The sequence below is a fragment of the Pinus tabuliformis genome, chromosome 4_1 (genome assembly GCF_031772625.1).
Source record: "Pinus tabuliformis cultivar Carrire ecotype Pingquan chromosome 4_1, CPIR1, whole genome shotgun sequence".
Classification (NCBI taxonomy): Eukaryota; Viridiplantae; Streptophyta; class Pinopsida; order Pinales; family Pinaceae; genus Pinus; species Pinus tabuliformis.
In genome coordinates this window covers 180,487,940-180,632,118 of record NC_142303.1, presented here as the reverse complement: position 1 = coordinate 180,632,118, position 144,179 = coordinate 180,487,940, and the positions used below count along the sequence as shown (strand labels likewise).

The 144,179-nt window shown below is 39.1% G+C and overlaps 1 protein-coding gene across 1 annotated transcript; it reads left to right on the top strand.

Moving 5' to 3' along the window:
• Positions 1–25,930: 25,930 nt before the first annotated feature.
• Positions 25,931–83,238, top strand: LOC149174796 (cysteine-rich receptor-like protein kinase 27). The gene is made up of 7 exons (XM_089420964.1): positions 25,931–26,845; positions 49,733–50,144; positions 81,639–81,775; positions 81,894–82,104; positions 82,190–82,424; positions 82,556–82,706; positions 82,891–83,238. Exons 1-7 carry the CDS (start codon positions 25,931–25,933, stop codon positions 83,236–83,238), a joined length of 2,409 nt encoding a protein of 802 aa, XP_089277090.1.
• The last annotated feature ends 60,941 nt before the right edge of the window (positions 83,239–144,179 follow it).

Sequence of the window (144,179 nt, the reverse complement as noted above, 5' to 3'; positions counted from 1 at the left end):
GGTTTAGAATTTGGCTTTTTGAAATGTTTAGTTGAAACTGCAAGGAAAGGCCATTGGGAAATGGAATCAAAAACCTTAGGGTGATCAGATACAAGAATTCTAGAACATATGTAACAATGCAAGGTAGGTAGTCTATTGGATCTTTGGAGATTTTGTGAAGTGAAAGGGAGGAAGAGATTGAGATTCAATTAAACATAGAAAATTTTAGAATGAATTCTATATTTAATTTCAGTTTGAGAACACAAATATTGTTTATAAGCCAGAGCAGAGTGTAATTAAAGAAGTTCAACCTTATTTTTCTTTAAATAATACAAATAGTAAAATCATATGGAAGAAAAGAGAAATAACAATTACACAAGAGGAAAAAGTGTCACCAATTTGCCTGACACATGAATTCTAGAAGGACTTTTTGTATTAATGAAATGATCACTTTAGCTCAGTACATAACCTTACCTCAAAGATATGCTTTCTTGGTACAAGTTCCAACATTTGCACTTCGAATTATGAAGTATTTATACAAAATGTATCAAAATACCTTGATTTAAAATATCAAGTTTTTCTATCAAATATCCTAGAACATTGTTTATCAAAATAGTACAAAAATATAGGCAAATAAAACTCTTGTAGCTCTCTGGCACTATCTTCGAGGATTTGATCAACATTGAAGGAAAAGATGGATTTTTTTGCAAGTATATAGAGTTGTGGGAAAAGGAACCTTAGCCTGGAGGAAATCTATCTACATCTTTCCTTTGTCTGTGTCAAAAGTAGAGAGAATACTATGATGTGAGGATGCTATCTGCTTCCAAAAATGTGTATAGATTGAAACTTCTAACATCTCATTCTTCTTTTTAATTTCTTTATACTTGGAAAATATATTTGGTTCAGCTTGGTCATATACCAATTCCCCTAACTGAGATGTATCCAGTGGGTCTTGAGAGGCCGAAGATGATGGATATCTTAAAAAAATATCTTCATTCCTAGTAGAAGTATGGGGGCCTATCAAAACAATGGTGGAATGAACACTTTCCTCCTCCAAAAATTCTCCAGCTGAATTGACTTTCTATGTCTTCTTGTAAATTTAAAATTCCTTTCCCTAGATTTTTGTGACTAAAGGGGAAAGATCTTCTCTTGGCCTCTTGTCCTTCTTCTCCTATGGTGTTGGAGTGTGTGATGTTGTTGTTGATATTACCTGTTCTTCTGCCTCTTGCAAAGTATTCTCTTTTCATTGATCCTGATTCATATACTTTTATATTTCTAGCCTGGGAGTATGAGTGTAGGGAGTAGTATTTTTTTTCAACTCTCATCTTTCAAATTATTCCCAAGGGGTCACATGACCAGGTGAACCTAAGTTTGGAATTCATCTACTTAAGGAGAATATATGCTTCTTTGGTTGTTGTCCTAGTATTGCAAAAAAAAGGCCTAACCTGTGTTTTTATTTTGAATTGAGATTTCTTCTTGGCTGCCACCAAGTGCAACTCATCCATGTTAATCATCTGTGTAATATATTCTAGTGAAAAAATTCTCATAGTGACAAACTTGGGAAACATATATGGAGGTAATTCACACCCATACACTCTGATCTCAGTGTAATTCAGGTACAGGTACTAGTCACCTGTCTTCATTTGCTCACCAAGATGTACAAATATTTTTTATCTCAGGTCCTATCCTTAGTTCAACATCACTATTCAATAGGCAAGATATTATATACAAAAATTGGTCAACATACTCACTGAAGGTGAATTCATTGGTATGCTTCCTTACCAAGGAAGTCCAATGAATCACAGATTGAGCATTTCCTTGTTCATCCCAATCATGTAATGGAAACTAAAACATGTCTGCCTGATGGAATAAAAAAAATAGACTAGAACTGAAGCATACTTAAAAACGTCTTTTGTAGAACTTTAGGAACTGTTCATGGATGGCATCTGCTAGGAACTCACTATAGATGAAGATGTTTGATGGATTTTCTCCTATTGAGAAGATTGATAAAAACCCTATGATGGCTTCATCAACTCACTGATCGGATTGATAGCCTAGTAAGAAAGAAACTATGGAGATAATCTATTTTTTTCATTTCAAGGATCATGGAGGATAAATAGGGGGGATTTTTCTTAGGAAATTGGGCATCCTCGAGGAGAAATGTTTCAAAGATCTTGGATCTATGAGGGAAAGTGAGTTTATTGTAGAGTTCCATGAAGGAATCTACTGGAAAAGGTTTCAAAGAGACAGAATTATGAATCTGCAACATTTGGGAAATGGAATCAGAGGTAATTATGAAAAGGATATCATTATTTTGGGCTACAATTTCCCTTTGACTGGGAATCTACCAGAAGTGGCACCATGGAATGAATTCAAGGAAATGGTGGGTCTAAGGAAAAATGAATTGGGGCAGGAAGGAGTCCCACTAACCCAATTCATCACTGAGATCAATAAACATTTTGTCTTAACCAATTGTGGAGTTCGTAGAGGTCGAACTCATAATTGGTTTCAATAATTTTATATTCTTGATCTACCAGGGGATGGTGGTCCAAGTCAATTACAGGGGGCAGAAGGGGGTTTTCTTTGGTAGATTTAGATTTACCTTTAGGAGCCATTCTGGAAAGAAATGAATTGGAAAATTGAAATTACCTAGGAAATGTGTAGAGAAATACTAGTAGCTTGGTGACTGGTTATAGTGGAAGTCCGACTTGATGACAAGATTTGGTGTCGGTTTGGTTTTATAACTAGTCGTTGTAATATGTTTTTTTTTTAAATGTCTTGGAATACTAAAGGGGAGGGCCAAGAGAACGGGTTTAGGATTTATTTATGAACAAACTCGTTTACCAATGGGATTAAACCATTTAATGGAGAAAATATGTTAATATGGGAATGTGTAGGTTATTAAATTGTTGTTTTAACAGTTTGGTGATAGGTGTAATAGATAAGTTCCATGTGGCGGGAGCGTATTTGAGTGGAGCAGGAAAGGATGTGACAGTAGAGGGAATGGAGTGGAGAAGAAGTGGATTAGGAGGTGCCATGTGGCGAGATGGGATGGAGTGGAGTGGGGAGGAGAGGTTCCACTTGGTGGAAGAGGAGTGGAGAGAGGGAGCATAGGGTCAATGGTTATTTTAGGTAGGAGGTGGAAAAGGTGGATTTCAAGGGGGGGGGGGTGGTTGTAGTGGTAAGATGAATTAGGCAGGGGGCTCCGAATTTGGTCTGAGGATGACACGTTGCACAAAACTTATATGGGGAAATAGCTCTTTGGAACCCCCCCACCCCTTAGTTAACAGTCAGAGGGGCGGGGGGGTCTGAAGTCATCACCCATCGTTGATCTAAGCGGGTGAGATCATGACCCTCCATTGATGCTTGACAGTTATTACAAATGAAAAATGTGTCATATCACAAAAACTTTATTAAAACTACTAATCACAATTATACAGTGTGATCAAATAATCAAACTAACTAAACTCACTTTATTAAACTAATCTAATAATGCTTAAATGGTGTGACTAAATATTTAAACATATTTATTGAACTCTAATGTGGCATTTAGACTAGCTACACATTATTATTATTTTATTTTTTTCTAAAGGTATTTCATCATATATTTTTTAATTTTATTTTTAAATATATCTTCTTCTTTTTTTGAATTGAAGTGGCATTTGAAATAGCTCACTTATTGGGGCTATTTTTATTTTTTCATATTTTTTATTTCTTTCATTTTTTTCACATAGATATATATCCTTTTTTTTATACCCCCTTTCATTTTTTTTTCTTTTCTTTTTTTTTCTTTTTTCTATTACCTATTTTTTCTTTTTCTTGGAAATAATTTGTAAGATGAAACATTATTTACAATATATCATAACATAAAAATCAATAGATAATAAATAATTGATCCTATAAGTTATAGGACCCTAACAAGAAGCAGCCCAGAGCCCCTCAACCCATAAATTATGCAGAACCTACTGTGCTCAGCAACTTCTCAGGGCATGAACCAGAGAGTTGTCTGATCCTTCCCATAACTGCGCAATATTTCGGGAAGTGCATGGAAGTTTTTCCGAAAAGCAAGAAGCTAAGAGGAAAAGCTTCCATAGGAAGTAGGGATCCATTATTACTTTCCCAAAGGTGACACATTGGCTTCTTTAGAAGTTTCTGCCAATTGCCATTCTTGTCCTTGATCTCAAGCATGCTCATCATGAATTCCATTCTACTCAAATCTATATAATGGATGCCTCTTTATATCACTTATACATTTCATCATCAAGATCTATATTCCCTAGGGGATCAAGGAGTATTCAGAGCATTTTCATTACTTTTTGGGGTGTGTTTTGCTTTTATCACCTTTTGTTTCTTTTTTTGTCGCTTTTGTTTGTTTAGCTTGTGAGAGTGTTGTTTCACTCATTTTTTGAATGACAACTGGCGTTTTACTTTATTTTAGCTTGTAGAAGTGTTGTTTCAAATTATATATTTTCTTCCCCAAGCGTCGCATGAGTTTTTCCATTTTTGCACCAGCGGACATTGTGTGGCATCTCCCTTCATATGCCTCCTGTTCCTTCAATTTGATCGATCACTGCACTTATTTTACATGCATGCATCTACACTTAGTTAGATCTATGCTCATCCTTACATCATTCTTCAGATCTTCTTGTTTACACACTCCCCATGGACAGATCTAGGCTCCCCCTTCCTAGACCTCATACTGCACTACATGCACTGCGCAATCTAGGAGCTCAAGGCATCCGCCTTGGCTTCTAAAATTGTGTAGAGCCTATCCTAGGCTAGCTCCAACTACGCACTGCGCAGTTCCAGGAGCTAGACTCCCAACTTGCTCACTAAGACTGTGTAATGTGCAGTACCTCCCAGGCCCTGACCCAAACTGAACTGCGCATTGTGCAGTTCCAGTCATCAAGCTTCCACACTAATTTTTGGGATTGCACAATGCGCAGTTCCCATAGTCAGTCAGTCGCCCCTTTCAATCAAAATTGCACAATTCTTCACATCATATGCCCTGGTTACTGCTTGATCATATTGTGAAGTTAAATTTGTAAGAGCTAATGTTTTCTTTCCATGAGTGTCCTTTCTGTCCCATAGGTACCACACTCATGAAGAACTTATCTCCAGCATTCATTGTACCATGGCACTAAAGAGAGTTGCTTCAAGAGAGACTACTGAAAGCCTTATCGGGGAAGTAGTTGAGAAAGCAACAATTTACTTGCCAATATATGCAGATGCCAAACTATTTACAGAAAAGGAATCAATGCTAACATGGAAGAAGGACTAGCAACAATGGTAGAAGGCAGCAATCCAATACAAGATAAGGGAAAGAGGAAATTGTTGACATAATAAAGGGAGAACAAAGCTATAGATTGAAAGCGCATTCAATCTTCATGCAAGCAGCTTTGATAGAAAAAATAAAAAGGAAGCAAATGACACAGACAACAAAGAAGAGGAAGAGAGAAGAGCAAAGCTTGTAGGTAGTAGAACTGAGATTGCAGAAAGAAGAACCAGAATCGAAGGAAGAATGGGAGTCGAGAAGGAAAGAACAGGAAAAGAATGAGAAATAGGAAGAAGAAAAAAGACAAGGCACAATGACATAGAAAAAAATGCCAATACAAGTTGATGAACTGGAAAATCTAACAGTTGAGGAAGAGAGTGAACAAATGCAAGTTCCCTCACCAAATCTAAGCACAAGAACCAAGTCTGGTTAGAGGTCGATAGGTACATGGAGCAGCTAAGGCAAGAGGCCACCAAGGATGACTTGGAGCTGAGCGCACCAAACATGCAGAAGCACACTGGTGGTCCTGTCATGGTCTACACCATGCTGCACATGCTTCAGGACGAGATGGACATATGTTCCAAGACCATATACCCAAAAGCTATGGAGGCAAGAGTCCACTATCAGGAAGACACCATCAAGTAGTTTGGGGACATCATAACATAGTACCAAGCTTGGCATTAGTATGTGACCGAGAATCATCAAGTGGAGGTCTCCATGTTGGTCTTGCACCAAACTTTAGATTCATAGTTTTGTGTCTTGTTAGGTTGTCTCTAACCTATTTTGTCTCACATGGGTACATGTGGAAAATGTATATTATTTGCAAATATGTTGTAAGTAAAATTCCATGTGTCATTAATGGAATGTGAACAGTCACTATGTAATGTAAAGTGTTATTTGTAAAGAAGTTGAAGAGTCATGAGGGTAGTCGAAGAGTTACAAAGGGGAATGTCAAGGGTCACCCCACTCTTTGTTATAAATAGAACCTCATAACTTATAGAACAGGCTTTTGGGAGCCAAGATTTTGGCTAGGCATTTCTTAAAGAAGGCTTGGAGACTATTGTGTCTTGCCTTGGCTTCTCCATAACATACAGCTAGTACACAACTTTGGAGGAGCAGGTGGTGTTGACTGTAATGTTCCACTATTGGGGCTAGTGGTTGTCAATGGTGTATGTGTGGATGGAACTTTCACTTCATATAAAACTGAGCCAACACATTTTCATGCATATTTTGTTATTTTAGTTAGACTATTCTGGTTGCTTTAGCATTGTATGTTATTTAACTTTTGCATCTGTGTATGAACTATTTTGTATGAAATTGTATGAATCTTGTTCAAGACATGTTGTTGGATTAACCTACCACTTTGGTTTATGGACTATTCCTCTTCTAGTTTGTGATGTTATTCCGCTCATGTGTTCCTTTTAGGTTGCATACTATTATAAATTTCTAAGGGACACACTTCCTTTTCCCCTCTGTGTATTAGAACCCCCATGCATCTCACTTGACTCACTCCAAGGTCACCCACTTTCTTCTAACAAAGTTATCATACTCACTTCTGTGTGCTACCGTGGTCAAGGCACTACATTACCACCCACTGTTGGGACTCCTACTCCAAACAATCTGATGTCTAGTTGGAACATGTTACTGAGGAGATCCCCTTGACATGTTGGTAGGTCCAGCACTTTCAACAAGTTGGGAAAAGCACTTGCAACACATTTGGCAGGTCATTTAAACCCTGTGGCAACACAAACTATGTGCCAACTTAGAGAAATGCACCTTTGGCATGAGTCAGGTCATATATATAGGTTACATCATTGATGAGAAAGGCTAACATGTAGATTCAGTTAACATCCAAGTCATTCACGATTGGCTAGCCCTAACCAATCTAACAAATCTTCACAGATTTTTAGGCCTTTCCAATTTTTATCGGAAGTCCATATTGGGATTTCGTCATATCACTTGGCCTTTTAGTAAGGTTACCAAGGGCAGAGTGAAAGAAATTTTTTCCTGTTCTGACTCCCAACATAAGGCATTTGTTGAGTTGAAGCACCATCCCTGTTCTGCACATGTACTCACGTTACCACACATGAAACAACCATTTGAAATTGAGATAGACGCCTCTGACTATGTTATTGGTACAATCATCACCTAGCAAGGGCATCCAGTGGCCTATCATAATGAGACACTTTCTGATACAATTCGGAAATACCCCACTTATGACAAATATATGTATTCTTTTGTGTATGCATGTTGTCAATGGAAACATTACATTTTGGGGAAGGAGATAGACATCCACACAGATCACCAACCTCTTCAGTTTATAAATACACAAGGGAAGTTGTAGAATGATCGAAATTAGAAGTGGTCTACATATATACAGCAATTCCATTTGAACATTAAATAAAAGAAGGACAACAACAATCATGTTGCAAATTTCCTCACTCGACCCCCAAATAGCAACACTGACTACTGTTCTCAACTCTTATGGCCACGAGACCTTTGGATGGTTGTGTTAGTGTCAGTCTTTTCAGCCTTCGTCCAGTGATCAAACATGCTCTTACAAAGTGTTTTTAAGGTGTCAAGGTCAAATTTTCTCATTTCAGTGAGTCTTCAAGCAAAATTTGGTCACTAGGTATTAGGTCTAGGGTTTGCTTTTACTCCTTCCAAAGTTGTCCAAATGTCAGTCCATGTCACCATACAGCTGAGTGTACCATCATTCAGAGGGTTTTCATCATCATGTCAGGTTCCAATGGGTCATTTTACACCTGGTTCATGCTTCAGTTGTGCCTAGGTAAAGTTCATTTCCCTCTCTTAGGGTTTTGAAGGTAATTTCTCTTGGATGGTCAAATCATCAGCAAAACTTGTATCCTAATGTTCATACACCTTCCCCTATCCTTAATGTACCTTATTAAACACTTCCCATCACTAAAATCCCCCAAATTCCTCATTTTCGCACAAACCCTAGTTTCTTGCTACAACTTGGTAATTTTCTAGGCTAGGCCTGTGTTTTTCCCTTTTTGACCCCATCCCCTCACTCAATCTCTGAAATTCCACTTTTCCCTGCTTTCTAACATCCCTCCCCACCTAGCAAAATTTCCTCAAGAATTTAGAAGCCCCCTATCCCCTTCATTTCGCTTCATTTCGCTTCATTTCGACAAATCTCTCGTTCCACACATTGGGGTAGGTTTCACTCAAATGATGCTTCTGAGCAAGGAAATATGAATTTGGAAAAATGAGAGATTTTTTTGTCCAAAATAGGCCAAGGAATAAAATCCTCCTTCACTTTTTACACAGGTGTCATGGTTTTAGAGAAATGTCAAAAATACAGTTGCCTCAGGAGAACTGATGCACCTATGAAGTGACCTTGGGTAAATCAAGTTTTCTCCTAGCTTGGTTGGCCAAATAACTTGCTTGATGCATCAAATGATAAATCGACACAAAGATCTTTCCAATGAGCTATCATGAGCTCAATTTTGAGTTAATAAAGACCTTCAAAAGTTGACTGCAACAGCACTCTGCCTTGAGGCAGCCTCATTTGGCACATTCTGACCAATCTTGGGAGATTTGATTTTTGATAGGGAAAATGAACCCCAAATTGAAAAATTAAAGTTTGGTTGGAAATTATACTCAATAATCTTTCCAACGAGTTATCCCATGCCTAATTTGGACATCGGGAAGGCCCTCAAAACTGGTCTGCAAAAAGGTGCTACGCACAGAACTTTTTAACACAGGGTTTTCCTCCATATGCGCCGTGCCACGTGACACTCGCTTTTGCTAGGGAGCTCCAAATCTCAAAAAAATTACATTTTTAGATTTGGCATGAAAAATCATGGTTTCTTGTGCATGGCCAAGAAATTTGGGCAGTTTTTGAGCCCTCAAGAGGCCAAAAACACTCAAAAAATGACCTCACTACCCCTATTTTGACACATAGCAAGCAATCTTGGGCGATTGAAGTTTTGGAGGGGAAACTGACATCCAAATCCAAAAATTCCACTTGGGTTGGAAATTAGACAGGTAGGGATTTCCAGCAAGCTATCTTGGGCTCAATTTTGACTTTGGGAAGTGCCTCAAAATCAGCTCCAAAGTGATGCGACGCATAGAGAATTTGGGTGCTGCGCATAGAGAATTTTGGCCTATTTTTCACTCTTCAGCTCAGAATTTTGCCCAATTTTGACTAGTTTTACTTTTTGATGTAACTATTGATATACCATGATGTAATTTGATGAACATGTTGTAATTTTGGCACATATTTACTTGTTTTTGTAGATTCATTCACTAAAAAAATGAAAAACAACTGAATGAATTAGTTTCCTAACATATAGAGGCAAGTTGTTTCATTGCCTATTTTTCAGTTCCTTGTTTAGATATGGTTGAAACAGCTCCTAGAATGATGAGCTCGACCCCTAGAGGCATGGGAAGGAGTTAGTCTTGTCTATATTATGTAATTTCTCAGTCATTTTCATGGTTGGATACTTGGGATTGCTTGGCACACTATTGTACATTTCATTTCTACAATTTTGGCAAAGGAAGGACTAGGGTTTTGCAACAGTTGATTGGGATCCATGTGGCTCTATGTTTTGATGGTGTGTTTCTCTATGTATTTTTAAGTTCACTGATGTTTATGTGTATCATTTTCCCTTCTCTTGTCTTCTGCAATTAAACAAATGAGTGATTAAGGTAGAATTCATTGGACTGCTATGCTCTGCGTGGATATTTTGTTTAATTCTTCATGTTTTCATCTGTTTGAGGAGGACTCTTGAGACCCTCTTGCCCTCCTTAGCTTCTCACCGGTATGATCCATCCATTCATTCGATCCAAAGCATCAAAAGGATAGCCTATCTTGCCCCTACCTGAACTCTGCAAAAATCTGGCCTCACCCCCGGACCCAAAATTTTCCTTTCCCTTTTTCCAACAAAACCCCCAAAAAACTCAAAACGAATCCTTGTACTTCATAGCTAGCCTAAAATTAGTTTATATTTCAGTCATCTCAAGCCCCATAGATCATCTTTCGCTGAGATTGACCCAGAGAGAGCCCTCTCCTGTCCTCGTAGGGCTAGCTACGAGGTTGAGCGTGGTTTGATGTGGACCTAGAACCTTGTATTTTCACCCTGAGGCAAATCTAGACTCTAACAGGTTGCAATTGTATAAAACCAATCCCAAGTTCACCACCACATACCAGATGCTAGTGGACGGAAAGTAACTTCCAAATTTCCACCTCTAAGATGCATTAGTATGCTACCTGGGCCACCTTTTTGTTCCTTCAAGCAACCATGCCAAGTTTATTTGGGAGAAAATTACATTCAGGTCATAGGATATTTTGGTGTGGAGAAAACTATGGTCGTACTATAGAAGTATTTTTATTTTCAAAAACTCTAACAAGATGTTGGAAAATATATCATTTCTTTCACTTCCTGTGCCATCACCAAGCCAACCATTAAGAAGCAATGCCTATGCACTCCTCTACCTACTCCCAACCAACCCTGGGAATCCATCTCCATGGACTATATATCAAGCCTCCCTTCTACCAATCATCATAATAACTATGTATTCGTGGTCATGGATAGATTTTCTAAGATGGCCATATTGGTCACCTGCAAGAAGAGTATCACAGCAAGGGATCTAGCAAACCATTATATTAGATCCTAAAAATGTCAAATTTTCTAAGGCCGACATTGTTCTTTGATTTGATAATTGCATTTCATCATTAATACATTAACTTCACCGCATATCATCATTACATTATTCAGATCTACACCATTAAACATCAACATATGCAATTACAAAGAAAGAGATAACATCACCATCATCATCAAAGCAGCGGAACATAAAAGGAATAGTAGAAGAAAGCATGCACACGCATAGAGACACCAAGATTGGTCTAAGACCGCGGAAAAACCCACTATGGGGAAAGCCCTTGTAAATCTTCTTCTTCTTAGATCGTCATCAAATGGTGTAGCAAAAGAGAGTACAATGGTCCATAACTTTATCTATGCAACAAGACAATAATGATATCTATGAAACATATCTAATCATGCTAGGAATCAGAACCCTCATACTGATGGTTGTAATGTGCTATTATAAACTGATTTCAACTATTGTATATTATTGTTACTGTGTCGAACACTATTGAGCATTGTTGTTACTCTGCCGAACACTGTTGTCACTGTCAATGAGCCCAATACATATGTTTGTAGCGAAAACTAACAAATCAAATCTACAGCTCTGTATAACAGTAGAGATAAACCCAAATCTACCAGATCACTAAAGTCAACTGAATCCAATATGGAAAATATTATCCCTGAACTCTGGTCACACTCATCATGACTCATTGTGTGTGACTAAAAATCCTTGGTCTCTCTCTCGGTCACTGTATGTGAGTGAATGTGACTGTAGGGTCACTCTCATGAGGTCTTGATGCAAGAGATTGTGGCATTGAACAGCTAAAACCCAAATTTTCTCCCTTACATTTGTTATGCGAGTGACTGAGATGGCAGGGTCACTCTCTTACTAATGTTGTGGGAGTGACTGAGATGGCAGGGTTGCTCCCAAGGCTACCCTGTGCAAATTACCAGGGATTGAAACCTTCTGATCTGCCTCTAAACCCAGAGTTGCTCTCATTAAACTATCTTTGAGAAACCCGAGAGCCAGATTTGCTCTCTTGCCTATTCTATTCCTACGACTGGGGAGGAAATTTTTTTGTTCTGTGTGAGTGAACGAGATCCAAAAATTCCTAGCCTGGAGCAAACCTTTCGCTTGTAATTTCAGACCCTATGCGAACTCCTTTTAACGAACCTGTGCTAGCCAAAAAAAAAGGAGAAGATAAGATGTGTCCAAATGATCTTGAGGTATCTTATATTTATAAGCTTTCCTAAGAGTTCACTTGGGGTTAAGACTGACCCAAGCAGTTACTCATGTGGTTAGGGCCGACCCATTCCATAATACATGTATGAATAACATAATTCGTAACTCAACTTCTACTTAACCAAATTGGGTGATATTTAGGTCAATTTTGGTCCTCTCAAAAAGAGGAATCTAATGAAATTATTATCGTAGTTATTTGAGTTGTCCAAAGTGAAATTTTACCACAGTTGTAAAAATTAACACTCCCTCTCAACTAGGGAGTATTCCACCTGCCAACATCTGTCCATTGAACAATATGCCATTCTGGATTCTTCGATTGTCATCACGTATCATCACGGATCATCTCTATCATGTAGTCATTGTGTCATGTCCATATACAGTGTCTCATCATCACAACTCATCATTGTACATCTCGATCTATCCTTTGCTTATTTTTTCTTATCTCTTGATTGTTCTTGCTCGTATTCAGAACATTCTCAGATCTAGAAGAAGAAAAATTTGTTACCAGAGGGGAACTTAAGATATCACGCTATATTCAAATAGGTTGTTATATGGAATCTCTTTCGGCAGGCTGCTACCCGGAATATCATCATTAATCGTCATTGGAGAGCATATCATCAAAGAGCACATATCAACCTGGACCACATCGAGGAGCAATAACTTCCACCCATATCGAGAAATAGGATAACTCATCAAACAAGGGAGTACACCCTCGATCCTGGAATTTCATCAGGGAGCTTACCCTAAACCCATCCTATTTCCTACGGATCTTCCCATTAATGACCCAGAACAGTCATGTGGTAGAACACCTGCATCATAATCGACTTGGGTTGTACACCCCAACTACACTCTCAACTTGTTAACCAAAGCAAGGAGTGGTATTCTCATCAAACTAGCATGCTTGAGGGTATGATGCCAACTGGGGTATACTCTACAAATACTAAGAGGGGAGTAACATTATCTGAACCTATAAAGATAGGGGAACAAAATTCTTCTACCTTGGGTAACATATAGGGTAACACCCTATTGTCCAGAGTTCCCCCAACCCCAGGAGTCCTCTATCTCAATTCCTCACCCTGGGAGCTCGAGAAGGGTAGGAAGAGTTTGCTCAGTGTCGTCAATCAATGTTGCTCTCATTATCAGCTTGTCTCAATAGAAATTGCTTCTTGTTCATACATAACATCAAATTGAATATCATTTCAGATCATATATAATCATATGAATCACAAAAGTATACCATAATCATCCTCCCTCTCAAGGAGGTGCCAACCACAAGCCTAAGCTTGTCTTGCACAACTACACTGTCTCAATATATGAGAGTATATTGGTCCCAACTATAAATATGGGACTTATTGCCAATCGGATCATAACAATGTATCCATGTCATATCAAGATCATACTAAAACAACTCTCTGAGGAGAATTATTATCCTGCCTCACAGCTAGCCATGCTAGCAACATCATAATCAACCTTGGTCATGCTATGGACCTCTGATCTAATATATCATGAAAAATCACATACTAAAGCAACATCCAAATGTTCTTACCAACAATAATCTCAAATATCTGCAATACGTCTATGGATATACATATCATAGGAGAAATATCTCATTCTCAAAATATGACACCTTATGTAGATATTTCAAAGAGTGTTCAGTGGAAACTCTATGTGAGTGAAGCAACTCACTCATGAATTCATTAAGGTTCTATGCACATCATACATATACATATGGATGTTCAAAATGGAACATCAATGCTTCAACCATCGAATGTCATGTCAATTTCAACAACATCTTGAACTTCAAATCATAATATCCAAGGATTTTCATTTTCATTATCCAAAATAATTTTCCAATAGCTTTGCAATATGGAATTACTTTCCCAAATTCCAAAAATCAATTCATCATGCCATGATACATCATTACGGGCTTCATAATCCATCTCCCTCTGATTTATATTATCAGAGACTCATCACCCATCACAAATAGATCATCAGGATATAAAACCAAAACCATAATCAATATCAAGGCCATACCTTGGAACTCATCATCATGACTTCATCATATAACTGTCAAATCTAGACATATCTAGATTGCAATGCTCTAATAATAATTCCTTGCTAAGCCAACATAATCATCCTTACATAACTCCATGTTGTACCATCAACAACAAAGTCAACTCATCAGAATTTAGAAGCCAGATCATGACCATTATCAAAGTCATAATTATCATAGTATTAATTATTTCAACTAGGAGATAGGTAGAGCTCAGATCAATTCTAAATTCAATTATGCCAACAAGTTTTCATCAACCATGTATTATCAATTCAAACATTAACAAGTCATTCTCATAGTCATAACACAAGTCATTTTTGTCGCTAGGTTCAAATTCATACGCCAAGGATGAGTCATGCAACTTCCATTTTCATGTTGAATCACAACTATCATTATTTCAACCATTATGCTAGGAATAATGAGGTCAGTCTCTTAACACTCACATAAGTCCTCATGCCCACATAGCATCGATATCATGGAAAATCAGCAATCGTCAAATACAATCACTAGACATCAAGTCAAGTCCAAATTTTCCATCATAGAGAGATCTATAATCAAAGAATTTCTGAGTCATCAATTCAAGTTTATTGTTAATAATCATGACAAAACATTTTTCATATATATATATATATATATATATATATATATATATATATATATATATATATAGATATATATATATATATATATATATATATATATATATATATATATATATCTATATATATATATATATATATATATATATATAGATATAGATATATATATATATATATATATATATATATATATATATATATATATGTATGTATGTATGTATGTATGTATGTATGTATGTATGTATGTATATCAGTAAGCCAAATATTCCAACCTCATGTAGCACAAACATAGTGACATATCTATATGTATGTCCTGGTCACTTGCAAACACAAGTTCAGTCTACATGTTCATGTTACGGAAAACATTCAGGCTTTTCCTACTAACGGATATTGTTGTTATCTATAGTACATCTTTGGTACTGATATCTTCCAGGTGACCATCTGATTTCATGCACAATACTTCATTATATGATCAACCATTTAACTCAATAACTTCATAAGTTAATAGCAGAATAATATGTCAGGGACATCATCATTCAGAGTTCAAATAGCTTCAGAAAGCTTTAGATGATGGTAAGCAATAGTCAAACCTCTGGTCGCTCCCTTCAAGTTAGCATGAGAGCAAATTTTGCTACCTAGACGTTGTCTATGCCTTAACATGAGTGCATCCAGGGATGAAATCTCCTAGATTGTGACTGCATCTAGAGCAGAAACCATAATTTCTATATGGGCATCAGATCTAAGACTCTCTTGCTGATCAACACTATAAGATGCACATAAATCATAGTTCAACAACATAGAATAAAAATAGTAATAAGGGTAAGAATATTGCAAAGAGATTATCCCTCTACCTCGAGATCTGCATCATTCATCTTCATTCATGTAAGCAATCTATCTCTACTAGAGTCATACAACATCAAATCTGTAAGATCATAAACATATGGCTATTAGCATCATGACAACAATCTTTCATCAAAGGTTAGATTCAAAGCAACAGATAAATGCAACATCATCTCTCCAAGATTATGGACACAATAACATTTTCTGTCAAGTCATTCCATCAAGTTACTGTATCCAGTTTAACCATATTCCATCAAGACAAGATCAGGGGCAGTAAGAGATCTGGAATATCAATCTTACACTTATGCCTCTGACATAAAGGTTATCATGCTCTTCATGACCAATGAGATCAAATTAGATCATTCAACAAGAGTGTCAATCACTCTTTCCATATTCTTATCACAAGCATTACCAGTAGACTCATGTATAGGAGTCAATGAAATATCCTTCTATATGAAATCCATCATGACGAGTATCAAGAGTATCATTTTCTAGAGCCAAGGTGTTAGCCTTCTTTATATGATCAAGATATCTAACATATAGATCATATATGATAGCCAAACATTAAGAGTATCAATATATCAACATTAGATAGCCTCATAGAATTCAATAAGGTCAAAATGTTCAACATCAAGTACATAATTTCATCATAAGAGACATATATCCAAGTCACCTTAATATGTATGTATGAGCCATTGAGGGAAGATTAATTCTCATCATACCTTATGGCTTACCAAGCAAATAGATGAAACAAAACATACCATGCATACCTTGTGATATTCAAATATCTGAGCACCTATTCATTGGACATAGCCCACTTGAAGCACTTTGTCATATTTTCAACAAGTACCTATTTGTCTATTTCTAGATCTACATCTCAAAATGATCCTCAAGAAGGATCTACTCATCACATCTCATCAAGGAGGTTAGAAACATCCATATAATCAAATACATATGCAATAAGTACAAGCAATAAACATAATCATCATATCTATAAGTATAACAAGTAAGAAGCATCATAAGTAAAGAAATACTTATCTTCAATAAAAGGTGATCCTCTCCCTCTTGAACCAATCTTCAACGGCCATCAATTTCTATGGTCGATATACCATTGTTTCCTTCAAGTATCCAACCAGGTATGCTAGGGATTATCCCATCTAGGGCTTCATCAAATCTCCCACAAGTCCTTGAGCCTCTTCACATGGACCATGGTAGAGTTTTGTACATAAAATCTCAATTCTTTGCCATAAACCAGTCTTTTCTTTCCAACCATAACCTCATAGAATCCATTAAACCATAATCATCTAGATGCCTAGGGTTTTCTTCAAACCCTAGAATTATTTTAGTTCTCCACCATCCTCTTCTTTCTTCCATCAACGGTGTCGTCACCGGGGTGATCTCTATTGCTTTTCTTCAACCTAGCTCTGATACCATGTCAAATTTTCTTAGGGTGACATTATTATTTGCTTTGCTAATTGACTTTCATCATTAATACATTAAGTTCACCCCATATCATCATTACTTTATTTTGATCTACACCATTATACATCAGCATATGCAATTACATAGAAAGAAACAACATCACCATCATCATCAGTGCGGTGGAACATAAAAGGAAAAGTAGCAGAAAGCATGCACACACATAGAGACACCAAGATTGGTCCGAGACCAGGGCAAAACCCACTATGGGGAAAACCCTTGTAAATATTTTTCTTCTTAGATCGTCATCAAATGATGCAGAAAACGAGAATACAATGATCCATAACTTTAACTATGAAGCAAAGCAATAATGATATCTATGAAACATATCTAATCATGCTAGGAATCAGAACCCTCATAATGATGGTTGTAATGTGCTGTCAAAAACTGATTTTAATTGTTGTATACTTATGTTACTTTTTTGAACACTGTTGAGCATTGTTGTCACTGTCAATGATCCCAATACATATGTTTGCAGTGGAAACTAACAAATTAGATCCACAGATCTATAGATATGTAGAATGGTAGAGAGAAACCTAGATCTACCATATCACTGAAGTCAACTGAATCCAAGATGTCAAATTTTAGATCTGAACTTTGTTCGCCCTCATCATGACTGATTCTGTGCTGCTAAAACTCCTTGGTCACTCTCTTTGTGACTGTGTGCAAGCAATTTTGACTGCAGGGTTGCTCTCAAGAGGTCTTGATGCACGAAACAGTGGCACTGAACAACTAAAACTCAAAATCACTCCCTTACTATTGTTGTGTGAGCAACCGAGATGCCAGGGTTTCTCCGTTACTAATGTTTTTTTGGCGACTAAGAGGGAAGGGACTCTCCCAGTGCTACACTGTGAGAGCGACCAGGGACCGAAACCTTCTGATCTACCGCTGAACCTAGAGTCACTCTCACTAAAGTGTCTCTGAGCGACCAGAGAACTAGAGTCACTCTCTTTCCTACTCTGTGTCTGGGACTGGGGACGAAAAACTTATGTTTTGTGCCAGCAACCGAGATCTAGAAAACTCTAGCCCAAAGCGAACCTTTGGCCTGTAATTTTTGACCCTGTGCAAACTCCTTCTAATGAACCTGTGCAAGCCAAAACAAAAGAGAAGAGAAGACATATCCAAATGATGTTTAGGTCTCTTCTATTTATAGGCTTTCCTGAGGGTTCACTTGGGGTTAAGACTAACCCAAGAAGTTACTCATGTGGTTAGGGCCTACCCATTCCATAATACATGTATGAATAAAATAATCATAACTCAACTTCCGCTTAACCAAATTTGGTGATATTTAGGTCGATTTTGGTCCTCTCGAAAAGAGGAATCTGATGAAATACTTATCTTAGTAATTTGAGTTGTCCAAGGTGTAATTTTCCTGCAGTTTCAAAAATTAACAATAAATTATTCTTGAGCACATTTTGTTTGAGCCTCTGGACATTATTGAACACCTAGTTCACCAAGCTGACTACATTCCATCCCCAAACTGATGGCTAGACAAAGTTGGTCAACATGATGATAGTGCACATACTATGCATGTAGAATTCGAGACATCCACGAGCCTGGGATGAGAGCCTTCCTTATGTGCGACACACTTATAACAGATCTCTCAATATCTCGGTTGCTCACAACCCCTTTCGGGTGGGTCTAGGATTTCAACCATTATGTCTTATTTATGTTACCATGCCTCATCCAACAACACAAACAGAACCACACATGTATAGTCTAAGGCTAATAAAGCAACCATATTTATTGAATGTATTTATCACATCCACTAGTAGGTGCACGACATTTTGGATAAGTCCAATTCCAAGTACAAGTAGTAGCATGATCAAAATTGGGTGTCACATAAGTTTCGTATGGGCGACAAAGTTTAGTTGCATTTGTAGAAAGAATTCGTTGTTGGATCCCATTGGAAGCTCCAAATATTTTGATATGGGTCTTACATCATCACCAAGGCCATGGGAGACAATTATTTCGAGCTCAGCATTATCCCATTCCTTAGCCTTAACCATGTGTTCAATGTGGACCACCTTTGACCATACTTTCCACCATTACTAAATACATAAGCATTGTAGAAAAACTAACACTAACATAACTCAGCCCATACTGCATGGAATAGACTACAGTTGACCGTATCGTGGACACACAAATCAAGAACAATTTCCAACAAAAAATCCAATTGTATATGGTTGTCAAATTTAGCCAACTCCTCCACCAAATCAAGTGCCTCGCCACAGACCAAGTTCAGCAAACATTTCCCATCTCATGGAGGCACTCAACAAAATGGGGACTATTTCTTTGTAACAGGGAAGGTTTGATTCAGTTGGATATTGGTGTACAACCACCTATTCCACTTGGACCCTCAACATTGTTTCTTTTAGTTTCCTTAATTGTAACACAATTTACTATTTTTGGCAAATTTTTGGGTCATAAACTTCGAGAGCCATTTTCTGGCCCTAAACTACATTTTTTGGAAAATGATTAGACCTGTGGATGAAGGAAGGGGGTTTCAATCGAAATTTGTAGTCCTTGAAAATATCTTTCTACACATTAAACATAGATCGTATACGAAAGTTACGACCCCAGGAAGTTGATGTACCAACTAACCCCAACAGGGCCCACAGAATTTTGGCACTTCATCTCCTAGGGCTATGCTTTTGAATTTTTAGGGTTCTCATTGTTTCTTAATAATAAAAAGGCCTTCAAGCCTCATTAGAACATAGTTCCTAAGACCTGTATCTTCCACATGTCTTCTTAGAGATAGCTACCATCACCCGAGCTAGTTTGTTTCGATTATGCATGTAAACAATTTTTCAGTATTTGTTATTAATGAATTGAAGATCAATTTAGCTCTGTGTTTCTGTTTAAATTTGTATTTCATTTCATTCCTACATAAATATGGATCATATAAATCTTGAATTCAACTTTCATTTCAGTTGCAAACTTTTGGCTAAGTAAATTTGCATCACTACCAAAAATGATCTCATCAACATAAACAACAATAACTAAAATATTATCATTTTTAGAATTTATATAAAAATTAATATCACGTGTCCCTATCTTTAATCCTTGTTACTATAGGTGTTTGTCTAGCCTTAGATACGATGTTGTGGTTGCTTTCATTTGTCCATATGATTACTTTTTCATCCTCCTCAAATCTTCAAGATTGTCTGAAAGTTGAAAACCTTGAGGTTGCTTGATACAAACCTCTCCTTCAAGTTTTCCATTCAAAAATGTTGATTTTACATCCATATTATATACCTTGAAATTATTGTGACATTTAAATGCTAGAGACATTCTTATTGCCTCTAATCTTTCTATAATGGAAAATATCTCTTCAAAATCTATTCCTTCAACCTGAGCATAGCCTTTACATACTAATATGGCCTTATGTATTACAACTTTTCCATTCTCATTTAATTTATTCCAAAGACCCACTTTGTGCCAATGGCATTTTTGTTTAGTGGTCTTGGAACTAGTTCCCAAATTTGATTCTTCTTAATCTAACCTAATTCCTCATTCATTTCATTTATCCAATGGTTATCCTGGCTTAAATAAGAAAAAAAAATGACTCAATAATGGAAAATAAAAAAATATGAGCTTGATTGGATTTATTCATTAATATTCTTTGAGTTTGGTCTCCTTCTTCCATATTACTAGCAATATCATTTGTACGGTGATGATTTTTTACGTATCTTGAGGGGGTTTTTGGATGAGAGAAATTTGCCTCTTTTTCTTAATATTCTCTACATTTTCAATATGTTTAGCTTCATATTTATTATTGGTCTGATCAAGGGGACTGATAAATCTTGGATGTTTGTTTTTTAAAGATAACTCCTCATCCCCTTCACATTAATGTTGCTAACTATTTTGCATAATATTTTATTTTAACATTTCTATCCCTTGCTCTTGATTGAATACCATAGAAATATCCCTTCATCATCTCTTGCATCGAACTCACCCAAATTATCATCATTGTTCTTAATGTAACACTTAATGCCAAAGACTTTGAAGTGATTTATTGTGGTTAGTTTTCCATGTCGTTGTTCATAAGGAGTCTTGTCATTGTTTGGTCTAAAGTGAGCCTTATTTAGAATATGGACTATTGTATGAACAACTTTAACCCAAAATGTATTTAGAATATTTCTTGCGTCCAACATTTCTCTTTCCATTTTTTGTAATGATATATTATGTCTTTCATCCACAACATTTTGTTCTGGGGTGTTTTCAATGGTGAATTGTCTTCTTATTCCATGTTCTTCACAGTAATAATCAAACTCATCTTGATATAAACTCTCCACCATTATATTATCTTAGACACTTAAACTTGTGGCTAGTTTGGTCTTCAACCATGGTTTGAAGATCTTGAAATTTTCAAAAGATTTATATTTATTCCTTAATAATGCAACCCATGTAAGCCTACTATAATCATGAATGATTAGCATAAAATATCATTCACCGATTGGAGTCTAAATTATGGAGGAAATTATGAGAATTCCATGTTGGATGAGGAAACTAAGGAGAAGGTGCTACCTACCATAGACAATTTAGCCCTAGAACCTCAACTATAGTTTGTAGAAGATATATTTTTGTTGAAGAAGTCGAGAACTACTAGACATCGGGAGCATGAACTCTAGAAATTTTGGTCGAAAGAAATTGTAGGTAGAAAAATGGTGCCCAAAGGAAAAGGTAGAGGAAAAGTTTCCTTACCTCCTTCAATAAAATATTTTCGAGACTAAAAGACTCCCTAAATGGGGAGTTATGACAAAAAGGGGATCATTATAATTTTTTAATCTATGTTGGTATTTTCAAGTTGGAAAATTTGGAGTTGTCCTATAAATCCCACTTTAGTGGAAAATCCTAGTTTGGATATTCAGGGTCTAAAGCCTTTTAGAGACATTTTGAGGCATAAAATGGTACTTCTTGCATCAAAATTTTGTGGGAATATCTCTTGGCCCCTCAATGGATTTGTAAACACTAATAGCTTCCCAATAGTGTAATAATCATCTTAATCATAGTTATGCTTCTGAGAAGTTGACCTACCTTCTTCGCCACTATGGTACTAAGTGGATGTCAACCCCGATTACTCAAACATGTGGAGCTAGTCAAGTGTAGGCTTTTAAGAATACTCTAGAAGGTCCAAAACCTTAGCACTAATTGAGTGTTGAGGATTCAAAAGCCCCAACCCTAGAAAATTATTAGGCTATGTTAAATATTTGGCTGCTAGGAAGAGAAGGTTTTATTTCTTTTAGCGCTACACTTGTTCCATAATTTAGTAAATCTTATAGGAGAAATATTTGAGAGCATATTAGAGGAGCAAGAATATTTACTAATATAGTGTTAAGAGAAGCTCCATATTGAGTGACCCTTTCCTTGTATTTTCATTTTCATAATTAAGAAAAGTGAGTAGAATGTAGGCCTCACTATCTAGAGGATTTTTCCCATGGCAGGTTTCCTAGGTCACATCATGGTGGCTTCACTCAATGAACCTGTGACATATCAAGTGCGTTCATGGCATACTAAACAATACCCCTAATTTGACTACATATTGGAAAATATCTCTAAAAATAACATTATTTAACCCCCTACCAATACAAACCCAATATACCTTCCTAATTTAAAAAACCCCTACTTTCATTAGATATTGTAGGTATCCATTTTTTCATTAACATTTTTTATACCCCTTTATATTTTTTATTAAATTTGAGCTCCTTTTTTTATTCCTGCCAATATAAAAGCCCTTTACCCCCAATTATATGCGCAGTATATTGTGATATTTTTTCCTCAATATATATCCCCAAATATGAATGCACGCAGTATCTTATTTCTCCCCCAGTGAAACCCTCGTGGGTCACATATTATCTTCATTTATGTTTTTTTTGCAATCATTTCTCATTATTTCATTTTTCTTAGTTTAATTATTTCTATAAATTTGAAAATTAAACCAATAATAAGAAACATGGGATTTAAGGAAACGAATTGAAGAATAAAATATTTTTAAATTTTGCAATATTTGTTGTGACAAAATATTCTAGTGGAATGTCCATGAAAATTTATAGATCACACGTCATATAGTCAACTTTCATCCACTTCAATATTTCATTGCAAATTATTATATCTTGACAACTATAAATCTTGATTAGTTTAATTTCAAAAAAAAACTTGACAAAATCTTCAAAGTTTCTTCTATATATAATAGCTAAAAGAATGTCCTCATCTAGCTATAGAGGATTAGGGTTGAAATCATTACTTAAATTAATATCTTGACTAGTATTTTTTTCTAGCATTAAAGTCTCATAACAAGAGGATATTACATTTATTTCTCAAATTGGAAATATATTTTTCAGAACCATTACAAGCATAAATTTTGTCTAGGTTGTTTTCCATATAAAATGTAGAATTAATAAAAGTTAAATATTACATTTCTATATAAATATCCACATTATTAATATCAAAAATATCCATCCATGTCTACAAATTGAAAGGGTCATTCTTGTGAAGCCTATTGTGAAGATATATATATATATATATATATATATATATATATATATATATATATATATATATATATATATATATTCTTTCATAACAAGTTATGTATCTAATCCCCTTGTACTAGAATCTCTTTCTCCATACTAATCATAAAGAGATCCATTTTATGTTAGAGACGTTAAACTCTTCATGCTCTCAAGATTCCATAAGTAATTTTATTGAGTTAATGTCTTCTCCACCTCAATTACTTAAATTATATATGCCATATATTCATATGCAAAATTATTATTGTTCTTAGAGATAATGTTTTTGTTTAACATTTTGACTATGTCAAATTATATAAAATAAAAAAATGAAAAAAATAAAAATAAAGAGATTAATGTAATGTAAACATTTTAACTCATTCAAAATAAAATAAAAATAAAAATAACCATATAAAAATTAAATAAAAATTGACCATGGTATTGATCCATAGTATTCATGTGGAATATAACCTATTTGAAAGGGGGAATTAAACCAATCTAGATTCATCTTAACTTTGATCTACTTGATCCCTCTCAATACTTGGTAGATCTAAAGTTAATAAGGATCCGAGTTGATATTAATATTCAATTACATATACCATTTTCAACTTATATTCAATTTTAAGGTCAAAGCCAAGCCAGACACCAAATTGGTGTATGAGACCCCCTTGTTTGTGGGACAAGGGATCCACCTCCACGCAAGGATTTGACTACTAAGTCTACCAAGGGATACATACTCTACCCCTATGGTTTTGAACCTATAACCTCTAAAGAGAAAACACATGCTCTTATATATAAAAATAAAAATATTATTATATTAAATATCAATATTATATGTACATTTAACACTACTTATTAATAATAATAATAATAACAAAATATATTAATTACACTATTTTATATTATACATTAAATTTTGATGTATTATTATTTATTAATAATTAAATAAAAACAATAACAAATATTAAAAGTTAAAACTATGTATCATTTACATAGGTTTATGATTATAATTTTATATAATACAAAAATATAATTATTATAATATAATTTAGTATTATATATTCATTTCATATTATAATAATAAATTAATTTTAAAGTTATAATAAATTTATATTTTTATTTATAAAATAAAAAATTATTACCCTAAATAATTTTATATATATATATATATATTCAATTTCGTGTACATTTACAATACTATGTTAACATGAATACTATCCTAAGTATCAACAAAAACATAAAATATCTACGAACAAAAGTATTGATTACATTTTTTTATATTTTTTTTTATATAATATTTAGAATCTTAATCTTTTATTAAATCAATTGATAGCATATTGAACAATAAAATTATTATTTTTTGTCAATGGCCTGTGTCGCATATACATTGTGTACACATGTGTAATATATATACAAAAGACTATGTAGCTAGTTCACATTAATAATATATAAAAGAGTATGATATTTTTTTTTTTTTTTCCGAAGGTGGTAAAACCTATCAACTCAAGTGTCAAACCAACAGTGAGGACAGCCATCTCTGGCTGCTATCCGCGAATGCTGGGTTTGACTCATCACTGTTAAATAGGAAAACCACGCCACCTGGAATAACCCTGCTGGTGGTCCGTAATCGGGAGCAGGCTCTCACTCCTGCCAGATGCCTCTGGGTCTTGGGCCGTTAACCTGTTTCCTTACGTCCGAGGAAGACGAGCTCTTAGCCAAGCAGAAGCAGTTTTACGGCATACTCCAGGCCGATAAAAGAGTATGATATTGATTGAAAGACTATAATGTTTAAAAACTTATTTTATTTTTATTGATAAAACAAATTATTAATATATGTCATAACAAAATAATTATATTCCGCGTAAATGCCTTTATTTATATCTATTTAATAATTTTTATCAAAATGTAAAAGGTCAATGGTAATAAAATTAATGATCAGATTCCTCCTTGTATAAAATATTAGTAGATGTCAATAAGTACATTAATTTTATTTGAGGGTTTAGAACTGTGATTTCAACATCTTGGACAATTTTAACTTATAAAAAAAAAAAAAAAAATCGATTTACCAGTTAATCGAATCCGTAGACTAAAATAATTATTTTTATTATTATTATTGGAGCATCGTTGTAAATACGTGTCATGATAGTTAATCAAATGCGTAAACCAAAATAATTCTTTTTTATTATTATTTGAGCGGCGTTGTAAATACGTGTCATCCGAGGATCAAGAGATAAAGTCAAGCTTCCCTCCCATGATTAGAGGTAAGTTTTGGTATGTTGGCCATGCACTACAGATTCGCCACTCTCCAATGGAGCTCAAATTACTGACGAATATGAAGTCCCATGGAAGGGATTCTGCAACTTCTCTCCTGATCGGCCAAACTATTACGCTCTTCTACTTTATTATTGTTATTCCGACCTTCATCAATATGACTCTTCATGGGCAGATTTGCAACGCAGTGGCACAGATGCCTATAACAAGTAACTGCAGTAATGGGAACTATACAGCAGGCAGTACGTTCGAGAGCAATCTGAATAAAGTTCTTGATAGTCTTGGCCAAGCCGCAAACCAAAGTGGGTTTAACATCTCTGTTTCTGGCGGAATATATGGTCTCCTCCAATGCAGGGCAGACCTGACAGCAAACCAATGCTACGCTTGTTCACAATTTGCAATCACTGCAATTCAACGCCTTTGTAGTAATGCCGTTGGTGCTAGTGTCTGGCCTTTTCACTGCTTCTTACGTTATGAAAACTCTAGTTTCATCGGAAAACTGGACATAGATTTAGGGCTTAATAAAGCCGAGGCCCTTGGAGGGGACGATGGGGTCTACCTGCCCGGTGACTTTCTATCGGTTGCTAAGAATCTCTTAAATAACTTGTCGAGTGAAGCAGCAGCTGAAACGAAACGATCTGCTTTCGCTACAGCTCTGGACTCGTTTTCTCAAACGATTTACGGTCAGGTCCAGTGCACCAGAGATCTAAGCACAGACGACTGCAACACATGTCTGTTGCACTCAATCAATACAATATTCGAATCTGATACGACTGCAGGAGTTCAGTATTGGAGTCAAAGCTGCATCCTTCGTTATGAAATATATCCTTTCTATAATTCGTCTGTGCTTCCACCAGCACCTCCAGGGGGGCCTGCTAATAATGTACAGGACAAGTCTTCACACAGAACAACATACATAATTTTAGGTGTTCTGTGTGCCTTGGTTTTTGTGTTAATCATATGCTCGTTCGCAACGGTGAGAAGACTCTGGTCTGCCATATTCCGAAGGGGATACCAAGGTATTACTGCTCCTGCATGATTACATGAACTCGTAGATATAGCATGTTATTGAAAGCTAGAACATATCCATTTAAACCTGGGTTTATCAAAATATTTTTGGGTTTTTGTGGATAGTCTTGTAGAATTCTTTTTTAAATAACATAGGGTAAAGATAAGTGGAAATGATTTTAAAAATAAAATAAATTGTAACTTTTTCAAAGTCCAACATTATTTGAACCAAATTCTTAAAATCTTCAGAAAGAACTATATCTACTAACTCTGATCAATTCTCCCACTCTAATAGAATAATGAGTTCATAAATATTGTACGTTGATTTATTTAAGCAAAACAGCTAGAAATTGTACTAAAGGCAGCTGTACTGTAGAATTATGTAATCGAAATTTTATGGGTTTGGAACTATAAAGCTCAAGCAGCAGAGACAAATCCACACTGCTTTTATAGCCTCTCACGATCAAATGATAGCTCTGTATTTTCTAATAAAGGCAGCATAATAAAAATCTAAATTTACAAAACTGAGTCTTGCCCCGTTGCTGCATCTGTTGCTGAAACCACTAATGTCTGCACGAAAATATGGTGCTCAGCTCTGTTGCCGACATTCCCACCGCACCTGTTCTTGATTTCTATATGATTTGAGGGCAACGGTCAGATATTTGGGCGCACCTTAATCCCATCCTTCCAGCTAGGATTGAAGCACGGCCTGCCTCCATTCATACTCTGGTGTTTCGCTTTGATTTCTATATGATTTGAGGGCAACGGTCAGATAGTTGGGCGCACCTTAATCCCCTCCTTCCAGCTAAGATTGAAGCACGACCCGCCTCCATTCACACTCTGGTGTTTCGATTTGATTTCTATATGATTTGAGGGCAACGGTCAGATATTTGGGCGCACCTTAATCCCATCCTTCCAGCTAAGATTGAAGCACGACCTGCCTCCATTCACACTCTGGTGTTTCGCTATTCTCGGCGATGCCACCACAATCCTAATCGACGAGGGTCAAGGGGTATCTTTGTGTCGATCACAGGTTTTGGGACTATCAGGGAGAGGTTGTTTGAGGTTGTGGTTAAACAATTGACCACCTCTTCATCGTTAGATTTCTAGATATTTTAGGAATTCGCAATAGGAATTCGCAATCCACATCAATTTAGAAGTATTTATAAAAGATGAAATAGATATTGATTCTAAGATATTTTCAAAATTTGTAATTTGTTGTAGGTAAATAACACATACCGATTGCAGAAAAGTAATTGTATATACAGTGTTTTATTTTTCCTTCATTTTGATCTTTATTTTTTGCAATCAATTTTGTGCTAATTTTTTTAGATAGAAATTGGTTAATTTTAATAAGAATTTGTTGTAATTACTTGTTTGATATAAACACAGAAGAGAGCAGAGAAAAATTGAAAAATTGAGCACACCACACAAATCATTATTATATTTTAATGATTTCCAGAGTTATAAATCATTATTATATTTTAATGATTTCAAGAGTTATATATTTATAGTATTTAGATCATTTATAATGATATATTTAGATAGTTATTACAACTCACACGGTAGGAAACTGACTATTTCTAGATTGACACTTAGGGACCCATAATCACAATTCACATATTACATGGAAGCATTACTTCCAACACCTCCTTTAATGCTAACATGTAGAAAATATAAAAAACTCAAATTACAACAATAAATAAACTTCTATCAAATTTCTCTGCTATAATCATCATCAACGCACACCTCCACTCTCAATATTGCACAGAGGGCTCTTTCACCACCACATCTTTGAGCTGTCACTTAACTTCCATTTAAAACGTAACCGCCTCTAACCATCATTGATGAACTTTGCGGAATTGACACTTCTCAACCTCCGGGAGCCCAACAAGTTAGTTTTGATAACCATCCTGTGGAACTGCCACCATCCTTGAATCCAAGTCCTCGTATAGAATGTCTTCAGCAGACAATTCTACAACTTGACCTTATAAAATAACCTGTATTGACACTCCTGGAATAAAACTGATCACACCAACTTGACTTTAATAAGAACTACCTATAATTGTCATACCAACTTGACTTTAATAAGAATTCACTTTAATAAGAACTACCTATAATTAATACTCACAAAACACAACAAACCACATTATTCTATGAATAATTTACCTGTTCTTTGTAATTCTTTATATAAATCATCTCACTACTATAACCATAAATATGTGAGACACCAGCCTTCATAAATTCATTAAAATATTTAGACCAAATATATCACTCTATACCATTTTTATTTCTTTAATCTATTTGAAGACAAAATTGCATTCTATCTCTTTTAATTACATTTAACATTAAACATGCACTTTAAATAAGTTGGGCATTAAAAACAACACAACGATCCTGCCGCGTGTTTATCTCTTTATGGCAGAGTGTACGTTCCACTTTTGTAACTCATAGGTCTGTTTTGGCACAGGTGTTAGTAAACAGACACATCGCTAGATTTAAGCACATGCCACGAAACACATGGGGAGCGTTGAACTTCTACACCACCATTAACGGGGAGCCAACAATCTCACGTTGAACTTCTACACCACCATTAACGGGGAGCCAACAATCTCCCTCCAACGCGAGTCCAGTGTGTTTCGAACTCCCACAAAACACACGCGAACCCAGTGTGTTTTGAACTCCTAGGAAACACACAGGGAACATTGACCTTCTACACCGCCATTAACGGGGAGCCAACAATCTCCCCCCAACACGAGCCCAGTGTGTTTCGAACTCCCACGAAACACACGGGGAGCATTGACCTTCTACACCGCCATTAACGGGGAGCCAACAATCTCCCAAAAAACACACGCGAACCCAGTGTGTTTTGAACTCCCACGAAACACACGGGGAACATTGACCTTCTACACCGCCATTAACGGGGAGCCAACAATCTCCCCCCAACACGAGCCCAGTGTGTTTCGAACTCCCACGAAACACACGGGGAGCATTGACCTTCTACACCGCCATTAACGGGGAGCCAACAATCTCCCCCCAACGCGAGAACAAACGCGAGCCAAGTGTGTTTCAAACTCCCACGAAACACACGGGGAACGTTGACCTTCTACACTGCCATTAACGGGGAGCCGACAATCTCCCTCCAACACGAGCCTAGTGTGTTTCGAACTCCCATGAAACACATGCGAGCCCAGTGTGTTTCGAACTCCCATGAAACACACGGGGAGCGTAGACCTTCTACACCGCCATTAACGGGGAGCCAACAATCTCCCCCCAACGCGAGCCTAGTGTGTTTCGAATTCTCACAAAACACACGGGGGAGCCCAGTGTGTTTCGAACTCCCATGAAACACACAGGGAGCGTTGACCTTCTACACCGCCATTAACGGGGAGCCAACAATCTCCCCCCAGCGCGAGCCCAATGTGTTTCGAATTCCCACAAAACACACGGGGAGCGTTGACCTTCTACACCGCCATTAACGGGGAGCCAACAATCTCCCCACAACACGAGCCCAGTGTGTTTCGAACTCCCCACGAAACACACGGGGAGCGTTGACCTTCTACACCGCCATTAACCGGGACCCAACTATTTCCCCCAACGCGAGCCCAGTGTATTTCGAACTCGAGACCTTTGGCTCTGATACCACTTGTTGGAGTCACGATTGCCGTTACACTATTGGAGTCATGATTGCCGTTACACCATTGGAGTCACGATTGCCGTTACACCAAAGCCCACAGGTGTTAGTAAATAGACACATCGCTAGATTTAAGCACATGCCAGGAAACACACCGGGAGTGTTGACTTTCAACACCGCCATTAACAAAGAGTGTTAATGAGCCAACAACAGAAGCAAGCCAGATCTGTGGAGAAAATCGAGATTTTTCGTCTACCAATATACTTCAAAAGAACTACCAGATAATTTGATTCAGAAGGTAAGCTCTCACAGCGTTAAATGCTTTGATCAATTGCACCGATGGTTGCAGCCGCAACGATCCCCTAAAGAATTGGCCCTGGGATTCACGCCAAAATCTGCTTGTCTTTCTCTCGGCGCTGAGGATGGTCTGTGCAAAGTGGAAGCCCAAAAAACAACAACAGCGTCACTCTCAGATCAGCGGCCAGCGTGACTCTCAGAACAGCGGCCAGCTGCTTGATCCACGAATCCACAAATCATAATAAGTCTTCCATCAAATCTGCGACCTTTGCATGATAAATTTGAACGATAACCCAATCTTCTGCAAGCTTCGTATAAAATAGTTAATAAATTATTCTCGTAAGGGTTCCTTCATACAAGAGGAAAGCTGGTTCTGTCGCCCTCACACGGATCCATGATCCACCCCAAATGCGCAGATCTATCTCCCTCGGCAACAACGAAAATATGGTAGCCCTCTTACTTTTAAAACAGGATGCACAACGTTTTATTCACACAACTCTCACGAATCTTCGCACAAACCCGGTATTCTCACACAGGAAGAAAAAACAAAAAAAAACAAAAAACAAAACTGCACACAAGAATGTAGCTCCACACAAATCAAATGTTCACTCAAAACACTCACACAACCAATTATATTTTCACACTATGCAAATTATTTCACACGCTATACTAATTTATATAGAGAGAATCAATCCTCAAAGTTCTGTCATTTTTTCCTTTCCTCGAAGAAGTCAAGCTAGTACTGGTTAAGATTGACATTAATAACTCACACATTACATCGAAGTATTATTTTCTATATTATTTAAGTGATTTGATTTGTGTAATTTTTACCAATCAAAATTAATTGTTAAACCTACCCATCAAAATTAATTGTTAAATTTGTCTAGAGAATAAAAAATATTTCGAAAATCTAAAATCAAAATAATAAAAATAATATTAAAATAAATGATAAAAGATCTAGAGAAAATCTTATTATCAGATTAGTTATTAGTCCTGGTTGGAAAAAGAAGTTCGATCCTCCCTCCCAAGATCACTCGGAATAAAGAATTATTTACTTAAAAAAAATAATCCAGAGGAAAAAACTTTATGTTAAAATAAAAACGTTAGTACATATGTTTATAACCGTGTTTTTCCACATGTCATCTTATCATTTGTATCTGAGTTGTTATCACATATTACACTTGTCCTCATTAATGTCTGCTAAGAGTAGCCCACTATCAAACTTTCTATCAGCTATTCAGTGTTACCACTACAACCTCCATCGTATTTTCTTTCACAATTTCCCCAAAAATTATAGCGGAGTCTTTGGGAAGTGTACACGAATATATTTCTTATGAATAATTAATGCTATCAGCATTAATCAAAACATTCTGTTCAAATACTGAAAATAGAATTTATTAGGCTCTTTAGCTGCACCTTTATTTGATAGTAGATCTGCAATCATATTTTGTTTTCTATATAGATGATTAAATTGAATGTGTTGGATGATTAAAATTGAATGCGTTGGAAGGTGCTTACTGAGTTTTGAATTCGCTTCATTCAGTTCTATAAAATATGTGGGTTGAAACAAATATAGTTCCTTACCCAGTTTATAATACCCTTAGTATCTCCATACACCTATATTCTCTCTAATCTAATCCATTTTGCATCTATAAGAACATCTCATAACACAATTATCTCTGCTCTAATGTTTGATCCTTGCACACCTTCCCACCAGAAATGGAAGAAGGTTATAGGAGGCTACCAAATTATTTAGCTCTATATTTAAGGACATGATAGCTATCTGTTACCGATGGTTAATAGTAGTCATATATTTATTAACGACTAGTATTATGGTGGTGGTTTTGACCAGGTGATTCAAATAAATTTGATTTGGTAAAGTTACTCGTAATTTTTGGACTAAGGTTTATGACAATTCATGATTTTCCAAGTGGTATTTAACTTTAATGTAACCGGGAAAAAAACTCCAGATTAAACGAGCCCAATAACCATTAGGAACCAGTAATAGGCCTTTAGGCATCCCACTTCTCTCTATGCTTTGTGATTGTAATAATTGACATCAAAGCCTAAGTGGTAAGTATCAGACCGGAAGGTGGTCGTATTTGGCTTTAGGAGAACGCCTCCGTTTACAAGGATTTATTTGGCCCCGTCGATGGAAAGATCCGATCGCAGATCAAGAAACAGCGTGGCCGATCTAAAGCGTGCAAGGAGGCGATGAATTCGCGGGTTGTGGCTGTAGTGCAGTAGTGCATGGGACACAATAAATGTGCTTGGCCGCTCAGCATTGGAATTAATGCATATGGAACGCCGTGGTGGAAACAACAACGATGGGGTTCCAATCATCGCATGGCCGCTCTATGCAGAGCAACCGTTTAACTCCAAGTTTGTTGTGTTGAGATCCAGATAGCACTAGAGGGTCTAGACAGTAATGGGGATTTTGCAATGGGCTTCCTTCGCCGGAATCAAACGAGAGACCACCTGTCTGGCTTTGATGACGGCCACAGGGTTTTGCGCGGTGTTTTCTCTGGTGGCCCTGTGTTCAAGATCGGCGGTGGAGATATTCACTGTTTGAACTGTTGGGGATTTTTCTGATAAAATCCCAAAAACACACAAATAAAACTCACACAGAGGCAATGCTCTGTTCTGCTGTCACATGATCTTTTTGTGCACAGGGAAGCTTTAAAAAAATAACTGAAGAACAGAGTATTACATACCCAGAAAACTTGTGTGCTCTTTTCTTTTTGCATTTCAATGCGAATCCAATACATTCATAAATAAATCAACACTGATCTATGCACTGCTGTGCATCTCCCTTGGTATCGCATGAGCAAAGCTGGATATTCAGGCACACTACACAGGCGAGTCCATTTTTTTTTATATCTATTAGACCCAAAACAATTACATACAATACGAGCTCCCTTGTTCTGTCTTTTTGCACTGTTGTGCAATATTTTCTACTTGCATCATACCATTTTTTTTATATCTATTAGACCCAAAACAATTACATACAATACGAGCTCCCTTGTTCTATCTTTTTGCACTGCTGTGCAATATTTTCTACTTGCATCATACACTGGGCAACTCATAACAAAAATTACACTGGCATATGCGTTCTTTTTTTTTTCACCATGCACTACTGTGCATTTTACGACTTACCATTTTTTTAACCTACGATGCCCCCTTTTTTTTAATACACAACGTGTGCGTTTATTTCAATGTAATTCACATGTGAAAAAACATTAAAATTAAAAATTTCACCAACTATTTTCGAATGCCATTTAATTCTCAGCATGGCGGTCAATTCATTCACTGACAATTCGGCGGTCAACCAAACTTATTTTTTTTATTACTCCACGTAAATATTTAATGTTGGCCGTATGCAGGTCTGGTTGATGAACGGCGGAGAATGATGGAGCAGATCGGACGACGGACAAGAATATCGGGAGGCCTCTTGCTGCTGAACTTTAGCACCCGATAAGTTAGACTTGCTTACGTATGCTGAGAGCCACGCGTCTGCACTATATTGTATCGGGCTCTTGTGTACGGAAACTACCTTATGCTGGAAAGCGGTCCGATATGCATAAAATGGTTTATGGTTTCGCTGAGCGGTTTTGGGCGTTGTACGTCTGCCCAGTTGAAATTAGATTTCAACACTCCCCTTTAATTTCAACTGCTGGGCATTCTGTCATACTCAAACACTTCCTCACATAGAGGGATTCACCAACACTGCTTCTTATGCAGTTCCACAAACAACAAAATAGTCTTCTTCTTAACAGAGGGATTCACCTGAGACTATGCTGAAGAGCACCTTCCTCTTGACAGAGGGATTCACCAGTGTATGCTAAAAAGCATCTTCCTCTTGACAGAGGGATTTACCACACTATGCTGAAAAGCATCTTCCTCTTGACTGAGGGATTCACCATGACATTGTGCTGAAAAGCACCTTCCTCTTTAACAGAGGGTTTCACCAAATGACTGCTTCAAGTGCAGTTCCAAAACAAAACATTCATTGCACTGTTGTGCATACCCATTACATTGTTCTTTTATGTTGCTGCATATTCTCTGCTGCACTGTTGTGCCATCTTCTTTGCTGCGTCTACCCCACACTGCTGTGTCTGCTCCACGCTACTGCGTCTACACCTGCACTGTTGTGCGTTTCACTACTTGCTATTGTGTTGCTGCACTTCACTTACATTTCTTTACAAACTCTGCATTGTTGTGCGTTAATAAAAAATTCTTACATATGCGTTGTTGCGCCTTCCCTTTCTCACATTCACACTGTTGTGTGAGAATTCTTCACTTGTGCACTTATGCGTGCTTCCCTTCTTCACAATGGGAAAACTTTTCTTCACGCTGCTGCGTGGGTTACAATGCACTGCTGTCCATACCCATAACCATAGAGTCTGTCTCCCCTGAGTTTTTACTTGCTGCTGCGTTGCCTCTGCAATTTGCACTGCTGTGCGTATTTCATTTCATCACACTGCTGTGCCCATACACTAACTCTTTACTCTGCATTACATTTCACTTGCGCTACTGCGCATTCCCTTCCTGTTGTTTTCATAATGAACAACAACCAAAACTTCACGGTGTTGCCTGCTCCCCTTCATTGATTACAATCGTACTTCTGCTGTGTCTCACATGCATTTCAGATGCAAACAACACACTCACTGCACTTACATTTGTTGCTGTAAAGAAAAAATTCTTTTACATGTGCTGCTGCCCATTACATTTCGTTTTCGTTTTTTTTAACAAAAAAATCTTCATGCTGCTGCATTTTTCATATTCACATTGCTGTGTGAAAAATTTCATTGCATTCTCAAACACTGGGCATTTACGCTCTGCTGCGTTTTGCCCTCCTCTCATTTTCCTCTCACTGCTTTGCATTTTCATTGCCAATACAAAACATTTCCATCTACTGTGTATTACACTCACTCTGCTGTGAGTATATTCTCTCACATTACATAAAAGGAAAACTACATTCCATTGCTATGCATTTCAATGCATGTGCACCACAAAAAAATTTCAAACTGCTGTTCATTCTAATCCATGTGCTCCACACACAAAAGTTTCCACGCTGCCCCTGTTCTATGTTCTGCCTTCGCACTGCTGTGCGGGTCTCCTTGCTTTGCATTACAATGCATATAAAATGCATATGATTCACATCGAATTCATCTTCATCTTCACTCACACACTGCTGTGCGTTTTGCTGCTTCTCATTTTTCTTATCACGCTGCTGCACTTCACATTTCAACGCTGCCCCTTTTTTTTCTCCGCACTTCTGTGCATATTGTATTGCATATGTGATAAAAAACAAAGCAAAAACATTACATTTTTCATCATCGCTGCATATTACATTTCAGAGAGATTAAAAAAAAAAATTCATTTGCGCTCTGTTGCGCTGCAATACATCCTCCACGCAGTCTCCATGCCCTGCAGATTTTTTTTCTCTGCTTTTATGGCAGATTTAATTCCATATCTCTCCCCTATAACAAGATCTTCATCAAAGAATGACTGTTAAAACAGTTCAGCAATTATGATAAAAAATTACAAGCTCCCCTTAACTGTATGCATTGTCTTTTTTTTAGCAAAGTTTTCTCAAAAGAAACTTAGATCAACTAGGGAGCTCAAGGGGCTTTCAGACTGTATTTCTTTCCTTCTCCATACTTGTGTAACTTTTTTCTTTTGCATGGGTCTACCTTGCATAGGAGCCCATGTTAAGTTACAATCACGTGCCATATGCCCAATGTTATGACACTTGAAACATTCTACATTGCTCATGAATAAGAATTCATGATTTCTTCTTGCAAAATTGTTTCTTGGAGGTTGTCGGGGACCATAACATCTATCTCTATGAAATGCTCTACAGTCTTTTTCCATATGACCAAAGTTTGTGCAAGAATAACAATAACCAAAAAATGAACTTTGGTACCTGGGAGATGGAGGTTTCCTTGATGTGCTTCTGAAGCCTTGCTGCCTTGAGATCCTTTGATGATAACCATCCCCTCTTACCTCTTTGACATCAACTACATTTCTTCTTGGAGCTGGTTTTCTACTTGGAGTATGATTTCTTCTATTGTAGCCTTGATCTTTCTCCTTGCCTTTGCTGGAACTAGGAGCATCACCATTTCTTTTTGCCTTCTCCACATCTCCTTTACTTAAAGCATCTTCATTCTTGTTTGAAGGTTCATCTACATACCCGAGTCCTGATTTATCAGATGGAGATCTGTGATAGCTGAGCATGTCATCCAAGGCTTGAGAGCTCTTTATGATTTTGTTCATTCCTTCAACCTTTTTTTTTAGGAGGACAATCTCTTCTTCCAATTTTTCACACTCATTATTTTTCCTTGCAAGTTGTTCCTCAGTTTCTTCCTTGCTACGAGTAGCTTCAGCTGCTACTATTTTAAGGGAGATAATATCTGACTTTATTTTGGAGATTTCTGCTTGACTGCTCTCCATTTTCTTCTCAGCTTCTTGTGCCTGCTTCCTGGCTTCTTTTATCTCAGACTTAAGGGAGGAGACCTCTACCTTGTACTGTCCAATCTCTTCTACAAGCTTATTCACTCTCTTGTGCCTTTGTTCAAGTTGACTTGACAAGGCGTCTTCCTGCTTCTTTGCTTCATTCAGCTGATTTGTCATGGATATGACTTCTTCATGATGTTTCCTCTTGCTTTCTTCAAGTTCCTTCTTAAGCTTGGCGAGCTCTTCATCCCTTTCTGATCCGGATTTAAATGGGAACGCAATAGATTACAGAGATAACCATAAATACAGAGATGCAATAACCATAAACACAGAGATGCAGCGGAAATAATGCTTCATTTCATTAATGGAAAACACTGAAATATACTTACAAACAGAAATGGAAAGAAACCAGCTAGGGCGATGGTAGCTTATCTCTGAGAAGAGATGTGGCGGCTACATGCCTCTGAACTGTTCCGAACTGTATTACAATGAGGCTCGATGGCCTATTTATTGTTGAGAAACAATGGAAAACCCTTCACATCCCGAAATCTAACCCTAGAAGATGAAACGCCAAATTGTGGGCCCCGTTTGGGTAAATTGGTACATCAATTTCCCGGGGTCGTAACTTTGGCATACGATCTCCGTTTGACGCGTACGATAGCTCGTTAGAAAGATCTATCCGAGTACTACCACTTTGGGAGGCAACATCGGTCCATGGACCCATGTTGCCCCAGAATCCCAAAAAAACGTCGTTTAGGGCCTCAAAACGGCTCCAGAAGTTCAGGACCCGAAAAACTGCTAAAAATAGTAAACTGTGCTACAATTTAGGAAACTGAAAAGACTGAAAGAGACAGTTGTGGGGGTCCAAATGGGATAGGTGGGTGGCCAACAACATCCACCTGGATCATTCCTCCCCCCTTAGGAAGCAATGGTCCCCATTGCGTTGAGTTCCTCCCTAAGATGAGGAAGCTTCTGCTGAGTTGGTTCTCTGGTGAGCTGTTCTGCAATCTCTGATGTGTCCAGAAATGGTGGAAAGCATGGTCGACGATGGTCCACATTGAATACTCGGTGCAAGCGAAGGAATGGAGGAATGTTGTGCTTCAAAGCATTGTTGCCCATAGCCTTGGTACTGCTGTGAGGACCATGTCGGAGTGGTCAGAGCTTCTGATGGGCTCTTGTAAGACATTCTTTCTGCAAATGTAACCAAACTTTGTTGCCCACCTGAAACTTATGTGGTACCCCTGTGAGTGAGGAGAAGTTGTTCCTGTGTTCTGTCATGACCGTATCCCTTTGTTGCTGCTGCTGCATGGAGGAACCCTTTGTAGGGGTCATGGATGTAGCAACGATCTTCCCCTTACTTTGGGAGTGAACCAGACAGATGAATTTCCTGGTCTGTGATATGAGCTTGCTACCTTTCTTGGTAGTGATCAAAGATGTGGCGGTAGGTGGGGCTACCTCCGGTATCCTGTATAATGAATCATTCAAAGAAATAATGACAGCACGAGGCCTTGACTCATACACAGCATGTCGCCTCCACAAGTATGGTTGGCCTAATAATACATCGCAAACATCCAGAGGTGTAACATCACACAATACCTCGTCTGTGAAGGGCTTGATGCTGTAGGGAAGGCGGCACTGCTGGCGAACTTTGAGATCTCGTCCTTCATGAAGCCACCCGATACTGTACGGCTGTGGGTGAAGTGTAGTCGGTAGGCCCAACCGCTTCACGACCTCTGCTGAAACGAGGTTCTTTTGGCTGCCACTGTCGACAATGAATTGTAGCGGCGAACCCTTCACCCACATCTGTGAGTGGAAAAGACGCTCCCCTTCCTCTGGATCTGCAAGTTCATTCTTCTGGATCTTGGCAGTGGCAACAGTGGCGCTGGGATCCGCATCAATGATCTGCTTCCCTTTGCCATTCCCCTTGTCGGGTTCTGGCTCAGGGTCAGAACATGCATCTGATTCGGAAGCCTTCAACTCAGCCACCAGCGACTGCTTGGTCCGACACTCACTTGTGTTATGAGTGGGACTCTTGTGGAACTCACACCACTTTCCTGTGTCCTTCTTCGGCTTCGTGGTGTTGTTCTTTTCTTGCGGCTTCGACGGGTTGTCTTGGGTCACCCCGCCTTGGCTTTGTCCTTTGGGCTTCGGATTTGCAGATCCAAAGTCTCGTTTCTTCTGTTTGAACTTTTGCTCGATTTTGACAGCGTATCGGTATGCTGTGCCGAGTGAGGAGATGTTCAAGAACACCATCTCTTCCTGGATGTATCTGTGTAGGCAACCACGGTATTTGAGTACCAGATGCAGCTCAGAATCTTTGATACCCAACTGTGTGTGAAGGGTATGAAAAATGTTTGTGAACTCTGGCACATCTTGGTCTCGTCCCTGCCGCAGTGTGGTCCATTTGATGTATTTGTCCTCATAGCTTCCAACAGGGTAGTACTGCTCCTTGATGGCATCCCGGAAGTCATTCCAAGTGGGTGCGGCTGAAAATAGTGAGCCTTTACTTTCATCCTTCTGCTCACAGTAGGTTTCCCACCAGTCCTTGACGTGGGGGGCTGCTTTGAGAAGAGCGAAAACAATCTTTTCCCGACTTGAAAATTCATGAACCGAAAAATACCCATCTAGCAGATTTAACCATTTATCTACGGCATCTGCGTCTATTTGTCCCTCGAAGATGGGGATTTCAAAATTAACTTGTACCTTAAACGGTGTGGCATTTCCAGAGTCGCTGTTGGAAGCCAATGCGTCACCTCTGGGTAGCCGCTGTAGGATCTGCGCAAAGCTATCCATCATCGCGTTCCTTTGCCGCTCGAGCGCTTCTTCGAGCAAGATTCTGATAGGATCTCCTGCCCCCTCGTCTTTCTTCTCATCCGCCATGGGAGGCCGTCGGGATTTTCGAGGCTGGTCTTGCAAAGGTTCGACCAGTTCAAGCCCTAACTCCTTATATCCCGACCTCGTTGGGGACATGCGAAGAAAAACAGAGAAAAAGCAGACCGCTCTGATACCACTGATCCGAATTTAAATGGGAACGCAATAGATTACAGAGATAACCATAAATACAGAGATGCAATAACCATAAACACAGAGATGCAGCGGAAATAATGCTTCATTTCATTAATGGAAAATACTGAAATATACTTACAAACAGAAATGGAAAGAAACCAGCTAAGGCGATGGTAGCTTATCTCTGAGAAGAGATGTGGCGGCTACATGCCTCTGAACTGTTCCGAACTGTATTACAATGAGGCTCGATGGCCTATTTATTGTTGAGAAACAATGGAAAACCCTTCACATCCCGAAACCTAACCTTAGAAGATGAAACGCCAAATTGTGGGCCCCGTTTGGGTAAATTGGTACATCAATTTCCCGGGGTCGTAACTTTGGCATACGATCTCCGTTTGACGCGTACGATAGCTCGTTAGAAAGATCTATCCGAGTACTACCACTTTGGGAGGCAACATCGGTCCATGGACCCATGTTGCCCCAGAATCCCAAAAAAATGTCGTTTAGGGCCTCAAAACGGCTCCGGAAGTTCAGGACCCGAAAAACTGCTAAAAATAGTAAACTGTGCTACAATTTAGGAAACTGAAAAGACTGAAAGAGACAGTTGTGGGGGTCCAAATGGGATAGGTGGGTGGCCACCAACATCCACCTGGATCACTTTCTTTTACTTGAAGTTTGATGAGGTCAATCTTCTCACTTTCAGCTTCTATGATGGGTTTAGAATTTCCTTCTTGACTGTTGGTCATGGTCAGTGCTCCCTTTGCATGAAGGTCATGCAGTCTGTCCCATATATCCTTTGCTGATGAATATTTCCCTAGATTCTTCTTCACAGAATCAGGCAGTCCATCCAAGATAGTCTTTGCTGCTTGTGCATCATATTCCATGGATTCTTTATCCATCTTGCTATCATCAATCACTGATTCCCAGATTTCAATCCCTTGAGACTGTAAGACAACCCTCATTTTTATTTCCCACATATCAAAATTTCCATTAAACTTTGAAGCCTCAAATATAATGCTTTCAAATAGATTGTTTTCTATTTTAATAGAAGCGGGAGACACAACCTTAGGAGGATTGGAGGCTTTCTTCTTTGACCTTGCCATTCTTAACTATTTTTAAAATCTTTGACTGTGTTTTTAAAATGACTCACTGTTTCTTCAACAGCAACACAGAAAAAAAACTTTGAGGAATACCTGGGTTCTTGTTGGGTATACGAACAAAGTCCCACATTGATTAGAAGTGGTAGAAGCGAGAAGGATCATGGGTATATAAGGATGGAAAAATATCTCCATTGTAAGAGGCCTTTTGGGGGTAAGTCCAAAAGCAAATCCATGAGGGCTTAGGCCCAAAGTGGACAATATCATACCATTGTGGAGATATGTGGTGTCCAGAGTCCTTACAAGTGGTATCAGAGCCAAGTTCGAGGTTACCCAAGTGGATGAATCCTCGGAATGCCGAAACAAAGATGGTGAGCCCCCGTAAGCCTGAGGATGAGCTCGGTTAAACAGGCGGTGTGCTCCAGATTCTTCATGGACGTGTCTTGTTCTCCAACACGGTGAAGAGGAGTTGACCTGGGATGGAGCAAGCTCTCGAGACAGGTGGTGCTACCATGTAAGGCGTGAGCCACCAACGCATTGGAGCAGAGAATCCTGGTTGGTAGAGAGGGGAGAATCCTGCTGATGGTTTGAGGGGAGGCTCGATGGTCCTTTGTTCGAGGGGAGGATTGTTGGGTACCTTTGTTCGAGGGGAGGATTGTTGGGTATACGAACAAAGTCCCACATTGATTAGAAGTGGTAGAAGTGGGAAGGATCATGGGTATATAAGGATGGAAAAATATCTCCATTGTAATGAGGCCTTTTGGGGGTAAGTCCAAAAGCAAATCCATGAGGGCTTAGGCCCAAAGTGGACAATATCATACCATTGTGGAGATATGTGGTGTCCAGAGTCCTTACAGTTCTTTTGCCTGAGACTTTACACTGCTGGAGAAGTTTTATTGTTGCTGCAAGAAGAGTCTTTCCTTCAGCTTCTTTGACACTTTTAAAGAGCCTGAACCAGCTCTGTCACCATCAAAGAGCCTAGACCAGCTCTTATACCAATGTTGGGGATTTTTCTGATAAAATCCCAAAAACACACAAATAAAACTCACACAGAGGCAATGCTCTATTCTGCTGTCACAGGATCTTTTTGTGCACAAGGAAGCTTTAAAAAAATAACTGAAGAACAGAGTATTACATACCCAGAAAATGATTTCTATTCATTACAAAAAAATGCCTGAAACAACATTCATCCTCTTTTACTGAGAGGGATTTACAAAAAAAATTCAACAAAGCTCTGTCTCCACCTGAGAATTTACTGTGCTGGGTTTACTGCTGTAAAACCCCTTTTTACTTTACTGCTGTAAAACTATTTTACTCATACTGCTGTAAAAATAAATTTACATATGCAGTAAACTTTTACATTACATTCACAATTTCAAAAAAAAACTTGTGCGCTCTTTTCTTTTTGCATTTCAATGCAAATCCAATACATTCATAAATAAATCAACACTGATCTATGCACTGTTGTGCATCTCCCTTGGTTTTTCCACTGCTGCGAGCTTCAGGTTCATCGCATGAGCAAAGCTGGATATTCAGGCACACTACACAGGCGAGTCCATTTTTTTATATCTATTAGACCCAAAACAATTACATACAATACGAGCTCCCTTGTTCTGTCTTTTTGCACTGCTGTGCAATATTTTCTACTTGCATCATACACTGGGCAACTCATAACAAAAATTACACTGGCATATGCGTTCTTTTTTTTTCACCATGCACTACTGTGCATTTTACGACTTACCATTTTTTTAACCTACACTGCCCCCTTTTTTTTAATACACAACGTGTGCGTTTATTTCAATGTAATTCACATGTGAAAAACAAAATGGTCAACACACGAAAACTGCCCATACTTCCGCTATATAAAAACATTAAAATTAAAAATTTCACCAACTATTTTCGAATGCCATTTAATTCTCAGCATGGCGGTCAATTCATTCATTGACAATTCGGCGGTCAACCAAACTTGTTTTTTTTATTACTCCATGTAAATATTTAATGTTGGCCGTATGCAGGTCTGGTTGACGAACGACGGAGAATGATGGAGCAGATCAGACGGCGTACAAGAATATCGGGAGGCCTCTTGCTGCTGAACTTTAGCACTCGATAAGTCAGACTTGCTTACGTATGCTGAGAGCCACGCGTCTGCACTATATTGTATCGGGCTCTTGTGTACGGAAACTACCTTGTGCTAGAAGGCGGTCCGATATGCATAAAATGGTTTATGGTTTCGCTGAGCGGTTTTGGGCGTTGTACGTCTGCCCAGTTGAAATTAGATTTCAACACGACCCCAGACGACGCTCGCGGATAGTGGCGCACACGGGGGCTGTGACAATGAAACTGCAATAATGGCATAAATGAAGGCAACAGCTTCTGTGTTGCACAGCTGTAGTTTCTGGGGTGCTCGATGAAGGAAAAGGACGGCCAACCGGCTTTTTTTTCACAAAGAAAATACTGCTCTCTATTAATAATAAGAAAGTACATGTATCAGAGAAAATAATTCTCAATAGTCACAGTGAAGATACAACCAGTCAGTCCAGATATCATGAGTTTAAGTTACAAAACACAATTGCCTGCTGTCAGAAGATAACAAATCAGCACTGACCACAACTGAATAGAAATATTTCAAAATGACAAAACAGCCGAAATTTTTTTTTTTACAAAAGGTCGCTCCAGAGAATGACAGAGGAGGAAGACAGAGGACCCCTGCAAACAAGCGGGCCATGTTATATTGGGATGAAAACTTCCCTGTCTGAGAGCCAAAGAAGAACCGTTGGAAGATGATCTGATCCAAGACAGCACAGCTATAACCCGATTTGGAGACGCGATCTACTTCACTATTTTGAATTCTATAGATATGCAAGATGGAAAGATGAGAAAATTCAGCGAGAGATATCCGATGCGAAGTTTCCAAGTCTCAAGACCTGGTGAATTTAAGGAACCCCTATTATTAGCCCAATTTATAACATATTTTGAATCACCAAAGATGGTGAGAGACCTGAGATAGAGCCAAAAGGCGCAGTGGAGGACCTTCCAACAAACAAGTGTTGGAGCCCAAGCCATAGTGCCAATAAAAATTATAAGAGAGCTGAGGGCTAATGTGAATGGTCATTCCACATCCATAGGAGTTGAAGGAGGATGCACCATCAAAGAAACCCACAAGATAAGTTGACCAAAGGTCTCTAGGAAGGGGAGGATGAGAGTCATTAGAGGACAAGGGGGCCAAGAATTCTGAGTAATATGAAAGGATACTACAACAGGTCCTCCAAATGTTTGACAAAACTTGATCAAAGATAAAAGCATTTCTAGACTTCCAGATGCCCCATATAATAAAGAAGGCCAGAGTACATTGAGATTTATGGTCCATAGACCACCAACCAAGACAAGAGATAATGTCTCGACCTTCCCAAGTAGTGGGGTAGTTCATCATATGGAGCCCCTCATTCCACACTAAAGAAGAAAAGGGGCAGAGGATGAGGAGGTGAAGTGTGTCCTCTCCGGCTGAAAGGCGGTGACTACATCGGCCCAGTCCTTGGAAACCCTTCTTACATAAAATTTCCCAGGTGAGAATGCGATTAAGCCAAGAGAAGCATTTCAATTTCAGGGGAAAAGTCCATTTCCAAGCAGTAACCATCCAAGAGTAAACAGAATCTGTCTAGAGGGAAGAGAGATTAAATTATATTCCTCCTTACGAATGACCCTCCCCTGCTATGAACCACCGAACCAGATATGTGTGTTATCTTTGGGAGAGAGGACTATCCCAGAAAGCTTAAGATTAGTAATATAATTATGCCATTCCGGAATCGGTACCTCAGGATTCTCAAATTGAAGATCCTCTTTTCAGTGAGCATATAAAAGAATTGAGAGAGAAGCAATTACAAAATCTTTGATCACAAATAAACCCTTGTTGTTTAAGAAGGTGATGAGATCAGGAGATAGAAGATGAGAACTAATCATCCCTGAGAGCAAGTCCAGGCCGACTTATGGAGTAGATCCAAATCCAATCGCCCATCTAAGATTACCAAAGAACCAGTGTTTTGTCGATAGAAGGCTACTCCAAGAGTAAGAGATATAGGGTGGATCCAAAGCGCCATCATGCAAACAAAGAATGAACTCCCTATTCTAAAAGTATTTAGCACAAATTACTTGTAGCCAAAGTCTTTCGCTAGAGACTGCTCGCAATAAATTTTTTAGCAAGAGGACCAAATTAAAAGTAGTGATGTCTTTTGTCCCCCATCCACCCAAGAAAATAGGAAGATTGATCAAATCCATACTTGCTCAGTGGATTTTCCTTTCTCTGCTTGCACCTTCCCAAAGAAAGTGTGATGTGATGGAGTTTAATTTTATGATCACACCCTTTTATAGCTTGAAGATATGCATCCAATAGATGGGGAGAATATGGAAGACTGATTTAATCAGAACAAGTCGACCCCCAAGAGATATCCATTTGTATGTCCAATGATTAAGCCTCTTTTCTATATTTTTTATGAGCCAATCCCAGTCGCGTATTTTATAATCATTTGGTTTCAAAATGAAACCCAGGTATTGAAAGCCTCCATCCATGTGACTTAGTTTTGACCCCAAAAGTATTTGCAATTTGTGATGACGATGTTGCGTTTGGGTCGCTGGAAATAATAATGGACTTGGATTTGTTCATGAACAGGGTTGAAGCAAGACCAAAGTCTTGAAGGACACCATGAAGTGCTAACCATTCTTTAGGATCTCACTTCCCAATAACCATCAAATCATCCACAAGGATCAGGTGAGATAGGGAGATTGTAGCTGCTAAACTGCATCAAGATATGATACCTTGAGATCATGTATCCTTAAGTTTCATGCTTAGGCCATCAATGACAATAAGGAATAATAGTGGAGACATCACACAACCTTGTCTAAGCCCTCTGGAGGCTGAAAGAAAATATGTAGGAAGGCCATTTATCAAGATGGAAAAAGAGGCATATTTATGGATGCCTTAATCCTATTAACCATAGTTTTGCTGAGTCCAATATTCTCCATAATCATCCACAGAAATTCCCAGTCAACATAGTAAAAGGCTTTTGATAAGTCTCTCTTCATGAGATAAGCATCCAAACAGTTTTTCTTGGCTGAATGTATGACTTATTGAGAAATTACAACCACATCATGGATTTGCCTGTGCTTAAGAAATCCAAATTACTCCCCAAAAATATGTTTGAACAAGAAAGGTTTGAGATGATTTGCAATTGTTTTTTATATTAATTTATAAATAGTATTGCATTATGAAATCAGGCCACAGTTAGAAAATGTTACCAGTTTGGTGACATTATGAATGAGGCAAATGAAGGTAGTGTTTGTGGCACTAAACACCCAACCAAGTCCCCTAGATTCTTCAATAATCCGTTGGATAAAAAATATGCTCAAAATTCAAAGTTGTTGGAATGGCTCGAAAATGGAATGTCTGTCATTCTGAATCTGGTGCAACTTGTTTTGCAAAAAACAGATGTCGCATGCTCCCAGAAACGAGTTTTGATCGATTTTGGAAATAGCTAAATTTTGAAAAGGCAGTGTGTAGGGCTGCCCAGTCAGCAATCCGTACAACTGGCTGGGCCTGCTGACTTGGTAGGGTGAATGGGCTCCATTGGCCAATCTCCACACAACACTTGGCAATTTTCTACTGACGTTGACTGGGTCAAATTTGATTGGAGGATGATTGTGGTTGATGTGGACCAACCATAGGCTACCACATGGCCCAACCAAATGTTGCCACATGGCACCTTGGTGGCCACCAAAATTTTGGTTGAGGTCAGATTACACCTCCAGGGTATCGAACACACAACCTTGTTCAAGAAAGCCATCGCCTCCAACCAATGAACCACACATTGTTGCTTAATACACCAAGGTCGCAATTCTTATTTAAATGTTTATGTGCATGGTTTGGGGGAACGGGGTCAGGCTAGGCCCTAGCCCCTGGCCACCCCAACGCCACAGGACTACAGGCAAGGGGCCAAGGGCTACGCCCTAGCCCAACCCCATTAACGCTCTATATCATTGCCTTAACCGCAATAACCAAACCACCCGACTAGGTCCCAAGACCGTGAGCTGAAAAACACAACTAGACGAGGTAAGGGGCCAACCCCAGGTTCCATGGGGACCCACATGCCCGAGGGTGTAGAGAACGGAGCCAGCCGAAGGGGGCCAACCCTAGGTCCTATGGAGGACTCACATGACCGAACGGTGCACATAGACAAGGGCTAGACAGAGCCCACAAACTTCGATACCCAACACAATCACATGGCTGCCATGTGGTCGTATTTTTCGAGACTCGGGGCTTAATGGTGCTCATGATGACCCTACTATTTTGTCCATCGAGCGGGAATCATGTTAGGTTTAATGGGCAGTTTTCACGTTCAGGGCGCTCGACCCAGGTTTTGGTCGAATTATAAGATGGTTAGCTGCAGAACTTGGGAAAAGGAGAAAAGAAGCATAACTTTCCTAGTTTTTGGTTTTTTGGGAGAAGAAAGAGGCTAGGTAGAGGTTTTTGATATCTTTGAATCCATTGGAGCTATTATTGAAGCCATTTTATCATTGTAACTTGATGTAAACACCATTTTTATGAGCATAATGATATAGGCCCAAGCATTGGAAGTTGGACCAGGAGACGTAGCCCAGAAGGGGTGAACTCCTTCATCACTTGTTGTTTTGTGTTTACTGTTATGGTGGTATTTTCTACAATATTCAACAATTTCTGAAGTTTAAATTCATGTTTACGTGTTTATGAGTTTAACATAAGTGGCTTAAAAGACCGTATTTAATCACTTGCAATTTTTCATAAACCTCAAGCAAATTCATATACAAATCAAGTTTGGTATCAGAGCATAGGTTCTTTGTTGTTGTGAGGATTTAATTGTTTGCAAGTGTTTCTTATGATTACAAGGTTGAATCTCAAGAGAGGATAAGGAAAGCTTGTGGGTATAGGTTCGCAAGTTGGGACAAGGACAAGGAGAGCACATTTGCCATAATCGCCACCACAAATTTCACCTCAAGTTGTATCTGAAGCTTCAGTAAGTATGTCACATGAAGGAGGACTTGATAACATACCAGATGATGAGAAGGCTTTTAGAAAAGCATTCTTTGACATGACCCATATGGTGAAAGTTATCTATGAAGAGAGAAAGACAAGATTGCAAGGTTAGATCTCCAAGCCTCCAAAGGGAGAGCATTCTTTAGGAGGAAAAGGAGAAGATGAGGGCAAGCCTTCTAAAGGGAATGGAGGTAAACCACGATCTTCTCCACTTTCATATTCATCTTCACAATCATCTTCATCCTCTTCTACAACTACCCCTTCACAAACACCTCCACAATCTCTGAAGGGACATGGTAAAACTCCCTTATTGAAACTTGATATTAAATTCAAATTGCCTATGTATAACGTTGAGGTTAATGCTCAAAGACTAGATAATTGGGTTCACCAACTTGAAGTATATTGCAGGATCAAAACATCAAGGATGATGAAACGAAGATTCAATTGGCTTCATTAAGGTTGGAGAGTGCAGCACTGATTTGGTGGGAAGCCAAAACACAAGAGGAAATGAAAAAGCATGGTAAGGTCTCAACCTCTTGGGTTGATTTTATTGCTGCACTTAGAAAACAATTTTATCCATTAGCTTATATGCAAAAGGCTATTATGGATCGGCAGAATTTTAGGAAATTAAAAGGACAAAGTGTTCAAAACTATACTCAAGAGTTTAGGAGATTTACATAATTATCTAAGCCACACTATTCTCATGTTCAATCCCACAAATTTAGATGAAGTTTGTGTTCAAGCCACACATCTAAAAGCAAGAGGGAAAAATATTTCAGATGAGAAAAGCGAGAGTTCCCTTGAAACTGGAGGAAAAGGAAAGGGTAAGTTAAGGGAAAAGGGAAGAAAGATGCTTCTATTAAAATGGAAAAAGAGAAACTCACATGCAAACACTATTTGAAAAATGGCCATGACGAAGATCATTGCTGGAAACTCCATCCATAAATGAGACCCAACAAACTTAAAAAAAGAGAGAAGGAGAAAACAATTGCAATTATAGAACATGACTTAGGTTCTGATTCAGGAGATGAAATGAAGATTACAGCGATGGGTTTGAAAGGTAAGGACATAGCAAGCACTAGTTCTTCAATTTGTTTCAATAATACTCAAGATGATGAAACAAGAATTGAACTTTTCCACATTAGAGTTGTTTCAAAGCATACCAAAATTGACACACTATTTGATAGTGGTTCTCAAGAAAATTTGATTTTTGAAGACTTAGTCATGAAGTTAAATCTAGAAACCATTCCACATTCAAGACCTTATCCTTTATGCTGGATATGTAAGAATGAAAATTTGCAGGTAACAAGGAAGTCCATTCTTAGATTTGCAATTACTGCAAACTTTCCTGACGAAGTTGGACTTGATATAGTTTTGCTTGCTATTTCTAGTATAGTTTTGGGAATCCCATACCTTTATGACAAGAGAGAAATTTTTCATTGCCATGAGAATAAGTATCACTTATTCAAGAATAGTATTGAGTATATAGTTAGAGCACTTCGTAAGAAGAGGAGTTTGTCTCTTATGAATGCTGGACAAATGAAGAGAATTGTGAATGCAAGTCAAAGTTTTGCTTTGTTAATGTTCAAGCATCAAGATGTTCTGAATGAGGCGTTTGAAAGAAATGCATCAAATGAAAAATCTGATTTCATTAAGGTTGCTAATGGTTGTAATAAGTTTTTTAAGGGTTCTAACATGTTGCCTCCTAAAAGAGGTAATAAGATGAGGAAAAATTGTAGCAGCATACATCATTGTTTAACAGTGATGGCAACAAGATGTCGGTGCTAAAGAGCGCAAAGGTCAAAGATAAAGTGTCAAAGAAATTTAACAATGAAGGCATAGGTTCCACAAGTTCTTCTATTTAAAAATGGTGCATGGAAATGGCAAAAACACTTGGTCAAGAGTTGAGCAAAGCACAAGGCAAGACAAACTAAACAACGTCAGATCGATGGTGTTCGAGGTTAGAAGAATTTCAAGTTGTTTAAGTTTCCTTTGATTGATGACTGAGGAGGGAATGTTTTTGTTCCTTCAAGGATAGTTTGTTGTTCTGCAAATTCAGGGAAATTTCATAAAGATGGTATCTACAATAGCAAGACAGGGTCTCCAAAATCAACGAAAAAGATTAATTTTCATGAAATTTAGCTCAAATTGTTTAATTCAGGCAAATTCTAGTGGGTTGAGACTGGAAGGATGAGGGGGTTGTAACCTCATATAATTATTCAAAAATAAAGAGCTTTTGGGGTCGAAAATTTCCAGTGGGGAGGAATGATCCGTTGGATAAAAAATATGCTTAAAATTCAAAGTTGTCGAAATCGCTCTACAATGGAACGATTGGATATATCTCGTCATTCTGAATCCAGCGCAACTTATTTCACAGAAAACGGATGTCGTATGCTCCCAAAAATGAGTTCTCATCGATTTTGGAAACAACTAAATTTTAAAAAGGCAGTCTGCAGGGTTACCTAATCAGTAGTTCGTACAGTCGATTGGGCCTGCTGACTTGGTAGGGTGACTAGGCTCCATGGATCAATCTCCACACAACACTTGGAAATTTTCTACTGACTCTGACTGGGTTGAATTTGATTGGATAATGATTGTGGTTGATGTGGACCAACCACAGGCTGCCACGTGGCCCAACCGAGGCTGCCACATGGCCCAACTGGAGGCTGCCACATGGCACCTTGGTGGGCACTAAAATTTTGGTTAAGGTCAGTTTACACCTCCGTTGAATCGAACGCATGACCTCGTTTGAGCAAGCCGCAACCTCCACCAATGAACCACACATTGTTCCTTAATACACTAAGGGCGCAATTCTTATTGAAATGTTTATGCGCAAGGTTTGGGGGAAGGGGGTCGGGCTAGGCCCTAGCCCCTGGCCACCAGAGTGCCATGGGACTGTGGGCGAGGGGCCAAGGGCTAGGCCTTAGACTAGCCCCATTAATTCTCTATACCGTGGCCTTAGCCACAATAACCAAACTGCCTTGTGATCGGGTCCCAAGACCGTGAACCGAAAACCACAGGGGGAGGAGGTAAAGGGCCAGCCCCAGGTTCCATGGGGACCCACATGTTTGAGGGTGCAGAGAATGGAGCGAGCCACAGGGGGCCAGCCCTAGGTCCTATGGAAGACTCATATGACTGAAGGGCGAGCACAAACATGGGCTAGATAGAGCCCGCAAACTTCGACACCCAACGCGTCCCATGGCTGCAATGTGGTCGTATTTTTCGGGACTGAGGGCTTAATGGAGCCCTTAATGGTCGTACAATTTCATCCAGTGAGCATGAATCGTGCGAGTTTTAATGGGCAGTTTCCATGTTCGGGGCACTCGAGCCAGGTTTTGGCCGAATTGTAGGATGGTTAGCTGCAGAACTTGGGAAAAGGAGGAAAGAGGCATAACTTTCTCAGTTTTTGGTCTTTTTGGGAGCAAAAAGAGGCTAGACAAGGATTTTTTATATCTATGAAGCCATTGGAGCTATTATTGATACCATTTGAGCACTCTAACTTGATGTAAACACCATTTTTATGAGCATAATGATATATGCCCAAACATTGGAATTTGGACCAGGAGACGTAGCCCAGGAGGGGTGAACTCCTTCATCACTTGTTGTTTTGTGTTTACTATTATGGTGGTATTATCTACATTATTCTGCAATTTATGAATTTTAAATTCATGGTTATGTGTTTATGAATTTAACATAAGAGACTTAAAGGACCCTATTTAATCACTTGCAATTTTTCATAAACCTCAAGCAAATTCATATACAAATCATTCAACGATCTCAGTAAGCTCTACAATCTTTATATCCTAAAAGTGCAGGAAGAGTTCCATAGTCCACCCATTAGGACCCATACTTTTACCTTTGGTCAGTTCTTTTAATACTTGGAGAACTTCTTCTTATGTTACGGGCCATTCCATTTGATTATTTTTCTCTAGATTGGACCAGGTAGGGAATAACTCACACACTGCAAGTTGATTGCAAAATGGGACCCGAGGCTTGGAACAATATAGATTCCTGAAATAATTTCCTAGCCTCTGCTTCAATATCCGTTAATTCGTCAAGGGTTCACCTAATTCTGATTTGATGCTCCAAATTGAGTTTTTCTGGCACCTAGAGGAAACTTGTTTGTGAAAAAATCAACTATTCTTGTCTCCTTCAATCCACAAGATTCTGCTCTTTTCTTGTAATTCTTCAACTTGACAGAGGAGGATTTTTTATCTTCGAATTTCCAACTAGAGAATCTCTTTTTTTTTCAAGTCAGAAAAGTATGTTGGGGATCTAGGGTCCTCTAAATTTTTTTCCTGTTGATCAATTGAAATGAGTTCTTGGATATTCTCGCATCTCTTTTTTTAGCCCAGAGTTTGACCTTCATCTCAAGTGAATCCAACTTATGGTTGAATTTATCCATCTTTCAAGGAGCAAAGTCTCCACCTGGGGACTGTTAGGATGAAATTACCAAAGCAATAAAGTCCAAACCCTTTAACCACAAGTGATTGAATTTAAATGGAGGGGCCTTATGCCTATGAAGCCCAATCCAATTCAACAAGATAGGGAAATGATCAGAGATTTTGGAGGATGCTAGATTGCAATTCCTTTAGTCTTTTTTCTAATGATCCTCAAACATAGAAATCATCAAGGCGTTTGGCTACACCCTTCTCATCCTACCTCCCATTCTGCCAAGATGGGCCCAATGGATCGGGCATGATGTCTCAAAGGAAATTTTGTAGGAAAAGATCTTTGAAATAGAATTCCAAAGAGTCTGGAAGATTATCAGAACCCAATATCTCTAAAGAATCAATTGAAAAAATAAGGTCCCCTGCCGAAGAAAGAGATTAAATATCCAAGAGGTCATTGTTATCAGCATAATTTTAAAATTCCTTTCTGTTTGTGTAAGGAGCATAAACATTAATAATGCGGAACTAGGTCTTAATGCCTCTACGACCACCCAAGATAATTATTCCCACCAAAGTGTTGTAAGCTTTGAAATAATATAATTCTGGATTCCACATGATTATTGATCCTCGTGAGACACCTTTCGCATTGGTGGCAAAACCATAGAGTTTTGGATAGATCTGTAGCAGATGTTCCCATGCCTTATCCCTTCTTGTCATAGTTTCTTGTAAAAGTACTATTCCAAAGTTATAGATTTCGATTATGCTTTTCAAGGATCTTTTTTTGTGGGTCGATCCTAGACCACAAACATTTAGAGAGAGGATTGACATTAGGGAAGATCAAATTCGAGAGGCTTTGCTCTAAGGACCCGAGGTTTTGGGAAATTTACATCAAAGTGACCCACCCTAAATGATGTAGGATATGCTTGGGGAGATGGGGTGTCTTTGGAAACATGGAAATGTTCCATCAAGTTTGATGGAAGCAGGGTACAATTCAAAATATTTTTGTATTTTGTCCATTTCTTCCTTCTAGTAGTGACAATCTTACAAGAGGCCATGGGAGAAAAATTGTCATGGTCATCAAAGAACAAATTTTTGATAGACAGAGGTTCCATGGTATTCCAAGATTCGTTGGTCAAGGTCTCAAGCTCCAGATCTTCTAAGAACAGACAAAACGTTTTGTTAGATGGGGCCCAAATTTGATCGAGGAAGAGAAATATGGATCAATATTGGAAGGTTCTTCAGCAGGTTGTAATTTTCACTGTCATGAAGCATCAAGGACTGATTTAGTAATTTTGATAGTGGATTTGTGATTACAAGGGAAGCAGATTTAATAATAGGGTTGTAGTAAGCAATGTTGGGAGGAGTATGAGTCACAACAGAGGGAGAGGGATTAGGGTCAATTGAATTATTTATTGGAGGATTACCTATCTTGGCATGAATTTTGGTAGAATTTTTCTAAGAAAAAGCATGTCACCCTACATCAACAGGGAAACTTAATTTTTGAGAGAACCTATTGAGTCTTTTTGGACATGTCGACATAAGATTGCCCGTTCGATGGCAACAAAGACATCATAATGGAATAGCCCAATAATCAACGATTTATTTGTGAGAACAGGAACCCCAGTATAAGTCAATTTTTGTAAGAAGGCCCCTCGTCATCGATATTTCCACCAGAATCCATGTTGTGTGTTTTTCCGATCCACCCAGGCTGCCCTCATCTAGGTAATAGAATTTACCAATTGCATTGGCTATATCTGTAATAGTTTTTCCAGTCCAGACTTCTAGTGGGAGACCGAGAAGTTTAACCAAAAAGATATTCCGCGTTGGAAGATCAATAGTGGGATCAAAACCAAAGGACCATTGTTGTAAGGATAAATATCCATGACCCTAAAACAAGGGTCCAACAACAATCAAGTCCATGTCCATTGGATTCAAGAAATGGAATGCATACTAGCCATTTTGAAGGGAGCTGACACATGGACGATATTTAAGGAGAGAAAACCACCAGGTTTCCATCCATTTTTTCATCGACCCGCCAAAGCTTTGGTTTTTAACTTAATGGATTTGTCCAAATAGCCGTCGGCCTCAATAACTAAGCCATTGGACTGTAACGTTGCTTCAATGGCCTTATGTTTGCAAGGGAAGGAGACACACTTCACTTCGCATCCAGGATCTTGTTTGGAAGTTCGTTCACAACCACACCTCGATTGAAAGAGAGAGGTCGAGTATATTGGTCCTTCACATAGACAGTTACTTCAATCAGTTTTTCAGCTTTAGGGGAGGATGGGGAAATCATAATATCATCCATTCGAACTAGCCAATCGCAAAAAGATACAATGGGCTATCAAAATGTCAAAATCTAGCGAGACCAATCAGGCTCAGTCAAAGGAATAGGTGTACTCCAAGTCGACTTGGTCTAGCAGAATAGGAGGGGAACCCAACGACACCTCACCAAGGGGACCTACCCAATGACACCTCAGCAACAAGTCATAATCCAATGACCAATCAAGATTCAAAAAGTCCAATGGAAAATGATTTTATAGATCTATCTAATCACAATCTAGAAAGTGCATCAGAGGAATAATTTTGCATACGATTGATCCATTTGATTCCATAATTGGATCATAGACCACCGCCTAAAATCCCCCCAATATAAAGGCTATCAAGTGTCTAGGAGAGGTAGGTTTGAATGATGCCTGATAGATTTCAAAAATATTCCCTCCTAAGTGTTGAAATGTAACTTTGTCTGCCACCCAAAATCATCCCAATATAAAGGCCGACTCGAGATGGCTTGAAAAAGAAGGCTTTAATGGTCAAAACATATCCCAAATTAGAAAACGAGAGTCCCTTGTATATTTTTCTTCAAAGGCTGCTACAAAAGGGAATAAATCAGAACAAATCTATTTATGACATCCAAATCAGGAAATTGGATTGCTTCTTAATTGTTGAACTCAATCATAACTACATTAGCCAATGTAATACACCAAACGCTAGCTAGCCAATTAATGAACTCCCTATGCCTGTTGAATTGGAAAGGAAAGCTTGTTTGAATTTGTAAGAACATCTTTGGCGCTGAGATAAAGTCTTCAAGGTGTTAGCAGAGCCTCTATAATATTTTTGCTTCAAATATTAATTTCCTTCCATATTTTCGGCACACCAAGAGAAAAAATGACACCAATTAACATTAATCCATAGCTAGCAATAATGACAATTCCAACTAAAGCAGGCTTTTGAGATTTCTTTCTGATTGTTTGGTGGCTCAACATTTTAACTCAACAGTCATCTTTTATGTTATGTAGATCTCATTTAGATTTCCTTCTTGCTAGTATCTTATGTGCTTTATATGATTCTACAATTGGCATTGTTAGAATTACTTGGAAAATATAATTCCTACTTGTCTTAGTTGTGATTCTTTCTATGTAAAGGAGTTTGTTCCTATTCTCTAGTTGTTTAGATTTAGTTTATTCTTAGATTGGTGTGTAGTTGAGATATTCTCTCAACCAATTAATTATGTTTCCAAGACAGTTTCCCTATCTTGAAATAACACTTCATATATATATATATATATATATATATATATATATATATATATATATATAGATATATATATATATATGTGATCTTATCAATATAAGTTGGATGTGCATTATTCAATTTTAAGTTGGTATGGTTTGGGCATGACTCCCTCATGGGAGGGCCCACGTAAATCCTGCAAAGAATAAAGGTATTTGTGGATTGTTGGAGCTATGAGTCGTTGTTGTAAGGATGCTTAGTGTGAGTATAGGGGCATGTGAGCCAACGACTGCGCGCTATGTGAATTTAAAGGCTGAGCGGTGAAGACATCTTCTTTGCTTAGTGGCCGATAGATTCATGTTAAAGGATTGCAGGCCCGAGCCATGGTAACGGTGTGTACAGTCAAAGTCGAAAGGAGAAATTGACTGTGTGTTGGGCCAAGTCTGCTGATAGAAGAGGTGGACTAGTGTGGTGAGCAACTGGTCAAATAATGCTTTGAGGAGCGGTCAAAGGAGCAGACAGGAATGACCTTCAGGGGAAAATTGGAGCGGCCTTTGCCACTTTGGTGGTGTCTGGTGATTCTTCACAAAGTTGCAGGCAAACTAGTCCGTGATATATACTGGAGTAGTCATTAGAGGAGTTGTTTTAGTGAGTTATGCTGGTGGACAAGACTGGAGTTGGAAGCATTGTTCGATCCTGGATAGTTGCGGACAAGTAGTAGCATTGTCGGGTCATAGAGTGCATTGGTAGAGATTGTGTGTGAGTAGGCTGAGACAGAGTCAGTGGTAGCAGAGTTGCGGGTCACCGGGTAGTAGAGCCTGCAGTGTGTATTATTGATTGCGCTGAGGTAGCACAGGAGGATAGATTTGGTCTAGTAGCCAATAAGGAAAGTCACGTGTAGCGAGGACCAGTGCTGAGTAGAGTTGTGTTAGTTAGGTCGCCATGCGTGGAAGGGTCGATTAGGGTTGAAGGTCATTTCCTCAACTAATATGTGTGGTGATGGCTATGGGGTTCGAACCCACACACACTTGTGGACAAATTTTTTCTTATAGCATGAAAGGAAACGTCCAAAGCAACGAATTAAATATTGGAGCAACTTTCACTCATAGTGTTAAGTGATTTTGTTCTTGGAAACTAAAATACCAAGCCCCTCAAGGGAGGAGTGTGTGGGGCTACCATAGAAATGTTCTATTTCTATCACATTATATAAATTAATAAGACTATGAGAGATACAAATCCCGATATCACAAAGATATCCCACAATTGGTAAACATGTGTTGTGACTCCCTGCAGTTTTGCAAGCGTTGTGCGATTGCCCAAGAGTAATTGAGCATTAGGTGAAGCTTTGCCTAAAATTCGAAACATTGGACCCGGAGATGGTGAGGAGAGTTGACTGTGAAGCTCGTTGCTCAACCACTCTGTCTGTGCGTGTTTTTCCCACGACGTGTGAAAAATCCACTGCGACTTGTGAAGTTTGTGCCCAGTTGCAGAGAAGGAGATCTCCGTTTCTAGAGACCGCAAGTCGATTAAAGTAAAAAATTGTAGGGTCCAAGAGGCCGGTGGGTTCATCTTCTGATCTCGGGGGGATTTGACCAATTAATTACGGTTTGTAACATCGAGTTTCTTCCTAAATGTAGGTAGAGGTCCATGGCCGCCTTTGGTAGTGTTCCTCCACCTAAACCTTGCAAACATGTAGCTATCTTGGCCAGCGGGAAAATAACTTTGAATCTCCAATAGTGAAAGGGCGCGAGAAAGAATCAAGGAGCCTAGGACGTTGTTGTTGATAGGTGAGAAGTCACTAGTAATGTTTGGTTACGGATACAACTATGTCATAGCATTGGAAGGTTATTTAATGTATTAAGAGGCTTAAGCTTAACGTGTGAAATCATCATCGATGGTAAGGAGTCAAATATGTTTTTTTGAAATTGGTAAAACATGTTGATTCTAGTCAACTCATTGTGTTATGCATTTAGTGAGAATGGACTATGCCATGTGAAGTTGAGAAAAATAAAGACTAAAAAACATAGTTTGGAGAATATATTTTCATGTTTTCTATTTTGTTAAGTTTATTTCTTTTAGAATTCACGACTCTAACAAATGACAAATAAAGTATAGAAAACCAAGAGCAATATGCCAAATATGAAAAATATGATGGTGTGGATGATGAAAAAAAAGATGGTTGATGATAAGATTATGGAATGTTATGGCAGTAAGCAACTCAACTGAATAGATGTATGTAATTGTGAGAAATAAAATGGACTCATGACAATGAGACATAGCGTAGAGCAAATCTAAAGGTCATATGTTGATATGATGTTTTTTAGTGGTTCATAGTCATCCTTGAGATATCTTATGTACTTGGTATCTTCTCAATATAGATCTATGCAACATTAAAAGGGCATATGGCTGTGAGACCCAGAGATGCATGCATACCCCTTTGTTATGTGTTCCCTCTGTTAGAGAGTTTTTAACACCCTGGAAGAGTGTGCCATGTGGGATGGATACACTTGGGTGGACATTAGTGGTTGTAGACTCCATGATGTGAAATATTATATTTAGTGGGAGTTCATCGAGAGGTTAGATGAACCATGTATGTGAAGGACTTCCTAGTATACTTGCGGTTGCAGTGGTTGGGTACCCATGCATTCTAGTAGATGGTTGTTCCTTTATATGGACGTCAAAAATTTGATGATGTTTGCATGAACAAGGTACAAGGTGTAATTTCCAGATTGGACCAGATGTAGATATTGTTGATTGAGATCAAGACAAGTAGTCATTAAGGGGGTGACTTGGAAAATATAATTCCTACTTGTCTCAGTTGTGATTCTTTCTATGTAAAAGAGTTTGTTCTTATTCTCTAGTTGTTTAGATCTAGTTGATTCCTAGATTGGTGTGTGGTTGAGATATTCTCTCAACCAATTGATTATGTGTCCAAGATAGTTTCTCTATCTTGAGACAACACTTCATGTATATATGTAATCTGATCAATGTAAGTTTGATGTGCATTATTCAATTTTAAGTGAATTAAAATTGCTACAATAATAATTTCAACAATCGATAAATAATCTATGATATGGAGGTAGTCAAACTCCATGAGCATACCTTATAGTTGCAAACAACCCAAATATCCCCACTTATCTCAATGATGTTATAAAGAAGAAGACAATTTTCAAAGATTAAATTTACCATTCAATCTCCATCACCATCCTCTGATGAAGAAGAAGTATGGGACACAAGTCTTGGCATATTTCCCTTCCCACTAAAAAAAATTCAGAGCTATGAATTGCATAGAGAAGTTAGTTCACATAGTCCCTAGCCACTGCACTTTATTTACAAACCATAAAATAGAACACCAGAACAGGCTATATGACATACCAAGGTCAACACACCTAGTTACCACTGAATAAATCGCTTGGAACAGATCATACTCATAAAACAACATGGTCATACTCATAATACAACCTGCCACCTTTTGACATTAAATAGTATACTATGCTTTGCGAATCTATGGAGCTATCGTCCCTATCTAACGCCTCCCTAAAAAACTAATTGACCTGATAGTCGCGCCTCCACAAACCTATTGGAAAGTTAATCCCAAACACTGTGTTAAATACACTCGCAACAACCATACTTTCCAAGTATATTTTGTTTGTAGGTTGCAGATTTTTGTTTGCAGGCTGAAGGACAAATTAAATGAAGTTCTGAGTAGGAGTACAAATTCTCCATTCCACAACACACATCAAGTAATTAAGAATAAAAGATAATTTAATGAAGGGTTGGTGAAAACGTATGGTCAAACATTTATTCCGCAACTATTACTTACACTCCGCAACATCTACAAGTTCAGAAAATCATATATTTTGTACAAGCATCCATATTATGTCTTTTTACTGGTTTTACAGTTTGTTACTCCACAACCCCTGGTGAAGAGTAAATCATGATAAGAACTTTTATTTACTTTTTGAAGGAGCCACAACATCCATGTGCATGTATTTCATGCATTAAGAATTATAATCCAATGTTTTATTTTGTTGCTCTAAATTTTTACTCTGTTCTACTATGCGTTAATTGTTTGAGTTTTCAGCTCCTATCTAGTTGTGATTTGATCTCCGCAACTGAAGTCCGCAACTAAAGTGTTGAAATGCAGTTGCGATTTGATCTCCGCAACTAAAGTATTGAGGGAAAAACTCCTCTCCTCTTCCCTATAAATATTTCATATGGTTTCAGAGTGGGTAAATTTTTTTTGGTGTAAGAACCAATGTTTTTACTGGGAGTTAAAGATTGTTTTGAAGGCAGATTTTTTTTTGGAGCATATTTTCCAGCAGGAAGAAAGTTTTTCTACATTCAGAAATGACAGCATGAAACAAAAGCTTGACTAATCCTCAAATACCTCAATTTAATGGGAAAAACTATGATAATTGGGCTATAAAAATGAATTCTTTGTTTTCTTCTCAAGATATTTTGGATTTAGTGGAGAATGGGTTCCAAGAACTAGCAGATGCAACAACATACAATGCATTTTCACAAGAAGAAAAGGATTTGTTGAGGGACACAGGAAGAAGGATTTAAAATACATGTTCTATATTTTTCAAGCAGTTCATGAAAGTATTTTCCCAAGGATTGCAGCAACAACAAAGTCCAAGAAAGCATGGGATACCCTCCAGACAACCTACCAAGGCATGGAAAAAGTGAAGACAAAAAAACTACAAATGCTAAGGAGAGGCTTTGAGACAATTTGAATGAAAGAGTTTGAGAATGTAGACTCATTATTTACACATGTAATTGGACTGGTTACTCAAATCAAGTCTGATGGCAAGACACTTGAGGAAAGGAGAATAGTTGAGAAACTTCTGAGAAGTTTCCTAGCAAGGTTTGATGCCATTGTTGTGGCCATAGAAGAGATAAATGATCTCTCACATTTTTCAGTGGATGAGCTTCATGCATCACCGATTTCTCATGAACATAGACTGAACAAAGCAACAAACTCCTCATTGGAGCATGCATTCAATATACAAGTTGCACTTGGTAAAGGTAGAGTCAGAGGAAGAAGACCACACGAAGGTGGAAGAGGCAACCCTTCAAACTCAAGTGGAAGGGGCAGAAATCAAAATCCAAGTCAATACCCAGGCCAAAATCAAGCACAACATTAGAGGTATGATAAATCTCAAGTTCAATGTCATTACTGTAAGAAGTATGGTCATTATGCAAATGAAGGTAGAAAGAATAAATATGACGTAAGTAACAAAACAAGTCCAAATTTCACAAAGGAAAATCAGAACCAAGATAACATGTTTTTAGCTTGTAATGTAGCACAAGAAAAACAAATTGATGTATGGTTTCTAGATTTAGGGTGCCACAATCACATGACAGAGAACATAGAAATGTTTTCCAATTTAGATGAAAGTGTGAAATTGGAAGTGACATTAGGGACTGATAGCAAAGTATTTGTCATGGGCAAAGGACGAGTCAATATTCTAAAAAATAAGGGGGAGAATAAGTACATTTTAGATGTTTATTTGTCCCTAGTTTGAATCATAACCTCATAAGCATTGGACAACTCATGCAAAAGGGCTACATTGTCTTTTTCAAAAATGATGAGTGCACAATTTTGGATAAACGTCCAAGCAGACAACTGATTGAAAAAGTTTAGATGACAAACAATAGAATGTTTCCCCTAAAAATAAAATCATATTTGAAGGAAGAAGGTGCCCAAGCACAACTATCAATGATCTCACAAGAGGATGAAAGAAAATTTGTAGCTACCACGCAAGAAAACTTTCAAGCGGAGGTCAAAGATGAAAATTGGTTATGGAATTTGAGATTTGGTCATCTCAACTTTGGAGGTTTGAATTTGCTGCATAGGAAAGGCATGGTGAAGGGATTACCACTTATAGAAAAACCAGACAACCTATGTGAAGGATGCATCTTGGGCAAACAACATAGAGAGACATTTCTAGTAGGGAAGTCAATATGGGTAAAGGAACCTTTAGAGATTTTCCATTCAGATTTATGTGGACCAATGAAGACACCATCAATTGGTGGTAGCTATTATTTTTTTACCTTCATAGATGACTACACAAGGAAGACATGGGTCTACTTCCTAAAATAGAAAAGTGAAGTGTTTGAATGCTTTCACCAATACAAATTTCTTGTTGAGAAGAAATGTGGACACTACATCAAAGTCTTGAGGACTGATAGAGGTGGCGAATACATCTCAAATGATTTCCTTCATTTTTGTAGGGAGCATGGAATTCACAATAAATTTACAACAAGGTATACACCTCAGCAAAATGGTGTTACAAAAAGAAAAAATAGGACCATTATGCAAATGGGAAGGAGTAGGTTGAAGGCAAATAATTTTCCAAATGATTATTGGGCTGAAATTGTATTTTGTGCAATATATATCATTAATAGGTATCCAATCAAAAGTGTCAAGAATGTGGTTTCTGAAGAGGCATGGAGTGGAAGAAAGCATAGTGTCATTGTTTGGATGTGTGGCTTATACACATGTCCTAAATGAGTTGAGGAAGAAGTTGGACAACAAGGGGGAGAAATGCATATTTATTGCATACAGTGATGAACCCAAGGCATACAATCTCTATAATCCATCAACCAAGAAGATCATAATCAATAGAGATGTGCAGTTCATAGAAGAGGAAGCATGGGATGGAAATTCAGATAAGAAAATCAATGTGAAAGCATGTATACCACATGAGGATAAAGAGGAATTGACAACAGCAATTAATTCCTCAACATTGACTCCTTCTACTCCTATTCAAGCACAACAAAGCAGTCAACAAGTAACACCATTAACAAATAATAGGATTGTGTCGCACAATCAAGAAAGTTCTTCTCCAAACACGCCGCAAAGATCCACAATGTCATCTACTTCAAGTGCAACATCAAGTGATATGTCGAACCCATCTTCCGCAAGCATAAGAAGACAAAAATTCATAAATTTAAGTGAAATATATGAGCAAAATGAAGTTGATAGTGGCATTGGTCTAAATTCTTTATTTGCATTGTTTTGTCATGTAGATGACCCAATACATTTTGAGTGTGCAATCAAAGAAGACAAATGGGATGCGACAATGAATGAAGAAATAGAAGCAATAGAAAAGAATAACACATCAGAGTTAGTGGACCTTTCACAAGGAAAAGAAGTCATTGGAGTGAAGTGGGTTTATAAGACCAAGAGCAACATTGAAGGAAAGATTGAAAGGCATAAAGCAAGGCTAGTTATCAAAGGACAAAAGCAGCAACATGGAAGATATTATGCAAAAACATTTGCACTAGTCATGAGGATGGAGACAGTGTGTATGGTGGTGTCGATTGCCACACAACATAAATGGAAAGTGTATCAAACGGACGTAAAATTATGGTTCTTGAATGGAATGCTGAAAGAGGAAGCATATGTTGTGCAACCACCTGGTTATGAGGTAGAATGCCAAGAAGACAAGGTGTATAGGTTGAGGAAATTTCTTTATGGGCTGAAGCAAGCACCATGTGTATGGTATAGTACGATAGATGCTTACTTGTTAGACAATGGTTTCGACAAATGCGACAACGAGCCTACTCTCTACATCAAAGAGAGTGGTGGTAAGCTTATTATTGTTATTTATTATGTAGATGATTTTATTTTTATAGGTAGTGATGCTTTCCTCATCGCTGATTTTAAAGAGGTTAAGGAAAGTGAGTTTGAAATAATTGACTTGGGGTTGTTAAGGTATTTTTTGGGTATAGAAGTGAAGAAAACAAAAAATGGTATTTTTATTTCCCAAGCAAAGTGTGTAGTAGACATTTTAAAGAGGTTTAATATGCAGAATAGCAAGCCCGCACTAACTCCAACTGTCATGGGGTTGAAGTTGAGAAAAGAAGATTGCAACAATAATGTCAATATGACATTATACAAAAGTATGGTGGGAAGTTTGATGTATTTGAAAATAACTAGGCTGATTTAATGTATGCAATAAGCTTGGTTTCAAGGTTGATTTGTTAATGAAAAAGGTATTACAGGCTTTATGTGAAGTTGTTTATGTTACTTAGTTCTATGGATCGAAAAGGTTGGAAGTAACATAAACACATAAGCAAATTTAAAACACCTTCAAACACATCAACACATCAAAATTTATTAAAGGAGTTCACCAGACTTCCTGGCTACGTCTCTTGGTCCTTTAGCTTCTAGTGCTGACCGCTTTATTTTGTCTTCAAAATTCTGTTACAGATATGAGCTTAAAATCAGAGACTCAAATGAGAAAATGGACCTCACCATTACGTTCATCTCGAAATTTCAAGTCAAACGAGTATAAACTTGACCATATTTGGCCAATGTGACCTCCAAACCCCCTAGAATGATCCAAAACCGCCTCTGCCCTTGCAAACCACTCTTTGCTGACAAAAACCACCTCGGCCTGCTCAAAACTGCCTCGATCTGTGCGCTGGTGGTATGGCGGGTTCAGCACCTGCAACTATTTAATAAAAAAATTGTTCGGATTTGTTTCAAGCCCGAACATATGATATGTTGGTTATCGAAATGCATTGAAGTCATTGCATATATATGGTTTTGGTGGGTCAAGGGTTCAAAACCCTCGCCTGACCATTCCGTCGTTGGTTATGTTGTTACAATGTATATGTGATGTGTTATGTGTTGGCTCTATTGGTTGATACATCAATCATATGGTATGATATACCATGTGTTGTTGTGACTTGTGGTGAATGTGGGATATTACAATATGTTTGCAAACTATATGATAACGATAAATCCAAAGGTCCAGTGGTTGTGGGACTGACCCCAATTGTTCGACCTTTTTCTAGCAACCCAATCCTGATACATAATAAATATAAACATATCACTTCTATTAACAAGAACTCCGGTAGCCCAACTAGTGAGCTAGTTCCAATGAAGACTTAGCCATTCCGGGAGGTCAAGGTTCGATCCTCCCTGCCCCAAAATTTTGGAAATACGGCCACATTGGGCAAAATCTGGGCTGCCACGTGTCAGCACTAGATTGGCCTATATCAACCAATCACAATTTTCCACGTTACCTCCTCTGTTGACATCATCTAGGACTGTGGCTCATTCCCGGGGTGACACGTGTCCCTGCTGATGTAGGCATTGACCTGGTTGACAGTTGACCTTTGATTTTTTTTTACTTTTTGCCCTAATTATCCATAAACTTTAACTGACTCTAACTTCTCCACCCTGACTCGGATTTATGTGTTGTTTGCACCATTGGAATCATGTCGACGAGCACTTTGACTTGACCCCACTTTCATCTACATTTGAAGATTTTGATGTGGAGGCAAAACTGGATCCATTTTGGATCACTCCTCCCCATTGGAAGATTTTGGACCACCAAAAGTTGGTTTTACCTGTCGAGTAAGTGAGGATAAATTTCCTTGAATTTTTCGATATCTATCCATCGTGCTTTACTTGGATTTGTACCTTTAATTCCAACTCGAAGATACTCAACATTTCCCTATCATGAAGTCCTTATCCTCCTGTCAAGAACTTTATCCTCATGTAGCTCATTAAGATACTTAGGCAAAAGATCTTCAATGGAAGGTAGATGACCTTGCTCTTCAGGATCTTCAATCAATGAAGGCTCATACAATCACAAGTTTTCAACATTTGCGATGGAATAAATCTGCATATAAGTTGGTAGATCTAGGCGGAAAACATTTTCACCAATTTTGTCAAGTATTTTTAAAGGACCATATGTAATTGGTTTCAACTTTTTACCTTCCCATTGCAATCTTTCTTTGCTGATGTACAAACTTGATCACCAACTTGAAAACTATGCTCAACTCAATGCTTGTCATGTTGCGTTTTATACTTTACTTGGCTTCTTTCTAGCTGTTCCTGTACTGCCTGGTGAATTTCTTGAATTTGTTCAATGAACTTGGTTTTCACATCACTGTGTCCATCAACTACTATGTCTTTACCAAAGACAAAATCTAAGGGAGACATTGGTATAAAACCAAAACAAGTCTCAAAAGGAGATCTCTGAGTAGAAGAATGTTTTGCATGGTTGTAAGCATGATGCACATAACACAAATGCTCATCCCAAAGTTTGGGATGCTTGCTACAATATCCTCGAAGCAATTGTATCACTGTTCTGTTGACCACTTCTGTCTGACCATATATTTGTGGATGAAATGGCGTGCTCTTCTTTAACTTTGTGTCCATTAACTCCCATATACTTAACCAAAATTTCTCGACAAATCGAGAAACTCGATCGGATACAATGGAAACGGGTAACCCAAAATGAGCCCATACATTTTGAAAGAACAACTTTGCAGTTTGTTCAACTGTGACCTGTTTACTACATGGTGTCAAAATACACATCTTACTGAACCTATCCACAACTACATACAAATAATCATGACTCTTTCTAGACTTCAACAATTCCCCAACAAAATCCATGGAAACACTTTCCCAAGGACGAGAAGGAAATGGAAGTGGAGTATACAAGCCTAATTTTCTATTACTTGGCTTGCTTGTAGCACACATAGTACATCCTTTAATATATCTAGAAACTATCTCATTCATTCGTGGCCAATAACAGAATCTTTGTAATTGTGCAATTGTTTTACTTACACCAAAATGACTTGATATGAGAGCCGTATGTGCTTTTTGAATTATATTAACTCTTCCAGTTTTTGGAATGCATAACTTTCCCAAATGGTATAAGAGTTTGTCCTTTATGAAATAATCCAATTCTTCTACCTGCTTGCCATGACTTAAAGTTGCATATACATCCTTAAAATCTATGTCTTGAGCATATTGTTCAATGTAACTTTCATGAATTACTGAATTATGCTTAAGTATTGTGGATGCATTTATAATTGGTCTTGATAACATGTCTGCAACCTTATTATGTATGCCCTTCTTATATCTGATAACAAGATGAAATTGTTGTAGAAAACCCATCCACCGATAGTGTCTTGATTGTTGCAATTTAGTTTGTGAGTGTAAATATTGAAGTGGTTGATGATCTGTGTGTATGATTGTTTCTTTACCCATTATGTAATGTTTCCACTTTTTAACACTCTGAACTAATGCATATAATTCCTTATCATATGTAGGATAGTTAACTACTGCTGATGTGAATGTCTCAGAATGAAAACATATAGGCTTTCTGTGCTGCATCAACACTGCCCCCATGGCATATTCACTTTCATCTGTTTCGATCTCAAATGGATGATGAAGATCTAGTAGTGCTAGTACTAGTGTTGTACTAATCCTTTCTTTCAATGTGTCGAAGCCTTTCTGTTGTTTGCCTCCCCATTAAAACACCTGTTTCACACTTGTCAAAGCATGTAAAGGAGCTGCAATCAAAGAAAAGTTAGCAATAAACTTTCTCCAATATTGTGTTGCCCCTAAGAAACTTCTAACTTCTATAGCAGTATTAGGCTTAGGCCAATTTACAATAACTTCAACCTTAGAGGGATCTATCTTCAATTCACCACCCCTACAATATAACCCAAATAATTCAAAGATGTTCTGCCAAATTCACATTTTGACAGTTTTACATAGAGATTTTCTCTTTTCAAAACATCTAAAATCTGCTTTACATGCTTTACATGTTCATCCCATGTTCTATTGAAAACAAGAATATCATCTAAATAGACTATTACAAAATCATCAATGAATGGCCTAAATACATCATTCATGACTCACATGAATGTAGCTGGAGTGTTAGTTAAGCCAAAAGGCATAACCATCCATTCATAGAGTCCTTGCTTTGTTTTGAAAGAAGTCTTCCATACATCTTGTTTTGCAACTCTGATCTGATGGTAGCTGCTTCGCAAGTCCAATTTAGAGAAGTAAACTGCATCATTTAATTGATCTAACAAGTCATCAATACGAGGAATAGGATAATGATTCTTTATTGTGATTTTATTTAATGCTCTAAAATCAATGCAGATTCTCCACGAACTGTCTTTTTCTCGCACTAACACAATAGGTGATGTGCACGGTGATGTGCTTGGTCGAATAAACCCTTGATCGAGCAACTCCTGTACCTGATTCTTTATCTCTGCTCTAGAGCTAATAACCTGTATATTCCAATGTTAAGTAGTGGAGCATCTTGCTGCAAATAAATCTCATGTTCTATCTCTCGCTTGGCTCTTGAAACAGAATATCATAATCGGAAACAACTTTAACTAGATTTGCTTTCTATTTAGGATTACAGCCTTGGAAGGCATCGGATTTATCAATAACCTTTGCTCTTACAATCATAAGTGAAAATTGTTTACTTGAATTTACAATCCTTTTCATCTGTCCTGAATTTATGAGAGAGAAGTTATCTTTGAGTTTATGAGCCCTTACAATATATTCAATTCCATCCTTAGTGAGTTGATACTTATATTCAGTTCGATAGAAGATAGCATTTATGTCGTACAAGTATGGACTTCCTAGTACAATTCCACATATGCCCAATGGGACTATGTCTAACTCAACCTCATCTACAAACTTTGACCCAATAGCAAAACGAAGTTTACATTTTTTCGTCACTTGTAGCTTAGTTTTATCACACACTCAACCTAATGGATATGGATTTTTATGAGGTTTTGTTTCTAGACCCAACTTCTTTACAATTTCTTCAGAATCAAATTAACTTGTGGCCCACTATCAAATAAAGTATTAATTTTAGTATGCTTGGAAATGACTCTAATGTGAAATATCTCATTTCTTTTCCTCTCATCATTACCATTATCAACAGAATGCGAAGAAGTACTTGTAGATGGTTTAGAATCTTTACCGTTTATACATGTAGCTGTAATGGTTGTCTCATCACCTGAATCTGATCCCAAGTTCTTTTGAATAGCAACAACCTTCTTCTGCTATTTACTCCCAAACTTCTTAAGCTTCAATTCTGGATGCAATGACTAGTAGTGTGCCTCATCATGTACTTGCTTCTTACAATGAGTGCATGAAGGTTTATCTTTCTTCATATTGTTTTTTTCTTCTCCTTTCATTTAAGTTTCTTCTTGCCTTTATTCTCGCTTTCAATAGGTTTGGATGATTTTCCAACATCTTGAGTTACATTTTTGCCTCTAGCTTCTAGATGAGTTGCTTGAACGGATACATCATCTAAGCTAGTTGGATTAAACAAAAGTATGTTATGCCTCAAATAACTATGAAGACCACCTATGTATTTCAATAATGTCTCTGGTGAGCCTAATGATATGCCTAATGTCAAAGCTCTCTTACGAAATTCCTGAGTATAACTTTGAACACTTTGACCTTCTAATTGACGTAGTGTTTGCGAACTCGTCATTGCTTGTTGCATATAAGCCAAAGGATAAAATTGTTTTTTAATAGAATAAACAAACTCATTCCAAGTTGAAATGACTTTACCATGCTTTTGGAGATCTTCTTGTGTCTTGCCTTCCCACCATACAAGTGCGGTTCCTCCAAGTCGAAGGCTAGCAAGTAGGATCTTCTTCCTTTCTGAAACAACTTTCTGCACCTTGCAATACACTGCAATTTGTCTTATCCAATTATCAAGCTTTTCAGCGTTAAGTTCTCCATCATAAATTATCAAATCAAATTTTACATCTGATTTGATCAAAGAGGATTTATTCTTTTTCTTCTTAGAAGGACGAGATTTATGAGAAGAAGAGGATGATGATGACGATGATGGTGATGATGGAGGAGATGGTGGAGGAAGCATTCCTCCCTTTCTCTTATCTTATTGATCTTTAGGTGATGAAGTGCCTTCATCTTTGTTCTTCTTAAACTCACGATACATCTCTTCCACCATTGCATGTATCGTCATGAAACCATCCAAGAATTGAGATTCTGACCCAAGTGGAGTTTCATCCGCCATCCTTCTTTGTGAAAAGACCATTCTATCTCTGGATTTGCCTCAAAAAGTTCACCTTCACCTCATTCGAGCCTCAACCTAGTAAGCTTTCAAATCTTCACACAAACTTGTCAAACCTTAAAAACCTTTGAGCTTTGATACCACTTGATCCGTTAATGAAAAAGGTATTACAGACTTTATGTGAAGTTGTTTATGTTACTTAGTGCAATGGACTGAAAAGGTTGCAAGTAACATAAACACATAAGCAAATTGAAAACACATTCAAACACATCAATACAACAAAATTTAATAAAGGAGTTCACCAAACTTCCTGGCTACGTCTCCTGGTCCTTTAGTTTCTAATGTTGACCACTTTATTTTGTCTTCAAAATGTTGTTACAGGTATGAACTCAAAGACAGAGACTCAAATGAAAAAATGGACCTCACCATTGCGTTCAGCTTGAAATTTCTAGTCAAACGAGTATAAACTTTACCATATTTGCTACTGTGACCTCCAGACCCCCTAGAATGATCCAAAACCGTCTTTGCGCTTGCAAAACCACTCTCTGCTGACAAAAACCACCTCGGCCTGCTCAAAACTGCCTCGGTCTATGCACTGGTGGTATGGCAGGTTCGACACCTACAACTGTTTAATAAAATTTTTGTTCGGCTTTGTTTCAAGCCCGAACATATGATATGTTGGTTATCGGAATGCGTTGAAGTTGTTGCATATATATGGTTTTGGTGGGTCAAGGGTTCGAAACCCCCACCTGACCATTCTATTGTTTGTTATGTTGTTACAACATATATGCAATGTATTATGTGTTGGCTCTGTTGGTTGATACATTAATCATATGGTATGATATACCATGTGTTGTGGTGACTTGCGGTGAATGTGGGATATTACAATATGTTTGCAGACTATATGATACATTAATCATATGGTATGATATACCATGTGTTGTTGTGATTTGCGGTGAATGTGGGATATTATAATATGTTTGTGGACTATATGATAACGATAAATCTAAATGTCTGGCGGCCGTGGGGTTGACCCCAATGGTTCAGCCTTCTTTTTGGCAACCCAATCTCGATAAACAATAAATATAAACTTATCACTTTCATTAACATGAATTACATTAGCCCAACTCGTGAGCTAGTTTCGGCAAAGACTTAGTCATTCTGGGAGGTTAGGGGTTCAATTCTCCTTGATCCCCAAAATTTTGGAAATAAGGCCACATCGGGAAAAATTCGGGCTACCACGTGTTAGCACCAGATTGGCCCATATCAACCAATCAAAATCTGCCATGTCACCTCCTTTGCTGACATCATCGAGGACCCATGGCTCATTCTCGAGGTGACACGTGTCCCTGCTGACGTTGGCATTGACCTGGTTAACCGTTGACCATTGACCTTTGATTTTTTGACTTTTTGGCCTAATTCTCCATAAACTTTGACTGACTCTAACTTCTTAATCCGGACTTGGATTTACGCATCGTTCACACTGTTGGAATAGTGTCGATGAGCACTTCGACTTGATCCCACTTTCATCTGCATTTGAAGATTTTTCTCTAGAGGAAAAACTGGATCCATTTTGGATCAAAATTTCATGGAGACACCCAAGGGGACACATTGGTAAGCAACCAAGAGGATTCTAAGGTATGTCAATGGGACAAAGGAGTATGGTATTTCGTACACCGCAAAAAATGATTTTAGGTTGGTTGGTTACACTGACAGTGATTGGGAAGGAAGTGTTGGTGATAGAAATATCACATCAGGATATGTTTTTCATTTTGGGTTCGAAGCCATTTCATGGGTCTCCAAGAAGAAACTAATAGTGTCATTGTCAACAACAGAAGCTATGTTGCCGCAACAACAACATCGTGTCAAGAAGTTTGGATGTGAAGAATGTTGAGGGATTTATGCCACGACCAAGAGGGAACAACAACTATTTTATGTGACAATAGTTCCATGATTGCACTATTAAAGAATTTTGTTTTTCACAAGAGGACTGAGCACATTGATGCTAAATATTATTTTATTAGAGATTTAGTTAACAATGGTGAAATTGTGTTGCACCACTGCAAGTCATAGGAATAATTTGCAGACATTTTCACAAAGCCATTGACACGTGAAAATTTTGTTTATCTCAAAGATTGTTTGAGAATTGTTAATGGAAACAATTGTTATTAAGGGTGAGTGTTGGAAAATTAATCCCAACCACCGTGTTAAATACATTGACAACAACCATACTTGTCAAGTAGATTTTTTTTACAGGTTGCGGATTTTTGTTTGTAAGCTAAATGACAGATTAAATGAAGTTCTCCAGTACAAATTCTCCATTCCACAGCACACATCAAGTAATTAAGAACGAAAGAGCATTCAATGAAGCATTGGTGAAATAGTATGGTCAAACATTTATTCCCCAACTATTACTTACTCTCCACAACATTTGTAAGTTCAAAAATCATATATTTTGTACAAGGGCCCATATTATGTCTTAATACTTCGACTTTGTGATAAATTAATGCCTTTGAAATGTATTTTTGAATATATATGTGAAGAAATCAAAAGGGTAAAATAGTGGAGCAAACTTTGGTGACAGCCTGAAAATAAACAATCACTGGGCTTTACACTCTGTTATGAAACCCCCTCGTGAAGTAATCCAAAGTTTTATTTTCTTGCTCCAAATTTTTACTCTGGTTTACTGGGCGTTAAATTTTTGAGTTTTAAACTCATGTCTAGTTCAGATTTGATCTCTACACTAAAGTGTTGAGGGAAAGACTCCTCTCCTCTGCCCCTATAAATCTTCAAAACCTGCTTCAATATATGGTTACACTTCACACACTGTAGCGAAAGTAGTGTTGGATATTTTTGAATGGGGAAATACCAAAACCAAACAAACATTAACACCACAGAGGCAATGCTCTGTTTCCACTGTTCCAGGATCTTTTGCACAGGGAAGCTTTTAAAACAAAATGACTCATAACATAGTATTACACAGCCATAAAAAACATTTCTATTGATTAAAATATAAAGCCTGAAACAACATTCATCCTCTTTGCTGAGAGGGATTTACCAAAACTTACATTCACCCATCAAAAACAAAAACTCTGTCTTTTATCTCCACCTGAGATTTCACTGTGCTGGGTTTACTGCTGTAAAACCCTTTTTACATTCACTGTTGTGAAAAACATTTTACACATACTTCTGTAAAATAAATTTACATTTACATCTGAGTGAAATCCCTTTTTTTACATTCCTGGGTTTTCACATTACAAAAAAACTTATGCATTCTTTTCTTTTGCATTTCAATGCAAATCCACTTCATTAATAAAATCTATGCACTACTGTGCAATGTCTTCACCTGCTTCATGTGCTGGTCTTCATTCTGAGCACTCCCTGCTCTTTCGCTGCTGCGCGTTACACAAATCTCATGTGCAACAATAACATTTCATATACATATGCGCTCCACACCTTTTTATGCACTGCTTGTGCAAAAAAAATACACACAGTTTTTCCGCTGCTGCTACGTTTCTCCCATGCCCAATAACAACTCCATAATACTCCTCGCTGCTGCGAACACATATGTATTTGTTCTACTCCCGTGTGCGATAATACAATGCCATACAAAGTCAACGTTTTACAAAAAAATATTTTTATGTGTCAACAAAACTAAATGTCATATTATGTGCCGTATGGACAAAACTTAAAAGTTTACCAACGCATATGACATTGCATTAAAACAGGTATGGTCAACCAGACTTAGTTTTTACTCCACGCAAATATTTAAATCGTTGCAGGCTCGTATGCAGGTTTCATTGATCGACGGCGGAGGACGATCAGGTAGATCAGACGGCTCACAAGAATATCGGAAGGCATCATATGACTGAACAATACCACCCGAGAAGCTTACGTTGGCTGATGTCAGGTCAGAAACACGTGGCGCCACCATATTCCATCGGGTTCGTTTGCTGGATTATTCCTTCGCCGGAAAGCTGGTCCGAGAAGTTCCAGGCGGGTATGCTGAACAGTTTCTGGCAATGTTGCCGCTGCGTTGAAATTACGATTTCAACACTCCCCTTTAATTTCAACAGCTGGGCATTCGGTCATACCCAGACTCTTCCTCTCGTAGAGGGATTCCTTAGTACTGCTGTTACAAAGATATCTTCCTCACATAGAGGGATTCACCAACTGCTTCTGATGCAGTTCACAAACAAACAAAGTTGTCTTCCTCTTAATAGAGGGATTAACCTGAAACTGTGCTTAAGAGCACCTTCCTCATGACAGAGGGATTCACCATAACAATGTGCTGAAGAGCACCTTCCTCATGACAGAGGGATTCACCTGTGACTATGCTGAAAAGCATCATCCTCTTGATAGAGGGATTTACCATGTCACTGTGCTGAAAAGCACCTTCCTCTTGACTGAGGGATTCACCAAATGACTGTGCTGAAAAGCACCTTCCTCTTTAACAGAGGGTTTCACCAAATGACTGCTTCAAATGCAGTTCCAAAACAAACAATCATTGCACTGCTGTGTGTGCAAACTCATTACAATGTTCTTTTATGCTGCTGCATGTTCTCTGCTGCACTGTTGTGCCATCTTCTTTGCTGTGTCTATCCCACACTGCTGTGTCTACACCTGCACTGCTTCTGCACTTTTCAAAGACAAAATACTCTGTCTTTTCTGGAACAATTACACTGTCCCAATTTACAAATTTACACTGCTGTTTGTAAACATTTCTTACACTCACTGCTGTTGCATATATTGCATTTCAATTCATTGAACAACAAATTCATTACATTTACCTTTACTGCTGTAAGGAAAATTTCTTTTGCATGTGCTGCTGTTCAAAACTTCTTGCTGCTGCATTTTTCACATTTGCATTTTTGTGTGCTTCTCCTTCTTGCCATCATGCTGCTGTCCATAACTATAACCATAGACTGTCATCCCTGGGTTTTTATTTGCTGCTGCGTTGCCTCTGCAATTTGCACTGTGGCTGCCTTTTGTTTCATCATACTGCTGTGTGCCCATACTCTTGGCACTTCATTCTCCACAAAAAAAATAACACAGGCTGCTGCCTTTTCTTATGCACCCTTGCTTCACACAATCTTAGTCTTCATTTTTTTTTACACAATGCACTACTGTGCAATTCCTTTGGCTTTCTGCTGCCACACACATTCTTATACATCCAGTGTGCATTAAAAATCTGCTGTCCTTGTTTTTCTTTATGCATTTCTTTGCATGTTGCATTGCATGCAAAAAGAAATTACATTTTTCACTGCTGTGTGAAAAATTTCATTGCATTCTCAGCCACTGGGCATTTACGCTCTGCTGCGTTTTGCCTTCTTCTCATTTTCTTCTCACTGCTTTGCATTTTCATTCCCAATACAAAACATTTCCATCTGCTGTGTATTATACTCACTCTGCTGTGAGTATATTCTCTCACTTTACATAAAAGGAAAACTACATTCCATTGCTATGCATTTCAATGCATGTGCACCACAAAAAAAATTTAAACTGCTGTTCATTCTAATCCATGTGCTCCAAAAAAAATTTCCAAACTGCTGTCTTATGTTCTATCTTCCCACTGCTGTGAGGGTCTCCATGCTTTGCATTTTTCTCTTATCTCGCTGCTGCTCTTTACATTTCAGCGCTGCCATCTTTTCTTCTTTATGCATTTCTGTGCATATTGCATAAAAACAAAGCAAAAACATTGCTGATTTCATCACTGCTGCATATTACCTTTCAGAGGGATTAACAAAGATTTCATTTGCAACTGCTGCGCTGCAATACATCCTTCATCAACAAATGACTATTAATACAGTTCAGCAAAAAAAAAAAAAAAATTCAAGCTCCCCTTTAGTGTATGCTTGTCTTCTTTTGGCAGACTCTTCTCAAAACAAATTTAGATCCACTGGGGAGTTCAAGGGGTTTTCAGATTGCCTTTCCTTCCTTCTCCATACTTGTGTAACTTTCTTCTTTTGCATGGGTCTAGCTTGTGTAAGAGCCCATGTCAAGTTACAGTCACGTGCCATATGCCCAATGTTATGACACTTGAAACATTCAACATTGTTCATGAATAACATTTCATGATTTCTTCTAAAATTGTTTCTTGGAGGTTGTCGAAGACCACAACATTTATCTCCATGAAATGCTCTACAGTCTTTTGCCATATGACCAAAGTTTGAACAAGCATAACAATAACCAAAAAATGAACTTTGGTACCTGAGAGATGGAGGTTTTCTTGATGTACTTCTGAAGCCTTGCTGCCTTGAGATTCTTTGTTGATGACAATTGCCTCTTACCTCTTTGACATCAGCTACATTTCTTCTTGGAGCTGGATTTCTTCTATTGCAGCCTTCATTTTTCTCCTTGCCTTTGCTGGAACTAGGAGCATCACAACTTCTTTCTGGCTTCTTCACATCTCCTTTGCTTAAAGCATCTTCATCCTTGTTTGAGGGTTCACCTACATACCCAAGTCTTGATTTATCAAATTGAGATCTGTGATAGCTGAGCATGTCATCCAGAGCTTGAGAGCTCTTCATGATCTTGTTCATCCCTTCAACCTTCTTCCTGAGGAGGACAATCTCTTCTTCTAACTTTTCACATACATTATTTTTCTTTGCAAGTTGTTCCTCAGTTTCTTCCTTGCTACGAGTAGCTTCAGCTGCCACTATTTTGAAGGAGATAATATCTGACTTCATTTTGGAGATTTCTGCTTGACTGCTCTCCATTTTCTTTTCAGCTCCTTGTGCCTGCTTCTTGGCTTCTTGTAGTTCGGACTTAAGGGAGGAGACCTCTACCTTGTACTGTCCAATCTCTTCTACAAGCTTGTTCACCCTCTTGTGTCTTTGTTCAAGTTCACTTGTCAAGACATCTGCTTGCTTCTTTGCACTATTCAGCTGATTTGTCATGGATATGACTTCTTCATGATGTTTCTTCTTGCATTGGTCAAGCTCTTTCTTAAGCTTGGCAAGCTCTTCATCCCTTTCTTTTACTTGAAGCTTGATGAGGTCAAGCTTCTCATTCTCAGCTTCTATGATGGGTTCTTCTTGACTCATTGTCATGGTCAGCGCTCCCTTTGCATGAAGGTCATGCAGTCTGTCCCAAATATCCTTTGCTGATGAACATTTTCCTAGATTCTTCTTCACAGAATCAGGCAGTCCATCCAAAATAGTCTTTGCTGCTTGTGCATCATACTCCATGGATTCTTTATCCATCTTGCTGTCATCAATCACTGACTCCCAGACTTCAATCCCCTCAGACATTAGGAAAGCCCTCATCATTATTTCCCATACATCAAAGTTTCCATCAAACTTTGGGGTTTCAAATAAAATGTATTCTAATGGATTGCCTTCTAGTTTAGTAGAGGAGGGAGACACATTTTTAGCAGGCTTGGAGGCTTTCTTCTTTGACCTTGCCATTCTTAACTATACTCCAAAATACTTGACTGTGTTTTTAAAATGACTTACTGTTTCTTCAACAATAACTTAAAAACTTGAGAAATACCTGAATCCCTTTGGCTGAAACTTCACACTGCTGGAGAAGCTTTCTCTGCTGCAACAAGAATCTTTCCTTCAGCTTTTTTGACACTTTTCAAGAGCCTGAACCAGCTCTGTCACCATCAAAGAGCCTGGACTTGCTCTGATACCACTGTTGGATATTTTTGAATGGGGAAATACCATAACCAAACAAACATTAACACCACAGAGGCAATGCTCTGTTTCCACTGTTCCAGGATCTTTTGCACAGGGAAGCTTTTAAAACAAAATGACTCATAACAGAGTATTACACAACCATAAAAAACATTTCTATTGATTAAAATATAAAGCCTGAAACAACATTCATCCTCTTTGCTGAGAGGGATTTACCAAAACTTACATTCACCCATCAAAAACAAAAACTCTGTCTTTTCTCTCCACCTGAGATTTCACTGTGCTGGGTTTACTGCTGTAAAACCCTTTTTACATTCACTGCTGTGAAAAACATTTTACACATACTTCTGTAAAATAAATTTACATTTACATCTGAGTGAAATCCCTTTTTTTACATTCCTGGGTTTTCACATTACAAAAAAACTTATGCATTCTTTTCTTTTGCATTTCAATGCAAATCCACTTCATTAATAAAATCTATGCACTACTCTGCAATGTCTTCACCTGCTTCATGTGCTGGTCTTCATTCTGAGCACTCCCTGCTCTTTCGCTGCTACGCTTTACACAAATCTCATGTGCAACAATAACATTTCATATACATATGCGCTCCACATCTTTTTATGCACTGCTTGTGCAAAAAAAATACACACAGTTTTTCCGCTGCTGCTACGTTTCTCCCATGCCCAATAACAACTCCATAATCCTCCTCGCTGCTGCGAACACACATATATCTTTTTGTTCTCCTCCCGTGTGCGATAATACAATGCCATACAAAGTCAACGTTTTACAAAAAAATATTTTTATGTGTCAACAAAACTAAATGCAATATTGTGTGCCGTATGGACAAAACTTAAAAGTTCACCAACGCATATGACATTGCATTAAAACCAGGTATGGTCAACCAGACTTAGTTTTTACTCCACGCAAATATTTAAATCGTTGCAGGCTCGTATGCAGGTATGCAGGTTTCATTGATCGACGGCGGAGGACGATCAGGCAGATTGGACGGCTCACAAGAATATCGGAAGGCATCATATGACTGAACAATACCACCCGAGAAACTTACGTTGGCTGATGTCAGGTCAGAAACACTTAGGCGCCACCATATTCCATCGGGTTCGTTTGCCGGATTATTCCTTCGCCGGAAAGCTGGTCCGAGAAGTTCGAGGCGGGTATGTTGAACGGTTTCTGGCAATGTTGCCGCTGCGTTGAAATTACGATTTCAACAAGTACGCCATGTCATTTTTCATCTTTTACCTCTCTGGGGTTTAAGAACATAAATAAACCCACGGCCAAACGACTTTGCAATGGTTCAAATCTGCTCTCAGTTCTTCAGAAGGTGGTTTTGGCGGCATCCACAACAGCAGGGAGCCTCTGCGACAAAAGCACTAGTAGGCAAAAGGCGCCGGAAACGTGGGAAGTTGTTTCAGATAAAGCTGGTAAAGCACCTTTTCCGGGTAGAGAGAAGGTCACTCAATGATGGAGGGCTGCTTGTATTTTTAAAAAGAGAAACACTTGTGAAATGTGTGAGAGTGCAATAAACAAAATGCCAACGCTGACGACTTTTTCTTACTTATCCTTTTGATGTTTTTGGAGATGAGTAGGAGCGAGTTGTTTATCCGTGTCTTGCTATAGTCTGTTTGAGTTGTCTCACTGCGTATGTGAATTCTCTTCACAAATACAAAGAAGTAAGGCTATGAAACCTATGAATTGATGTCTGTTAGGCCCTGTGAACAATACCAAACTAGCGAATTGATAAATGTTGTAGGCCTTGCACATGAAGTTGTTTCCTGTTATTATTATTTGGTACGACATTTGTGTTATTTGGGCAAAACGATTTAGAAAAGAAGGAAGAGAACTCAAAGATGAAAGATGAAGGGCATAAGTGTGTCAACTTAGTTGTATTTGACCGTTGTTTTTATAAGTTTCTAGAGGAAAGCTATAAGTGGCGGCAATGGTGAGGTGGAATGAGGAGGGCATGGCATAATGTGTAACCTGGTCGTGCGCGGTTTAGATCAGAGAAGGCAGCCAAAAAGTCAGCCCTAGTGCCATATGGTTGAGAAGGGTCTTATTGACATTGATAGTGGAAAACATGTTGTTGTAGGTCATGGAGAAGCGTGTGTATTTGTTGTGAAAGTGTGTATTTCTTGAGAAGGGTCTTATTGACATGATAAATTGGAAAACATGTTTTTGGAGGTCATGGAGAAGCGTGTGTATTTGTTGCGAAAGTGTGTATTTATTGTGAAAGGGTGTGGCAGTTGTGATAAAAAATAATGATGCCCACTAAATTGATAAAAGCTGTGCGTGTTAATGAGAGATTGCCTGGACTAGGCCAGTCCAAGTTGCGTTGAAACTCTGATTAAGTTATGGATTGGGCAAGATATATAAGAAGTGGTATGTACAAGAGAAAGAAGGAAGATGGAGTGAAATAGAGTGAAGGAGTACTTGTGGTGTGTCAATAGGGTTTTAGTTTAAGTTGTAGAATCTTATTAGAGGCAAGTGTATTTTCCTAGGAAGTCGTAAGACTTGATATTTGGACATACATGTTGCCCAGCAACACTCAATGTTGTAAGGCTTTAAGAGTTTGTTTAGACATACATGCAGTGTAATGGTGCACTAAATCATCAAGTTGTAAAATTGACCACTTGGAGATGTACCAGTGATATGCATGTGAGATATCATGTGTGACATGGTTGTTGAATGGGACTAAGTTAATCTAGTAGAGTCAAGCTTAGGGGGGATCAGGGGGATTGTTAGGGTGGATGTTAAGGTAGACATGCACTAGAGTGGTGCATGAAATCATCAACTTGTGAAATGAACCACTTGAAGATTATCAAGTGGCAAGTGTACTGTATCTGGCTGGGTTGAGGGGGAAATGGGAGATCTCAAGTGTGAGATGGTTGATGAATGAGACCAGGGTAATATCCCTGGTCAAATTTAGGGGATGGTGTTAGAGTAGTCCAAGTAAAATCAAGTTACAGTTGTTTTTGCACTCCAAGTATATAACAACCTTTAATTTTTCCCGTAAAATTTATCTTTAATGTAACTTATTTAAAATTCTCTAGCTGCTCTATGATTGTAGCCGTAATGGAGCGACGATATTCAATAGAATTCTAATTTTACTGCAGCATTACTCAGACTCACAAACAGGTGTGAGTGACCATATTTAATAGAGTCTTAGATTTATTACACAGTTACACACAGGCCCACAATCAATTAGAGAGCCGATGGGTTGTCAAGAATAGTATATTTCCAAATATGATATGATGAATAATCACAGATAAGATACGATACAATACAAACAGTATGCGGGTCAGTACAAACTTCATCATTAAATTATTAATGAAAAATATTTTTTAAAGGGCAAGTCTCCTCTATTAACCAGAATGCTCGAATTACACCATGTTCTCCTTAAAAACTAGTTTCTGGATATTGTCAGTTAATGCCGCTTCTGTCGCTGATACAGTGTAGAAAGACATGTGAAGAGAACTATTAAATAGTGGTGAAGTAACATTAGATATCAATAATAAAATATTAAAAAATCATTTATTAAATATTTTAGAATGTATTTTGAAAAAATCCAATTAAATTTGGTAAATTTAAAATAATACTTGTTATCGTATTTATCTATATGATTTACAATTTTTTTAATTATTATATTTTCAGACACATGTCATGAGAAAGCTGGTATACGTTTCCTTCAATGTTAAAAAAAATTAAAAAAATAAAAACGTTCATTTTTTGTTTTTATATTTTTCTAATATAATTCCGTGCTTTCATTTTTTGTTTTTATATTTTTCTAATATAATTCCGTGTTTTCGTCGTACAGATCACAACGACGAGGATGGCCCACTAATCCGTCATGATCGACAAATGGTATTTACAATGGAAACATTAGTAGCTGCTACGAGAAACTTTCATGATGATAACAAGCTTGGAGAGGGAGGCTTTGGCCCTGTATATAAGGTAACATAGGCTTATAAGAAAGCGAAGACTGTCGTTTTACTTTAGCTTGAAAACAAATGTACTGTAGCAAGGCAATCAAGCTTTAATACTTGCAATTTTTTTTGTGTTCGAATCCCAGGGAGCTACTAAGGATGGAAAAGAAATCGCTGTTAAAAAGCTGTCTTTAAAATCTACCCAAGGAAGAAAGGAATTTTTCAATGAAGTTAATCTTGTGGCCAAAATTCAGCATAGAAATCTTGTGAACATACTCGGCTGTTGCGCTGAGGGATCAGAAAGGTTGCTTGTGTATGAGTATCTACCCAATAATAGTCTTGATAAAATCCTATTCGGTGAGTGACTTCTATTTCATTTTCTATGTATAGCAAACATTAATGTTTCGAGAGCGTTTAAATTTATTTTCGTGCATTGCTACAGATACAGACAAACGCAAAAAACTTGAATGGGAGAAGCGTTACAACATCATAATGGGAGTAGCTCGTGGGCTTCTCTATCTTCACCAGGATTCTCAACTGCGGATTATTCATCGGGACATTAAGGCAAGCAATGTGTTGTTGGACGAACAACTGAATGCTAAGATATCAGATTTCGGGTTAGCAAGACTTTTTCCTGAAGACGAAACTCACGTCAGCACAATAGTGGCTGGAACTTAGTAAGATTTCAATCAACCATCGCTCTCACACAATATGTTTTACTCTATGCTATGCTGATTTAATTAATTATCTATGAACACAGTTTGCTTTGCAAATAACCTATCTTTGACATTGTACATTGGATATGCAGCGGGTATATCCCGCCAGAGTATGCTATGGGGGGAATATTATCTGCAAAAACTGATGTGTATAGCTTTGGCGTTCTTCTCCTGGAAATTATCACTGGAAGAAAGAACAGGGATTACAATTTGTCACCTGAAATGCAGACTCTTTTAGGATGGGTGAGAATCTCTTTCAATTATATCCAAATCTACATATCTAAGAGTTAACTAGAGCCGTGTTATTTAATTCATTTACAAACCGTTTAGTGACGGACAGTGTCACGGATTTCACTGCCCATATTGTGGATATGTGGACCGACGTGTATATGTCTCATCATAGTAACAGACCGGTGTGATTATGCAGGCATGGAGATTATACAATGAAGGAAATACTGCGCAACTGATTGATCCATTGATAATTGAAACATGCGACGAGGCGCAAGCGTTGAGATGCATTCAGGTTGGTCTTTTGTGTACACAAGATGAATCCCATCTTCGGCCACCGATGTCTGCAGTCACTGTCATGCTTTCAAGTGATTCCGTGACGTGCTTACAGGATCCCCCGAAGCCTGCTTTTGCGGGTTCTTATGTTTCCGAAACCACTACGTTCACAAGTAGTGGATTGTCACAGGCATCTGCAACTGCATCTTATGTGCCATCCGCTCCAACTCCTCCCCCTCCTGCATGCATTGCTGACCAGGTACCAAGGTAATGCAAATTTTGCAGTTCAACAAGAGAAACGTTGCAGTTTAACGTTTAATATAATTATACGTTGCCAAGATGCTTTGTCTATTTGGCGAGACAAAGGGTTTCTTTTACTAATTCACAAGTATCATAAGATTTACTGTGGATATAGAATTATTTATTTATAAATAAAATTGAAATATATTTTAGTTTGTTATTTTTTTTAAAATGTAAAGTATTTGGTAAGCCTTGAGAAGACTAATTACCATTAGTATTTAAATTATGAAAGCTATTAATTATACATTTTATTTAAATTATGAAAGTTATTAATTATAAATTTTATGTAAATTTGTTCTTCTAAAGAATTCTTGAAATTATGAAAAAAAAAATGATGTTATCAATTTCACTATAAGGATAATATGTATAATAAATATTAATGTTGAAAATATTTATTTTGTTTTTTTATTAATATGGTAAAGTAAAAATTATTTTGTTTATATAAATTAAGAAATATCAAAATTTTGTAGCGTTTTTACTTTTTATTAATTATTTTATTGTGATTCTAGATTTTTTTAAAATAGAAAAAGTTTAAATAATAAAAGTCTTCTAGATGATGCAATGTATAACGGATAAGGAAGGATTAGCAATTCATAGAAAAATAAATATAGTGTCTTATTTAAGATGTAAAGATTATTGGTATCTCGAGCTTCTGATGGGAGTTTAAAATTTACTTCAAAGAAAGTCTGATGGGAGTTTAAAATTTCTTTCAAAGAAAGTCATATAGTTCATTTTTTTCATGAGATTATTATGGAATGGATATTTACATAAATTAAAAATTTGGAAAATAAGACTTACATCATGAAAATAAATAAATATTACATTATAATAGTGTAAGTAAATACATAATAAAGTATATAAAAAAATATCCATAATTTTTATTAAATTAAATGACCATGCTCTCAATCCGTATATATTTGTAAATTTAATTCTTACATATCATAGTTTCTTCTTACTTGGTATCATAAACTACAACAAAAATAAATTCCATGGAGCCGAGAGACCCATCTCTTTACCATTGGCTCTCCTTCATACATGTTTAGGGTCCAAATGCATGGACCACCATCTAATTTAACCACAACAACCATTATTCTATTAGTTTAACCACAACAACCATTTTTCTAGTAGTTTAAACACATCAACCATTATGGTCTAAAATCCCCACTAATGGAATTATTTCCTTAATGGAGTCCCCAATAAAGATTCAATTAAATCATAGACTATCTTTAGTAACTTTTCTCTTATATGGTATGAATTTTTAATTTCTTATTTATTGCCTTGATTATCTCATTAGTCCCAAATTCTTGTTAAATGATCATGTGGACAAGTTCATTATAAATTTCAAAGGTCCGTGTCTCATTCTTCCTTACACACTCAGATGTATGATTTGAAGATACTAATTTCCTCATGATATTACTCCTTTTATTTTCCCTTCCACATAAAATTTATTTTAGATGTGGATGTGAGTTCTTCAGCTATTTGTTAAGTTTCTTGATATGGGCCTTTCTATCCTCCTTCCCTATATTTTCTCCAAACTTTACCTCTATCCATTACGTATTACTTTATGCACCATGCTTAGATGTGTTCATCTCACCCCTCACCCATTTTCAAAGTATCAACCCTCCATAATTGGATTTGGTGGAGTATCCCATAATCTAAGTTAGATGTTAATATCATATACAAGATGCTCCACACATTACGTTTGTTCCCTTGCTCGACACTCAATTGCTTGGCATCTTTATAATAAAGATTCACAAGATTATCAAAGGTGATTGTTTTCAAATATTATTTATGTATATTTATAAATACATAAATGAAATGTTTCTGTACCAAGAACTTGTTATACCTTTGGGTTGTCCTCTTTACATGAATCAAAAAGAAATTGTCTTGAAAGTCAAATATTTTAGAAGAAATATTTATCTATAAAATAAGAATATGTTATGCAACCAGCTCACAAAATAGAAGAAGAGATAGATCAACGACTTCAAAATTAGCCTCTTCGAGGGTGAAACCTCCTTTACATTAAAAAAATGACAATTCTTGGATGATTCAAATGACAAAACCTCCTTTCTATATATAGGAGTCTAAGGAATCACAATATAATTAGAGTCGACATAACAATAATAATGTAAGGGCTCAACAATAACAAGAGTGGGCTTCTATGGGGCACAATAATAACAATATTGGGACTACATGGGAACAACAATAACAATAAGGGCGCTGCAATGACAAGAACAATGAGGGAATACAATAGTATTATAGGGACATAACATGCCCCTCTCCTTCAAAAAGGTGTTGTCCTCAACGTTTGAGTAGTTCTGGATGATCTTTTATAAAATTCTCATCCTCTGATGTGGAATCTTCCGCAGGTAAGTTCTTCCACTTGATGAGATACTCTGAAATTGCTTGATTTCAAAGCTATCGAGTTCTTGTTTCTCTTACTTCAAATTCCAATATTATTTTTCCTTCCTTGTCAAGTTCTGGCAATATTATTTGAGTTGAGATTTTGTCACCTATAACCTTCTATTGACGGTGCTGGATCCGCCAACATGTCAGGGGATCTCCTCGATAAGAAGTCCCAACTAGAACTCAAACCATTTGGTGTAGGAGTCCCAGTAGTGGTTCATACAACATCACCTTGACCACGGCTGCACGCAGAGGTAAGCAGGATGTCCTTATTGGTAGCAAGCGTGTGACATGCACAACAAGCCAAGAAAGGTGCATAAATGGTTCTAACACACAGAAAGTGAGGTGAGTGTGCTGCTTGGAAACCTGTGAAAGCACATGGCTTGGAAGGGAACAAACGAGCGAAGATGCATCACAAACTGGAAAGCAAGTAAGCTAACAATCCAAATTGATGGTTGAACCAACATCACATCTCAGTAAGATTCACACATATTTATACAAAAAGAGTCCATACATGCATGCGTAAGTGAACATATACATATATCATTAGAGTAGCCAAGATAGCTAAAATACAATAACAACATATGCATGAAATGTGTTGCCTTTGTTATATTAAGAAGTGAAATTTCCAATCATACAGTACAACCCTGACCAACCACTAGTCTGGGTAGCAGAATGTTAGAGTGATTGTTGCCTACTCCTCCAAAGAGATGTACTAGCTTTGCACCATGGAGAAGCCAAGGCTCGTTACAATACTCTCCACGCTTTCTCTAAGACACTCCTATCGGAAGCTTGGTTGACCAAAAGCCTCTATAATGAGTTATGAGGTACTATATATAGAAAAGGGTGGGGTGACCCTTGAAATTCCCCTTTGTGACTGTTCATTTACCCTCATGACTCTTCAACTACTCTATGACTGTTACATTCAGCTATTGACACTTGAACTTCCACTTGACATGACGTTACATACAATCTGCACATGTACCCATGTGAGACAAAATAGGCTTGAGTAAGTTGTGTAAGACATCACTATGACTTCGAAAACTGTGGGAAAAACAAATCTTCAACATCCTCATGATTGTCGACGGTGGTGAATTGATGCCAAGCTTGGTAGTTCGCGATGGTGTCCATGTACTATGTGGTGACATCATTTTGGAAATGAACTCTTGCCTCTGTTGCATCCGAGTACACTGCTTTGGCTCCTCTATCCAACTTGTTTGATAACATGCACATCATTATCTTGAGTGCAGTCGGACCTGCGACATATTGGTGCATAGTGTCTACTTTGATTGCCAAGTCTGCATTGATGGCTATGCACATCAACTCGTCAAAGTATGAGTCTAGCTCCAGTCAAACTTGTGCCTTTGTCTTTGCCTTAGTAAGTGTCCCAATAGATTGGATTGCATGTGTGCGCACAAAAAAATCCATGCTTCTAAACACCCGTGCATGGGAAGCCTGCAAACTAGTGATGAGTTGTGAGAGCTCTTCATAGTTCCGAATCTAACTCTGGATGCATGCCTTCAACTCAACCACTTTGGGCTTGATCATCTTAGGCAAGTGTAACGGGGCTCCCTTGTATCTCATTGTCCATGTTTGCATGTGATCGACAACAACATGAAAGTTTGACAAGATATGCGCACTCCTAGCACAACGTTGCATCCAACTGTTGAGATGGACAACTACCTTATGCACGATAGCAAATCTAGAATACAACACTCGCCTGATTGTCTCAAGGGACAATACTTCATCCAATATCGCTTTCTTCAACTCTGCTCGGGCAGATGTTGTAACCACGTCTCCTCCTTGCTTGGTCGTCTGTAACTCCTTAGCCATTCGCTCGTTCTCTGCTATCAAGAAGTGAACACTTGAGCTAGTGGCTTCGGCATATGCTCTGGTAGCATTGGTCAATGTTGTTGGATGCTTGCACATGTCATATATGATAAATCGTTCCTCAAATTGTGCAGGAAATGTGTGGTCATCTGGAGTAGACACTTTACGTGATTGCACAACTCTATGTTGCGAATCGTCAAATGATATGTTGTGCATCTATTCTTCCGGATTGTCTCCACTGATCTCAGTATCTCCTTGGTTGCTTGGGACCTACTCTGCTTCTGGATCAGGTGAAGCCGATGGGTCGACCTCTTGATTGTAAGGCATGAGGTCGATGTCTTGCTCTAACTCTAGAGGCTCCATCTCTGTATCCATGTGCTCGTTCAATCTCTTGAGTGAAGTCCTACTCCTGCGACTGCTCACCCTGTCTCCTTTGTGCCAGGTGCTCTGATGAGTCTATCACCTGTATGGGCACAATTTCATCAATCTGTGCATGTTGCACCCCTTGTTGTATCTATCCCTATTGTGCTTCCTTCTCTTGCCTACACAACTTTGGTTCCTTCGGAAGTTTCTCCTTCAACTCCTTCAGCTCCTTCACTGTTTCCTCCATCCTCTGTTTTGCTCTCTACCTTTGTGTGGTCCTCTTGTCGCACTATTGCCTCTTAACCTCTATTGCCAAAGAAAATTTCACCACAAGTGGGTTTGTTATGAACTTGGAGCTTTGTTCTGCCTCTGCGCTATCGACAATCTTCCTCTTGCCTTTTTTGTGCATCGATATGTTTACGTCTGCTGTTGTTGCCACCGGTGCAATCCTAAATGCTACTTCATCTTGTTTCGTTAACCATTCCACAACAATGCCGACCGGTTCATTGGGCCTAGAGAAGATGTGACAATATCTCCATGGGTCTTCCTCAACCCAATGACACACCCCGTGGATCCATGGAAATTGCACTCTCGTGCAGTGATCCTTCACAAAGCAATGCGGGTCATACAAATTGAAGCTTTTGGTGCCAAAAGTAAATTTCTTGAACTCTTTTGTCTCAGGATCCACATGCTTGAGATTATGTATCTCGTACAACTTGATCCACAATGGAAGAGTGGGCCAAGGTGCCTTCTTCTTCCAGTGCAACCTAGCTGACAGTCCTACCGAGATGTGGTATGACACTTCTTGCATGACGAGCTTGTCCGTGTCAAACTTCAGAAAAACATGCAGAGGCTTCTCCACGTTGTACATCCGTATGAAGCTGCGAAATGGTGAGGCATACCAATCCACTATGTTGATCAGTGCCTCCATTGCTGCCTTCGACATGAAAGGTGGATCCTGCTCAAATATCATCTTGTACATCGGGGTGACAAAATGATCTGACAACTATGTGATGACTCTGCAGAAGCTGCATTCAGAAATAGTTTACAATAAGTGTTCACAGAGGTTTCTGCTAACATCCATGCACAAACCGGGAACTTATAACGGGCATAGATTGCATCCAAGATGTAAGTGGACATGTAGATTTCTTCTTGCTGACCCTTGAGTGGATGCGGAGCTACTGTTACCTGTTCCTTCAGCCTATGAGAAACATGTCGAACCAGTTGCATGCTTTGCCTTCACTGGCCAGTTGGTCCAACACGATCACCCAAATCTATGGGAAGATCTCCGTGCTCTCTTGGCCATACAAGCGACATGTGTTGAAAAGTGTGCAACAAGAAATTCTTGTTGAGATTGCAACAAGATGATGGAGCTTAGTGAAAAGAGTCGCCTTCACTAAGTGAGCTTACAAGCAAATTATGGTGCAAGTTCTATTTTTGGATCCCAGCAGGGATGATCACAGCAGGAGTGACCACAACAGGGATGATCACAGTATGGATGATCACAGTATGGGTGATCACAGTATGAGTGATCACAGTATGAGTGATCAAAGTCTATTTTTAAACTGGCTGTCAAAAATAGAAAAGTCAAATATTATTGTCTCATAATAATATTTGGACTATAAACTTGATCTTATTCTCTTGGAGCACTTTAGGATGAGATATGGATGTGGTACATGTAGATCCCAGAAGGAAATACGTGGTTACCTATGGGATGACTAATATTTGCATGCAAGACTTCAGTTAGAACTCAAGTGAGTTGAGTTTAGTGGACTGGAGGTGCAGTTGATGGAGTTGTGTTCAGTTTAGCTTTGTTAAACTGGTTGTATTTAGTCTAACTGGCAAATAGACTAGAGATGAGTTGGGTGAATTAGTTATTAATTAATTCACAAGTTATTAACTCATAATACAACTACAGAATACATCAGTTAGCTCAGTTGCATGTCAGTGCATGTTTAGTTCAGCAGGGACAGGTGTTAGAGGATCAGATTGCTATCAGTTGTGACTATAGCTGTGCATGATGATTTGCACAATCAGAGGGATTGAGTATGCCAATGAATTGGCCAATACCAAGTATTGTAGCCTGTGCTCACGTCCAACACAGTGTGAGTGATTCTTTGCAGGTGAAATACGAGTTTGGTAAACCATTCTCATCAATTCTTGAGCAGGTATTGAGCTGGAGAGGCAGGCAAGCAGTGGAATAGATTTGGAGATCAGATCTGAGCTATATTGTGTGTAACAGGTGGAGATGGTACTGGATTGCTTGTGATAAGCATTGTACTTTGTAATATTACATGATTCAATCAATATAATATACAGATAGTTGGGGTTTTTAGCGAGATGCTTTCCCCGAGATACATACTGTGTTAATGAGTTTGATTGATGCTTCTATGTGCGCCTGTGAATGTTTCTACTTCTATAAATTGATGATCAACGTAGAGGAGGTTATGTATTATGCATGTTCCACTTATAAGTGTATAATCACGATAATCTCTGTGAATATGTGTCATATTATTCAAAATTTCTACATGGTATCGGCGCTGGTTGATTTGTAGAAGAGATTTTTACAGGATATCAAGCGAGGATTGATCATCGAATCTATTATTCAGAAAGTGTTTACATTTTATTTCTTCAGGCAGAGTCTGTAATCGGGCCAGGTAGCCTTTGGATTCATCCTTCCTTTGGAAGGTGAGATATCCGATAAAAGCCCATACAGTCGATCTCTGTACGAGAAATACTTTGTTCTCATGAATTTTAGATCGGAAGCGGTTGAGTTTTTGTGTTGGTGGAATTCGAATTTAATTCCAAAGAAATATCAAAACTCAGAAAAATTAAGTGTGAGAATGGACACAGTATGCCCCAATATCTCATGAAGTTCACCCAATGCCAGGATGAGCTGGGAAGTGTGGGGGTGACTGTCAGATGAGGATGGTGAGTCTAGCACTCCTTGACCTTCCTAAGAGTTGGCATAGCTACCAGGACTCGGTGAATGGAAGGGAGAAACTGCAAGGATGGGAGAGACTTTGGTCGGATCTTGTGCAGGAGGAGATTAGACGGTGCACCAGAGATGGTTCTTCATCCATGCAGGATGAGGATAATTGTGCCTTAGCGAGTAAGGTGAATAAGGGGAAGGAGAAGGGTTCTCTTTCCGAATCCAGTTCTTCCAGTGGTGGGAAGAAGGTTGACAAATCGAAAGTGCGATGCTTTCGTTGTCATGAGGAGGGTTCACAGGTCAAGAACCTCTATGCTCTTGAGGTTCAAGATGCATGCAAAGCCTTGAGCAGTGAGGCAATTGATGGAGACTTGGTGGTTGAGAGGGAAGGTATGTTACCTCTCAACATGCAGAGCCAGAAGAAGTCTCAGACGATTGTGGAGGAGCTACGATTGGTGCAGCAGCTTCAGGAGGTTATGGAGCAGCCACAACAAGGGAAGCTGAGAGGAGATTGAGTAGAGACATCTACTCATGCAGAGACCTCCAATAGGGGGAAACTTCGAGCCAGGTGGGCTGAGGGATCACATGCAGCCATACCTCTAGGTAGGAGGTGGGGTGATGTGGATTGATTGTCCCAAGGAGGAGGGGCAGGATCCTTGAGGTACCCAACCTCTTGGATGAGACCTTGCTACGGGAGCCCCAGATGTGTAGTAGCAGGAACTGACTGATTGGGTAGAGACAGATGCAGATGGAGTGGCAGAGAGAGCGATAGTGCAGGGAATCCCAAGACAGCGTATAGCTAGCAGGCTGCAGCAATGTGAGAGGCACAAGTGTTTTGCACAGTGCTAGGTGGCACAGAGAGGTGTGCAATGGTGCTAGATGCATGGAGATGTTGCAGTAGCGCAGATGTTAGAGAGGGAGCACTTGTCAGCAGCAGGTAGAGCTTCAGCATCAGAGGATGTTTCTAGCCCAACAGGGAGGTCAGTTGGGAGGTGCAGTGCGGATGCAATGCTGGGAGATAGAACTAGCAGTAGCACAGATGCAGTCAGAGATCAAAGTGACAGAGGCTAGAGCAGTCAGATACTGAAGAGCACAGAGATGCAGAGTTTTTAGTCGACAGAGGCAAGAGCAGTCAGAGAATTTGATGACAGAGCAAGTGGACCAACCAGATGTGTTGCATGGAGAACATTCCAGAGTTTTAGGATCGGGTTTGAGAGGAAGCCTTTCTTGTTGAGAGGGAGTGTTGAAAAGTGTGCAACAATAAATTCTTGTTCAGATTGCAACAAGATGATGGAGCTTGGTGAAAAGAGTCGCCTTCACTAAGTGGGCCCGCAAGAAAATTATGGCGCAAGTTCTATTTTTGGATCCCAGCAGGGATGATCACAGCAGGAGTGACCACAGCAGGGATGATCATAGTATGGGTGATCACAGTATGGGTGATCACAGTATGGGTGATCACAGTATGAGTGATCACAGTATGAGTGATCAAAGTCTATTTTTAGACTGGCTGTCAAAAATAGAAAAGTCAAATATTATTGTCTCATAATAATATTTGGACTATAAGCTTGATCTTATTCTCTTGGAGCACTTCAGGATGAGCTACGGATGTGGTACATGCAGATCCCAGAAGGAAATACGTGGTTACCTATGGGATGACTAATATTTGCATGCAGGACTTCAGTTAGAACTCAAGTGAGTTGAGTTTAGTGGACTGGAGGTGCAATTGATGGAGTTGTGTTCAGTTTAGCTTTGTTAAACTGGTTGTATTTAGTCTAACTGGCAAATAGACTAGAGATGAGTTGGGTGAATTAGTTATTAATTAGTTCACAAGTTATTAACTCATAATACAACTATAGAATACATCAGTTAACTCAGTTGCATGTCAATGCATGTTTAGTTCAGCAGGGACAAATGTTAGAGGATCAGATTGCTATCAGTTGTGACTATAGCTGTGCATGATGATTTGCACAATCAGAGGGATTGAGTATGCCAATGAATTGGCCAATACCAAGTATTGTAGCCTGTGCTCACGTCCAACACAGTGTGATTGATTCTTTGCAGGTGAAATACGAGTTTGGTAAACCATTCTCATCAATTCTTGAGCAGGTATTGAGCTGGAGAGGCAGGCAAGCAGTGGAATAGATTTGGAGATCAGATCTGAGCTGTATTTTGTGTAACAGGTGGAGCTGGTACTGGATTGGTTGTGATAAGCATTGTACTTTGTAATATTACATGATTCAATCAATATAATATACAGATAGTTGGGGTTTTTAGCAAGATGCTTTCCTCGGGATACATACTGTGTTAATGAGTTTGATTGATGCTTCTATGTGCGCCTGTGAATGTTTCTACTTCTGTAAATTGATGATCAACGTAGAGGAGGTTATGTATTATGCATGTTCCGCTTATAAGTGTATAATCAGGATAATCTCTGTGAATATGTGTCATATTATTCAAAATTTCTACAACATGAAAATATGACCAAGTACTTATACACCTTTCGTAGTATCTTCGTCTTGTAAATATGGTTGGGTGTCATCCTAAATTTGGTTGGCTCCTTCACCCATTTCTTCAAAATATCCCTAGAGTTGGCATTGTTGCTAGGTATGCTGTAAGGTGTCTCCATGGTGATCACTGGCTTAGACAAGTGGTACATCTGCTGATAGTCCTGTGCCCTAAAGGTAGCAATCTCTGTCCCACTGTCACTTCTCAATACCATTGTCTCGGGATCAGTGTGCAACACGATCCAATGTATCATGTCCAAGCATGGGAATGCGGGATATCTACATGCAATTTGGTACAAGTCGGACTTGTGAATGTTCACATAGACTTTGCGGTCTTCAAGATCTTCCCAAAATGTGCCTGAGAATGCATCATTGACCTCTTGCCATTTCAGCTTGATGTCTTTGTCTAGTTCATGTTGGTGTCTTCATAAATCGGAAAACTCGTAGACACTAGCTTAAGTGCATCTCTAGTTGTGCTTCTGTCAGTGTCCATTGGCTCTTCTCTCTTAGAGGCCATTGATCTTGAACTACTTAGAGACGGATGAACACTTGCTATATCTGGAGACATGGCGACATGGATGGCAAGAAATATGTTAGTTAAAACCAAAGCAAACTTGGGGACTGACATGCAACATACCCAGGAGATTGTTGGCAAGGTTTACACAATTTTCACTTGGAGGCCAGGAGACTGACTATCGGAACTACGCAAAAGAAAATCCAAACTGTCGGGAGGTTGGTTGATTTCTGGAATTATGCAATGCGCAATATAGAGTGGCTTGTTGGGTGCTGAGATTGCGCAATGTGCAATTTTAGCTGGAAAGTCATGCTGGCCCAAGGACTACATTGCGCAATTCTCTGGGCTAGCAGACATTTCCTCTTAGAATTGTGCAAAGCAAGACTCGAGGACATTGTCTGGATAGATTTGTGCATTTTATAGGAGGAAGGCAAAGCCTTCCCTCTCAGAATTGCGCAATGCTGTCCGGGCAAGGCAGAGTCTGGCCAAGGTTGCCCAGACCATCCGACGGGCAACTGAAAACATATGAAGACGTGGATGCATGGAGAAACTGATTGTAAGCAAGAATGAATGATCGTGCATGCAAACATCTAATGCGAGATTTAGAAAATGGAAAAACATGCATGTGTGTGAAATGAATCACCGAATCGGTGACCATTCGTGTAAAACAGTTTCATGCATGCGAAAGCAGTGAGATGTAAATGAAAACTAAAATGGTGCTTGTACAGGCTAACATGCATGAAAATGAAAGATAACGCTCACACAAGCCAAAACACAAAAGGTGATATAAATGTTGCAAAAGACAAGTAAAGCGGACTTACTCGGAAATAACTAAGCTGGATATGCCGAAGACTCATACATTTGTTGCGGGATGTTAGAGCTCCAAGATCAATGTGAATAATGAGCTCTGAATCATTGAATAATTATGTTTGAGGTTCATGATGTGCATGCCACAAATCTAAGAAAATCGACACTTGGAGGAAAGTTTCTTAAACGATCTTTGCATGTAACCTCGAGCTACTAGAAATAGATCCCTAAAATCTAGGGATGCTTTTTGCATGTAGCTTTTTGTTATTTTAGGAAAATGTAGCCCATGCATGCAAGTCAAGTTGCTGGGTCCTGAGTGGAACCAATCAACCTGAAGGCACATGCAACAACCTCCTTGACTGAGAGAGAATTTTACACAATTTCTGAGAGGACTTGGGTTGGTTGTCCAAAGTTATTGCGCAATTTCTGGGAGGAGCAGCTGACTGCTGCCAAGAATTGCGCAATTTCTAGGCTAAGTTGGAATGCTGGGCCAGATTGCACAATTTTCCTAAGGAAGGTTGTTTTTCTATATTGTGCAATTTCTAGGCCCAGTAGAATTCCACGATTTATGGAGGGAAGGTTGGTTCTCCTCTGGAATTGTGCAATTTTCTGAGGGAGCTGCTCATCCAACAACTGGCCCAAGTCTGGAATCACAGTCTATGAGGGGAGTGAAGCAGATTATCATGCACAAGCTAGCAAGCTGCTGAAAAACAAATGAAGCTTATGTGCTTGACAATGCAAGACATGTTGCTAGGATAGTTGGTAGGGAGGCCCCAAAACAAAGCTAGGAAAAATTTTGGAGGCTGGTTGTAGCTTCTACAATACTTGGCGACAGACTGGTAGAACTCCATCTCTCTGAATGGACCTTGTTCATGAAAAGTAATTCTAACACCTCCAGAAGTATTGTTCTGTTCTCTGTTCGTCTTGGTTTCCACAGTTACTTGATTGTAAGATGTAGCATCTTCCAAGCTCTCGGTCGGTCGACACACATTCTAAGCCAAGCCAAAATAGTTGTTTTGATTGGGGATGAGGGGTATATTGGTGCACAAGCTATATGGTCGTCAGAGTTTTATTTTCATCTCTGGTGTTGCTCCATTACTAGCAAGCTTGGACAATACCCCAATGGAGTCACGTAGGAATACAAGCCTCGCTCCGCTACCAGTGAGCATGGTTAGTACCCTGACGGAGTTACTTGAATTACCTCTCCATGTAGGAAGCCTTTCTCTTCTTTTGCCTTATTCATTTTTCATTTTTTTTTCTTTTTTTTGAAATTTTTCACAATTTCATTTTTTCATTTTCATAACTGTGCATATCACTTATTCATTTCAGAGGTGGAAGATGGATCCTGACTTATTGAGAGAAGAAGAGGTTGTTCCTTCAGAGAAGTGGTTTATATATACCTTTGAAGTGCTTGTTAAGGTTTCCCTCCTCACCTTACTCTACTTGACTGACCTGACAAGGATTAACCCAAAACAACCGACTAGAGTACATGACACTAGTTAGCTCGCAAGCATTGTATTTTCACCAAGGTTCACTTCCAACAGTACGTATTTTCCATCGAATGGGTTGAAGATAACAAGTTCTTCATACAAAGGCACGATGACAGATAACCAAGTATTGATAACTGCATAAGTCCTCTTGTACTTTACACAACTTGTTTCAAGAGTTACACACGGTTTCATGTGAAACTAACCTACGAACATAAACAAGTGAACAAATGCAAAACAAAGCAAAAGCATAAGTAAATGTGTAAGCAAAGCGAGTAAGTAGACAAGAAAGCAAACAAACAAACATGCAAAGCAAGAAGCAAACATGCATGCAAGCAAACAATACTCCTACTCCTAAGCTACCAGTGCATGGGTCTATTCACGTGAAGTGATACTTCCAATGCAACCATAGGCGCATTGGTTGACCCATGTTGGTGAAGGCATGGTTCACAAACAACACAGTTGTGCGAACCAGCAGACATACAATATATAACAATGAATAAAAACACACTCCGAGTTTAAATGTGTCCACAAAACATATGTGAGTGCAAGTGCATGACATGCTATCCGTGGAGTTACCATGATGTTATGCAACACTGCATGCAGCTGTTAAGCATACACATACTCTTGACTATGACATGAAAGCAAATGAAAGAAACAAAGACAACTTGCGTCGTGCACGTGTGCTTGCTATGTAAGATTCTGATCTAGATGGATAGTGGTGGCCACCCACCAATTCCACTTGGACCCCCACCGTTTTTTCTTTAAGTTTTTTATTTTCCTCATTTGTAGCACAATTTACTATTTTTGGTAGTTTTTCGGGTCCTGAACTTCCATAGCCATTTTGAGGCTTTAAACGATGTTTTTTGGGAAAACTGGGAGAAACATGGATCCATGGATTGATGTTTCTCTTCCCAAAGTTGTAGTCCTCAGATAGATCTTTCTAATGAGGTATTGCGCACATCAAATGGAGGTCGTATGCCAAAGTTATCACCCTGGGAAGTTGATGTACCAATTTACCCAAAACGGGGCCCATAGTTTGGCACTTCATCTCCCAGGGTTAGGGTTTTCGATGTTTATGGTTTTCCATTTTTTTCTCAACCATAAATAGGCCTTCAAGCCTCATTGTAAGATAGTTTAGAGGCATGTAGCCGCCACATCTCCCCTCAAAGATAAGCTACCATCACCCGAGCTAGTTTATTTCCATTTCTCTTTGTAAGCATATTTCAATATTTTACATTAATGAAATGAAGTATTATTTCTGTTGTATCTATGTATTTATGGTTATCTCTGTAATTTGTTGTGATCTTGTTTAAATTAAGATCAGTGATATCAAAGCGGGTCTGCTCTTTCTCTATTTTTCTTTGCATGTCCCCAATGAGGTCAGGATATAAGGAATTAGGGCTTGAACTGGTCGAACCTTTGCAAGAACAACCTCGCAAATCCTGACAGCCTCCCATGGCGGATGAAAAAAAGATGAGGGGGTGGGATATCCTATCAAAATCTTGTTCGAAGAGGCCCTCGAGCGACAAAGGAATGTGATGATGGACAACTTTGCCTAGATACTTCAGTGGCTATCGAGGGGTGACACATCTACTTCTAGCAGCTATTATGGAAGCGCCGCACCCTTTAAGGTACAAGTTAACTTTGACATTCCCATATTTGAGGGTCAAATAGATGCAAATGCTATAGATAAATGGTTGAATATGCTAGAAGGGTATTTTTCTATTCATGATTTTTCCGGCTGGGAAAAGATTACTTTCACTCTTCTCAAAGGCATCCCCCACGTCAAGGATCGGTGGGAAACCTACTCCAAGCAGAAGGATAAAAGTACAACCTCACTATTTTCAGCTGCACCCACTTGGAATTCATTCGGGAATGCCATCAAGGAGTAGTACTACCCTATCCGAAGCTATGAGGATAAATACATAAAGTGGACTAAGCTATGACAAGGAAGGGACCAAGATGTGCTAGAGTTTACCAATATTTTTCTTACCCTTCACATAAAGTTTGTTATCAAGGATTATGAGCTTCATTTGGTACTCACATATCGCAGCTGCCTACATAGGTACATCTAGGATGGAATGGTGTTCCTAGACATCTCCTCGCTCGGAACGACGTACTGATACAGTGTCAAAATCAAGAAAAAGTTTAAACGGAAGAAGGGAGACTTTGGATCTGCAAATCCGAACCAAGGGAAAGGTACCCCCAAACCACTGAACAAAGGACAAAGCCAAGGCGGGGTGGCCCAGGAAAACCCGCCAAAGCTGCAAGCAAAGAACAACACCATGAAGCCAAAGAAGGACACCAGAAAGTGGTGTGAGTTCCGTAAGATCTCCACTCACAGCACAAGTGAGTGTCAGGCCAAGTAGTCACTGGTGTCCGCGCTAAAGTCTTCAAAATCAGATGCATATTTAGACTCTGAGTCAGAACCTGATAAGGGGAATGACAAAGGGAAGCAAATTATCGATGCGGAGCCCAACGCAACTATTGCCACAACTAAGATCTAGAAGGAGAAACCCAAAGATCCAGAGGAGGAGGATCGCTTCTTCCACTCCCAAATGTGGGTAAAGGGCTCCTTGCTACAGTTCATTCTTGACAATGGGAGCCAAATGAACCTCATTTTGGCTGAGGTCATGAAGCGGTTGGGCTTACCAACCACAAAACATCCACAACCGTACACCATCGGGTGGCTTCACCAAGGACGGGATCTTCGTGTGAGCCAGCAATGTTGCCTTCCAAAAAACATGAAGCCCTTCATGGATGAGGTATTCTGTGACATTCCTCCCCTTGATGTTTCTGATGTATTATTAAGCCAACCATACTTGTGGAAGCGACATGCTGTATATGAGTCAAGGCCTTCTGTTGTTATTGTTACTTTGGTAAATAAGTTGTACAAGACACCGGAGGTAGCACCGCCTACAGCCATCTCTTTGGTCACTGCAAAACAATGCAGTAAACTCATTCCAAAACTGAGAATTTTTTTCCTGATGATACGCCCTCAAGGAAAGAAGAAGACGGTGGCCACAACCTCTAGATAAGGCCCCTTTTCATGAAAACTACAGATGGACAAGGTCGTGAAGGAGGATGAGGACATCTTCACCTCCCCTGCAGGGGTTCCTCTGCACTATCAAGTCAAGCACTCCATCGATCTAACCCCAGGTGTGCCACTTCCTAATGGACCAATCTATCAGCGCTTTGTTATGGAGAACGATGAAATCAAGAGGTAGATTCAGGAGTTGCTGTAGAAATATCACATCCAACCAAGTTCATCGCTCGAGCTCGATCGTGTTGGTACAAAAGAAGGATGGGAGTTGGAGACTCTGTATTGACTATCGGGCGCTGAACAAGATCATTGTCCAGAATATGTACCCGATCCCACGAATTAATGACCTTATGGACCAAATGAAGGGGGAAAAGTATTTCAGCAAGATCGATTTGAAGTTAGGATATCACCAGGTACCAATCGAACCCTCCAATGTGTGGAAGACTGCCTTCAAAGCCAAGGAGGGCCTTTTCGAATGGTTGGTTATGCCTTTTGGGTTGACGAATGCTCCTACAACCTTCATGAGGCTAATGGATGACATCTTGTGGCCATTCACCAACTCATTTGTAGTGGTATACTTGGATGACATCCTGATCTTTAGCCAGAGTTGGGAAGAGCACCTCCACCACATTCAACAGGTTCTCCAAACACTGCGGCAACACAAGTTATGTGCCAATTTGGAGAAATGAATTTTTGGCATAACCCAAGTTCAGTATCTGGAATAAATTATTGATGAACAAGGGGTGCATATGGATCCAACCAAGATCAAAGTCATTCAGGATTGGCTATATCCAACCACTCTGAAAGAGCTCCACAAATTTTTGGGTCTTGCTAACTTCTACCGCAAGTTCGTGTTGGGATTTTCTCATATCACTTGGCCCTTGAGTCAAGTCACCAAGGGAGGAGCGAAAGAAAAATTCTTTTGTTCTGAATCTCAACAGAAGGCATTCACAGAGTTGAAACATCACCTCTGATCGGCACCAGTGCTCACATTACCATACTTGCAACAACCATTTGAGATCGAGACAGATGCCTCTGACTATGTTATTGGGGTAGTCCTTCCTCAACATGGGAATCCAGTTGCATATCATAGTGAGACACTTTCAGACATAGTCTGGAAGTATCCCAGTTATGACAAAGAGATGTATTCCATTGTGAAGGCTTACCGACAATGGAAGCATTACATTTTGGGGAAGGAAACAGTCATCCACATAGACCACCGACCCTGTAGTTCATACAGATGCAATTGAAGTTGCATAATGATCACCATCAAATGTGGTGCACATACCTGCAACAATTCCATTTGAATATCAAGTATAAGAACAACAACACCAATAATGTTGCAGATTGCCTCAATCAACCACCAATCATGATGTTAACCACTGTGCTCAACTGTTGGGGGCACGAGTATTCTGATTGGGCACTTCTCTACAAAAGAGACCCAGAATTCGGCCACACATACCAGACACTCTTGGAGGGTCAACATGTTCCAGATTTTCACCTCTAGGATGCCCTATTATGCCACCTAGGTCACCTTTATGTTCCTTTAAGTGAGCGTGCCAAGATGATTTGGGAAGCACACTAGAGTCGGGCTACTGGGCATTTCGGGGTCGAAAAAATGGTGGCAGTATTGCAGAAGTATTTCTATTGGCTGAATCTGTGACACTATGTCGGGAAGTACATAAGATCCTTCACTGCCTGCACCATTGCTAAACTGACCATCAAGAAGCAAGGCCTCTATACTATGCCGCCTAACCCTAGTCGACCTTGGGAATCCATCTCCCTGGATTACATGTCGGGCCTTCCTTTTACTAAGCATGGAAATGACTGTGTTTTTGTGGTCATCAACAGGTTCTCAAAGCTGGCCATCATGGTGGCCTGCAAGAAGAATATCACAACAGAAGCCACTGCTAAACTATTCTTTGAACAAGTGTGGGTACACTTTGGGATCCCACAGTCTATCATCTCATATTGAGACAACAGGTTCCTCAATACATTTTGGTCCAGTCTCTGGTTGATGCTAGACACCAAACTCACTATGTCCACAACCTTCCATCCCCAAACTGATGGCTAGACAGAGGTTGTCAATAGGATGATCGTACACATTCTGTGCATGTACAACTCAAAGAATCCATGCACATGGGATGAGATCCTCCCCTATGTTAAGCACATCTATAACCGGGCTCTCCAGAACTCGAATGGCCACAACCCTTTTCAGGTGGGCTTGGGATTCTAGCCACTATGTCCCATTGATGTGGCCATGCCATTTCCTGCTACTTAGGTAGATTCAGATCATATCCAGTCTGAAAAAGATAAGGAAAACAACTTCATTGAGCACATCCAACATATCTGCCAGCAGGTCCATGACATTTTGAAGAAATCAAATGCCAAGTACAAGCAGCGACATGATCAACATTAGGCGCCACACAAGTTTCAGGTGGACGAAAAAGTCTGGTTGCATTTGTAAAAGGAATGCCTTACCGGAGCCTATCGGAAAATTAGAACACTCCGATATGGTCCTTACACCATTACCAAGGCTATGGGAGACAATGCATTTGAACTCAACATTTCCCCATTCCTCGGCCTGCATGCAATGTTCAATGTGGATTGCCTTCGGCCATACTTTCTACCATTACTGGACACATCTAACATTGCAGAACAAATCACACCAACATAGTTAAATCTAGATTGCATGGAACAAGCTGCAACTGATAATATCATGGATACTCAGATCAAGCACACTCGCTAGCAGAAGATACAACTGTATTGAGTTGTCAAAGTAGGCTAACTCCTTCACCAGGGACCAAGTTTAGCAGAAGTTTCCTCATCTCATGGAGGAACTCAACACAATGGGGACCATTGCTTCCTAAGGGGGGAGGAATGATCCACGTGGATATTGGTGGCCACCCATCAATTCCACTTGGACCCCCACCATTGTTTCTTTCAGTTTTTCCGTTTCCTCATTTGTCGCACAATTTACTATTTTTGGCAGTTTTTCGGGTCCTGAACTTCTGGAACCGTTTTGAGGTCCTAAACGATGTTTTTTGGGAAAACTGGGACCAATTGTTCTCTTCCCAAAGTTGTAGTCCTTGGATAGATATTTTTAGCAAGGTATTGTGCGCGTCAAATGGAGATCGTATGCCAAAGTTACGACCCTGGGAAGTTGATGTACCAATTTACCCAAAATGGGGCCCATAGTTTGGCATTTCATCTCCTAGGGTTAGGGTTTTCCATTGTTTCTCAACAATAAATCGGCCTTCAAGCCTCATTATAAGACAATTCAGAGGCATGTAGCTGCCACATCTCTCCTCAGAGATAAGCTACCATCGCCCGAGCTAGTTTATTTCCATTCCTGTTTGTAAGCATATTTCAATATTTTACATTAATGAAATGAATTATTATCTCTGTTGTATCTTTGTATTTATGGTTATCTCTATAATTTGTTGCATTCTTGTTTAAATCCGGATTAGATTCCTCCAATGCATGAGCGATGGGGTTGTGTAGTTCCAATGGAGGAAGCGTAATCTGTGTGTGAGATAGATCTTCAATGCATACAGATGATTGATGAGGACCCTCGAGTGATTCAACAATTTTTTGATCTGAAGTGAAACCAACCTCAGGACAGTGAGGGCCAGACATAACCATCAACTCAAGCTGAAGTGCCTCGACAATCTGTGAGGTTTCGACTTCATTGACAGATAGATCATCATAAACAGGTGGCTTGGAAAAATCAACTGTGATAGAATCATCATCGTGATCGATTATGGGGGTAAACAGATCACGACAGCTATGATCAGAAAAATCAATGATTTCATCGACATCCTCATGATATGATGAATCGAATAGAGGGATAGATGAGAAGCGGAAAAATTCACCCTCTACGTTTCCAAAAAAGGTAGATGAAAAATCATGCAGATTTTCAACGAATAATTTTTCCTCTCCATTGTCAGATGATGGATTGACATCCAATCTATTCTGTGAATGATCAACAATGGGTGCATATGTATATGGAGATACACATGCAAAATCAAGGATGGAAGAATTACCAAAGATGTTAGGAAAACACGAAGGAGGCTAAGATAGAATGGAATCATCCTTCGCCGAGGGTTGATGCTCAAGCTCCCATTCATACTCTTCATGAATGACAGCACAGGTTACTTGTGAAACACCAACTTTATCAATAACTTGATCCTCGTTCACAACAAGTGTAGAGTCCGGAATGGAAGAACACAAGACAGTGCAATCTGGAGGATCAGTGGAACACGAAGACAGAGGCTAAGGTAAGACATGTGTGTGACAACCCATGGGCTTCACAACCAAATCTGCGTGAAAATTGAGAGAAGGGATGTTGGGAGGATGTGACATTTGAATGGATGTGTGTGCATGTTATCCCACATCACTCTACAATGGTGGAGCTGTTTGATGAGGGGACAACAGACAGTCACTTGTGACAACAACCGTGTCCATATTTGATTGCGCAGCTCCATCACCGAAGTATGCTGAGTGGAGCTTGGACTTGAACTTCTTCTTAGGATTGATAGATTTGGTAAGGCAATACTCAAATCTATCCATAGATACTAGAATTTCATTTGAATTTTCGAAGCTTGAAACTGCAACACACGGAAGCGGTCCCAAAATTCCATAGGCGATTCATGTGGGGCCTTCCGTCATCGTAACATTTTTTGGTCAAGAGGTTCTGGATCAAAATGATGGAAAGTAGATCCAATGAGATCACAAAAGTGCTCAAGTGAGTGCACACTGCTGGGTGGCAGACTCCAGCACTATCGTAGTGGAGATTCACGAAGTGTGTATGCAAGCAGCAAGTTGGCCTCTTCATCAGAGCATTCATCTGCCTTGTCAAGTATGGCAAAGAAGTATTGTAAGTACACAGGCCATGCCACTTTGCCTTCACCATCATACATGAATTCAGATAAGAGATTAAAAAACTCCCTTGTGGTGTCGAGAGGTTCGACATGCGAAAAAAATCGTGGAGGGGTGAGAGTGACAGTATCCATGATAGATGTGCAAAGGTTCAAAACATGATGAGAGGACACAAATTTTCAACTGGCCCTCCTTCTAGTGCCAGAAATGTTGATGGTACTGGAGCCGCCAAAATGTCAGGGGATCTCTCCAGTAAGAAGTCCCAACTAGACCTTAGACCATTTGGTGTAGGAGTCCCAGCAGTGGGTCATACTGTATCACCTTAACCGCGGTTTCACATAGAGGCAAGCAGGATGTCCTTGTTGGTACCAAGGGTGTGACATGCAAAACAAGCGAAGGAAGGTGCATGAACGGTTCTAACACACGGAAAGTGGGGTGAGTACAACCCTTGGAAACCTATGAAAGCACGTGGCTTGGAAGGGAACAAACGAGTGAAGATGCATCACAAACTGGAAAGCAAGTAAGATAACAATCCAAAGTAATAGTTAAACCAACAACACATCTCAGTAATATTCATACATACTTATACATAAAGAGTCCATACATGAATGCGTAAGCGAACATATACATATATCATTAGAGTAACCAAGATAGCTAAAATACAATAATAACATATGCATGAAACATGTTGGCTCTATTATATTAAGAAGTGAAAGTTCCAATCATACGGTACAACCCTTACCAACCACTAGTCCCAGTACAGGAATGTTACAGTCACTACCGCCTACTCCTCCAAAGAGATGTACTAGCTCTGCACTGTGGAGAAGCTGAGGCTTGTTACAATACTCTTCAAACTTTATATAAGATACTCCTATCGGAAGCTTGGCTAACCAAAAGCCCCTACAATGAGTTATGAGGTACTATATATAGCAAAGGGTGGGGTGACCTTCGAAATTCCCCTTTTTTACTGTTCACCTACCCTCATGAATCTACAACTACTCTATGATTGTTACATTCAGCCATTGACACTTGAACTTCCACTTGACAACACGTTACATACAACCTACACATGTACCCATGTGATAAAAATTAGGCTTGAGTAAGTCGTGCAAGACATCACTATGGCTCGGAAAACTATGGGAAGACCAACTCTTCGACATCCTCATGATGGTCGACGGTGGTGAACTGATGTCAAGCTTGGTAGTCCGTGATGGTATCTGTGTACTCTGTGGTGACATATTTCTGGAAATGAACTCTTGCCTCTATTGCATCCGGGTACACTACTTTGGTTCCTATGTCCAACTCGTCTGATAACATGCACATCATTGTCTTGAGTGCGGCCAGACCAATGAAATATTGATGCATAGTGTCTGCACTGGTTGCAAAGTCTATGTTGGTGGCTATGCGCATCAACTTGTCAAAGTATGAGTCTAGCTCCAGTCGGACTTGTGCCTTTGTCTTTGCCTCGGTGAGTGTCCCAATAGATGGGATCACATGTGTGTGCACAACAACATCCATGCTTCTGAACACCCGTGCATGGGAAGCCTACAAACTAGTGATGAGCTGCGGGAGTTTTTCATAGTTCCAGATCTAACTCTGGATACATTCCTTCAACTCAACCACTCTAGACTTCATCATCTTGGGCAAGTGTAATGGGGATCCCTTATATCTTATTGTCCATGTTTTCATGTGATCAACAACAACATGCAAGTTTGACGAGATACGTGCTCTCCTAGCACAATGATGTTGCCAACTATTGAGATGGACAACTGCCTTACGCACGATACCAAATTTGGAATACTACAGCCGCATGACTATCTCAAGGGATGATACTTCATCGAGTATCATCGTATTCAACTCTACACAGGAAGATGTTGTAACCAGTTCTCCTCCCTGTGTAGCCATCTGTAACTCCTTAGCCATTTGCTCATTTTTTGCTATCAAGAAGTGAACACTTGAGTCAGTGGCTTTGACATATACTCTAGTAGCATCGGCCAATGCTGCGGGATTCTTGTGCACGTTAGATATGATCACTCATTCCTCAAATTACACAAGATATGTGTGGTCATACAGAGTAGACAATCTGCATGATTTCACAACTCTATGCTTTGAATCATCGAATGTTATTTTGTGCATCTCTTCTTCCAGATTTTCTCCAAGGATCATAGTATCTCCTTGTTTGCTTGGGACCTGCTCTGCTTCCAGATTCGGTGAAGCTAGTGGGTTGACTTCTTGGTGGTAAGGCATCAGGTTGATTTCTTGTTCTAACTTTGGCTACTCCATCTCCGTATCCATCTGCTTAAGTGCTCGTTCAATCTCTTGAGCAAAGTCCTGTTCATGTGACTGCTCACCTTGTATGCTTTGCACCAGGTGCTCGGATGAGTCTACCACCTGTATGGGTGTAGTTTCCTCAGTGTATGCATGTTGCACCCCCTACTGTATTTGTCCCTTCTGCGCTTGCTTCTCCTATTTGCATAGCTCCTATTCCTTCCAGAGTTTCTCCTTCAACTCTTGCAACTCCTTCATTGTTTCCTCCATCCTCTTTTTCTCTCTCTGCCTTTGCATGGTCCTCTTGTCGCATTGTTTCCTCTTCACCTCTATTGCCAAAGCTACTTTCTGCACAAGTGGTTCTGCTCTAAACTTGCATCTTTGTTCTGCCTCTACGTTATCAAAAATCATCCGCTTACCTTTAAAGCGCGTCGATATGTTTAACTCTGTTGCTACTGTCACTGGTGCCCTCCTAAATGCTGCTTTGCTAACCATTCCACAGTGATGCCGACCAGTTCATTGGGCCTAGAGAAGCTATGACAATATCTCCATGGGTCTTCCTCTTCCCAATGACATGCCCCGTGGATCCATGAAAATTTCACTCTCACACAGTGATCCTTCACAAAGCAATGCAGGTCATACAAATTGAAGCTTCTGGTGCCGAAAGTAAATTTCTTGAACTCTTCTATCTCAGCATCCGCATGCTTGAGATTCTGTATCTCATACAACCTGATCCACAATGGAAGAGTGGGCCAAGATGCCTTCTTCTTCTAGTGCATCCTAGTTGAAATTCCTACCAAGATGTGGTACGACACTTGTTGCATGACGAGATTGTCCATGGCAAACTTCGGTAAAACATGCGGAGGCTTCTCCATGCTGTACATTCATATGAAAGGTCCAAACAGTCAGGCATACCAATCCTCTATGTCGATCAGTGCCTCCATTGCTGCCTTCGACATGCAAGGTGGATCCTGCTCAAATATCATCTTGTACACCACGGTGACAAAATTATCTAAGAGTTTTGTCATGACTCCACGGAAGCTGCATTCGGAAAATAGTTTGCAATAAGTGTTCACAGAGGTTTCCGCTAATGTTCATGCCCACTTCAAGCTAGGAAACTGTTGACAAGGACATATTGCATCCAAGATGTAAGCAAGCATGTAGATTTCTGCTTGCTAACCCTTAGGCAGCTATTGAGCTCTTGTTACATGTTCCTTTAGCCTGTCAGCCAACATGTCAGACCAGTTTCATGCTTTGCCTTCACTGGCTAGTTGTTCCAACACGATCACTCAACTCTGCTAGAAGGTTTCCATGCTCTCTTGGTCATACAAGTGACATGCAAAAATGACCAAGTACTGATACGCCTTCCGCAGTCTCTTCTTCTTGCAAATCTAGTTTTGTGTCATCCTGAATTTGGCTGGCTCCTTCACTCAGTTCTTCAAAATATCCCTGAAGTTGGCATTGTTGCTAGGTATGCTGAAGGGTGTCTCCTTGGTGATCATTGGCTTCGGAAAGTGGTACATCTACTGATAATCTGTTCCCTTAAAGTAGCAATCTTTGTGCCACAGACACTTCTCAATACCATCATCTCAGGATCAGTGTGTGAGACGATCCAGTGTATCATGTCTGTGCATGGGAACCTGGGATATCTACATGCAATTCGGTACAAGCCAGACTTGTGAATGTTCACATAGACTTTACGGTCTTCAAGATCTTCCCCAAATGTTCCTGAGAATGCATCATTGACCTCTTGCCATTTCAGCTTGATCTCTTTGTCTACGATCATCTTGGCGTCTTCGTAAATCCAAAAACTCGTAGACACTTGCTTAAGTGCATCTCCAGTTGCACTTCCGTCGGTGTCCTTTGACCTTGCTCTCTTGAAGGCCATTTATCTTGAATTGCTGAGAGATGGAGGAACAACTACTATATTTGGAGACATGAAAACATGCATGGCAAGAAATCTATCAATTAAAACCAAAGCAAACTTGGGGACTGACATGCAACATACCCTGGAGACTGCTGGCAAGGATTGCGCAATTTTCACTGGGAGGCCAGGAGACTGATTGTTGGGACTGCACAAAAGGTATTCCAGACTATCAGGAGGTTGGTTGACTGTTGGAATTGCGCAATGCACAATCCAGACTAGCCTGTTGGGTGCTAAGATTATGCAATGTGCAATTTCAGCTGGCAAGTCATTCAGGCCCAGGAACTGCATTGCGTAATTTTCTGGGCCAGCAAATGCTGCCTCTTAGAATTGTGCAAAGGAAGACTAGAGGACACTCTCTGGCCATATTTTCTCATTTTCTGGGAGGAAGGTAGAGGCTTCCCTCTCAGAATTTTGCAATGTTTTCTGGGCAAGGCAGAGTCCGGGCCAAGGTTGTGCAGACACTCCGATGTGCAACTGAGAAAATATGAAGATGTGAATGCATGGTGAAACGGATTGTAAGATGGAGTGAATGATCATACATACAAATAGGGAATGCAAGATTTAGAAAACAGAAAAACATGCATGTGTGTGAAGCAAGTCGCCGAATCGGCGACCGTTTGTGGAAAAAAGTGTCATTCATGTGACAACAGTGAGATGCAAACAAAAACTGAAATGGTGCTTATACAGGCTAGCATGCATGCAAAACACATCAAGTGTTCACATAAATCAAGCAGACAACACTCACACAAGCCAAACAAAAAAAGCGACAGAAATGTTGCAAAAGACAAGTAAAGCGGACTTACCTGAAAATAATTGAGATGGATGTGCCAAAGACTCCTGGATGTGCTATGGGATGTCAGAGATCCAAGATCAATGTGAAGAATGAGCTCTAAAGAGTTGAATAAATAAGTTTGAAGCTCATGACATGCATGCCACAAATCTAGGAAAAAGTTGCACTTGGAGGAAAGTTTCTAAAACAATCTTTGCATGTAACCTCCAACTTCTAGAAATAGATCCCTAAAATTTAGAGATCCTTTTTGCATGTAGCTTTTTTCTATTTTGGGAAAAGGAAGCCCATTCATGCAAGTCAAGTTGCTGGGTCTCGGATGGAACCAGTCAACTTGAAGGCACATGCAACAGCCTGCTTGACTGAGGAAGAATTTTGCGCAGTTTCTGGGAGGAGCTGGGATGGCTGTCTAAAGAGATTGTGCAAGTTCTGGGAGGATGTTGGATTAGTGGATCCTGACCCAGGTTTAGAGTTAAGTTTTCCAAACAAATCCCTACATTACTGTCCTTTTCGGCATCAACTGGTAGAGCACGGACTGAAGTCTCACCCAAAGTAGTATGGGGGGATAATAGAACCAAGTTTCTGCACCCAGAGATGAGTGTGATGTCATTTTATGCCCTAAACCTGCTATCGCGCAAATCGATAAGCCCCAAGGGCTTATCGATATAGCTTCCCTTAATTAGATTCTATACATCTGTGAATGTTCACAACTATCTTTTGCGAACCCTAAATAAGTGAATCAACCACTTACACACCTTTGTGATTACTCCTAATTCCGCATTTACCTAGATTGGCATAAATGTTCTATAAATTTAGCACGCAACAGATATTATTTGCGTAAACAGTGATTATTAATCGCATACATACATTAATGTAAATCACGTAAAATCACGCATCAATATAGTATTAATTCATAAAACCATCATTCATCATAACATAATAGTGCATTCATTCATAACAAAAGGAAATAGATAAACGCAGGAATTTCTAGGATAATCTCTTTATTGATAATTCAACTCTTCTTACAGACTCAAGAATTCCCTGTGCACTTAGCTGCAAGGGTCCTTGCACTCAGCTGTAGGGGTCCATGCACTCAGCTACAGACTCTACTCCAAGCCTCCGTGCACACAGCTGCAAAGCCTCTCTTCTACTCTAAGAATTATACTCTCCTTCTTCTACTAACCCATTACATTCATCTTCATTGATATCTACTCTACCTTACACTCTTTAAGACTCTCCTTTTTATACAATCCCATGGTCCACGGACCATGGGTAGGTCTATACAAGCCGACACAACATTACATAAAAGAAGGGTAAAACCCTTTATGACACTTTACTATCTACGCGCTCCGCATCACATCTTGCAGAGACTTTACATTCTTTACAACAAAACTTGGGCTTTTGCCCCAAAACTTCGGCTCTTGCCCCAAAATTAACCCTAGGGGACCTTGTCCTAATAGGTCCCCAACACAATTATTGTGACTCTCCCTCGAGTCACTCTGCTAGCATGGCGATCCTACTGTAGATACCTCCCATCTCTACTTGTGCTACTGCTACCTCAGCTGCCTCTGTGTGGCTTCCTATTTGATCTGCTCCACTAGCTGCTCTGTTGCTGGTCTTGCATTGTCTTCCTTTATCTTCTACTGTTTTTTCTACAAGCTTGCCAACTTTTCCTCAATGGTGGCAGAGATAACATAGGCCTCATCCAGCCAAGGCCCCAATCGGGCCTTGAGGACTGCCTCTTTCCTTTACGTTTCCTCCACCAGTTTGAGCAAATGTTTTGCCTCATGCAGCTTGGCCAATTGTTGTGATATAGCGACGGTGTGTGCCATCACTCTTGCTTTATCATACTTCTTCTACAATTCATGGGCTTCCATGTTTAACTACTGTAGGTTAGAATATTCCTGGAGCATCATGACTACCTCCATGGACTGCTCAAAGAGTGCGGTGCAATCTGCCACCGTGGCAATATCTACTATTGTGACTCCATCCTTTACAACTTCTTCATGCCATTCTCTGACCTCTAGTGGATTTGAAGGCTATGACTTCAACTCGAGATCTGTTATCTTCAGGTTCAGTTCAAACTAAACCTTGGCCATGTCTGTTTTTGTGTCATGGACACCAGTAACCAGCTTCCTGATCTTTGCATCCACCCTTGCTTCCTCTGGGATATGCAATTCATGGACTATCCTACATGCCTCGGCCACCACAGTTGCATTTTGGTCATTTTGCACCTGAACCTTCTTCCATGCTTCCAATACTGTTGTCTTCTCCACAAACATTTGTTCGTTTTTGACCTTATACTCATTGATCATGCTCAGTGCACGGTGCTCTCGGGCCTTAATCTCTGTGATCACACCTGCTTGTAGTGTGTTAAGGAACTCACTGGGGAGTGCAGTCAAGTTGAGGGACACATTCTTCAAAGTGTTGACAATAGCCTTGTCAGAAGCCACCTCCGCATTCAAAACTCCATCAGGCAGCACAACAACCTAGAGATCCATTGACCAAACCATCTCCGCTGCTTTAGTGGTCCCTAGTGCCAAACTAGTTGATGCAGCACTACTCTGTCCTGCACCTTCTTGGAGTCTAGTTGTTTGGATATGCAACCCACGCAGACTCGTTTGTATGGTGACCAGTGCTTACTTTTTCTATTTCTCAAACTGTTGCAGTAGTTCTGCTATTGTATCCTGCACCTTATCTCCAATATCATCGAAGTTTCCCTCTGTCAAGGTAATTGGATCTAGCAATGACTTGGTGGCTTTTGTCTTCTTGCGCATCCTTCATTTTCATGCTTCCTATACCGCTAGTCTCCACCGCCCTATTTTGACCACTCTTCTTCCTCCGTTTGGGGTGAAGGAGACATATTACTTCTATCGGAGCCGTGCTCCTCCTGTTTTTCTTGTTCCTTTGCGGCATGCTCTACTTCTACACGAGCCTTTTCCTCGACCTCTTTCTTCCTCTTCTCAGCCAATAGTTGAACCTTCTATCTGGTCACTTCCTTTTTCTTCTTCTCCATGGACTTTCTTGTCCCAACAACTTCATTGGATGAAACATGCCATTCTTCTAGCCAGCGCTTGATGACCTCTACAATAGCATCATCCATGGCCAGATAGGGTAAGTCGTACCATTTCTTCTCAGGGTCCTTGCATGCTCGGATGTAAATATGGTGGAAGTCTGTTTTGAACTCAACATAGCTCGACAACTGCTCGAACATGGTTGGTGACAACCGTGACTTTTGGTTTATGGCCATGCGAATGCTCGCCTCCATTAGCACCCAAACGACTTTGCTTTTTGTTACTCGAGCAACATATTTTGTGGCCCAAAGAGATGTGAACTTTGCTTCTTTTGGTAAATCCTTCTCCACAGGAGTAAATTGACTATCCTCCAAAATCCCACGTGACCAGCAAAATTGAGAGCAACAACCACGCATAGTGAAAGGTCTTACTATCGTTATGTGCCTCTCTACAGTTCATGACGAACTCGCTACATAGGTAGCTCACCCAGTTGAACTGTATGCCCTCCATGCACTGGGCTTCCAATGAAACCACTGGTGTTGGCATATCGTCAGCGTGACACTTTCGTATAACTTTGAAAGCCAAAACCTTCTTGGAAATCTTGACTGCAGGGTGAGTAATGTTGGTAATTGAATACCTGCGCGGATTTTTGACAAGTTTAAACTTGTCCTTCATCTTCTCAACGAGGTCTCGCTCACTCATCTTTCAGCCAAATGCCTTGGCTAGATTTAGTCTTGAATGAGGTAATAATGTGATCTGATGTGTCAACATGTCGATTATGGGGATTGGCTCATTCAGCCATAGGCACCCATCATGCACCAGGCATAGCAAATGCTTAATGACATTGAGGTTGATATTTGACCGATGATAGTGGGGCACCCATAACAGGTTCAACAACCCAGATTTGTTGACTCTGCGAGTCCATTCCACTGGCTCCAATGTGGTGACACGAGACTCCTTGTAGAAAACCCTCTACATGAAGGTGTCAGTAGCAAGGTGGGGGAACCACTCGTGGTCTACCAAATCCGTGTCTTCAAGCTTCAAGTGAGGGACCTGCGCTAAGTGCGGACCTTCAAAGGTGATATTCTCTAGCAACAGGGGTGTGTTGAGGGAGAACTATCTGGTATCTAGGTCCTCTGGGACCTTCACCTTGCCCTTTCACTGAGGAATATACTCTGCCATCTTTGAAATAAGGTATACTCCTTCAATATCTATGTCTTTTGTGCTCTCCTCTGCCTCCAGATTGACCACCTTCCCCTTCTCTTTCGCACTCGGCATTTCCTTTCACTGAGCCTGTGCAGCTGCATGCTTTCACGGTGAATCGCGCACTGGCATTGGCTTATTTTGTTTGTCTTTCTTTGGCTTAGGGACCTCCATCGGTGTAGGCTTTAGCCTAGGCAACCTCGGCACCTTAGGCACTATTTCTGGAACCTCCATACTCACAACCTCAGGAGCAGCTCCCTTAGAGGCAATTGACCCTCCAGCACTTGCAGTTTGTGTGGGACTTGGTCCTAACATGATGTTGCAGATAAGATTTTTGTCTAATTCAGAATATTGAGCGAACACAGGGCTTGCAAGCAAATCATCAAATAAATCACAGTTCATACGCAACAAACAACACAACTCAGAAATTATCAGAATGAAAAGTGTTTCTTGTTGGACGGCCACCTATCATTTATAGGTGAATTTGAATTCAAATTCGACCGTTGCCCCCAAAATCCATCGATAAATGCGAGACTGGCGGAAAATTTCCAAATATTTCATTCTTGATTTCAACCTTAAATGACTCAAATGTCGGCCACCAACTCCTTTTAACTATCTTCTGGCAATCAAATCATGAACAACGATGATAATGGTCACTTTCTGGATGCGCTGCATGGTCCCCCCTTCTATAGTGCAACTCCCTTCGCACTTCTTCTGGTACCATGACACCCTCCTGTTTCACACAAACCCCTTGTCACACAGCTCTACAACCCCACCAACGTAGTTTATAGTCCTCCGCCTCCTTGCAGCTACCAGTAGTGCTAATAATGTGCTACCATCATGTACTCATTGGGACGGATCCTCGGTGTATGGCTTAAATCAGCTTCCATTTACCTTTCCCAGAAATGGATCTCCATTCAATTTCACAAGCTGAACTGGTCCACCATCGGTAATCTCTTTGATAACATATGGCCCCAACCAATGCATCTGAATTTTTGTGGAAATTTATCAAACTTACTGTCATATAATAAAACTAAATCATTTACCTTGAAGGTGTGCATTTTGATGTGCTAATCGTGCCATTCATTTTCACATTCCTTCTACAGCTGCTAATGGAATCTAGCCAAAAATATATCTTCCTCAAGCTCTGTCAGCTGTGCGAGCCACTCTTCTAGGGCTCCGCGGTCTTCCATCCCTGTGAACGCCACTATGCATAGATTAGGAACAATGTACTCCATAGGCATCACAAACTCTACGCCATAGACAAACTAAATGGTGTCTCACCCGTAAGCTTCTTACAAGTAGTTCTATAAGCCCATAACACCACTGGTATGCGCACATCCCAATCTTTCCTTTGTGCATTGCAAACCTTTGTCAGTGTGCTCTCCAATATCTTATTAAACACCTTGTTACAGATCCATTTGGGCACATCAATCCCATCATTTAGATCAGCGTTTTAGGGCTCATCAAACCTTAATTTCAGTTGCTACATGCCCTAAACAAGTCACCCCTTTGAAATAGCCTCTAGAGGGACCAACGCAGGGAAGCCCTTCTAAAGGTGCATGCAGAGCAGTTGAGTCCACTGCCAGGGTGCTCTGTAGAACACTTAGGCTTCCTTTCACCTATGCTAGGCGAGATTGAGAAAACTTCACATAGGTTTTGGGCAATATTCTTATCTTTTGGAATCATCTAGAAGGTCCCCTCACTTATCAACTCCTATGAGCTCGAAAATGGATGAGGAATGAGTTAAGGTGCATCCTATCCTCTCATCCCTTCCTCCATGGAACTAATTCTAAGTATGGACAATGCCACCATTTATGACAAAACCTCCTTCATCTTCCTATAAATTGACCACTCATCTAAGTGATCAGGGGATGGATTATGTTGAATTGTAAGGAGATAATGTGGCTATGATATTTGGATTTGAAGCAAGTATTGTAATGCTACAAGTTTGTCATGCTTTTGATGTGATGTGGATGGGATCCAAGCTAGAGGAATGGCTTTGAATCAGACACCAATGGTTGTAATTCCTTCTTTTATATAATAAAGTGTTTGAACCTTTCTCCCATATGTTTGTATTGTTTCATAATGCTTATATGTGTGAATTGTATTTGATTCCTTTCACTTATATTCAATAAATCATGTGCTTTGATCGGTTGTTTGTTTTCTGTTGTGTTTACAAGGTAATTATCAAGCATATTAAGTATGGGAAGGAGCGACAGGATCGATACAAAGGAGAGGAGAGGAAAGCAAAACTACAAGTAGGTCTTCTCATCTTCTCATCTTATCTATTGCTTATAGGAAAAGACTAAAGCACTTTAAACTGTTGTTCTAGATACAACTACTTATCTAGGGAATTAGTATTTATCTGTAGATACCAAATTCTCCAAAACACACCTCAACTGTTCCATTGGTCCAAGGATGATATGGCGTACTCTTCCGATGATAAATTGGAATTCTTCTTTCAGCGCGTTGATCATTTCATTAAGGAAATGCATACTGCGATCACTCATTAAAAATTTTAGGCAACCAAACCTGGTCAATACATACTCAAACATAAATTTTTCTGTTGTCGCCCCTGTACAATCCTTTACAGGTTGTGCCTCCACCCATCTGGTTAAATACTCGGTCGTGGTGATGATATACCACACACCCATCTTCTTTCCCAGAGGTTGAATCGGTCCTACAAAATCAATTGCCAATTTCTCAAATGGCTGCAATGATACCTACGGATTCAAAGGTACCTCATCCCTCCGTGATGGCCTGCTAGTTCTCTAACATGCATCACACACCATACAATATACTTTGGAATCCTTATGCAATGTTGGCCACCACAACCTAGAGTGTAAAATCTTCTGCGCTATTGCTTTTCCTGCATAATGGCCTCTTGCAGCTCCTCCACGAGCTTCAACTAGGATACTGTTTCATTCAAAATCATGTACATAATGTTGCAATATCTCGTCCGAGCCCATCTTATACAAATGTCCTGCAATAACATAAAAATATGTCATGTGCACCACCAATTCCTTCTTCTATTGAATAATGTACCCTTCTGGAGCCATTCCCGTAGTCAGGAAGTGAATAATGTCAAAAAAATAATTGTCTACTACATGCATCGCAAAGAGCTACTTGTTAGGAAACCCCTCTGAATTGGTAGGCTCTTTTCCTGTTTCGATGCGCAACAGATGATCTGGCTTTGCATTCAATTTCCCTAGCTTCATAATTTCTTCAAAATCATACTCCAAAAACAACAATAGCCATCTGCGTATTCCACCCCACCCCCCCCCCCCCCCCCCAAACAATAGCCATCTGCGTATTTCCACCCCCCCCCCCCCCCCCCCCCCAAACACACGCTTGTTGAGTAGGTAGTTTAATTCAGAATGGTTTGTATACATCTTAAAGTGTCATTGTAACAAGTAATGTCTAAACTTCTGGTGCGTGTACACCATGGCCAACCCTTCGCGCTCTGTCGTCGAGTAATTATTTTCAGCCTTAGACAACTTCCTACTCACAAATGCTATCAGGTGATCCAATTCTCCTTCACCAGCCTGTGTCAACACTTCTCCCAATGCAATGCATGACACATCCACATGCACATGAAACTCGTTCTTCCAATCTGGGAAGATTAGGATCGGTGTGGTTACCATTTTTTCCTTCAATACATCTAGACTCTGATGACATTCTTCATTCCAACATAATGTAGTGTCCTTCTTCAATAGCTTTTCCATCATCGCGGTAATATGGGCATAACTCTTGATATACTTTCAATATTATCTAGTATGATCTAGTGTTGCGCGCAGTTGTTTAACACTCCTTGGCGCCTCCAACTTAATTATGACTGTGATCTTAGCAAGTTCCACCATTAATCCTTGTCTGCATACTACGTGACCTAGTAGGATTCTAAAAGGGACGCAAAATAAGCACTTCTTCATGTTTAGCATGATCTGATACCTCCGACATGTATCCAGCATCAAGCGCAAACTAGCTACATGGCGCTTTACCAGTCCAAACACTATCCAATCATCAAAATATACCTCCAAAAACTTGTGAATGAACTCTTTGAACGCCGCAATGACTACGTGCAAGAAGATTGCTGGCACATTCTTAAGTCCAAAAGGCATTACCGTATACTAAAATCATCCCCACTCAGTCACGAAGGTAGTCTTACTCCTGTCTTCTGGTGCAATCTTTATCTGATGGTATCCAGAGAACCCATCAATGAATGAATATGCTTCCTGTCTGCCAACATTATCTAATACCTCATCCGTGAATGGAGTTGGAAAAGGATCATGAACACAAGCATCATTCATCTTCCTAAGATCTACGCAAATCCTTATTTCATCCTTCTACTTCTTTTCCAGAAGTACCATAGGACTTACCCAATCAGATTCCTCCACTGGTTCAATAATACCCGCTTCCAACATTTTGTCCAACTCCAAGAGGACCTTTTCCTTGTACTTAGGATTAAGGTGATATAGCCTCTGCTTAACAAGCTTCGCGTCTGTTTTTGATGTTATTTTAATCACTCCAAAATTGCCTATGATGCCTTTTAAGTCCAAAAAAATTGTGGGGAACAAATCATGGTATTTGCGGATCAATTCAGTGACCTTATCCAATGTAGCATCATCCCAGTAATCCCCTATCTTCGCAAACTTTGACTCTGCCTCTGTGCCAATGTTCACCTATCTTGTTTTTAGTAGCATGGTGATATCAGGATTCTCTATCTGTGGTCCCTCAACTTCACGGTGACCTTCTGTCTCTGGGATATTAATGTTCCTCGGATCCTCGTCTTCTTCTTTAGCAGCCACATTATAGCGCTCTAGCACATGGCGCAATTGGGTGGTCCAATTTGGTTGAATGAAATCCAAGAGATCTTGTGGTATTTTGAAGATCGCTTCCTTGACCTCCTGCAACGCCTCATCAATGCATTCAAATCCATCCTCAAAGCTAAACATTGGCAAAAACCCCTATCTCAAAATATCCCACTCATCAGTGCCATGATGGAGATCTGTTTCCAGGTACCAATTCATTGGTATTACATCCAAAGTGTGACAGAACAAATGCACCCACTCTGGTTGCGGCTTTGTGATGAGCCTTGCTATTGCAACAAGAATGCTTCAACTCCCAAGGCTACCAACTTTAATTATCAACACGAGGTTCGTACAAAATTAATAGGTATCAACAATATATGTGCAGCATATGATGTGTCCTTGCTTTGTTGTCATGATGTAATGGAGTGCATGTACTGAAGTCAAATCCTAAACAAATTGCAGAAAATGAAATGTTTGAAATGGTACCTTAACCTATTGCAAGAAAGTAAGTACAAGGAAAGAGACTGAAGTGAAATTCTAAAACACACCATTATCTAACTAACTTCTAAGAGGTTGTGCTTCAAAAGAATTCTACGTTAACATGTATGCAATCCTACTGTCCTAAGTAGGTATATTCAAACCATCAAACCTTCTACTACTGTGTATGTAAATGAATAAAATAAATATGTTTTTCGTTTTGTCTTTTTTCATGTGAGAGTGTGAAAGCTAACCTCTTTTTGTGATGTGGCAAGTGGCTTGGAGATGATGGTGAACGGTCATAAGGCTTGGGAGACAAGTAGGGACCCTTTGCTAGCTTCCTAGAGGATTTTTCCTCAATTTGGACTCAAAACAAGGTTTCCTGCAAGATGCCATAGGATTTCCTACAAGATGTCCTGAAAACCTACATGATCCCCTGAAAACCTGCAAGATATAGTCGAGAGAAAAATGATTGATGTTGAAGGTGATGGAAATCTTAGGGAAGGTGGTTGGTGGATGGAATGAGGCAAGGGAGTAACTAGGACCACTTCAGAACTCAAAACCAAAATTGGGATATGGATGTATTTGCTCAAAAAGCTTGGAGAAGTTTCCTTGTGAAATGAAAAAATTGGTGAGGGTTTAGTGAAAGAAAGTGAGGACCACAGGTGGATGAATTTGGGATGAGGTTGCTGACATGAAATCTCTCTATACTCCTGAAACACCTACACTGCATCAAACATTGATATTTACCCAAAAATCATGCCAACAAGAAGAACTTCAATTATCTAAAGGAAACAGAATTTCATGAGCTAGCTATCTACTTCATGCATGAGGAAAACATTGTAGAATGATATAAAACATTGATGAGATCTAATGTAAGACTGAAGATAGAAGAAATGGAAATCAAATCCTACCCTTGAAAACTAGAAAAATTCTAACCTAAGTGTGGAGGAAGAGGGTTAAAATGGTCTTGATCACATGGAGGTCAAGTAGTGGCCTAATCCCAGCTTTAATGATGATTTTTCTTAATTCGGTCTCAAAACATGATTTCCTACAAGATGCTATAGTGATTTCCTACAGGATGTACAGATTTACTATAATTCATCGAATGTCCAAGAAAATAAAATCCAAATTGGATGGGACAAATTTTTTTAATTAACTAGGATATCTTAGGTCCCCATTCCAAGTGGAATCACTCAAAAATACCTTTGTTAACCTATGCTAAAAAAATAGAAAAACATTACTAGTTGAAAATCTACAAATCCGAGAACTAGTGAGTTAGTAAATCTAAAAAATGTCTAACCTAATCAAGTGAAAATGAAGTGGGGTAGTTTCTTTTATGAACTAGAATGTTTTTTTGATCTAATTCAAGTGGAATCAACTCTATTGAATCTCATTAACATGCTATAATAATAACAGAAATCCATTGTTCTTTGCTAAAAAGGAGGTCCAACAATCTAGATTTGGGAATAAGAAGACTAATCCAAGCAGCTCAATGACTACTATGAACTTCCAAATCTTTCCCAAGGATGAAATAATCCTTTTGATCCTACAAAGAACTTAGATCAACCATTTAACTCAATCCTACAACAAGAAGTCATTAATACTAAATGCCGAAATAGAAAGAAATAAAAACAAGAGATGCATGTGAATAAGCAGTGAAAAGAAGGAAATAAAATGATACAAAAGGGCTCTTAGGTTCCTTAGATGGCCAAGCCCAAGGAAACTCAGAGAAATATAAAGGAGAACAAAATTGAGAAGCTGAACATGACACCAATCTTCATTATTTTCATCAAAAAAATTACATCGCTGGAAGAAAATACAATGGAGCTACAAAAATATGAGTTCTCTCCACAAGAACACTAATGAAAATCTATATCTAGAGGAAAATTCGACTTGGTACTTATAAAAATGGTTAGGAATCATTCCCCGTGAATGGAGGAAGCTTTCCCCACCAAAATCCCTTGATTAGTGGATCTAGTCCCTTGATTAATGGATCTGGTCCCTTGATTTGTGGAACACATTCCTAGATTCTCTCAATCATTGGAGTTCCACAATATGTGCCATAATTCCATAATATCTTGTTGATTTATTATTTTTTATTGATCCTCCTATAGTATGGAACAAGTCCCTAAATCATCTCCTCTTCCAAATCTTCATAATCTGCCCAATATTCTCATAATATTCCACGAAAATAAATAATATTAGGCACAAATATCCAATTATTCATAAACCTTCCTAATGAATATATTAAAGTTAAAAAATAGATTATCTAATGTAGAAAGAGAGGTTTAATGTGTTGAAGGATGGTCACAGGCCTTAATTTATGTTTTAATTAAGAGGCATGTGCCTTAATTTATGTCCAATTTAGAGGCCCATCATACCCCCTGCTGAAAGTGTTTCTCATCCTCTGAGCAACTTAGTGACATCTTTGTGCCTCATCCATGGCCTTGGTTGCCTCTCTCTTATGCATTAAGAATATTGGTTGTAATTTCTGCAAGGAAAAGCCCAAAAACATATTTTTGAAAAGAAAAGTCATGGTTTCTTGAGACCATTAGCTTGCTTTCTTTCCCTTATTCAAGATGATTTTTTGAATATTTTTTAGTTTAACAAGGTCTTCCATATCCTTATAAACCTTCTGCTACCTTGTTCCACCATTTGGACACCTCTAAAACCTTCAAACCACCTTTTGATGAGAACTAGGACATCCGATAGTAATTCCTGTCAAAACTACAGGAAACCCTGTTAAAACTATAGGAAACCAGTTTTGAGCATAAATGATAGTCTGAGGTTAGGGCAAACCGTCAACTTGACTCCCATGCCTTTCTCCCATTTTTAGGCCTTGGAAAAAAGCTAGAAAGAGAAGATCTCTTGGAAAACATATTTTCATCACTGCAATTTGAGTTTTGTTTTGATGGGGAATTCTTCATTTCCTTGTGTTGCCTTCTTCTCTCTTGTGGCCTAGATGACTTCCTAATCGCCTTGGAGTTCTCTGAAAAGAGCTCTGCCATCTTAGGGTTTAGCATAATTTGTTCATTTCTTCCTTCTTGTAGCAACATTTTTCTTTCTTGTAGTAGTCATTCCTTCTCTTTTAGGGTCTTCTAACTGTATGGGAGTGATGAGAAACGATGAAGAGGGATTGGATGATGATGCTAGGGCTAAAAGGGAGTAGTGTAGGTTTGTGAAAATGGAGAGGATGCTCTGTTTTTTTTTTTTTTCAAGAATGAAATGGGATGAATGAATGATGAATAGATAGTGAATATGAAGTGGATGGAGGGCTTGGAGTGCTATGTTGACTTTTCCTTTGCAAAAATTTCTTCTTTTAACTGCTGTTCTCATTCCTTGAAATCATCACCCTTCATACTTTGACTTTTCAAAATTACATGATTGAAGGAGTGAGCTACAATTAACTAGTTGAAGGTAGCTGAGACTGCTGACACATCCTTAGCTTATAAAATCTCATTTCTCATGCATTGAAAACAAATTTCCAACTATAAAATGCTCAAGAAAAGAGGTCAAGAATATTGCATACATGTACCTACCTGATGGCTGTTGGAGAGACCTGCATGCTGCTGCTGAGTTGATCTTGATGTGTAGGTGTTCAATGGTGATTTTGATGATCTTGATGTTGCTTCTAAGCTCTGGAGGAGCTTATTTGACCTCTGGATCTCCATGCTGAAGCTGACTGCAAATCCCTGGCTACTTCATCATCATATCCCCTCAATTTTTCAAACAAACCCATCCAATTGTGCCTTGTGAATATCTCTAGTACAGCAGGGTGCTGATGAATCCTCACTGTGTTGATGGATTCCCCCTGACATTTTTCTCTGATGGATGGAGGTTTGTATAGGTCTGATACCAAATTTAAAAATTTGTGTATACAATTCCCTTATGTTGCAATCACTTTCAACAAACTAAAAGGTTTTTTTATGTTCCTTTCACTTGGAAAAATGCGGGGGAATGTAGAGACTACCTCCTTAAAACTGCTTGATGAAGCCAACCTCTATTTTTCCCTTTTAAAACTACTCACTGCCAATCCTATATGTGTTGTTCTGTCTCCTCTAGGATTTGAGGGAATCCGGTACGTTTTGAGGACAACGACTTGTTTTGTCCATATCTCCCAAACGGTAGAATGGATTGACTTGAAACTTTCTGAGCATGTTTCCATCATCATTATGCACCTCCCCATAAAATCCTTTTGGTTAATGGATGCACGGATCTCATGAAAAAATAAAAATGGCTAAGGGTTATGGAGGTCAATTTCTTGGAAACCTTGCAATGGAATATGATGAAATTTCTTGGGCATCTTACCATCATCCATATGCATCTCCTCACGAGACAAATTTTTAAATGGATGCACGTATATCAAGATAATGAAAAAATGGTTGTAGGTGATGGAGGTTGATTTCTCAAAACTGTGTATTAGAATTTGCTGAAAATTCTTGAGCATGTCACCATCATCCATATTCATCTTCCCCTGAAACATGCTGGCAAATGGATGCATGGTTTTCAAGTTATGGCAAAAACAAATTTCTACTCTATGTATTTTTGTATCATGTAGTAAAACAAAGCATCTTGAAGTTTTTAGGACAACAAGTAAACTGAATGGTAGAAGCTTGAGAATGATGGGTTGATGATGGAAATAGATGAGGGTGATGGATTGGCATTGCCTTGGCCTCGTTGGAGCATTTGAGCAAAGGAGGAGAAAGTCAAAATTTGACTTCTTTTTACTAGGCTTGACCAATTTTTCTTTTGGTACCAATTTGTTTTTGTTGCTTGCAGATGTTGGAGAGTACATGCATTTGTTGGGTTGTGTTATATTCTTTCCATGACTAGCCCACGTAGTTAACCGGGGGGTTATAAGGGAGGCAGACCCCCCCTTTGTTGCACTGATTGCGTAGCAGGGGTAATCACAGGGGGTTTGAGGGGTGCAAGTAACCCCACTCTATGGGGTCTAGGGTAGTGCCCAAGAAATTTTTTCTTTTGGACCCTATATTAGGTTCGGCAGACCACACTATGGTTTTGTGCATGATTTTTCGCACATGGTTGTGGACGCAATGGTTTTTGGTCCATGGTTTTGGATGCAATGGTTTTCGGTCCATGGTTTTCGACACGATATTTTTCGGTCCATGGTCTTTGATGCTTCGCATGTATAAATATGTATTGTAACATTGAAAGAAAAATAATGAAAAATCAAGCTGGTAGTCTCAGTTTTGGGATCCAAGGGAAAATCTCTGTGTATATGTGTTTTATGTGTTATCCTCTTGCATTGTTTATTTTTTGTGTTTTAGAATTCGTATGCAGGTAATTTTTGTACAAGGTTAAAACCTACATTTGGTATCAGAGTTGTTTTGGCTTCAAGGGGATGCCTTTGTTGCTGAGGGGTTTCTCTCAGGCCTATGGTAGACCCTGTTCAGTGGGAGATCTGTGAGATCGATTCTAGTGGTGAAAGAAGATGGTGAGAAAATGGAAAGATAAATATCAAGAAATTTAATGGTCATAGTTTTGAGTTGTGGAAACTCAAGATGGAAGATTTGTTGGTGGATGAAGATTAGTGGATCGTGGTAGATCTAGGTACTAAACCAATGGGAGTGTCCGATGAAGAATGGAAGGAGTTGGATCAGAAGGAAAATAACACAATATGGTTGTGTGTCTCAGATTTAGTATTGCTGAATGTATCAGGGGAAGCTATGGTGAAGGCTTTGTGGGAGAATTTAGGGACTTTGTATGAATCTAAGTCTCTGGTGAATAAACTGTTCCTGCAAAAAAAGTTGTATAACTAGAGGATGAAAGGTGGAGACTCAGTGATAGAGTATCTGAACACATTTTATACTGTGGTAAGTCAGTTATTATCTATTGATATTAAAATTTCAGATGAAGATAAGTGCATCAATTTGTTGTGTTCTCTACCAGATTCGTGGGATAGTTTGTTTATTGTAATAGGTAGCAATACAACTACCTTGCAGTTTGATGAAATAGTCTCATCCTTGCTTATGGAGGAGATGAGATGGAAAAATATGGAGAGCCAGAATGGTGATGCCCTGTATATACGAGGAAGGTCCTAGAACAGAAAAAAAAATAAGTCATCGAGTAGGAGATCTAAATCTAGAGGGAGATCTAAATCACCAGGAAAACCTGTAAAGGTCGGGTGCTGGAAATGCGGAAAGGAAGGGCACTACAAAAGGGACTATAAATATAAAGCTCCTGATAAAGGAAAGGGATTTGATGATGCTCCTTCTACAGAGGTGAAAACCACCTCAGATGAAGGTGGGGATGTGTACTTGGCTTCTTCAAGTACACATGTAGATCATGAGGCATGGTTGATTGACTCAGGTGCATCCTTTCACTTCACTCCCCATAGAGAGTGGTTCTATGAGTGTGAGAAATATGATGGTGGTGATGTCTTCTTGGGGGAATACAGGAAGGTTAGAATCGTTGATCATGGAAAAGTAAAGTTGAAGTTGCAAGGTGGAAGGGTTAGAACACTTCCAGATGTTCGGCATATTCCTACATTAGCCAGAAATCTGATTTCTGTAAGCAAGCTGGATGATGTAGGTGTAAAAGTAGTGATTGAGAAGGATACCTACAAGATGGTTCAGGGAGCACTGGTATTGATGCGGGGATTTCAGGTTGGAACTCTGTACAAGCTTTAAGGTAGCACTGTTGTTGATGGGTGTAACAATTCTGCGGTTCCTGAAAGTGGAGCAGAAAATCTAGTGGTATCTGGAGCGAAGACCATGCTGTGGCATCAAAGGCTTGGACATATTAGAGAGAAGGGCCTTCGAATACTTCATGGTAAAGGTATGGTAGAAGGTATGACTAATATCTCTCTGGATTTTGATTTCTGTGAAAACTGTGTATATGGGAAGCAGAATCGGGTAAGTTTGCCCTCCGGTAGTAAGAGGACGAAACGTATATTAGAGCTTGTGCACAGTGATGTGTTTGGACCTGTGAAGATTCCATCACTGGGTAAGTCTGTGTACTATGTATCATTTATAGATGACTTCTCAAGGAATACATGGATATATTTCCTTAAGAAGGAACCTAAAGTCTTTGACAGGTTTAGAGAATTTAAGGATCTGGTGGAAAACCAGACAAAGAAAGAAGATAAAGGTGCTGAAGATAGATAACGGTGGAGAGTTTTGCAGTAAGGAATTTGAAGAATTCTGTAAGAAGTGTGGTATAGCACGATAGAAGACTGCTCCATATACACCTCAACAAAATGGAGCTGCAGAAAGAATGAACAAGACGTTGATGGAAAGGGCAAGAAGCATGCTCAGTGGTGCTGGGTTAGGACAGGAATTCTGGGTAGAGGCGGTGGAGATAGCATGTTACCTGGTCAATAGATCATCTTCATCAATGTTGGAGGATAAGACTACACAAGAGGTATGGACTGGTAAGAAACCTTCTCTTTCATATATGAGGGTATTTAGATGTGATGCATATATACATGTTCCAAAGGAGAAAATAACCAAGCTGGATAGTAAATCTGAAAAGTGCATCTTTATTGGGTGTAAGGATGGTTTAAAGGGTTATAAGCTTTGGAACCTAGTAACAAGGAAGGTTGTGTACAGCCGAGATGCGGTGTTCACAGAGGTGAAAGATGTTACTAAACATGAAGTCCAACCAAAGGAACCTGAGAAGATAGAGTTTTAGCTAAAGGAGGAAGAATCAGACTCTACAGTAGAGGATGAATCAGAAGATGAAGAGCCACAAACTCAGGGTGTGAGAAGATTAGTTCAAGAAAGAATGCAGCCAGAAAGGTATAGTCCATCTGCCTTCTATTCAAATTTTACTTTATCTATTACTGATGATGATCCAAGAATTGTGAAGGAAGCAGTAGATTCAAAGGATGGAAAACTATGGAAAGAGGCCATGGTTGATGAAATGGCATCTTTACATAAAAATGAGGCTTGGGATCTGGTGGAGTTGCCAGCTAGAAGGAAACCCATTGGTAGCAAATGGGTGTTCAAGAAGAAGACAAATGCAAAAGGAAAGGTGGAGAAATACAAAGCTCGGTTGGTAGCAAGAGGTTATTCCTAGCTGCCAAGAATTGATTTTGGTGATATTTTTTCTCCTGTTGCCAAGGTAACTTCTATTATATTACTTTTATCTGTTGCTGTTGTTTTTTATTTTGAGGTAGAATAGATGGATGTGAAGGCAACATTTCTTCACGGGGATCTGGAAGCGGAGATCTACATGAAGCAACCTGAAGGCTTTGTGGTGAAGGGTAAGAAAGAACTGGTATGAAAGTTAAAGAAGTCTATGTATGGGTTAAAACAGTCACCAAGGATGTGGTATGAGAAATTTGAGAAATTTGATACATTTATACGGGGACTTGGCTTCACCAGAAGCAAAGCAGATCACTATGTGTATTTTAAATTAATTGGTGACCAGGTTATTTATCTGGTCTTGTATGTGGATGATATGTTGCTGGTTGGAAATGACAAAGAATTTATCCTGGATTTGAAGACCCGTTTATCCTCCAAATTCAACATGAAAGATCTTGGTGCTGCAAACTATATTTTGGGCATGGAAATTAAAAGAGATCAGACAAAGAGGAAGCTTTGGTTAAACTAGAGGAAGTATGTCGAGTCAACATTATAGAGGTTTAATATGCAGGATAGTAAACCGATAAAGGTTCCTATTCCTATAGGCGTAAAGTTATCTGCTGAACAGTGTCTCGAGACACAAGAAGAGGAAGAGGACATGTCCTGTGTTCCATATGCAAGTGCAGTCGGTATCCTGATGTATGCAATGGTCTGTACTAGACCAAAAATTTCACATGTAGTGGGAGTATTGAGTAGGTTTATGTCAAAACCAGGGAAGGAGCACTGGATAGGAGTGAAGCAGATTTTCAGGCATTTTCATGGCACTAGTGATTATGGTTTATTCTACCAAGGAAGGCCAGGATTGAACAGAGTGTTGGATATTCATGGCTTTGTTGATGCAGATTGGGCTGGAGATCTGGATCAGAGAAGATCTACAAGTGGGTATGTGTTTAGCCTATTTGGAGGTGCAGTCAGTTGGATGATTAAGAAACAATCTGTAGTGGCACTATCAACTACAGAGGTAGAATACATGGCAGCCACTCATGCAAGCAAAGAAGCAGTTTGGTTGCAGAGATTGTGTTCAAGTATGGGGTTAGTACAGGGAGCTATAAGGATAGTGTAATTTTCTTGGCAAAGAACCCTACATATCATTCAAAGACAAAGCACATTGATGTTCAGTATCACTTTGTCAGGGATATGATAGAAGACAAAAAGGTGTTGCTAGTGAAGGTGGACACTTTGAAGAATACTGTAGATGCATTGACAAAATATGTGAGCTCTAAGAAGTTATCTTCGTGTAGAGAAACAATGGGTGTTGCAGGGCTAGATAAATGACTAAGATCTCTTGTGGCCCCCTGCGGAAAGAAAACAACAAGTGGGAGAATGTTAGGTTGTGTTATATTCTTTCCATGACTAGCCCACGTAGTTAACCGGGGTTTAGAAGGGGGGTGGAGCCCCCCCTTCGTTATGTCGATTGCGTAGCAAGGGGAGTCATAGGGGGTTTGAGGGGTGCAGGTAACCCCACTCTATGGGGTCTAGGGCAGTGCCTTGGAAAATTTTGTTTTTGGACCCTATATTAGGTTGGGCAGACCTACTTATGGTTTTGTGCATGATTTTTCGCACATGGTTTTGGACGCGATGGTTTTCGGTCCATCGTATTAAATGCTTCGTCATGTATAAATATGTATTATAACATTGAAAGGAAAATAATGAAAAATCAAGCAAGTAGTCCCAATTTTGGGATCCAGGGGAAAATCTCTGTGTATATGTGTTTTATGTGTTATGCTCTCGCATTGTTTATTTTCTATGTTTTAGAATTTGTATGCAAGTAATTTCTGTACGGGGTTAAAACCTACAACATTCATCAGAGAGATACATGAAGCAAGGATTTTTTTTAATTTTTTTCCTTTCTTTTCTTCTAGGCCTACTAGCCACCTCAAGGAGGTTTTCAACTAGTAGGTTTGCGTAGGCACCTCAAGGAGGTTTTCAACTAGTAGGTCTGCTTAGGTGCCTCAAAGGAGGTTTTCACCTAGGATCTTTTTCTTTTTAACTCTTCTTTCCTTTTTCCCAACCCATTGACCGCCTCATGGAGGTTTTCAATCAATGAGCTAATCTTAAGCGCCTCCAAGGAGGTTTTCACCAAAGATTTGTATTTTATTTTTCTCTTTTTTCATCAATTTTTTATTTTTTCTTCTACCCTACCCTACTTGAAAAACAAAATCACTTTCAATTATAAGAATACTTCCAATGGAGACATGTTCACATCAATATGATAGACAAAATGATGTGGAGGCTTGAAATGTATGCTTTGACATGTACCTAGATTTGAAAGATCAAATGATTTGACTTTGATGATATTAAGCACATTTGAAGAAGAGGGTATTGCTGCAGCTTAATGACTGTATGGAACCATATTTCAATATAGTTGTGATGCCCATAGTCCACTTGCTGATTTGGATCATCTTCGAAGTCTTCTTCTTCCATGACCTTCAAATCTTCCTCTTTTTGCTAATTGTTCTCTTCAACACATGGAGGAATTGATGATAACCATGAGGGATCTTTCTCAATCTTTGATTTTATTGTCTACTCTTCATCAAGTGCAGCCCATGATGATCTTCTCTTTCAAATATTATTTCTCTACATGTTTTCCCTCAATGGCATCAAGAGAATCACTTTTTTGTAATAATCTTCCTGAGCTATGGTGAATACCACTGAGCTCAAGAGGAGATGTTTGGAAGTGCTGTACCTCAACATTGTCAGTGGGCTGAGCTACTTCAATGTGTGGGTTTGGAAATGGTGGTACAAGTAGTTGAGTGGGAGTATATTTGAGATGGAAGTGGTTGGGATTGTGTTTGTGGTGGAGGTGAATGGTAGGGATAACATGGAGTTGGGTATGGAGGATATTGAGGATATTGTGGATGGCTCCCATAAGTTCCTTGCCAACCTTGTTGCTAAGATTGGTTTTGGGGTTGAGATGGCCAATGTTGCCAAGGAAAAGGTGTGTTCCAATTACTTTGAGGTGGATATGAATAACCTTGAAATTGTGAATTAGGCTCTTGCATCATATCACACTGAATAGGCTGCCATGATCCTCTTGGAGCTATATAACATCGCCGCATTGGAAATTGACTTGCTCCATTGTCCTCTTGGTGAACTTACTTCAACCTTGGTAATGAGGAGCAATGTTTAACATCACGTGATTCTACATGGAAAACACAAACAAATTCTTTTTTCTCATTTTGTATTCTTAACATTTCTACTTGTTTGGTTAGATTGCTAATAATTTCTATTTTAAAATCATTAAAAAAAATTCCAATTTTAGGTTGACTTACCAATCTTGATGTTGATTGACTTACTCTTGCCTTTCCTGTTGATATGTGTTTGCATGTTTCACAAATTTCTTCAAATGATAATTGGTATAAATCACCTCTACTCATGAGATCAAGGAGATTAATCCATTCATCCCTAATTGTTCCAAGTAGGAGGGTTTTTAGTGTGTCGGATCCTAAATGATGTAGTTTTCCCCTCTTAACATTATACGTGAACCTCTCTATTAGATCCTCTAGACTCTCATCTTCTCTTTGATTCATTCTAAATATTTCTTCTTTAAGATCATGATCTTTATATTTTTCTAGAAATATATTTTTCATATCATTCCATGATCTTATTGAATTAGTCCCTAAACTCATGAACCATTTAAGAGCCCTATCCTTCAATGTTGCTGGAAACAATCTCAATCTTTGAGTTTTTAATAAGTAACCATAAGATCTACAAACAATTTCAAATTCAAAGAGAAAGGTTTCTGGATTCTCTGACCTTAGACGATGAAATTTTGGAAAAAAATATGGAGGGATGTTCTTCATGTGCACACTACCATCAGTATCTTGAATGGGAAATCCGAGAGGATATTCCTCATTATCATCATCTCCATCCATTTCTTCTACATTCTTTGTCATCTTCTTCTTCTACCTGCAAAAGTGAATGGTGATGTGGTTCTTACTACACCACGTGATCAAATGGGGGGTGGGTTAGTGTTGGAGATTTTTTTTGTTTTTATGATTGAATGAAAACACTAATGTAATGAAATTTCCTATTTTTGAAATGAAATATGCCTAATGCCATTATTTTTTTCTTTTTAAAAAAGTTAAAAGAAATGAATCAACTAGGGAAGAAAACAATGCATAATTTGACACCTCCCCAGAAACAGCGCCAAAAAGTGATGAGCCTCGGTATTGCAATAAGAATGTTACAACTCCCAAGGCTACCGACTTTAATTATCAACCCGTGGTTCGTACAAATTTAAGAGGTATCGACACTATATGTGCGGCATACAATGTGTCATTCCTTTGCTATTATGATGTAATGGAGTGCATGTACTAAAGTCAAATCCTAAACTACTCGCAGAAAATGAAAATTTTGAAATGGTACCTTAACCTATTTTTCGGTCGGATGAGTCGTTCTTGCGGACAAGACCGACCTCCCTAGTATCTATGGATATCTAGCGACAAGCAAACCAAACAAATTCTATATTTCTCTAAATATGCGATTTATAAATAAAGGTTAACTAGCTGTTTTAGGCCTACCTCGGGTCCAGTGCTAGTTTGTAGAAGCCACGCTCCGTTGATCCAAATGAGCTCCTTTGTAAAGAATCTGCAAACACAAACAGGCACACATATCAAATAACACTTGAAAAGCCAATATAATAAACCATATTTATCATGATGATCAAGGAATTCATGAAATAAACCATAGAAGACAATTTAACGAGAAAAATGAATCTGATTGTATTAACTTTAATCAAAGAAGAACTTTACAACCTTGGTGCCTTGATGCTGTACAAGCTCCTCCCAGGGTCCAGCAAGAATCTCCTCTACTTTAACAAGTTTCACTCTCTTCCCAAAGAAGCCGAAAGGTATGTAATATCTCCTCTCAAGCTTAACTAGGAAGTCTCAATTCCAAGAGCATTTACCCTAAAAAATTTTCAGCTTTCAACCTCCCTAGCAACTAGCCCAATGCCTCAATTTATAGAGCAGAGGAGGGAAGTTACTAGGTCCACCTTCAAAGGGATAAATCCCTACTTCAAAGGGATAAGCTCCTCCTATCAAGGGGTTAGCTCCTTTAGTTATGGGATGCATGAACCACCTAGGAGCGAACCAACCACGTCAAGGATCCTTCTAGAAGCATCCAGAATTAACCCAAAGTGAGTTTTTAAGAATAAACTTGCACCTTTTTGACTTTTACAGGGGTCTACACCCACTCCTTTAGAGACCAAGAGGGCAGGTCCACAGGTAACATGACCAAGGGATGCAGGACCACAGGTAATGGTAAGAGAAAGTGTGGAACTAGAGTTTTATTGATTTTCAAAGACTTTCTCTCATTTTTAAGGCTTGACATGAAGAGCTGAGGTTTGAGACTTGCAAAGGAGGAGAGTATGAGTGGTGATAGACTGACACTGACTGCAGAAAGTCATGGTGACAATATTTTGTGTAACAGATTGCCCCCTAAAGTGTGAAGTCTGTAGTAGATGAGGATTTCATTTATCATCTAGGAAGAGTGAAGTACTTTATCATTTCGAGGATCATATTGTGGAGAGCCTGGTTAGAACCTGTAAACACATTCAATACAAAATATATATATGAGATCATATCATCGCTGAGGTAGGCATTCCATACTCAGATCAAAACTGACTAGAAAACTAACTAAACTGCTCTGATATAGGAATGATCTTGTAATACATCACAAGTATAGACACATGTAGACATAGTATGGGCGCAACCATCTGTTTATGAATAGTCCACTATATAATGAATACAAAATTCCTTGCAGCCTAGATGGTGGAAACTAGATCCAGGGTCTTGATTTCTAATTCCTTAAATAGTACGATTCTATCCATGCAAATGAATGTGTCGAAGTCGAACATGGTAGAAACCACTTGATTACCAGTCAATGATGTAAACTATTAACAAGTGTGAGAGAAACCGCCAGTAATGTCAATGGCTCTCAAAGTACTCAGTACAATCCATGAAATGTGAATAGATGTGTTAATGTCGAACATGTCATGGAGTCCTTTGATCGAAGGTCAATGATGCAATCTATTGTCGAAGGTGAGAAACCTGCCATTGAGGCATGCATATCCCAAGGTACTGATGGTTTCTACATCATCTTTCTAGATAATGAGTTGAAGTCGATAGAAAGCGATCCGTCGTAGGCAAGCCCACAACACGAAATCATAGATCAAGTTTGAAGAAATATAGTTGCAAGGACTGACTCAAGGATGGTCAAGATGGATGACTGATATTTTGCATATGAATGGTTTATTTGCACTGACCTCTTGAACACATAACGACACAGCTGATGGTTTGGTGACAATTGACCCAAAGCTAATACCCAAAAACCGGCTGAAGACTTTCAATATGGTTTGATTAACTGTTAGGCAAAGGATTTCCCAACCCAGGTGAACAAAAAGTGTCATGTTCAAGAGTGGTTAAATGTTTTTCTAAGACACAAAGTATGACAAACAGGTTCATTTTTCTCTCTTTTCCCCCACCATTTCTGGCAAGTACCTCTTTATTTTTTGATAAGCTTGAGGAGGATAACATTTTCTTGATTATAAGTTCATCCTTCGGATGAGTCCAACTTAGTTTAAATCCGAACCCTAAGAAGGAGTGGTCCGTTCCTGTTTGTAATTGAACAAATCCTTTACTATTTTAAGTTTTAACGAGTCCAATATAGGAGAAACTCGACATTTTTCAATTTTAGGGAGTCTGAAAAAACTTAAGAAAACTCCATGGTTGTCCTTTTTCGTAAATTTGTGTCTCCCAAGCCCGAAAAAGTATAAAATAATATTTGAGAGAACCGCTTGACCATTACGATCAAGGAGAACTTTTCATAATTAGTGTCTCTGATCCGAAAAAGTAAAAATGCGATCAATGACACGTCGTTTTATAACCAATATCGAATTTGAAATGACAAAAATTCGGTAATCTTTTCTTGTTTTTATGGTCAGAAAAGGGCTGTAAGTGGACCGTCTTTTTAATTCCGTTTTAACGAGCTTAAAAAGAAAAACTCGGCAATATTTTCATATTGTAGGAGTCAGAAAAGAGCTTAAAGGCGACTCTAATGTTTTTTGTTAAAAATGATCAATTTTGCCTGAAAAATCCGTTATCCTACACAAAAACTCAAACATTACTCATACCTGAGTAAAATAAATAAAAATTCTTCAAAAGTTACCTCTTTAAAGTGAAAAATAAACAAATTTAAAATTCATTTATTCAAAAAATCTTATAAAAAGGGCTTTTGTAAATTCATTTTTACCGTTTGACTTCAGAGTGAGAAAAGAGAGCTTTTGGTAAGAAACTTCCCGTGAAGATTGCAGAAAATCCGTCCGTTGGAATCGAACACCATCACCTCCAGGTAATCCACATCATCTTACTCTTGCATTTCCTCAGTTTGAAATTTGTTTTCAGGTTTTTATTTTCATTTTTAGGAAATATTTAGGTTAAAAACCCGCGCGGGGGGTCTGCAGGTGCAGTATAGGAAACCTGCGGACCCCGAATTTTTTGTAAAAGGCAAAAAGTCAGGGGCCCACACCTGCTGTATAGCCAGAGTGTGGACCTACACACTGTCTCTAACATAGAGGGTGCGGTCCCCATAGCATAGGTTTTCAAACTTAAATTTTTCAAATTCTGCCCCAAAACTTTGATTTAAAATATTCTAATCCGCCTTTTTATTGAATGTAGGGTATACACCATGCTTGAATGGCGGGAACAGGAGCACGAGGATGTGGACCTCGCCGCGATTAATCATCAACCTTCGATTGATGCATTGAAGGCATGTGGTTTATTCAAATTCTGGGCCATACCTGGCATGTGGGCCCAGGTGGACTTTTTGCAGTGGCTGGTAGACAGGTGGAATGTACAGGACCAATGTTTCTTTCTTGGTGGCCACCAGCTCTAAATGGAGCTGGAAGACATTTACTTTTTGACTGGTTTTCCTAAGAGAAGTGAACATTTGACTCTATTCGGGGCTAGGCCAGGTGGCCAGTCTGTCGATAGCCTCCGGCTAGAGTTTTGTAACGACCAAACCAGAGACAAAGGGATTGATATCAAAACCATCTCCCGTCCTGAACTCAAAGTGATTGCATTTACTGTCACCAGGCTCTACAGAAGTGCAACACTACATGTGGCCACTGGATCCCAAATGCGGATGGCAGTAGACTGCTTTCGGGGCACCATCTTCAACTGGTGCGAAGCTGTGTTGGCTAATGTAAAAGGCCAACTGACTAGAGCAAAGAACGGACAACTGAAAAACTTTGGATATGGTTTCTTGGTTGTGAGCTTTGGTATAGAGAGGGTCCCAATGTTGGTCCCACAGCATCTTTCCGTTGGAGCTGGACTTCCCCGAGAGCCCAAACTAATGCGTTCGGTTGCAGTTATGGCCCGTCATCCTGAGGAGGGTTCAGAGGTTGTTCGATTTCCTCCTGAGTATTTTCATTAGAACCAAATTTTTGCTATTCAGGATTTTCCTTATGCTGGGATGGATTATCGTGGTGACCCAGACATGGCTCTTCCACCAGGAGAGCAATGGGATGACTCAAGTAAAATCATTTTCAACATTTTCTAATTTAATTTTTTTTTTTTGTTTTTAGATCGTCTCAAAACTGATAGTAAAATGTTTCAAATGCAGATGTAGGTCCACAGCAACCAACCACTCTCTGGCCTTATGAGAGGAAACAGCCAGCTGCAGCAGCACTAGCCCCATAGGATGAATCTATAGAGACCTTGGCCGAATTGGAAAACCATCTAGAGCGTTTGATAGTAGACATTCCAAAGACCAGCATAGATGACATACCTCTTAGGCTACAACGCTATGTGATTGGAGTCCCAGGACTTTTCAAGAGATTCCTTTATAGGGTGGCCCATACAGTGGTTTCTTATCATGATCATCACCAGTGATAGGATGATTGCCTGTTGTAGACTCATATGACATTTTTGCTTTTTGTACTATCATTTTACCGATCATAAGGTGTTTTTCAACCTATGATCGAAGACGATGTATATTTGACACACTTCTATGCTATGCTATATCACTATTACCAGCTATCTTCTAAAACGTGTTATGGAATGTTTTTAAATTTACTTTTTTGATCATTACAAATGTCTACTTAACATTCGAGAAGCAATTGCATCTGCTAATGTATTTAAATATCTTGGAATATGCTGATATTCAATATAGTCAAATTCATGTTCCAAGAGACGAACTCTCAAAAACAATCTCAATAACACTGGATTTCTAATGGCATAAACTCTATTAAGCTGCAATACAACGAGTTCAGAATCTAACCTCACGATCAAACTTTGAATCCCAAATGAGATGGATTCAGATAATAACTCAATCAATGCACTATACTCTGCAATGTTGTTCGTTGTTTGACCGAGGCTTACCCCATGCATAGATACCAACTCATCAGAGGGCGAATAGATAACCCAAGCTGCGGAAGAAATGTTCCATGTATTACGACAAGCACCATCAGCAAAACCAATGTATGTTTGGAGAGACGTCGACATCTGCAATATCAAGAGTAAAATCAAGATAAGCAGGAATAATGACAAAAACACTCTCTAAGCTAAGCACACTTTTTAATCTAAAACACATTAGCTAGAAAGAAAACTAACCTAACTAAAATCTCCACACCCAGATTTAAGCATAATATCTCTTCAGGTAAAGACCATTTCTGGTCTTACCTAAAGAGACCCCGTCAAAGTCTACCAATCCATAGGCCCTTTTTGCCAGCTTTCGCTTAACAACATAAGGACCATGCCACATGGGTACGAATTTTCCAACGCCTAATTTATCATTTGCTTGATCGTACAGTAAGACTAGGTCTCCTTCCGAAAAATTACGAGGTGTAACATTTCGATCATACTGAGCTTTAATACGTTTGGCATGAGCTTCGATTGCTAGTGCAGCATCACGTCGATTCTCATCTAGTTGAGCAGGGTACAACAAATGTTTTTCCTCTTCAGAAGTGGCTGGAAGTAATTCTATGGCCATTTGCAATGACGGGATTTCGCATTCAATGGGTAACTAAGCTTCCAAACCATAAACTAGTTGGAAAGGAGTGAAACCAGTTGATGTTTTTACGAAGGTTCGATATGCCCAAAGCGCTAAAAATAGCATGTTATGCCAATTCGACCTATGAATCCCAATGATTCGTCGGATCATGATGACTAGAACTTTGTTGATGGCTTCAAACAGACCATTAGCTTGTGGATAATATGGAGTTGAACTATCGTGACGTAGGCCAAGTTGATCTGTTAGTTCCGTCATCATAATGTTTCTAAAATGACGCCCATTGTTACACAAAAATATCATTACCATGATTATTTGCAGTCAGTATGGGTCTATCATCACTTGTACTGTCCTCCTAAGCAAGTCTCAGACCTCAGCTCTTCAAGTCAAGCTTTGAAAATGAGAGAAAGACATTGAAAATCAACAAAGCTCTGGTTCCACACTTTCTCTCACTATTGCCTGCAGTCCCGCACCCCCTATTCACAAAAACTACGGACCTGCCTGCTCTGTCCCTAAAGGAGTGGGTGCGGACCCCTGTGAAAGTCAAAAAGGCGCAAGTTTATTCAAAAAAACTCACTTTGGGTTAATTCTAGATGATTCTAGAAGGAATTTTGACGTGGATTGGTCGCTCTTAGGTGGTTCATGCATCCAAAAGAGAAAGAGCTAATCCCTTGATGAGAGGAGCTATCCCTTTGAAGGAGGAACTAGTAACTTCCCTCCATTGCACTATAAATTAAGGCATTGGGCTGGTTGCTAGAGAGGTTAGAAGCTGAACATTTTTGAGGGTAATTGCTGGTGGAATTGAGACTTCCTAGTTAAGCTTGAGAGGAGAGATCACATACCTTTTTGGCTTCATTGGGAAGACAATGAAACTTGTCAAAGTAGAGGAGACTTCTTATTGGACCCTGGGAGGAGTTTGTACAGCATCAAGGCACAGGTTGTAAAGCTCTTCTTTGATTTGAATTAATACAATCAGATTCATTTTTCTCAACAAATTGTCTTATGTCATTTGTTTCATGAATTCCTTGATCATCATGTTAAGTATGCTTTATGATATTGGCTTTTTAGGTGCTATTTAATTTTTTTGCTTGTTTGTGTTTGCAGATTCGCAACAAGGGAGCTCATTTGGATCAAAGGAGTGAGGCTTCCACAAAATTGCATTGGACCCAAGGTAGGCCTAAACACTTGTTTGCCTTTGTTTATAAATGCATATTTAGAGAAAGATAGTTTTTGATTGGCTTGTTTGTCACTAGATATCATTAGATTTTAGGAAGGTCTGTCTTGTCCACAAGATCGACTCATTCCATGTGACAAAATGGTGACTCCATTGGCGACTTGATTTTTTCCTTGTTTTTACTTTGACCTGAGAAACTGTGTTTTTGTTTTTATTTTTGGCTTGTTGTGTGTGGAATTGGGTAGATTTAGTAGATCTAGGATTATTTTTTGTTTTTCATAACTTTGGGAGAGGATCGCACCCTTGGCTTGGGACACAGTGCGGACCTATCTGCACTTTTGCTTTTAGCACAGAGAGGTACCGCACCTGTGTTAACTGTGGGCTTGCGGACCCTGTCAAAATTTTGGAAAACCTAAGATTTTCTCTGTTAGTCAGCTTAGTTTTTGTTTAGATGTTATTATCCCCTGCCCAGACCTGCATATAACTTGTCAGAAGCTTTTCTTAGGTCAATTCCATTGGTGTTAGGGTTTTAGGTGAAATTCCTAGAAGTTTTGATTGTTGGGTTTGGTTTTCATTTTGGTCTTGTAGTAGCTCTGAGCTTAGAAGCTGTAGAAACCTCAGATCACCTTGGTTTTTACTAGCCTTCTTATGAGTCTGACCATTTGAAAAATCTACCTTTGTTTCGGAATCCACCTTGTGTTTTCTCTTTACGGAACTTCAAAAAAGCTTGTGTTAAACGTTTGGATTTCATTTTTAGAAAAGAAAACAAAAATTGGTTGCTTTTTGACTGATTTGTGATTCTGGACAAATTAGTCCTTAGTTTGCTTGTAGCTAAGTAAAACATCCTTGAAAAAGACATCTTGTAAGCTTTGACTTCAAATAGGTTTTTATAGTTTATAGATCTCAAGATTAGTCATTTCCATAATTTTGAGTGTTTTATAAAAAATAAAAAAATCTCTTTTGAAAAAGTTTGTTTTTGTAGTGTTTGAGTGTTTTGAAGAAAAGGGAAATTTTTGTGAAAATAACTAGTTGTCTCGTTTTGAGTGCATTGGAAAAAACAAAAAGCTCTTCTTTTAATTTTCTTGTTAAGAAAGATTTGTGTTTACAAGTATTTGCATTCTCAAACTCTTTCCTAGCTAGAAGTTCATTGAAGGGAAAAGATTGCTTAATCATCTTAAGTGCATTTTTTTAGTGATTTTGAGTCGAGTCTTCACACCAAGAGTTTCATCTCCACACCTCTTGACTTAAACAAAAACCAATAAAAATAACGCTTAAAGTAAAATCTATCTAGTAATATTTTTATTTCTAGGGCTCTAATACACCAATATAGCTTAGGCTAGTGTCTTGGAGTAGGGAGTAATTAACTCTCCAAGACAGTAAAACAAACAAGTAGCTGTATCTTGCGGTAGGAGAGAAATCCAATTGTTGCATTTATGCTCTGGGAAAGCTCCTCTTAAAGGAGAAGCACGAGATCGTGTCCGAACCAGTGTGGGAATCAATCCTTCCTCATTGGGAATGACGCCAGATATTCACGTATTAAAAATGGTAAACCTCGGATTAACCATTGTCGAGGAGCCTGGGGTCACTTGTTGGTAAACCTTGGATTATGTCAAGGAGCCTTCAAGGGGATTGAGCTTGTTACTCTGCCCTTGCGTGCGTATTAGATCGTAGACTATTCCCCCAGGTATATTTGTTTCCGTTGGTAACCTTAGTGACCATATTCTATAGGATTCTTTCTAAGGTGACAGTGGTGGGAAGATCCCACTGTACCTGGAGCAGATGTCAGCTAGACTCACTTAGATTTTCTGGGGGGTTCTCTTCACTCGAGATGGTTTAGTGGAAGAACTTGTGCCAGTCTATTTATTAATCAGGTTGCCGGGGTAACTGTTCCAACCATCATTTCTGTATTGAACTCTGCGACGTTGGGCTTCATCACCAACTAGTGTTTTCAGTACGGAAAGTTACTATTTGTGTGTGGTTTGATCTCTTAGATTCTTTAGGCGTGTGATTCAAATTTGTTTGGTTCTTTAGAGGCTTTAGGTAGTTTTCATTGAGATTTTACTTTGTTTGCATCTGAAATAGTTAAAATTTTTTAATTGTGGCTGAATTACCGAGGAAGTCCCGTAGACTTCGGGGCCAACCTCCTCAGTTTTCACCGAGCCAGCCTGAAGGGTTAAGAGCCCTCGTAACTCCTAGAGACAGTAGAGTTGGGTCACTTGAAGAAGGAGAGTCTTCTTTGGTGGTACATCCTGATTTTCAAGCTTTAGTAGTAGATTATAATCCACAATCAGTGTCTGTTACCGAAATTACTGGTAGCTTTTCATCTACTAGTGATATAGGTGAGGAACCTGAAATATCCAAACCTGAAAGTGAATTTGCTGCTACCCCAACATCGGGATTTATCTCTCCAACTTCTAGTGGTCCTGGTTCACCCAGGGTAGAAAGAATAATTACCCAAAATCTTCCTTCCGGACTTATAGCTATCGAAGAACTTGCTACACCAGAAGAACAAGTAGGCATCCCTATCCCTGAAAATCAACCTATTATTGAACTGAGGGAGCATGAATCAATTTTTTACAGTCCACCTAGGAGTAGTGCTTGGTATCTTTCATTGACTAATTTTTTGGAAAACGCAGGGCTAAGTTTTTCACCACCTCGTATTCCTCAGCACCCAACACATAGAGGTTATTATCCTTCGTTAAATATGTCAAAGCAGTCGTCCATGTTTACTCAATCACCAGAATCCTTTTTGTACGGCGGTCCTTCTGTTCCCTCTAGGTATCAATCACTTTCTGGTACTTTTGCGGGAGCATCTCCTCAACCCATTGAACAAGGGTTATTAACTGGAAACAATGGCACTAAGCCGTTGAGTGTAGAAGATATTCTCATGATGTCAGGTATTATTCCTAATCCTCAACCTCAAGGTGGCCAGTTACCGCCTGGGGGGCAGCCTCAAAATCCTCAATTATCACCTAGGGGGCAACCTCAAGGTACCCAATTTGTGCTTGTGGGGCAACCTCAAGGACAGTACATACCTACGGGACAGTACGTTCCTCAAGGTCAACCCCAGACTCAATATGTACCTCAAGGTCAACCCCAGTATCAATATGTAACTCAAGGTCAACCCCAGTATCAGTACGTGCCTCAAGGGTATCAAACCCAAGGTCAGTACTCGAACCAAGGTTTCCAACCACCCTCCGGTCAATCATATGTTCAAGGAACATGAAATGTACCTTTGAATTATCAACCCTACCCTCAACCCGGTTATGGTTCTCAATATTCTCAACCTGTTATGGGTCCGTACCCCAGAATGAACTTAGTGTGCGATCCATCGCAAACTCAACAGGTCTTGCAACCGAATGTACAGTTGTCATCTCAAATTGGAAAACCTTTAGTTTCTGGTTCACCCCAGGAACCTGTCCAGTCTACTATTCAAACTTCTATACCTTCGATAGTTTCTCAGCCTGGGCCTAGTACACCTCGTACTCCGCCTCAAACGGCTGCTGCAACTGCTGCAACATTTGTTCAATCTACCCCACCTACTTCTGGAGTATCGACAGCTCCGGTTTCTACTGTTCCTGTATCTACTCCTCAGACATCTTTACTTCAGTCTGGATCCAAAATTCAAACTTCGGTTCAGATGCCTGTAGGACAACCTGGTTCAAGTACGGTTGTCACAAGTCAACAACAATTTACTTATCAACCGTACGAGGGACAATACCAATTCGGTCCTGCTGTTCAGTAGCCAGTCTATCAGTATCAACCGTACCCTAGGTATACATATCAAAAACCTCAACAACCCCAGTACGGTCCGGTTAATCCTGGTTTTCTGGGAGGATACAATATCCCAAATGCAATTCCTATTCCTAGTTATCCTAGATATCCTCCTCCTGGGGCTGGTCTCATGACCCAGAGTTTTAGGGACCCTAATCATCAGTTACCGTTTATCACAACTTTGGACTTGCCTAACTTATCGCGCCTAATGAACGATCCCATTAACTATCTTCCGTTTTGGCCGCCAATGCCGAATAAGTTGCCTAGCGATATTCCTAAGTTTGAAGGCAAATCATGAGAGGACCCGTCGAACCATGTGATGACTTATCACCTCTGGTGTGCGTCTAACTCCATTTCATATGATTCAATCCATCTAAGGCTTTTCCAGCGCACTCTAATTGGTCTTGCGGCCAAGTGGTACATTGAGTTACCACGAGCCACTTTTTATAACTTTAGTCAGTTAGCTACCTCGTTTTTAACTCATTTTCAGTTGCCAGTCAGATATGACAATGGCACGGAATTACTAACTTCATTAAAGCAGTCGACACCCACTTACATTTCGGATCACATTCATGAATGGAGATGTCGACGGTGTTTAGTGAAGGTTTTTATTTCGGATCAGATCTTAGCTGAATGGTTTGTAAAATCTTTATTGCCAAATATCACTGAGGATGTAGCTAAGGCCGGAGTTGTTACTGAGGAGCAAGTAATTGCTCAAGCACAATACCTTGACTTGGTTTACACTCAGTCAAGTACGTTACACGAGAAAATCCCCGATCTTCCTAAGCAAAATCAAATCGTTGCAGCTCCTTCAGGGTCTCATGCCGCTGATGGTATGATTGGTACGGTTAACACCAAAAGTAAGAAGAAATCTTCTAAGAATTCTTCTCCTATCATAACCTTGCTAGATTCCCCGACAAGAGAATCTTCCGTGGAGATTTCCGCCGATATTCATGTTGTAAAGTTATCTACAGCCAAATCAAAATCCGATGGTAAGAAGAAAGGGAAGAAGAAAAATAAAATAGACAAAAATTCGAAAGGGAAACCATAAAAAGCGGAATCCAATGATGAGAAATGCAAACCTCGTTATCCTTGTCTCATTTGTGATGAAGAGCATTTTACAAGAGACTGCCCTCATCGTGCAGAGGTTACGAAGATTGTCAAAGGTTCCCAAATGCCTATTGTTTTGAAGGATCCTTTTCCAAGTCAAGAGAGTAAGATGATAGGTTCTTCCTCGAATTCCAATGAAGAACCCATACTGATGATGTCCCATGTTAGGATTGTGACTCGATTGCATGATTATGGTAGTAAAAGTCCTGTTGATGGTAAAGAAGCAGAATCCTCTCATTCTAACCCATCAACCTCAGCTCCCGGTTCCGATCCACTACAGATCGAGAAACCTAATCCAGACTTAGTAATCAAACCACCCGCCAAGGATATACTTCGAAAGTCAACTTTCCATCCACATGCGAGAGCAACTCAGAACTATAACATTGTTGAGGATTTAGCTGTTTCACCTTCAGCAATGTCGGCTTTGGAAGTGCTGCAATCATGTCCAGCATAGCGTAAATTACTTTTTTCAGCTATAGGAGCTGTTGACGTTCAAGACTCGAACCTAATAATTTTCGATCTAGAAAATAGTACACCGTGCTTACCTCATCAAATGGCTGTCCAGATCCCAGTGACAGTAAAAAATAGGCCTATTCCTAGGACTGTGATTGATGAGGGAGCCTCAACGTGTGTTATGTCGATACAGTGTTGGAGATCGCTTGTTTCTCCTTCACTAAATCAATCCCCGATGATTCTAAAGGCCTTTGATGGCCGTGGGTTTCATCCTTTTGGCATTCTATAGGATTTACCTATAGGGGTTGAAGGAAAAACTGTTAATCTAGATGTGGAGGTGGTTGATGCCCCTCTAGATTACAACCTTCTCTTGGGTCGTAGTTGGTCTTACGCTATGACAGCTGTCGTTTCATTGGTCTTTCGGGTTATAAAGTTTCCTCATAATGGAAAGATCGTAACAATAGACCAGCTGGCTTACTTTTCGTCCGACCCAGCCTCTTCTGAAAACATTCAGCATGTCGGTAAAACGACTATCCAGTATAAGGATGTTGGAGTAGGACTAGTTAAAGACGCCGGTTTACTGGGAACTTTTCCTTTTCCTCCGATCAACGATCGTCTTCTTTTGCAACCATTCATATGATTTCGTCAGACACCATTGTTTATGATGATCCTTGGATCGTACCTTATGAATATGAGATAGACTCATTTGGTGATGTTATGCCTTTGATTCCATATGAAATTGCGTATCAGGCCGTGCAGTCATTTTCCAACCCATTTTCAACCAAAATCGTCTTAATGAATGTGGTCCATGAGGAATCACTTTCCACATCAAACTCGGATTCAACAACGTTTTCCGAACTTGTTCACTCTGATGAGCAAATTCGTGAAATCCTATGTGTAGATGATTTACCATGGGAAGATCTCCATCACAGATCTTCATTCTTACCCAAGAATGATCATTTTGAAAATGATTTTTCATCAATTTTTACGACTGAATATGTCAAGGAACCTTAGAATCCAAT

What these genes read in the sequence shown, in the direction of transcription:
- LOC149174796 (XM_089420964.1), top strand. Translation starts at nt 25,931, where the DNA reads ATGAAGTCCCATGGAAGGGATTCTGCAACTTCTCTCCTGATCGGCCAA. An exon ending in TCATATGCTCGTTCGCAACG is followed by an intron (nt 26,846 to 49,732) that starts GTGAGAAGACTC and finishes GAAAATTTGCAG; the next exon opens with GTAACAAGGAAGTCCATTCT. An exon ending in ACAATAGTGGCTGGAACTTA is followed by an intron (nt 82,425 to 82,555) that starts GTAAGATTTCAA and finishes TTGGATATGCAG; the next exon opens with CGGGTATATCCCGCCAGAGT.